We start from the raw sequence: 144,179 nt of genomic DNA on the forward strand, positions 1-144,179 counted from the left end.
CCCGGACAGCCAGTTCTAAGGTTTCCCTGCTTGCTTGCCTACCTCGCTGAGGGACAGCAAAGCATTTTTTTTCCCTGCGTGCTCTGGTTGCCCTCACTCAGGACACCACAGCACTCTGCAGCAAGGAGCCAGAGCCACCCCTGGACACTCTGGTGCTTCTCCTGGACATGTTGCTGTGAGCCTGGCAGCATGTTCCCAGGCAGTAACAGTCTCTCTGGTGTGCCCCACTGGGGGCTTGTGCCTCATTCCTCCCTCACATCCTTCCACTTACCCCTCCCTAACCCCCCTTCCTGCTGTACAATAAAAGACACGTGTTCATTACAAAAAGCCTCTTTATTGAACAAAACTAGGGTGGAGGGGGAATGAAACTGAGGTGAGACTGGGGAAAGAAGGTGGGAGAGGGGAGGGGGAAACCTGGGAGGAGGGCGCTGGCAGGGAGAGGCAAGGGGAGGAAGGGGGAGGAGAAGCTCAGGGCTCCGGGTTGGGGATCTGGCCGACCCAGCTGTCTCCCAGCACCATGGGTGTGGGAGCCTTGGCGTCCCTGGGAGTGTGGGGAGGGTGCGGAGGAAGAAGCGGGACAGGGAGAAGGAGCAGGAGGAGGAGTTGTCACTGGGGAAGCAGCAGGGGCTGGAGCAGCAGGAGGCAGAAAGCTTTTCCCAAGGGTTGATGACCACTTTGGGGGCACAGACCATCCTGCCCCCCAGGATGGGGTCAATAGCATCAAAATAGGGGCAGAGGTCTGGATCTTCCCCTGGTTGGGAGCTGTCCCCTATGGCCCTGGCATACTCCTGCTGCAGCTCCTTTATTTTCATGCGAACCTGCTTCTGGGATCGCATGTGGCCTTTGGTGGCCAGGCTGGCAGCCATCCGCCTGTAGACGGTTGCGTTCCTCCATTTAGTGTGGAGATCAAGGACATTGGAGGCATCCCCCCAAACCTGAAAAAGGTCCTTGATTTCTGCACTGGACCAGGCAGGCGCCTGCCTTTTCCAGCCCCTGGCAGGCTCCTGGGAGCTGGCAGGCTGGTCCTGGGGAGTGGTGAAGGGCTGGCTGGCACTGGCTGCCTGGCTCATACTGGGGCCACTGGGTCAGGTGCAGTGACTGCTGGCTCTGGGCTGGCAGGCTTGGAGCTGGCACAGGCACTGTGGTCAGTATCTACCCCTTTAAGGGCTTCAGGGTTGTGGGGATGGAGAGGATTTTTCTTGGTTGTGCCCAGAGTGGCCATCAGGGCACCCTGGGAAGGGCTGGAGGTCCCCTATTTCGAAATAAGCATCTACACAGCACTTATTTAAAAATAGCAATTTCAAAATTGGTGCTATTCCTCATGGAATAAGGTTTACCAATTTTGAAATAAGCCCTCCGCTATTTCGATTTAATTTCAAAATAGTGGTTTGGCTGTGTAGATGCTGGTATAGTTATTTCGAAATAACGGCTGTGGAGCTAGGGATCTCTGGCCTAAAAGTCCACAGGGCCCATCTCCAAACTTGGGGGCTGTGTCTACACTGGGCCACTTATTCCGGAAAATCAGCCGCTTTTCCGGAATAAGCTGCGAGCTGTCTACACTGGCCCTTGAATTTCCGGAAAAGCAACGATGCTCTACTGTACAAAATCAGCCGCTATTCCGGAAAAACTATTCTGCTCCTGCTCGGACATAAGTCCTTATTCCGGAACACTGTTCTGGAAAAGGGCTAGTGTAGACAGCCTAGTAGTCTTTTCCGGAATAAAGCCCTGATCGCAAAAATGGCGATCGGGGCTCTTTTCCGGAAAAGCGCGTCTACATTGGCCACAGACGCTTTTCCGGAAAAAGGGCTTTTCCGAAAAAGCAGCCTGCCAATGTAGACGCTCCTTTTCCGGAAAAACTGAAAACGGAATAGTATTCCGTTTTAAGCCTTTCCGGAAATTCATGCCAGTGTAGACACAGCCAGGGGTTTTGGCAGGACTCTGCGGGAAGCCAGAGATATCTGGTACCAGGCCTCATGCCTCCACGCAGGCACTGGGCTCCAATAGCCCTTCCCTCCTGCTGTGAGGCAGCATAGCTCCATTGACACAACCCTACCAAGGAAGGGCCCATTCAGGTGGTCTTTCCCCCCCATCTGTGCCTCACTGTATTGTCCCTAAAATCCCATCCCATATAGGAGAAGTGGCAAAGGATGATAATGTCTGGCCCACCCCATCTTTCCTGAAGCCCATCTTCTCCCCTACATATGGGGAAATTTCCTCATGGGACTCAGGAAACGCCTGTGTAGATTGCAAAGGCATGATCTGGCTCTGCATGACCCAAACCACCCATTAGAACCATCCAAACACTGACCTTTATGTCAAATATCGAGCTATGTTATTGTGAAGTGTTGTATCAGTGCGCTTCATTTGATTTGCATAGTGGAATCTATTGGTTGACTATCTATAAAAGTTGCCCTGGGTTTTTCCGACAGGCTTGACATATAACCCTTTGATTGTGGCTATAAAGATGGAGGTGTCTTCTATTTGCTAGCAGTAAAAAGCAGGGAGGAGGGAATCAGCCCTGTCCATCATTTAGATTAACACAAGTCTTACATGTTTATGATGGCACGTTGATCCAAAGGACATTCCTAGACTGTGTTGGTAAAGAACAAGACGGGACTGTGCACTACAGCTTTGGTATCACTGCTGTTTCTTGGCATCTCTTCGATGAATGCAGTGGTTTGTGAATGAATTAACAGCACTAGAAAATGGAAACCTCTCTTTTCCCACAGAACTGGTACATCACGGGAACTTCAATGCAAGCTTCACACACTGCCCTTGCAGTATGAGTCAGTATTCCAGGAATGACTTCTGTTCCCTTGAGGAGATAATATAGTACCATGCCTAGCACAGCGGACCCCAGCAGAAATATTAACAATGCTCAGTGAAATCCATGGCCCCTGCTGTGGTTGCAATATTATTGCCAATGTGAAGCACATTGTTCAGCAGGATCTTGATTGGGAAGATCAATTCTTTTCACATAGGCCATTATGTGTTAATGACTTTCCATCATTATGGTCCTGGAGTGGATTTCAAATGGTGAGCGAAATATGAAGGTTTTTGGCATCTGTTTAACAAAGTTGTGAAGAATCCAGTTCCCTGACTTTTCTTGCACTATTGGAGACATATCCTCAACGCGGAGCAGGAAGTATAATTTTTCAAATCACTTTTGGTAGTAAAATGGTCTTCTTGTACCCTGAGTTGCGGCAATGCAATCTCATCTACTTACAGGTTAAGTGAAGTATTACCATCAAGTAGTGTGTCTTACACAGGTTTAAGGCCATCTTTAGGCATATGCAGCATATGCAGTTACATAGGGCACCTGAAAATGTTGGGCCCCACTGGGACAGCAGATAAGAGTGGATCAGGTACCATAAACACAGTTCACACTACAATCTCCTTAGGCAAGGGCCATAGTCACAGAGCTGAATGTGCTGGCATGGTGCATTCTGTGTGAGGGGGAGGGTATGGGGCTCTCTGGCAGGAACTGTTGCTCTCCATTGCCATGAAATGGGCCAGGTGTCTCGGTATTTGTAGCTGCCTCATCCCTCCACATTCCAGGCTGTGAGCCCAGGCTGCCACAACATCTGCTGCATATGAAGTTCGGTGTGTGTCAGGAATGTGGGGGAGGGGAAGTAGATCTTCTGGGAGCACCAGATAAATAATACACTGTAGGGCCCCATAAATCCTAAGGATGGCCCTGCACATATTCCACTTTGGTTCTGCAGTCCTTTCACAGACAAACTAATAATGAAGAATAACACTTGGCTCTTATAAGGTGTCTTTTTTAGATTTCTAAACAGGTTACAAAGGGTAAGTATTGTTATTCTCATTTTACAGAGTACAATAGGGCATTTGCATGTGAAACAACTGAAATATTGGGCAGTGGTGATGAAATCCAAAGCAGATCCTACATCTGGTCAAATCTGGAAAGAAAAATATATGTGTGAACATTATCTTTGACAACATTTTCCAACCAACTTGAGAGCTGGTTTAAGCATTGCTAATAAGCCCCAGGCAGCCAAGCCCTGATCCTGCAATAAGCTCCATGCAGGTTCTGTTGATCATGTGGAGCCCAGGTCATTTCAGTGAGAGTCTGCATTAGAATAGGGTTTTCTCTGTGCATAGCCCGTTGAACGATCAGGCCTCAGCTAGAGACGGGATTTACTGCATTCCTATCTTTGCCTATTAAGTGTCTTCTGCTTCTGAACCAAAGTAAACTTCAATGTTAATTTTAAAATATTGTTGGCATTTATCAAAGTAATTACTGTGACCATGTAAAACTCCAGACACCATAAATACTGTTGATACTGTAGATTGAATGCTCCCTAGGTACCTATTACTGATGCTACAAAACATACTTGCAGACAAGGATATTTTTCTCCAACCTCAGCATTAGTTGGGCTCATGCAAAACGGATGCAGCACATGGCTGCAGATTTGCAAAAATGACCAATGTTCTTTGTCAAATCCCATCCATCTTTATCAATAACTCTGTGTACTGGGAGGAAAAAAACATACCTGCATATCTTGAATACTGGTGAAATAGATCCACAAGCTCTAAAAGGGGGGGAAATAATGGTTGTTGTGGCTTTTTGGACCATTCATCCTCTGAAAAGCAGATGTTTTTAAGATGTTTTGGATGGTCACGCAAAAGTTAAGCACCCAAAATTACTGTTTTCTATAGAGAACGTTAACCTTGACATAGTAGTGCACACAAGAATGTGTATAATGTAAAATACACATTGTATTTACTTTTATAACTGTCTGCTTTTTTGTTAAAGGGAGATATGAAAGTAGAGAGAAACTTTTATAGTATCTGAAAAATGTTGGAGAGTTGTTGGTAGTTGGGCAGTATTTGGCTCTGGGGGAGTTACGTGCTGAGTTGCCAACAAAAATGTGTTATCTGTTGTAAAGGAAATATTTATAAAAGAAACCAAGCCAAAACAACAACAAAAAAGCATTGTCTCATTATTTTTAAGCCATGCCCTGTTGCTGATTGGACTCACAATCTAAGAGGAAAGATGGTTTTTGTTGTTAGTGCTGTGAAGGAGCAAAAAACTGAACACCGATTAAATTGTTCAAAAGTGAGTAGTTATTTTGGCTTAGAATGGGTACAGAAAATAGGCTTTTTATCCCGTGGAAAACAATTGACATAAATTGTAAAAAATGTAATTTTCATTGATATTTTCCATGGTAAATTTTGACTTTTCGGTATAAAAATACCCCCAAAATATTTCAGCTAAAATGAGAAACGGATTAAGAAATACTTCCACAGTGCCTCATGGGAATAGAAGTTTGGTTGTCTCATGCTCTTATTTTCCTCTATAGCCTGTGCTCCCTTGGTGAACTACATCTTCCATAATGCATCATGGTGTCCCCTTCTTAGTACAGAAATGTGATTTTATTATGGTTTCATCATGAGAAGGTTCTGAACATGGTGCAGTCTAGTGCGGAGTCCAGCCAATGGAAAAGAATAGAGACACAAGGAAAGTGAACTACAACTCCCATGAGACACTGTGTTTTTTTAAAGACATTTCCATGTAAACCAGAACTTTTAAAGGGCCTGAGTTTAAGTGCTAAGCACCTGCCCTATTTAAAAAAGCAGGTCCAAGTTGGGTGCCCAAAATCACTAGTCATTTCTGAAAATCTTGGCCTTTCTCATTTTGGGGTGGCTCATGTAGAGGGGGAAAGCACGAAGTGATGGCATATCATTATGGAAACTCTGTGGCCTCATAGCATCACAGCCAGGAAGTGGGATGAGAAGTCAGTCTAGAAAGCTTCCCTTGAGCACTACTGAGTGCACTCAGTGATGTACATTCCAGCGGCATGGCATCAGTTGGCAGTCATGGCGGTGTAGTTGAGGCTATGATCCTGCAAACCCTTCTACACACACTTAGGCATCTATCTAGCCCACTGACCTCAGAATTAGATATGCACTTCAGTACCTTGCTGAGGACAGCTCAGGATGGCAAATTTGTAAAGTTGGAACGCAATGGGACTTCAGTGTATAAGAATGGGCTGAAGTCCCACTGTGTTTCAAAGTTAGGCAAGGGCGTAAGTGCTTTGCTGAACAGGAAGGCTTTTGCAAATCGAGTCCTTAGTACTTAGCAGTGGCTGGTCATGGCAACTTGTGTCACATTTGCTTTTAGTTAAACACATTAGCTTAAATTGATTTTCTTTGTGTACGAGTGCTATAGTAGCTGTATCTTGTGCCCCTTTCAGGATTCACCCCGATCAGTAGGGTATCATGTCACCACCTGCCCTGTAATCCTGGGTGCTTCTGTGCTCTGATGCTTTGGCTCAGACCCCTGACATCAGGAAGCTGCTCACGGTGCAATGGTTTCACCTTGGCTTCCACCAGCCTGTTTACTCCTTGCAGGGTGACACCACCAGCCCTTGCAGTCCCATCTCCCCTGAAAAGTCCCGTCCCCCTCACTGGACTCTCTCAGAACTCATCAAGGTTGCTGCCTTGAAAGAGATAGAACACTAACCTGTTTGTGTGGCTGAAGATTTTATCCCTTCAGTTTGGTACCTAGCACTGAGAGGGTTTGTAATAAAGTAAGGATGAGCTGATTAAAAGAGAAGGGATAATAGTGATAAAAGTGATAACAAGTAAGGCCGTGTCCAGACTCAGGGTTTTTTTCGGGAAAAGTAGCCTTTTCCCGAAAAAACTTCCCCTGCGTCCAGACTCAAGCCGCGTTCTTTCGAAATTATTTCGAAAGAACGCGGCTTTTCTTTCGATGGCGGTAAACCTCGTTTCACGAGGAAGAACGCCTTCTTTCGAAAGTTCCTCTTTCGAAAGAAGGCGTTCTTCAATGTAAAGAGGCCGTCTTCGAAAGAGAGCATCCAGACTCGCTGGGTGCTCTCTTTCGAAAAAGCGGATTTCTCTTTCGAAAGATCCGCCTGCAGTCTAGACATAGCCTAAGAGTAGAAGAGACAGGTATGGTTGTTAGTAAAATAAAACATGCTTTCTATGGACTAAAACTTAATTTCAGCAAGTTACAATCTTAAGCAGTTTTTCTTCTTCTAACAACTTCGTCTTCCTTGGGAACCCAGTGGGCACAGAATAAAAGAGTACTGTCCCCTTTGTTCCCTACGTGATGCATGCCAACATGACTTTACTTATGCTTGCATTTCTCAGAACTCATTGTTCTATTCCCAAAGTCAGAATATCCTTTTGCTGATCTAGCCTTGCTGTGGATTTCCCTTCCCTTTGTTGATTAATATGAACACAGCGCTTCCATTGTTTTGATTCTATAATGCTTCGTTTCTATTGGTAACAGGTGGATATCTGCCTTCCCTTCTCTTTGGGAGAAACCTGTTTCTCCCTGTTTTTGGTCACAGACTTTAAAGTATAATATGTGTGAGCATCCATAATTCCTCATATAGTGTTAATACATACATTTCACATGCGATTAATTACAAGTATGCCATTGGCTTTCATAAAAGACCTACTCAATGTACTTTTTAATATAACTAGAAGATTTTCGCAACATTGCTCAGGTACTTAACTCTATCAATTTTGTTTTTTTTAAATAAAAGGAAAATGTCCATTCTTCATTTAAAGCATTGCTCTGGAGTGGGGTTGGGGATGAGGGGTTCAGGATGCAGGCTGTCCCTGGGAGAGAGGACTGCTCCAGCCCTCTTTCACTGCAGCAGCTTGGGGCCAGGTGAGAAGCGCCTGCCTATGGCCATTTCAGCTCCAGCAGGCACAATGGATACATGTTCCCCAGCTTGGACAGGTCTAGGTTCATCCGTCTCCTGCACTCTTCAGCTAGACTGAGGAATGCAGCAAACAGTGCACTTTCCCCTCACTCCCTGATGAAGGGGAACAGCCAGCAATGTTCCCATATGAATCAGGGGAGACAGAGAGAGCTTCAGTGCCTAAAGGGTGCCTGGGGGGTGGAAGGGTCAGGGTTGAAGCCGTCCCACATGGGAGGAGGGGCATGACCCAGCCAGCTCCTTTCACTTTCCTGGTGATTCTGTCTCTTTTCTGTGTGCTCTTCTGGGAAGCAATTCCGTTCCAGACACATCCCATTTTCCTGGCACAACCAAGCCCCAACCTTGCTTTAAGTTATGACAAGAGGAAGGTGTATACCGAATTTGGTAGTTCTAGCTCTGACTGTTTAGGACAGGCAGACAGACCAACCGTCTCAAATATGTAAATTGCTCATGAAGAAGCGGAGCCCAAACCAAAAGCCTGGTACCTTCAGTGTAGATACATAAGCTACACAGTATTCTATAAGGCTTATTCCTTAACTGAAATATGTTTTTCATAGAATCATAGAATCATAGAATAATAGGACTGGAAGGGACCTCGAGAGGTCATCGAGTCCAGCCCCCCGCCCTCAAGGCAGGATCAAGCTCCGTCTACACCATCCCTGACAGATGTCTATCTAACCTGTTCTTAAATATCTCCAGAGAGGGAGATTCCACCACCTCCCTTGGCAATTTATTCCAATATTTGACCACCCTGACAGTTAGGAATTTTTTCCTAATGTCCAATCTAAACCTCCCCTGCTGCACTTTAAGCCCATTACTCCTTGTCCTGTCCTCAGAAACCAAGAGGAACAAATTTTCTCCTTCCTCCTTGTGACACCCTTTTAGATATTTGAAAACCGCTATCATGTCCCCCCTTAATCTTCTTTTTTCCAAACTAAACAAGCCCAGTTCATGAAGCCTGACTTCATAGGTCATGTTCTCTAGACCTTTAATCATTCTTGTCGCTCTTCTCTGCACCCTTTCCAATTTCTCCACATCTTTCTTGAAATGTGGCGCCCAGAACTGGACACAGTACTCCAGCTGAGGCCTAACTAGTGCAGAATAGAGCGGCAGAATGACTTCACGAGTTTTGCTTACAACACACCTGTTGATACAACCTAGAATCATATTTGCTTTTTTTGCAACAGCATCACACTGTTGACTCATATTCAACTTGTGGTCCACTATGACCCCTAGATCCCTTTCCGCCATGCTCCTTCCTAGACAGTCGCTTCCCATCTTGTATGTATGGAACTGATTGTTCCTTCCTAAGTGGAGCACTTTGCATTTCTCTTTATTAAACCTCATCCTGTTTACCTCTGACCATTTCTCTAACTTGCTAAGGTCATTTTGAATTATGTCCCTATCCTCCAAAGAAGTCGCAACCCCACCCAGTTTGGTATCATCTGCAAACTTAATAAGAGTACTCTCTATCCCAATATCTACATCATTGATGAAGATATTGAATAGTACGGGTCCCAAAACAGACCCTTGAGGAACTCCACTTGTTATCCCTTTCCAGCAGGATTTAGAACCGTTAACAACAACTCTCTGACTACGGTTATCCAGCCAATTATGCACCCACCTTATCGTGGCCCTATCTAAGTTATATTTGCCTAGTTTATCAATAAGAATATCATGCGAGACCGTATCAAATGCCTTACTAAAGTCTAGGTATATGACATCCACCGCTTCTCCCTTATCCACAAGGCTCGTTATCTTATCAAAGAAAGCTATCAGATTAGTTTGGCATGACTTGTTCTTCACAAACCCATGCTGGCTATTCCCTATCACTTTATTACTTTCCAAGTGTTTGCATACGATTTCCTTAATTACCTGCTCCATTATCTTCCCTGGGACAGACGTTAAACTGACCGGTCTATAATTTCCTGGGTTGTTCTTATTCCCCTTTTTATAGATGGGCACAATATTTGCCCTTTTCCAGTCTTCTGGAATCTCCCCTGTCTGCCATGATTTTTCAAAGATCATAGCTAAAGGCTCAGATACCTCCTCTATCAGCTCCTTGAGTATCCTGGGATGCATTTCATCAGGACCTGGTGACTTGCTGACATCTAACTTTCCTAAGTGATTTTTAACTTGTTCTTTGTGTATCCTATCTTCTAAACTTACCCTCTCTCTGCTTGTATTCACTACGTTAGGCACACCTCCAGACTTCTCGGTGAAGACCGAAACAAAGAAGTCATTGAGCATCTCCGCCATTTCCAAGTTCCCTGTTACTGCTTCTCCCTCCTCGCTAAGCAGTGGGCCTACCCTGTCCTTGGTCTTCCTCTTGCTTTTAATGTATTTATAAAAGGTCTTCTTGTTTCCCTTTATGCCTGTTGCTAGTTTGATCTCATTTTGTGCCTTTGCCTTTCTAATCTTGCCCCTGCATTCCCGTGTTGCTTGCCTATATTCATCCTTTGTTAGTTGTCCTAGTTTCCATTTTTTATATGACTCCTTTTTTATTTTGAGATCATGCAAGATCTCCTTGTTAAGCCAAGCTGGTCTTTTGCCATATTTTCTATCTTTCCTACACAGCGGAATTGTTTGCTTTTGGGCCCTTAACAACGTCCCTTTGAAATACTTCCAACTCTCCTCAGTTGTTTTTCCCTTCAGTCTTGCTTCCCATGGGACCTTACCTACAAGTTCTCTGAGCTTATCAAAATCTGCCTTCCTGAAATCCATAACCTCAATTGTGCTGGTCTCCCTTCTGCCTTTCCTTAAGATCATGAACTCTATTATTTCGTGATCACTGTCCCCTATACTGTCTTCCACTTTCAAGTTCTCAACTAGTTCCTCCCTATTTGTTAAAACCAAATCCAGAACAGCTTCTCCTCTGGTAGCTTTTTCAACCTTCTGAAACAGAAAGTTGTCTCCAATGCAGTCCAGAAACTTATTGGATAGCCTGTGCCTCGCTGTGTTAGTTTCCCAACATATGTCTGGATAGTTGAAGTCCCCCATCACCACCAAATCTTGGGCTTTGGATAGTTTTGTTAATTGTTTAAAAAAGGCCTCATCCACCTCTTCCACCTGGCTAGGTGGCCTGTAGTAGACTCCTAGCATGATATCACCCTCGTTTTTTACCCCTTTTAGCTTAACCCAGAGACTCTCTACACAGCTATCTCCTACGTTCATCTCCACTTCAGTCCAAGTGTGTACATTTTTAATATACAAGGCAACCCCTCCTCCCTTTTTTCCCTGTCTGTCCTTCCTGAGCAAGCCATACCCTTCCATACCAATATTCCAATCATGCGTCCCATCCCACCAGGTTTCTGTAATACCAATGATATCATAGTTGTATTTATTGGTTAGCAATTCCAGTTCTTCCTGCTTATTACCCATACTTCTCGCATTTGTATATAGGCATCTAAGATACTGATTTGATCTTGCCTCCCTGTTGTGCCCTGACCCTCCTTTCTCCTTGCCATTATAGGCCGTAGTCCCCCCCATTTCCAACCCATCTCCCAGTCCCGCACATTCAGCACTTACCTGTGGGCTTTGCTCACCTGCCCCCGACAAACCTAGTTTAAAGCCCTCCTCACAAGGTTAGCCAGTCTGTGTCCAAACAAGGCCTTCCCGCTCCTGGAAAGGTGAACTCCATCTCCGCCAAGCAGTCCTTCCTGGAAGAGCACCCCGTGATCAAGGAAGCCGAATCCCTCCTGGCGACACCATCGTCGCAGCCAGGCATTCACCTCCAGGATGCACCTCTCTCTGCCCGGGCCCCTACCTTTGACAGGAAGGATAGAAGAGAATACCACCTGCGCTCCAAACTCCTTCACCCGTACTCCCAAAGCCCTGTAGTCACACTTGATCCGCTCAGTGTCACACCTGGCAGTATCATTTGTGCCCACGTGGATGAGTAGCATGGGGTAGTAGTCAGAGGGCCGGATGATCCTCGACAATGCCTCCGTAACATCTCGGATACGGGCCCCTGGCAGACAGCATACCTCTCGAGATGAGCTGTCAGGGCGACAGATGGGTGCCTCCGTTCCCCTCAGAAGAGAGTCTCCAACCACCACTACTCTACGTTTCCTCCTCGCAGTGGTGGCAGGAGACTGCTCAACCGTGGTGGTGCAAGGCCTGGTCTCCTCCACTGTGGGGGGTGACTCCTTGTCTCCTGCTGAAAGTAAAGTGTAACGGTTATGTAACAACACAGTGGGAGGGTTAGGAGCAGGGGTGGAACACTGCCCGCTGCCGGAAGTAACCAGCTGCCAGCGCTCACCCTGCACCACTGCCTCCTCCATAAGTGGCTGGTCAACAGTCCCACATCCTAGGACAGTGACCTCCGTGGACTCCACAGGAATACTGTCCAGGAATTCCTCATGGCTTCGAATGCTCCTCAGCCTGGCCACCTCCTCCTGTAGCTCTCCCACCTGCTGCCTGAGAGATTCCACCAGCAAGCACCTTTCACAACGGTTGTCTCCCCCAGCCTGGAGATCACTCAGTGGGAATTGCAAGCCACAAATACAGCAAGACCACACCAGGACCTGGGTAGAGGCATCCATGCTCAGGTTCTCTGTCTGGATACAGGCACAGGTGGAGGAGACAGGAGAAGTACTGGCACAAGCACTACGGGTCTTCATCACCATCAGTTACTCCCTCTGCCCAACTCCCTCTTCAACTCCCCTGGTCGCACTGCTCTGGCTTTTTAAAGCCTGCTTGCCTAGGTCAGGCCTGCCCCCTTCTGAGTCACACAGGGGAAGGCTGAGCCTGAGGCTAATCAGAGGCAATCAAGGGAACAATGGCAGGCTCTCAGTCCCAACTGCCACAGAAGCTGAAACTGAAACTGCTAGCACTCCCTGGAATCAGACTCAATTCACACTTCAAACTGTAAAATTCAAACAGTCAGGCACACACACACACTCACACCACAGCTTGTACTCTCACCGGGTAGCCTCTTCGGCGGTGGGGTCGCTTTGCTCTCCCTCTTCAACTCCCCTGTCTGCAGTCCCCTGTCCGCTTCGCTCCCCTGGTCGCACTGCTCTGGCTTTTTAAAGCCTGCTTGCCTAGGTCAGGCCTGCCCCCTTCTGAGTCACACAGGGGAAGGCTGAGCCTGAGGCTAATCAGAGGCAATCAAGGGAACAATGGCAGGCTCTCAGTCCCAACTGCCACAGAAGCTGAAACTGAAACTGCTAGCACTCCCTGGAATCAGACTCAATTCACACTTCAAACTGTAAAATTCAAACAGTCAGGCACACACACACACTCACACCACAGCTTGTACTCTCACCGGGTAGCCTCTTCGGCGGTGGGGTCGCTTTGCTCTCCCTCTTCAACTCCCCTGTCTGCAGTCCCCTGTCCGCTTCGCTCCCCTGGTCGCACTGCTCTGGCTTTTTAAAGCCTGCTTGCCTAGGTCAGGCCTGCCCCCTTCTGAGTCACACAGGGGAAGGCTGAGCCTGAGGCTAATCAGAGGCAATCAAGGGAACAATGGCAGGCTCTCAGTCCCAACTGCCACAGAAGCTGAAACTGAAACTGCTAGCACTCCCTGGAATCAGACTCAATTCACACTTCAAACTGTAAAATTCAAACAGTCAGGCACACACACACACTCACACCACAGCTTGTACTCTCACCGGGTAGCCTCTTCGGCGGTGGGGTCGCTTTGCTCTCCCTCTTCAACTCCCCTGTCTGCAGTCCCCTGTCCGCTTCGCTCCCCTGGTCGCACTGCTCTGGCTTTTTAAAGCCTGCTTGCCTAGGTCAGGCCTGCCCCCTTCTGAGTCACACAGGGGAAGGCTGAGCCTGAGGCTAATCAGAGGCAATCAAGGGAACAATGGCAGGCTCTTGTTTTTTCTTCATTTAAATCATTGCTCTGGGATGAGGCTGGGGATGAGGGGTTCAGTGTGCAGGCTGTCCTGGGGAGAGAGGACAACCCTAGCCCTCTCTCACTGCAGCATCTTGGGGCCAGGTGAGAAGTGCCTGTCTATGGCTGCTGCTGGGGGAGGGGAGCATGTTCTGGCTGGGGGACAGACAGACACACAGACAAACAGACAAACTCTCTGAGGGTACGTTGACTCTAGCCCCCTAGATCAATCTAGGAGGCTAATGAGGGCGACCGGAATTGCAAATCAAGCCCGGGATTTAAATATCCCACGCTTGATTTGCATGTTCCCAGCCGGTCGCAATTTTAGAAATTGACTAGCCCGAAGTAACTGCTCGCGTCTACACACGGCAGTGAAACGGGCTTTCGATTTAAAGCCCTAAATCGAATTAGGTGGTATTCCTCCTGCAATGAGGTTTACCACCTAATTCGAATTAGGGACTTTAAATCAGAAGCCTGTTTCACTGCCGCGTGTAGATGCGAGCAGTTACTTCAGGCTAGTCAATTTCTAAAATGGCGACTGGCCAGGAACATGCAAATCAAGCGCGGGATATTTAAATCCCGGGCTTGATTTGCAATTCCGGTCGCCCTCATTAGCCTCCCTAGATTGATCTAGGGGGCTAGTGTCGCTGTACCCTGAAACAGATAACAAATAGCTGTCCTTTTCTCCACTCCTGCCCCCTGCTGTCCCAATGGGGTTACAGCTGGGCCCCATCTCTGGCCCCTTAATACCATCCTGTGGTCATTACACAGTATAACTGTCCCTGATAGCAGACTCTTCCATTTCTTTTTTATGAGAAATAATCACACTGCTGGCACATCCCATTGTCCGGGCACAACCAAACTCTGACCTTGCTTTAAGTTTTGAAGCTGCATACCAAGTTTGGTGGTCCTAGCTCTTACCATTTAGGAGGAGTTCTTAAAGAAACAGACACAAAGTCTCTCAAATACATAGCTGATAATATTTTATATGGTGTGCATGTTTAAGAACAAGGAATTGAAAGTAGAATGGGGTAGAGCAAGGATGCTTGGCTGATCAGAGGAATGGGGTGAGGAAGGAATATTCCTTTGGATTAGATTGGCAGAGTTCCTGTGGGGTTGTGGCCTTCCTTTGCATCATGGGGGACATGCCACTTACAGGTTTAAACTAATGTCAGTGGTGGAATCTCTGTAACTTGAAGTCTTTGAATCATGATTTGAGGATTTCAGTCTCTCAGCCAGAGGTTAAGGGTTTATTACAGGAATGATCAGGTGAAGTTCTGTGGTCTGCAATGATCAGGAGGTCAGAATAGATTATGATGGTCCTTTGAAGTTTTAAAGTCTGAATCTGTACAATCAGCTGATTGTATAGCCTAGTCTTTGAGGCTCAAATCCTCTGTTTTCCCCTTGGAATGTCTGGTCCTGATTGTAACACACCTTCCTTTGTAAAAAATATAGATATTATTTCTCTCTATCATCTCCAGAGAGAAAATGATTATGGGCCAGATCTGGAGCTAGTATAAACTGCTGTAGTTCCATTGACTTCAGTGGAGCTACTCTGGTTTATTCCAGCTGAGGATCTGGCTCAAAAAACATTAAATCATTATGTTTTTATTATGATTTATAACTTTGTTTTACTTTCTATTGTATCTCACCAGAAAATGGGGTTTTGTATATTTCCAACAGGAAAAGATTCAATGTATATTTCACAATATTTCTGGTCTTTGTAACTAAGAGTCATCTGTGACCATCTTTTGCAGCTGGGATGCTGCTGCTTGTTTAAGAACATGTGGCCATTATGGAAGATAAATGACAGTCCTTGGAGTCTGTGGTTGAAGCACATATTAGTCACCAGTAAATGATGTATAAAAATATTCAGCTTGCAAAAGATAATGGTGCTTCCTATTTGAAAATGCAGAAAAATGCACATAGCTGGAGCCCAAAAGGGTCTCATCAATATCTCTGCTGTTTGAAAACTAACCTGTCAAGAAGAAAATGTTGAGGAGATGGAGATACTTATGTACTCACAGCACTGATCATTATGATGAAAGGGACTGTTAAGGCAAACTTAAAATATTAGAAGTGCGAATGTATCACATAATTGTTTTTTGGTACAGCCTAGGAATGCTCTTAAAAAATCATTAAGGAATTGCTCATTGTGCATCTCTGACCTCAGAGGATTCTGCTTTCCCCCATTTCTCTCTTATCCATAACTTCAGTGGTCATGCTTGATTTGATTCATCTGTAATTAATTGATGGTAAAATCCTTAGTGCTGTGCACAGCCTGCATGTCAGGACTATGTGTAGCAAGGACTTTAGGTGAAAAAGCAGCAGCCATGGAGCAGAATTCTGTCTTCTGGGCTACACTAATTTCTATGGATTGCTCTGCAAAGTGAGAGTCTCGTGGTTTCATATAATGGCAGTTCCACTAGTCCCACTTCTTCTGCTTTTCCGATTTGCCCCAACAAACCAGCTTGGGGCAACACAGCTCCCTGGAGGCCCTGCCAGTCATGGTTTCTCTCATTAGGGTTTCAGCTTGAGCACCTCTAATGAATGCAACTTTTCACAGAAATGTATCAGCACAATGGAACTCTGGTCAGGGAGGTTTCTCAGGAGGTGGGGGTGGGAGTGGGAGAGTCCAGAATAGCCAGCTGGCTAAGGGTACTCATCCAGGACCTGGGAAGTCAAACAGATCATTGACATGAACCTGGATCTTCATATCCCAGCTGAGCCCTCTATGCTATTGCTGTTTTGGAAGGCCTCTTTTTTTTCTACACTGAAGCAAACATCAATTTGGAACCTTCAAAGATTTGTCACAGATTTTTTTCACATGGCTTTCCATCCATCTCGTGTATTATCTGTATTTGACAAGGGGTGTGGGGGGGGGGGGGGGGAGAGAGGAGAGGGAGGACCGAGGCACAGAAACTAAGTTACTTGCCTAACATTGCATAAAAAGTCTGGCAGAGCCGGGACTTGTATGTGGGATTTCTAAATCCTGGGCCAGTGTCCTACCCCCTATAGCATGTATGGGAGATTTAACTACAAATCCTGCTCTGGTGGATTTGTACAAAGAGGAGAGTGGGAACCGCTGAATGAAGACTTGGTGAAAATCCTAGACAAGTTACATAGAAACCTACCAGCATGAAATGGAAAATGCTTTTCATGGGGCCATATTGTCCTATCCATACATGGATACAGAGGAAATCCTCCAGGTGAAGATCTTAGGCACTGTACAGGGGGTAATCCCTGCTCCCCCATTTCCCACCAATCCCAGTTCAATGTTAGAATAATCTGCTAGAAATTGGGGAAAATTTTCCTCTTCTTTGTGGGACTGTTTCCCTGAGATGGCATGATCCTGTCCACTGTTTGTAAGATATTTTGACCAAGCTCAAAACCAGTTTCATTTGCAGAAGCAACCTCTCAGTTGCAGAAAAGCAAAATTCTTCTACAGGTCAAAATATCTGAACACACCATAGTATCCCAGACTGACCAAGCCAAACCACTGATTACTGTATGTTGGTTATCAGCTACACCAATAAAACTCTTTTGAAATTGGTGGAATTACCCTCAATGTAGCAGAGCAGAAATGGTCTCATCTTGGTTTTCCAAATGTTGTTTAAATGCTGGGAACCATCCAATGTGTTGCATTTTTAATGTTCTTTTCCTTCAGTGATTCTTCAATCTTATGAAAATGAGCAAACATAGCGAGAAAACAATGCTTGAGAATTCACCTGCCTTCTTTCAAGGCATGCCAATGTGGTTTGCATTCAGAGGAGGCAGAAGGGTATGTTAATTTATTCAGCATAACAGAATTAGATTTGTGCTATTCCACTGAAAGAAAAACTTGAATATGCCCCCCAACCCCAACTTATTCAGCTTTTATACAATGCAAATAAGTCAAATCCAGTCTGTTGCAACTTTATTATCAGGTAAGAGGGGAATCTGTTTAGCTACACTTGCTTTATTTACTTGAAAAATAACCTTGACTCATCAGCTGGAATGGAATAAGGTTCCTTTTTGTATCCACTTCACATTTACTTGGCTTTCAGAGGTTTACATATGTATGGCAGCAAGACAGTTTCTGCTACTGCTCTGAGGAACAGTGCCTAGCTCTGTTGTTTACAAGTATGCATGCAATGTAGATTGAACCCAGTAGTGATGTTTTCTAGACACCAGGAGCAGGTGTATGTTTTCAGCCTAGAATTATTTGTATTTGAAATGAAGATACCAGCTCCATCACAAGAACAAAATTAAACTCGCCATGTGGGAGTGTAGTGTGTGTTTCTCCTCTGAAACAAGCAGCGGGGAGTCTCAGAATAAAATTGCAGCTGTCTCAGAGCACAGGAAGAGCCTGTAAGAAACGAATAAGGACGGTACCCAGCTAACAGAGGTATCTCTGTCATGGCTACTGACATTGCACTGACCCTATTTTAATATTCAAAGAAGAGTCAGATGGGTCTCTGGGTGAGGGATAAGCTGCAGTGAAATTGTCAGAGAATGGGCCCAGCATCACCCTACAACTCACCTGACATCAGTGGAATTAACCCTGATGTGCGCCAGTGTAAATGAGAGGAGAAACAGGTCCTCAGACTCTCGGGACATGCAGTAGGTCTAGCCTGGGAGCTCTGATTGTGCAACTTGCTCCATGTGGACAAAGCTCTACACCTACACAAAGCCTTATTAACCTTCAGTGGGGTACAGTGCATGGGCAATGCACCTATTCACACACAATGGCAGGGTCAGAGCCTGTACCAGTAGGTATCAACATGCCTGCTCTTATGGTCAATGGCAATGCAGATTGAACCTCTGTAGTCTGGACATCTATTGGCTGGCAACATCTGTGGCCTGGCAACCCCGTGGGAGCTTCTGGGCTTGAGCACTCAGGGAAAAGCCGGGCCCTGAACTCAGCAACTCCTTCCCCACCCTCCCAGACCTTCTGGAGTGCTGCAAATAGCTCATTTGGGGTGCTCAAGCTCAGGAAGGGAGGTGTAGGAGCGGGGACTACAGGGGATGGCATTTGGGGGAAGAGGCAAGGTGGTTGCAGAGCCTTGAGGTGGGGGCTGGGAATGCACCGAGCCCTGCAGCTGATGGGCTACATTCCTGGCCCCTGCCACTGGTCAAGGACTATGCTCCTGACCCCCAAGTGCGGGGCTCCACAGCCATCCTGCCTCTTCCCTCAAGCACTGCCCCCTTGTCCCTGCTCAGTCAATGCCACTAACTCCAGTGTGGAGCCCCACTGCTGGCAGCAGTGGAGAGCCCAGCATTGACCTCCCCATGTCCAGGAAATTCCCTGGCTCAAGACCAGTCAGGTCCTGAGGGTGCCGGACCAGGGAGGTGCAACCTGTACGTGACTGCACATATTTAAAAATAGCCCAGCGTGGAAAGCTGGAGATGTTTTATTTCTGAATCGAACAGATCACTTTGATCCAATGAACAGTGGTTCAAACTAGGACAGTCTCTTTCAGGAGTGTTTGGGTAGGGAAATTAATGACATTGAAGCTCTACGGCTAGAAATGGTCCTTGAAGTTGTTCCAAAAGTGACTTTTGAGACTTAGAAGTAAATGAGGAATTCTTTCCAGCTGTGGGATGGAAATAAGGAACAAAGCATTCAGTGGGGAAAAGTACAAGAAGCAGCAGGGGCAGGCTTGTCAGAATTGCAGAGCGGGAGAAAAGAGAAGTACAATGTATTTGAGCAGTTTTAGAGGGGGCAGAGTGACCTTCCTTGTAAGGCAAATTATCCGGGGTACATCTCTGCAAGTTGGCCACCAGTCAACACACATTTGTTACCATATTTGTAAATAAAAGGATTTGCTTTTGTGCTCTCCCTGCATTTTCTTTTTCTCCTATAAAGAAAACAGTGGCCTCTCAAAAAATTAAAAGAAAATTGATTCGGGAGACTAGCTGGGCTTTAAGAGGGCAGTCCAATAATGGAGTTGATTTGATGGGCAATCAAGCAGTCAGGGAAGAGAGCCAATGTAGAGGTACCTGGCATCAGCCCTGTATAGCTAACCTCTCTCAGATGAGCTTAGGAGAGAAGAAGAGAATTGCTGTGTGAGGGAACAATATTGCAAACTGCCCAAGCTTCAGAAGAATATATTAGAAAAAAGCCAGAGGTAACGAACCTGAAGAATCCATTTAACCTGTGTTTGATGGGCTGGAAATGAAAATGGAAGGGGCAGAAGAGAGGCAGCAACTTTTGGAAGAATGTAACATGAAGCATCAGAATGTGATGATAATCAAAGTCAGCATTTCCTTTTCAAAATGAGTGACTCGTGAGCATGGTCTAGAAGTAAATATCTGCGTTTATTGTGGCTCTTGGTGGGTAGATGATATTAGCTTTCACTTCAGTAGAAGTAGGATCACACGTGAAGGAAAGTAATCCCACTAACAAAGTCTGTCATCGTTATGTTTCATTTGGGTTCACTACCCAATCAGTGCTCACTGCCTGTAAGCTCAGAGGTCAAGCCAAGAAGAGTCCATGACCAGTAAAGCACACTAATCTCAGCAGCACAGCATGGATATCACAATTTCTCACACCATTCCTTTGCTGTCAGGAAATAGCTGTGACACTCATTGTCAAAGTATACATGTCATCCGTCCCAGGTACACTCTTAGCTCAGGAGGCATCACTCTGTACAATGGAGCTAACGGTTCCAACCCTGTTGTTGATCCATGCGGGTGTCAGCATGATGAGTTTGTTATTTTCAGTTGGGTTTTCTACCAACCTAGGAAATCGCACATACGAAGCTCTATGTAAAGAACATTATTAAGATTGCAAAGTCAAGCACGTAAAAGTTAGGAAATATCAGAACTGAGATTGCCTCTGAAATTTGGCCCCATTATGCATAGACATTATGAAAGAGTCTTTAATTGTATGACCACATGCTATTTTTTTTACAGGGCCCCCTTTTTCCTATAAGTTTGTACTCCTCAACATAGTACATCACCCGCAAGGGCTACTTTCCTATGGTGCTGCAGGCCTTGGTCGACCACCGTGAACAGTTCAAAGACATTTTTGTTGGATGGTGGGGCAGAGCATATGATTTTTTGAAACTCCAGCCTCTACGGTAAGCTGGAGGCGGGCACATTCTTCCCTCGCCTAGACTTTGTGGTTGGGGATGTGCAGATGCCATCGTGCATCGTGGGGGACGCAGCCTACCCCCGATGCCATGGCTAATGAATCCATATACCAGCCACTTGGACCCCAGCAGCGACCAATTTAGTGCTGACTTGAACTGGGCCAGGATCAAGGTGGAGTACGCCTTCAGCCACCTCAAGGCCATGTCAGGTGCCTCCTGCCCCACCTGGACGTAGGGGAGCACAGCATCCCCGAGGTGGTGTCGGCATGTTGTGTCCTCCACAACATTGTGGAGAGGAAGAAGGAGGGCTTCCTCCCAGGGTAGGTGGCAGATGCCGGCCGCGAGGGGAGACCCTTCGTGCAGCTGCGGACAGCTGCCACCTGCCAGGCTCATCAGACCGGGGTGCACATCTGGGAGGCCCCAAGGGAGAGTTTCTCTCAAGCACCCCGGTAACTCTCCCCAGGGCCTCCCCCCTAGGAGCCTCTGACTTGCTTCAATATCCCTTTCCCACAAACAATTGCTCCCTTTGCCCCTTCCTGACCTCTCAATAATGACACCTGTTTGGTTTTAAACAAAACGAACTTTGTGTTTGTCTTGTAAAAAAAAGTGGGGGGTGGAGGGGAGGTGGCTCATAATCTGGAGGGGGAGAGGGGCTTGGAGTGGTGTCGGGGCTGGCTGCATGTGCCACCTCAGGTGCAGGAACCTCATCAGACTTGGGGTTGGGTGGTTCCTGGGACCATAGGGAAGTGGGCATCGGGGGGGGGGGGAGCTGGAATGGAGTCAGGGATGGCAGGGGGGCAGGGGAATGGGGCATAGGCATCACTTGGGGAGGGGACATGGGCATTGCTTGGGGAGGGAACATAGGCATCACTTGGGAAAGGAGCAGAAGCATTGCTGGGGGGAGGGGGCAGGGAATGGGCATAGCAGGGGGGGCAAGAGGGTGGTAGGCAGGAGCACCAACAGCTGCCAGGTGTGCCATCATGTCATGAATGATGTCACACATGCTATTGCATCGCTGCATGAGCTGGTCCCAGGCCCGGTTCTGCCACTCTGTGTGCTCCCGGATCTTCTGCCCCAGGGTCTGCTGCATATCACACAGAATGCTGACCTGCTACTGTATGGAGTCTTCCTGGACCCTGGTGTGTGTTTGGGTCCCCCGGGCTCACCCCTCAGTCCCAACTGGTCTGGCAGTGGAGAACACAAAGAGGGAGAGGCGGTCAGTCATCCATGCAGACACTGTCCCTGAGGCCGTGCCCTCCTCTGTGAGCAGCGACCAACAATCCTTGGGCCAGAGGAGGGGGATGTCCCGGGAGCAAGGCCATGTGTGGGCTGCACAGCAGGCCCTGCCTCACAGGGGCCCTGAGGTGCCCAGGGGATCATGCTGCCCGTTTCCCACTCACCCCCCTAGCCCACAGACAAGCAGGCAAGGTAAGTGTCTAGCCACAGTGGGATCCCCCCATGGGCGGCAGTGGAGCCGGGAACAGCCTGGCTGTCCCTGGGGCCTGCAAACACACCGGTGCCTGGCAGCGCTGCCCGCGGGAGCGAGTGCTACCTCATACATGCAGGCATGCCTGTGTGCTGTGTCTGGGGTCGTGTCTGTGCCCTTGTGGCTAGCCTGCTTCCAGCCATGGCAGGTGGTGGGAGGCCATCCCCACTGCCCCGGGGGCCAGACGTGAGCGTGGCCTCCCCTGAGCCTGGGAGCAGGATTGAGGCCATGCTCAAGGGGCTGCCTGCTGAGTCTGCATGGTGCACACTAACTCTGCACATGATTCCACATGCACGGACTGCAGCATGATATCCAACCTGAGCAAGCCAAGTGACGCTCGCACCCCTCCCCCTCTGCACCCACCTCCCCCACCCTGTGTGAGTGACAAACTGAGAGCACTCACCTGAAGATCCCTCCCCAGTGTCAGAGAAGGTCTGGGAGACGTCCACGCTCACAGGAACCGACTCTAACGAGAGCATGATGGAGGCCCCATTGTCTGCCTCCTCCTCCTGCTGCTGTCCCTGGTCCTCTTCCTCCTCCTCTGCTGTGACCTCTGGCTGGGTGATAACAGGTGTGTTGAGGCTGGAGTCCATGATGATGGGTGAGGAAATGGCTTCCCTACCCCCCAGGAGTTGGTGCAAGTCCTGGTATTAGGAGCAGCTATGGGGTCCTGCCCTGGAGCGCGAGCTGCGCTCTCTGGCCCTCACGTATCCCTGGTGGAGCTTTTTTCCCTTACTCCAGACCTGTTCCAAGGTCCAGGGTAGGTGTCTGCACTCCGCCAGGGACTCAGGCATGTGCTCGAAGATAGTGGCATTACTCCGCTTGGAGTGGAGATCCTGCAATGTCCCCCCTCGTCCCATAGCTTGAGGAGGGACAGGATCTCCGCTCCAGACCAGGAGGGTGCCCGCCTTTTGGGACCCCTGGAGCTGCTCCTGTGAAGGCCTGTTTCACGGGGCTTGAGGCTGGGCCATAGGTGCCAATGCCTGTGGCAGGGAGAGCCGCGTGGTCAGGGTGCTGCTCTCAGGCCGGCTTCCTGCCACAAGGCTTGTCCAGGGTGTCTGCAGCTTTAAGAGGGGCCAGGAGTCAGGAACTGTAGAGTTGTGATTCCTTTGGACAGAGTGGCCACCAGGGCACCTGTGTTATTTCCTGGAGGCCTCTTCTTTCAAAAGAAACCCTCCTCCCTGTCCACACACGCCTTTTTCCAAAAGACCTATTTTGATAAAAGGCTTCTTCCTCATACAAAGAGGCTTACCAATGCCAGAAACCCCCCTCTGTTCTTTCGATTTTCTTTCAAAAGAGCATGATTGCAGTGTGCACGTAATTGAAGTTTTTTTTTTAAAAACGGCCATTTCCCCCGAAAAAACTCTGTAGTGTAGACATACTCTCAGATCTGACTCTGGCCCAGAAAGTTTTAGGTCAAAATTGGCTTTCCTTGTAGACTGAGGGAGTAAGAATGGGTGCGGCGGTGAGGAGGGGAGATGACAATTGATGGAAGACAGACTGCACCTCTCTCCAGTTTGCCCTCAAAAAGAAAAGGAAGAAGGAAAGAAAGAATAGACACTGGCACTCTTCAGGGTAAAGCACAATGAAATAGCCACCAGGAGATGAATTTCAAGCTCCTGCTGCTTCAGAGACCTTTTCTGAATCAACCAATGCCTGAGGTTCAAAACAGCCTTTTATATTCTCTCACTGGGATCTGGCCTATGTTGTGAGACTGACAGCCAGCTCTGGAAAGCAGAGCCAGCAGCTGTGCTCTCTGTGCCTGGGAGAGAAGAGCGTGGGCATTGCTGCATGAGGAGAAAGCATGGAAGTGTCTCAGAAATGTGAATTTCCCTAGGTACTCAACTGGAGTCAGTCTGGGCAGGTCCCTTGTCACTCCGTGAACACCAGTGGAATGGCCAAATTTACACTGGCATAAATGGTAGCAGTGAATCTGACCCAGAGGCTGTTGGATTAAGAGCAGACCAGCATTGACAATCTCAAGGGCGCAGATATTTATAAATCTATATTTTACAGTGCAGTTCTCCTCTGAAAAGTGACTCTAAAAATAGCTGGGTGCCATCGTGTCCCCGTGACTGCTGTATCCGACGCTCCCGCTTTATAAGGTTAAGATGGTTTCTTCTGACTTCCAGCCTAAGAAGCTCAATGTCAGATGTGAAAGTGACCTGTGCCCTTCCTTCTCACATGTCATTGCTAGTAATAAATGTCTGAAGACTAAAGGATGCCCTCAGTGACACCGATACAGATACACTGTCTGGAGCTGATTTGCTCTTTCACCAGAATTTAGCAAGCAAGTCTGTCCATGCTCCATGGGAAGGACTAAAACCCCACTCACCCTCCCAGACCTGCATTTTCACTTGAGGGCTAACATGACAAAACAGAAATAGGAAACAAATACTTTAATCAGTTTAACAAATAGGACATTGAATGCACATATGGAGTATTATTATCATCAGCTATTAAGAAGGTTCCATTTTACAGGGACACATTTACAGAGAACTACATTTTACAGCATCTGATCACCAAATTCAGGGCCAGATTCTGCCACCCTTACCCCTGCTGAGTCGTACCTTACATCACAAGTAACCCTGTCACACAGTGCTGTGGGCTGGGTTATCAGCAGTGAAGACTGAATCCTCAACCTCTGGACTGAAAGCCATGCGACTCTGCAGTTTGAGCCAAAAATCCCAACACAGAGCCAATAGGCATTGCACAAAACCCTATGTGGGCCAGCTACTAGAGAGGGTCAGGGAGCCACATTTCTCATTGATCTCAACAGGACCCTCACAGTCCGCTTCTCTGTCCCTCCCGACCTAATAACTTAATTAGCAGAATAAGCTGCACATTGGTGAGGGGGCGGAAACGGGTGTAACATACCAGCTGATGGGTGGAATGGGAGGGCAGCGTGGAAGGGGAGGTTATCTTACATCAGTGCTGGTTTTTTTAAGGTTCAGATTAATCTCTATGGGTTCAATTATCTCCTGGCTGATCCTGAACCCCAGATTAGGGGAGGAGTGGGTGATGATTGGCCCTGACCCAATTACAGCTACAGCCCACAGACAACCCGCCAACCTGAAGCATATTCTCACCAGCAACTATACACTGCACCATAGTAACTCTAACCCAGGAACCAATCCATGCAACAAACCTCGGTGCCAGCTCTGCCCACATATCTACACCAGCAACACCATCACAGGACATAACCAGATCAGCCACACCATTGCTGGTTCATTCACCTGCACATCTACTAACGTAATATATGCCATCATGAGCCAACAATGCCCCTCTGCTATATACATCAGCCAAACTGGACAGTCCCTATCTTAAAGAATAAATGGACACAAATCAGATATTAGGAATGGCAATATACAAAAAGCTGTAGGAGAACACTTCAGTCTCCCTGGACACACAATTGCAGCTCTAAAGGTAGCCATCCTGCAGCAAAAAAACTTCACGACCAGACTCCAAAGAGAATCTGCTGAGCTACATTCATCTGCAAGTTTGACACCATCAGCTCAGGATTAAACAAAGACTGTGAATGGCTAGCTAACTACAAAAGCAGCTTCTCCTCTCTTGGTGTTCACACCTCCTCATCAGCTGCTAGAAGTGGGCCTCATTTTCCCTGATTGAATTAACCTCGTCATCTCCAGCCTGATTCTGGCCTGCATATTTATACCTATCTCTGGATATTTCCACTACATGAATCTGACAAAGTGGGTCTTTGCCCACGAAAACTTATACTCCAATACATCTGTTAGTCTATAAGGTGCTACAGAACTCCTTGTCACTGAACACGTTGTGATGCCGAACGCTTTGCTAGACTTAGTAGACTGCTGACACAGGCAACGATCCTTCTAACATGTAATGAAATGTATGGTGGCTTGTGTGTACAGGAGGCAACCTGCTAACTCAGCAAAAATTATTTACACTTGAATGCATCCTGTCTCACAAAGCTTATGTTGCAGAGTGATGCCTTAAAAGTAGTTTCAGTGCTGTTCGCTTTATTTTTTTTCAACACATGCTACAGTTCGAGTATCATGTGGGGTATCAGTTTTATACCCTGGCAATAACATAGAAATGCAGTTCTTGGAAACAAGTTGTCACACTGATAACACAATTCAGCCAACTTAAAGAAGTAGCCCTCAACTGCTGACCAGGCTGTGGATGAATTGTATAGCTGTAGCAGAGAGCACAAGCTATCAATATCACTAAAGGGGAAAGGATTTGACATTTTATCTTATATAGGCATAGACAGCATGCCCAGTATCTGCCAAAAATAAACATGAAACTCAAAAGGGTGATGCAGAACATATGGCAGTGCCAGTATTACTCAGCTTGTCTGCCCCAAGAGAGCAAAACAAACAAATCCGAGTTCTTTGCTGGACATGTGGCCCACATGCGAATATTTTGTGAGTTATCAAGTTTATACCCTGGCAATAACACAGAATCACAGAAGGAGGAGTGCTGGACACTGGTAGAAGCTGCCCTCAGCGGTCCATTGAGGGGTCTACATTTAAGTTTTTCCTGTTACAGACTAACTCGGCTACCCCTCTGAACCTCTTTCTTTTGTTGTCCTTATATAGACCCATTCCTTTTTGCCCTCAGTCTGGAAGTGGGGAGCCCTGGGTTGGCTGACAGGAGCATGTTCCTGAGGGGTTAGGCAGAAGCTGTGCAACAGCTGCGGGCAGACAAGCTCACACAGTTGCATGGGGCACCTGTACACCACATTTTCAGGTGCCTTATGCAGCCGTGTATTGTGCATATGCATCAGGACAGTCCCAGCCCTTGGCTTCTGCACTGGACAGTGGAGGGAAGGGAAGCCCAGGTGGGCAGTGCAGCCTCCGCCACCCCGTCAGCCCTGGGGAGCAGCCACTGGCCAGCCAGCATGCCCCCCACCACTGCTGGCAGAGCTGCGAGGCCCCAGGCACCCCAGGTAGCTGTCACTGCCCAGGCAGTGTTGCCCTCACGGATGCAGGTGGCCCCAGGGACCTACTGCCTCTCAGACAGCATGACCCCTGCTACCTCAGGTGGCCCCAGTGAGTCCCCACATCTCCCAACCCCCAGCTCTCTGGTCTGACTCCTGCACACCTAGCCCCCTGCCCTCAGCCCCCCACCCTGATTTTCTCATCCCCTGCCCTGACTCCTGCACCCCCCGCTCCCTGCCTTGAGTCCCCCACAAACTCAAACTCCTGCCCCGACTCCTGAATCTTCCGCCCCTGCCTTGAGCACCATCATTTAAATAAAGCATGTACATTTTCCTTTTAACAAACGAAGAAACAAACAAACAATCAATTACTACTTCAGTTAAGGACCTGAGCAACACCGGATATATCAGCTAGTCTGTGATGGAGTTGCCTCTCCCTAGCATTGGTTTGATACTGGTGAAACTTCACCGATTTCTGTGCAGCTGCTCCTGTATATATTAATAGTAGCTATCATTTTAAAGAGGTTTAACAGAGTTAGGTGCCTGACTTGCTGCGAGTTTTAATGGGAGCTGGATGGCTAATTACATAATATGCATTGAAATCCCAGCCACAGAACTGAGAGTCCTATAGGTTAACTTCATTCCCTTGAACATTAACAGTATGTCTACACTGCACAGCTATTTTGGGATCCTGGAGGTATCCTGAAATAGCTTCTCCACATCTACACAAGCTGCCCGTTATTTCAAAAAAAATTCAAAATAATGGGTGCGCTATTTTGCCATCCCAGTAAACCTCATTGCATGAGTGTTAATTGATGGCTCAAAATAGTGCGATATTTCAAAATCTGGAACTGTGCAGATGTGCCATATTTCAAAACAAGGTATTTTGAAATAGATTCAAAATAAGATATGCAATTTGTGTAGCGCAAATTGGGTATCTTATTTCAAGTTTAGGGTGCTGCTAGTAGAGATCCTGAAGGCAATGGACCCCCCCCCCCACAGTTTTACAAAACAATTAGAATACTCAGGCCTGTAGACAGGAATTTCTGTGTGTGGGGGAGGGGTGCTTTTTTTGTAAATGTGGACCACATTATTTTTAAATATAAAGGAGTACAAAATAGTCATGCAATGAGTGTGCATAAGAGAGGTTAATGAAAAATGTGAGTGGAAACAGTGATTGGTAAAATGATTTTGTTATAAGATACTAAAAATTTATACAGTAATAAAGGTTTTTTGAAATTACCTTTTGGGATCTTTCTGTAATATCATAAGTGAAAAACAATATTCTAAAATATTCCAGTCTTCATCTTCAGAGTTTTTCACTTAAGACTGTATATATAAATGGACAACGAGTTGGGTCCAGAGTTGAGCAGGAGGAGGAGGTCGGGCTGGATTGCCTTTGGGAGTCTGCATAGTGTTTTTGTCGATCCTAAACTTTCCACCACCGTGAAAGCCTTTCTTTTTAACACCAGTATCCTTCTGGTAACGCTCTATGGCTGCGAAACCTGGAACACGACACTTACAGAAGAATTAAAGCTGCAAATCACCCAAAGAGCAATGGAAAGATGCATGGTGGGTGTAGGTAGGCTACAGCATGTTACTATCTATGATCTGCGCACAAGAAGCAGTGTCAATGATATCATCCAAGTTATGTATGATCAGAAAAGGAGGTGGGTTGGCCCTGTAGCACGACCGAGAGACAACAGATGGACAGCATGTATACTTCATTGGTATTCATGAGACATAAAAAGAACAAGAGGAAGGCCTCCAGCATGTTGGATGGATCCTTTCTGGAAGATTTATGGAGGGACATGGACAAGAACTGCTCAAAATAGGATGGTGTGGAAAAGTTGTGATCTGCATCAGTGGCGAGACTATTCACAACGATGAAATCACGGATCTTCCAAGTATCTATCTATCTATCTATCTATCTATCTATCTATCTATCTATCTATCTATCTATCTATCTATCTATCTATCTATCTATCTATCTATCTATCTATCTATCTAGGATAGAAGCAGTGACATAGATTTTAGGTCACCCAATGTCTGTGAGATGCCCTGCAGGGGCCAATTATATCCTATATCTGGGGTGTCCAAAATGTTGATCGCGGTCGACCAGTTGATTGCAAGTAGTCAACTGGTGGATCATGAAGCAGTCTGGTAGCTGCTTTCCCAATCTCCCAGGAGGGCTGGGGGCAGAATATGCCCCTGTCTGGCTGGGCTGCAGCTGCATAGCCTGCCCTGAGACATGGGAGAGGCTGATGGCTGCTCTGCTCCTGCCACAGCAGCTTGGCCCTACCCTAGCCCCTGGTCATGCTCCTGGGATGGGGAGGCGAATGAAATCAGCCCCAGCCTTCCCCTGGCTGGGTGCAGCATGGGGGAGGGAACCTTGGGCAGTGCGCTGCTCCTGCCTTCCCTCAGCCAGCCGGAGAATGGGGGAGGGAGGTTGTAGCCAGACAGGAACCCCCCCCCCCGTAACATCCATCTTTGCTTGCCTGGAAGCATACAGGGCACACAGAGCAGTAAGATCAGCATAGTCTTTGAAGCCCTGACAGGAGGCCCAGATATGCTGGCTGCTGTGACCCTGGATGGCTGTAAACAGAAACGCCAATTGTTGACCTCGAGGCTGTGAGAACTGCCTTGACTGAAACCCATACTGATACGAACACACACTCGTCCAGGGGGAGGAATCTCTCACCCAGTAAAGAATGTCCAGTACTCACAATTTAGTTATCTTTCTTACAAGTGTAAATTAAGTTGAAACTCCCTTGTAAGAACTGGTGTCACAAAGACGGACCAACACAATTTGGCATCTTAGATAAGAAAGAGGATACGGGCCCCTATGAGTATAAAGATGGGTCCGGCGGCATACTTACTCTGAGCGTCAATCTACCATCTATCTGCTGGTTGGGTTAGGTGATTGGCCTCCCGAGGTTCCACGGGGACGCCCACCTCGTATTCGTCTTTCCTAAGAATTGAGGGACCGGACCTGGCCTGGTACACTGGAGTCGAGAGGCACAGAAGGGGGTAAAAACTGTACCTGGATGTGTCCTTTGTCTTAAGTGTACACATAGACTTAGAGCTCTTTAAAGATTAAGCTGTCACTTGGTACCATTATTTCTATTTTCTATCTTTATTTTCTTTGTAACCATTTTTTAAAGATCTATACAGTATTTGCTAGCAGTTAAGAAATAGAGCAATAGCCATTGTAGCCATATAATTTATAAGTTTCTTTAATAAACCTGTAACTGTTTAAGCTTTAACCTGACTCCTTGGCTGTGTCTAGATTGCACCCCTTTTCCGTAAAAGGGATGCAAATTACACACAGCGCAATTGCAAATGAAGCGGGGATTTAAATCTTCCCCGCTTCATTTGCATAAACATGGCTGCCGCTTTTTTCCGGCTTGGGGCTTTGCCGGCAAAAAGCGCCAGTCTAGACGGGGATCTTTCGGAAAATTAAGCCTTTTCCGAAAGATCCCTTATTCCTCTTAAAATCAGGGATAAAGGATCTTTCGGAAAAGGCTTTATTTTCTGAAAGATCCCCATCTAGACTGGCGCTTTTTGCCGGCAAAGCCCCGAGCCGGAAAAAAGCAGCAGCCATATTTATGCAAATGAAGCGGGTAAGATTCAAATCCCAGCTTCATTTGCAATTGCGCTGTGTCTAATTTGCATCCCTTTTACGGAAAAGGGGTGCAATCTAGACACATCCCTTCAGTTGCTGTAACAGAACCAAGCACAATTTAAAAGAACTCCAGCTGGTCATAAGGGACAGATACAGACAGAGCTGGGCATTTGGATCGTGTCGCTTCCAGGGGACAGATCCGTAGGGGCATCTCTCAGCCTTCCCTAGGCTGCCCTCTGCGAAGGGATCATGTTTCCTAGCAGTCAAAATCTGAGGTGTAATAAGCTCTCCCTGTAAACTCTGGGGCATCTGTCAGCCTGTTGGCTGCCCACTGCGAAGGGACCTGGTCCTAGTGGTCAAAGACACGGACATTAAACTTCTCGGGGTGCCCGTCAGCCTTCCCTAGGCTGCCCGCTGCGACGGGACCTTGTGTCCCAGCAGTCGAAAACTCGGGTGTAACACCCACACATACGCACTGCCCTGACCATCGGCTTACAGAGGTTTGGGCAGCACACCACCCCAGTCTTCTCCAGTCCATCCAGAATTGGTCTCATGGGGGACCATGGAGGACCACGGGGGTTGCATTTGCACCCTTCACACCCCCCCATGTATGGGCCTGATATTACATCAGTATAGTCTACACAGCTATGCAAATAGTAGGGGGATCATTTGCATAAATTACAGAGTAAAAGTGTAAAGCTTTTAGACTGCTATGATGTAATGCTGGCTCCTCTGATGTCAATGTCAAAAAATCTGTTGACTTTAGTGAGCTACTATTTCATCCTTAGATTTGGGGAACATAATAATTGGAAGTAGATGAGGGTTTTGCAAGGATCTAAGCCCAAATTTCCAGTCAATGTTCATGAAAGTGGCAAAAGATATGTAGCCTAACTGATCAAATTCTGATCTTATTTATGCCAGTGTAATGCTAGTCTAAATCTTTTGATTTCAGAGAAGTTAGCTGGTGAAAAAAGTAGGACCAGATTTTAAAACTCAGTGAATTGCAGAAAAACACCTGCAAAGATTCATTCAAAATAGAATGCAAAATGACTTTTGTTCATACACTCGAGTGCTTGTCTAAAGTGAATATCAAATAGCTTATCTGTCTATAAACATTTAACAAAGAAAAAAGAGCAAAAGTTTACATATAAATTGTTTGTTGCAAATATCTTGCTCAATGAATAATAAGTCAGAATAAAAGAACAGGTTAAAATCTTCTGTTCTTTTGTGTCAAGAAATATTATTGGCTTCAGATCCCTTTCTATTCTTCACTCATTTAGTCTCTACGCAAATTGTTTGAAGAGAAAGAGAGGAACAGTTCAGATCCTGATGTCCAGGCACTCTCTGATTGGAAAAAAAGTGTGACAGATGTAAATGTATAGTCCACGCAGCTATGCAAATATTGGGGAGATAATTTGCATAAATATTGTTTGCAAAGAGCAATTAGCACTTCATTTACATGCAGTGAAGTAGCAATTTGCACATTTTCAGGAAACAATTTCTTTGCCCATATGTGTAAATTTGGTGCATTGCAATTGACATGCTAATAAAAGGATGTTAATAGACCAATGTTTTTAGTTTATACTCACAGTGTGATGAAATATTGATTTCATGTGCTATTTGTAAAAAGAAAAAAACTACAAATTTGAATTTGTTAAACTCCCTCTTTTTAAAATACCCCACCAGAATTCATTTCAGATACATGCTGTTTGCATGCTCTTAAAGTGGTGTTTTAATGGACATTTTTATCAGATAAATATAATCAGCATTACTAAATAGCATTAATAAATCCAGTCTCCTGATCTTCAGTTAAAATAAGTATATCTGCCCATGGCAGTGTGAACATAAATAGTCTCTTTTGGTTTTAATCTGGCCTTACATTCACAGTAAAAGGTTAATCAAAATAATAGCTTTCATTTATGTAGCGCCATTTGTGTCCAGAAAGCTCTCTGAGAGCCAGACTCTTCTATTGGGTGGGTCCAAGTTCTCACTGAAATCAATGGAAGCTGTAAATAGACATTTGAATGGGGAAAAAAATTGTCCTGAATATAAAAGAAGCACTTAATCCCTCACCTATGTGCAGCTACTCTGGAATGGAACCTGAAATTTTTAATCAGTCCATAAGAGTGGAACATCGGAAACATACTATATCCATTTGAGACAACTCACAGAATGAAGAAATTGGGTAAATCCTGACCTCATGGAAGCCAATTGGATTTTTTCCACAGATTTCAGAAGTCCCAGGATTTTGCCCATTGATCCATACAAATAGAAAATCATACATGTTAAAAAACAAATCGATTTCAAGTTAGTTGCCACATGTCACTTCTGCATTCTCTTTCTCAGGGCTATTTTAGATTAAAGTCTATTACTGTTTCGCCATCGGTGATGAAAGTAACATATCAAATGTAGAGTTAGATGTGATGCAGTTATTTAGGGCGGAAAGCCTTTGTCTCCTATTACCAATTTCTCTGAGCTCGCCAGGCCCAAAGTTTTATACATTAAGTTTTCTTCAGAACATAACCCAGAGTCAGAAAACAGTGACACAACACAAAGGTTATAATAAGGAAACACAAAGGAAACTATGAAATGAGACAATCACAGTACTCAGCCTGAAAAATGATAAAAGACAAAAACACCTTATCACATGTGGCAAACACTTTCCCAAAACGATCACTTCATATCTGACTTCTCAGTCTTTGTCTTCGACACTTTTAAAAGATGAGCCTAGGAGTTTAAATTAATAATTGCGACACTAAAAATCATGAACTCCATGGAAACACTGGGTTTATATAGCTCATTACAACAATCTTTAATCACTAAGGGCACGTCTACACTATACCACTTTTAGGGTATTTCTACACTGCACAGTTATTTTGGGATACTGGAGGTATCCTGAAATAGCTACTCTGCATCTACACAAGCCTCCCATTATTTTGAAATATCTTTTGAAATAACAGGCACGCTATTTCACCATCCTGGTAAACCTCGTTGCGCGAGGGATAAAGGATGTAGTTGTTCCAAATTTCAAAATAAGCTATTTCGAAATAGTTTTGAGATAAGATGCAATTAGCAGAGCTCAAATTGTATATCTTATTTCAAGTTTAGGGTTCTGTGTAGATGCATCCTTAGTGACCAGGCTGTGTTGATACAGCCCTGTTGCTAAAGGTCAGTGTGTGTAAATGCTTTTTGTTGGCACCTTTGTCAATAAAATACTTCTACCCCCAACGAGTGGGTTTTGCTTTGTAGGCAGGAGAGTGCTCCTGCTGACCAAGCAGCATTCACTCATGTACGTACTGTGGCAAAACTGTTGTTAATGATGGGAGGGGTTAAGCACTGGTGAACATCAAAAGTTTTATTGAGCAAATGCAACTCTAGACATACCCTCGCGCTCTCTTGTATTAATTGCCCACTTCATTCTGAATGGTTTCTTGCAACATATGTTAACTCCTTATGTTTAACAAGCTATCCCATCTTTATACATAGTTGGGATTGGTCCTGCCTTGGACAAGGGGCTGGACTTGATGACCTCCTGAGGTCTCTTCCAGCTCTATGATTCTATATTTAATTGTGAAACTCTGATTAACTTTCCCAGGGCTGAAGAACTCAGTAGAATTGATAGCCTTTCTCTCTCACCAACAGAAGCAGATCCAATTAAAGATATACTGTCTTGTTTCTCTCTCATATCCTGGCTCCAACACAGCCACAACGCCATTGCATACAGACATGTGAAAAGGCATTTTTTGTCTTCCTCACAAGGTGTGCTGTTCTTCCGCTCCTTTGTTAATCCATCAGGACAAATAATAAAAAACATGGTATGGCCAAGATTTTCCAAACTAACTAGTGATTTGGGGGCCCTGCTTGCAACTCCTTTAAGAAGACCTCTTTGCAAGAGGGCAGGTGCTCAGTGGGCACTTAAAAAAACCAGGCACTCAAAATCAATAGTCACTGAAGTGCGTCATTAGTAACCTGAAGACGAGCTCTATTTAAGAACAAAGCTTGTCTCTGGGCAAGATGAAAAGCTTGCCTCTCTCTCACCAACAGAAGCTGGTCTAATAAAAGATATTGCCTCACCCATCTTGTCTCCCATTTCACATGCCTGTTAAAGTAATTGTCCAAAAAATGAGCTCTCGCTGTTCCTATTTTTTTAGTCTTTGTCTCTGTCACATGATAAGACATCTCAGAACTGTACTGTCTGTGACACTGCAATCCATTCTCATTATTCCAGTTGTTGTCGCTGGTGCTTTACTTTGTAGACCATGGATCTAGAACTCATCTCTAAGCCAAAGAAAATCACTTTTTCAAAGTTTTTGCATTGATCAGTGCAAAATGAATGTCCCCTTGTCATAAGACAAAACCTTCACCTGGGAACACGAACACTGATTTTCGGCTCAGGCATGAATGACTGATTCACTGATGTATTATTAATTATTATTATTCAACTTATTTTTAAAAGGCCCCACAAAACTTCTAAGCTGTCTGACACTATTTAGACTAACAATAACAATGATGTCTCTTACAGTAACTGATTGTCAGATTCACCTAATTAGGTTGTGCATGTAGCCTAATCTGTAACTGGTATTGTTTCTGTTTGTTCTCCCATGGTTAAATATATTTTAGCATGTCGTGAGCTCTCAGGGTTCAGCTCCCAGATCACCTACAGCAGGGAGGCTGTCAGCAGAAGGAGGTTCGCAACACACACAAGTGGGACAATGCACACTTCTGTTGCTTCCTTACTAGCCTTGATAAGCAAGCCAAGCCCAAATGCACAAACTCCAGTCTTGCAAAGAAAAGAGAAGTAATACAGAACATCCAGCTGTTGCATTACTTAAACCACCATTTGTGGGGCTACCTTGGAATGTGGCTCTCTTCCTGGTGTCTCCCCCAGCGCTTATGTCAGGTAAAATCTTGTATACAGGCAGTCCCCGAGTTACGCGGATCCGACTTATGTCAGATCCATACTTACGAACGGGGCTTTTCTCGCCCTGGAGGACGCGGGCGACGGGATCGCCCAGATGCGCCGAGGTCCCGCTGCCCGCATCCTCCGGGGCGAGAAAAGCTGCTCCGCGTCTCCCTGAAACTGACCAGCGGCTGACTACAGGAAGCCCGAGGCAGAGTTTCTCTGCCCCGGGCTTCCTGGAATCAGCCACTGATCAGTTTCAACAGCAGCTGAATCTGGACGCCTGGGACAGAGCAGCTGGGTGCTGCCGGGTAGGTCTCCACAGCGCCGCACCTCAGCACTGCGGGGACCAACCTGGCAGCATCACAGATGCTCTACCCCAGGTGTCCCCAAGTCAGCTGCTGCTGAAACTGATCAGCGGCTGATTCCAGGAAACCCTGAGCAGAGCAACTCTGCCTCAGGCTTCCTGTAGTCAGCCGCTGGTCAGTATCAGCAGCGGCTGACTTGGGGACGCCTGGGGCATAGCAGCAGGGGTGCTGCTGGGTTGGTCCAGTAGCGCCGCTCCAGGGAGACACGCCCAGCAGACCAGGGAGACACGCGGTAAAGCCACGGAGGACCCGGGCAGCGGGACCGCGGCGCGTCTCGGTCCCACCGCCCGCGTCTCCATGGTCTGCTGGGGGCGAGGGGGTGCAGCTTGTGCGCCCCCCCCCCCCAGCAGACCAGGCTTTTCTTGCGGTTGCCTGTGGTAGAGCAGCTGGGGCGCTGCCGGTTGTCCTGCAGCGCCGCTCCTCGGCGCTACTGGACCGACCTGGCAGCACCCCAGCTGCTCTGCCCCAAGAGTCCTGATTCAGCCACTGCTGGTCAGTTTCAGCAGCGGATGAATCAGGACGCCTGGGGCAGAGCAGCTGGGGTGCTGCTGGGTTGGTCCGGTAGCGCCGAGGAGCGGCGCTACTGGACCAACCCAGCAGCACCCCTGCTGCTCTACCCCAGGTGTCCCCAAGTCAGCCGCTGCTGAAACTGACCAGCGGCTGACTACAGGAAGCCCGAGGCAGAGTTGCTCTGCTCAGGGTTTCCTGGAATCAGCCGCTGATCAGTTTCAGCAGCAGCTGACTTGGGGACACCTGGGGTAGAGCACCTGGGGTGCTGCCGGGTTGGTCCCCGCAGTGCTGAGGTGCGGCGCTGCGGAGACCTACACGGCAGCACCCCAGCTGCTCTGTCCCAGGCGTCCAGATTCAGCTGCTGTTGAAACTGATCAGCGGCTGATTCCAGGAAGCCCGGGGCAGAGAAACTCTGCCTCGGGCTTCCTGTAGTCAGCCGCTGGTCAGTTTCAGCAGCGGCTGAATCTGGATGCCAGTTCCAACTTCAGTACAAATTCGACTTAAGTACAAACCTACAGTCCCTATCTTGTACGTAACCCGGGGACTGCCTGTAATGTGTTACACTAATGCACACTGTATCTTATGTATTCACAATGGCTTCAACCCACTTTTCCTTGTCTGCGCACCTCACGTCTTTTAGAGTCCCTACTTTTTACAGGTTAATTATCCATTCACTTCATGTGCATTAGCATGTACATCAATTATGGCTATAGCATTGGTGCAGTCAATATTTGTGAGTTTTGGTGTTCCTTAAAATATCCTAAAATACTAATATTACAAAGATTAGAATTTGCAGTTCCTTATTTCATACCAGTCAACTGGCTTACTGCACTGGTTCATTACTATATACTTGATCCTCCATGCTCCAGGTGTAACTACACCTGAGGTATGGACCCTGGCAGGGGGAAGAGGAAGCTGCTCTGTGTGCTACCACTTCCCCTCCCCGCAGCTGGAGGAACAGCAGTGCAGAGAAGTGCTTCAATGGAGGCTTTTCCCTGCTGCTCCCACGATGGTGGGGGCAGTGCAAGGGAGAAGCAGGGGACAGAAAGCTATGTGTGCCCCTAGGAGCGGGGTGCCAGGTAAGTGCCCCACACTCATCTCCTTTATGCATTCTCCTTCCTTCCCAGACCCTGCCCCAATACCCTCCATGGTCCACAAACCTTCCTTAATCTGGCATACCCTGTTTCCCACAGTTGTCAGATTAAAGAGGTTCAAGTGTATTTCATCTTGTGATATAACACCCACTTATTTGCCATTTGTTTATGACAACTTCCAAATGAAGACTCGATTAGTCATGCTAAGCTATTACTTTACAGACCGTTCGCCTGCTGGTCTTCTACTTGCATTACAGCAATAATCAATATTACCTTACCTGTGTGTGTTACCTTACATTGTGCAGAGAATTAAATATGTGACCCTTAATATAATATATTGATTGACCTTCCCTACACTGCAAATTAATAATTCTCAGACAAGATGGGGAATACGTGACAAAACCCTTCCTTTTCAGAAATGCAATAAGATAGCATTTTTGCAAACACCCCACAATGCTGCAAGGGAGGCTAATGATAAGAAAACAATAATGACATGAGACATTTGGGAGTTATTTGACCTTCAGAAAGCCTATGGTCTTATTGATTTCAAAACTAAATAGGTCTAGGCAATTTTCTGTTGATTACCAATAACTGAATTCAGTGACAGAGGCTGATGCATATCCAATGACCACAGCTGATGAGCTATTGGATAATTTGGGGCCAGCTGACATGTGCCAGCTATCAAACTCACCAAAGTATACTGGTAGGTCCATTTAGCAAAGGGTGCAAAAATCAGGCTTTGCAATGTAGAGGGCTTTATAATTTCCCAGACTTTGTCACTGGGATGAAAATTGTATCAACCACATTTCAAAGGATGGACAGTAAACTATAATCAGGTCCTTTTTCTTATATAATGGCCTAAAGAAATGGGATACTGACCAATGCAGATTGTGGAATAGCCCCAAATGGGTTTGGAAGGAACGTAGAAGGACACAGATGAACTTCAGCACACAGACCAGTTAGTCCTAGCCCTCGTGTTCCCTGAATGCAAGGCCATCAGAGTCGAGCACTGATGGAGATGGGAAAAATTTCATAAAGGTATATAGAAGGGATAGAGTGATGCTGTGCCCTGGTGACGTGGTGCCCTGGAGAGTCTGCTGGCCCAGCAGACGGGGGCACATATGCTCCTACAGGTTATTTCTGACGTGTCTTCCACGACAGCACCCAGAGGCATCCTGTCTGCTTCAGGTCCAACAGAAGCTGCCACGGGGACCGTTCATTGGCTGTTCCCAGTGAAGTCCATCCTGTGGGCATCTGGAAGATTGATCCTCCCCAGCCTCTAGACTTGCCCTTTTAAACCCCTAGTACCCAGAATTTCTCACAGCTTTCTGTGCTACTCTCCTCACTCTTTTCTCTCTCCTCCCCCATTAAGGGATAAGCCCTCTCCTTCCTATTGTCCCTGCAACCTATCCCCCGATGCACAGGACAAGAGTGAGCAGAGTCCAGTGTTACTATTATGGATTCTTTCTTGCTTTTATCCTCTCCTTAGGCCAAAGCCTCAGCTGGGGTAAATTAGCATAATGGAGCAACTCCTCTTTACAGGAGTGGAGGATTCCCTCCCCCCCCCCGCTTCTGAATTATGCACTTTTAGACAGAGTTTAATTTTGCAAACCAGCTCTCTTCTTGTTCTTTGCATTTATTTTTGGCAGGAAATGTTGCCTACGGCATGAGCAATGAAGACTAGCTCAGTGTTAATAATTGTCAGGGAAAATGAAGAGGCTATTTCTCACATCAGACTTTCACCCTGCATGACAAATGCTAGTTTGGGCAGATTAAAAATCAATGCATGGCACAATATGTCACACATAGAGCAAGTACACCGCACAGTAATTGGCACACTATCCATTAGCTACTGTTAGTGTTGTATCTCTGTAAATGGAACAGGAACTACTAACGACAGGCAGGTCAGGTCCGCAGGTGGTGTAAACGAGCAATGCTCCACTGATGTCGGGGCAATAAGCTGATTTACACCACTGGAGGATATGGCCTCAGCTTTTGATGCAAATTTTTTTAAAGTATCATTCAGGCTCCATATAATTATAATGAACAGAGCAGGCATCTTTTGATATCCCTCCTCCCTTGCATCCTCAAACATACTTAATAGTGATGATAAATATTTCAGCACTCATTTGAAAACATTACACAGTTTACTTAAGAAAGATTGTCTTTGCTATTTTTCAGCTCACTTGATGATGGGCCTTTGATTACTGACCTTGAGACTCTCCTGGGGAAATGATTTGACCTTAAGATACAAATTAGTCAGTAGCTGTGCGTGAAGTGGATTAAAGGAGAAAGCCAAAGGCATTCTTTTTCAAAGTCCTATGAGGACTAGACAGCACCCTACTAATCTTCTGAAAAACACTAGCCTGATGGTTCAAGCCAGCCAATGAGCATTGTGTTTGCTCAACACCTCTGAAAATCAGGTCTGTGAGTTCAATCCTCAGCTGCTGTAAATCACTGGCACTCCGTTTAAGTTGATGGAGCCATGCTAATTTTACACCGGCTGTTAAGCAGGTGCTATATGACTAAAATTAACAAATTTCAACATGTGAAAAGTGCAGTATTTTTACTAAGGGTAAAGCTGGCTCCTTCCATATGGTGAAAACATCTTCTCACTATAGAAAAGCTACCATCCCAAAGTGCTTGATAAATTTTGTGTTTCACAGGCAACATCCACTATGGAAGTGAAGCTACCTGTGAGGCTTGCCATTGACCTGAAAGGGGTTGGAATGTCAACCATAATATTTATTAAGTGACAATAACACTGTGCTATATTGTCTAGACACCACTACTGTAACTTTACTTTTGGGGAATTCGGTGCCACTGCACACACATGGAATTCATGCCTCCTGCAAATTTCTTTGCTTCCCTGCAGAAAAATGGCTTCTGATGGGGAAGCAGAAGGAAGCCGCACAAGTGGTCATGTGATCTTTCTGAGAAACACAGCTGTCTCATTTCAGGTGTCTGGAGCAGCTGGCAGAGAGATAAATCACCATGGAAGGGCAGGGCTGGGGACACCCCACCAGGGGCTCTTACCTTGCTCCAGACTCAGTTGCTAGTTCTGGGTAGGCTGGGCGGGGCACAAGATTGCCTCTTTTCCTGCAAGGAGTGGCCAGGGATGGGGACAGGTCAGACCCACCTCCCAGAAACCTCCCTCAGCTACAAGAAGTGCTGCATTACTTCCCCTTTCACTTCCTGTCCCCATCACTTTTCAGCTGCAAGAGCCGAAGTCATTGCATGGGCAGCTGCTCCTTCATCTGTCCAGTCCCTGTGCATCCGACCTACCTTCATACCAAGACTCCACTGTCAAGCCTCACTACCCTATACCCAGACCCCCGCACTGAGACCTCTGCATCCAATCCCCACCATGCTGAGCCTCATCTTCCTGTATTCAGAGTCCCCTGCACCTATACCTCCCTGATGAGCCCTACCCTCTACACCCAGATCCCTCTACCAAGTCTCATCCTACCTGCACCCAAAACCCCTCAATAAACTCCTGTGCATCCAAATCCCCTGCACCTGGACACCTCCCCCCTCCATGAGCCATACCTAGATGGCCCCACACAGAACCTTCTCACCCAACACTTGGATATCCCCACACTAAGTCCCTTCACACTTGGATCCTTCTGGGCTGAGCATGCCTTTCCCAAAATTGGATTGGGGAACGGAGCTGGGTGTGCATGTGAGACTCTGTCCCTCTCACTTGCTAGCTTGATGTGGCTGGTAGAGAGGGGCAGAACCCTGGGACTATGTCTACTTTATGGGGTTATGTCTACCTCCAGTATCCCAGAAAAACTCCATCGCGTCTAGGGGATGCATCTACTCTTCCACTTTTTTTTTTGAGGAAGAGCAGATGCGCTTTTTCAGAAGCCCTGTCTTCCTCTTTCCATGAGGAAGAAGGGCTCTTCCAAAAGAGGAGGCATTTCCAAAACTAAGCCCAGTGTGGATGGGCCAAATTTCAGAAAAGCCTCTTCCAAAAAAACTACCAGAAAAAGGTACGCAAATTGCGGAGCACAATTTGCGTACTTTTCCCCAATAGATCAGTGTAGTGTAGACATAGACTGGGGTATTTCTGGGGCAACCCTGGGCCTTGTACTGTGTGCAATGTCTGGGTACAACCTCACTGCCAAGTCCAGGTTGTGATCTCCCACCTCCATGCAGACAGTGGCATGCATTCCCCATAGCCATGCTGGAGCCTCCACATTTCTTTATTGACAAGTAAGATAAGCAGAATTTGCAGAATTGTAATATGTGCACAGAATTTTTAGTTTTTGGTGCATAAATCCCTCAGAAGTAATAATACAAATAGTTTGCTAGAGGGATATGGCAAATACTTTATCTAATTGAAAGTGCAAGGAAAATTTAGGAAGAAAAGAGTTACTTTCCAAAAAGCTGGAATACGACTGGAAGGCAGACACTTATGCAAAGGGCCATTCAATGTTTGATGACCAGAAGGAGCTAAGATCTCACATTTAAGTCTCATCTGACAGCACCTAGAGATGCACAGAAATGTGTGAGTATTGATTAGTTCAAAGTCAGAACAAAACCTAGGGAAACATCACTGATGTTTTCAGCCTCTGTGTTTGCCTTGTCCATCTCCCACACATGTATTGACCAGATTGAGTATGTGGTACTGCTTATGGAACTGAATGTGATTTCATTGACTGCGTGACTTTGGCATGATGTTTTAGATTGAGCAGAACAAGTAAAGCTCCAGGTGCAAGATAAAGGTTGGATAATGTTCTGTTTTCATCTACAATGGGTTCTTTAATTATAAGAGCTGCAGATTTATGACTTCACTCTACCCTCAGGTTTGCCCAGTCAGAGCCAATGGTTTTACCTTCTACTGCTCTCACCTCAATTCTCCTCTCCTTCATTTTGTCCCTGTCTTCGACATTCTCTACAGATTGTCTTCAACTCTGTGATGCTGGCCTATCATTTTTCCTGAGGCCAGGAGACTCTTGGGGGTACATCAAGTACAGTGCTTGGATTTTAGTTCCATCCAGACATCCACTGGAAGACTTTGGCACTGAAAATTGACTGTTCTTGCCAGTGACCCAGCCTCCCCTGAGGCTACATTACAGAAGCATCAACATAATATGCCATTTTGGGCATGCATGTGATAGGCTCACCGTCATTCCCATGTTATTTTTAGGATACTAAAAATGTTGTTTTCCTTTACTGCAACCAGAAGCTTTAGTGTCATCCTCATTTTAGTGTGCAATGTTTGAAGTCTGTCAGTCACTCATAGCTTTTGTTTGAAAAGCTAAGAAAATGACAGAGTTTTTTAAAAAGACATTTACTCTCAGCTCAGTCTTGACTTCAATTCAGCTGTGAGTGGAATGGAAAATGTTTGTTTTCCTCACGATATCAAAACACAGTGGTCAATGCATTTGGACATGTTAATGACATTCAGTTATCTTGTGATAACAGATCCATTAATGTCAATCACCACTGCACCTTCTTAGTCTGTAATCTCCTAGAAGACAAGACAGATTTGGTTCTAGAATGGAGGGTTTTTTTCCCCCCACAAAAAGTGCAAAATGTCAAGACACTCCTAGATGAGATGTGCTGAGAGATTCATCCTATTGCAGGTAGTTGCAAAGAAAGGCATATCTGACAGGCTGGTGACAGTTAGGGTATTTTGTCTATCGACCCTCTGAACTAGTGGCTGTCACCTTCTTAAATATAGTGATTACCATAGGAACCCTATTCCAAAATGTGGCACTTATGGTAATGACACCGGTGTCAGCACTGAATGCTTGATGCTGGGATGCTTATCATAGTTATCGGAGGACAGCATTCCTGGGGCAATACTTGTCAAATGATTATTATTGTTAATAAATTAATAATATAAAAACCAGAGCAGAATCTTTATCTGTTGTGTAGCATCTAATGGGAAGGCTGAGCATTTGTGCAGTATGGTAGTGAAATGGGCAGTCCCTGTGGCTGCAGATGTTATGAGCTGTTGTGACAGCAGCAATTCTAACTCGCTCTATTTGTCTAGAATGGCATGCCCTTTCTAGATGTGCCTCTGTGTCTGATTCAACAAAACATTTCTGACCCTGAGGTGGTGTACATCTTTTAAGTGTACTGTAATTAGTTGTTTGGGCTGCAGCAACCATGTTAGGAAGAAAAAAAATGCTCACAAAAATTTACCTGATTAATTAAGTCATCAGCAATTTTTTCTGTAATAAAACATGTCTTAATGAGCTATCCGGAGGAGAGGAAATTAATCACTTATCTTACAAATACCAACTTGAGAGCACTGCTTATGTCAGATAGAATAGTTAATGACTTTAGAGGGAGCATTGAGGTGCACAGCCAAAAACGCACTCACCCATCAGTCACACTGTCAGTCCAGTTTGTACACAGTTACTTGCCCCCTAGGGATTTAGACAGGAGCAATATGGGGAAAGGGGGAATACATCCAGACCTGGCATATTTGATCTTGATTTATCCTTGTTGTTTTCTGCTTATCAAAAAGGCTTCAGCAGCAAGTGATCTCACAGCATCTTTTGTTCATGTACATTTTCTTCCAGGTAAGTGAAATGGAAATTAGAAGCTTTGGTCTTACATCTGCATGATGCTGAATACACCATCACCATTCCCCAGCTAAAGTTCCTCTGGAGTTTATTGCTGTTTATAGGCAAAATTCACTTCATCTACCTAAAGTCTACATATGATTTCTTTATGTGGTTACAGAATGGAGGCGCTGGCAAGGGTTTGGCTACACAGTGCCTCGGAGCTGTAATTCTCAGTATGGGTACATGTACACAATCTAGCTCATCTTGAGCTAATGCACAAAAAGAGCATTCTGGGTGGGGGTTCAGGCTAGCCATCTGAGTACAATTCTGCCTAACCCTCTGGCGATGTCCTTGGGCAGCTAACCTGAGCCACTGTCCATGTCATGATAGCCACACTTTTATTTTCAGGTACTAGCTTGAGCTGAGACACCAAGTGTATGTCTAACCAGCTGCTGTGCAGACAAAAGCCTCGGTGCTCAGGGCTGGAATGCTGAATCCTGGTGTCCCAGTGACTACTAAGGATATGTATACACAGCAGGGCTAAAATTGAATTAAGTTACGCAACTTCAGCTACAAGGTCGAAATAGCTTAATTTGGCTTTTGGTGCTATCTACTCTTCCTTCGACTTCCCTTTCTCCTTGGAGTAAGAAGTCCGCCAGCTTGACATTATTTAGAAATAAAGGCGTGTAGTGTAGATGCGCACTATGTTATTCTGGAATAACGTTAGTTATTCCGAAATACCACTGCTGTGTAGATGCACCCTCAGGGTATGTCTAGACTACATGCCTCTGCTGACAGAGGCATGTAAATTAGACTTACCGACATAGTCAATGAAGCGGAGATTTAAATATCCCCTGCTTCATTAGAATAAAAATGGCTGCCACGTTGTGCAGGCTCAGCTGTTTGTCGGCACAAAGCAGCAGTCAAGATGGGGATCGGTCGGCAAGGAAAGCATAAGGGATCAGTCGGCAAAGGCTTTCCTTGCCGATCAATCCCCATCTTGACTGCTGCTTTGTGCCGACAAACAGCTGAGCCGGCACATCGTGGCAGCCATTTTTATTCTAATGAAGCGGGGGACATTTAAATCCCTGCTTCATTGACTATGTCGGTATGTCTAATTTACATGCCTCCATTGGCAGAGGCATGTAGTCTAGACATACCCTCAGTGTCTAGGCTGAAAAAGAAGCCATAACCTTGCTGCATTATTCGAATAGGCTGTTTGTGCCACTGAGGTTGAATAAATATGCATTCAATGCCTGCTTCTTGAGTAGTTTTCCATTGCTTCCCTCCTTGCTAACAATGCATGGGAGTTATTGTAGTGTCATCCCCCATAGTGCACAAGCAAAGTGGAGGTATATGGCATACCTGCTTCAATGGTAGCTGCCACATGGAACCCCAGATCCCTGTTAAAGTATCACAAGACTCTTTCTAAAGCAGGTAAGGAAGCAGTGCAGAAGGAACCTTGGGCAGAAGTGCTTTGTCAACCTCCCAAAGCTGGAACATGGAGCACAAGAAAAATACTAGGTTAGGAGGTTTACAACAGTGTAGATGTCTTTATTCCAATGAAACAGCATTGTTTTATTATCTCATCTTCATGTGGCAAAGTTTCAGACAGACTCTGCTTCTGCTTACAAGGAAATAATTTACACTGATGACATGCAGATGTTCATTAGGAATTACATGGGAGCGGTGTATAAAAAAATCCAGACACCCTGCTGAATGAGTGACAATGGAAAAATCTTGTTTTGATTCTAAGTTTTTCTGCACTATATTATGTATGCCTTTGTGACAGAGCACCGGGATCCGCACTGGGACTACCCGGGCCTCTCGGTACAGGGGAGGAGGTGGGGACACGCCACAAAAACCCGGCCAGGGAGCAGAGGGGAGCGCAGCGGCCATAAGTGCAGGGACGCCAGATTACACCGTTACGCAGCATGCACTGCCGAGCATGAGATGGTGGGGCAAGAGAGTCCGGGGGCGTGGCGGCCTCAGCAGATGTTGTGCGGCCAGTTTTAAAAGCCGGCCGGCTCCCGGAGGAGAGGGGGGAGGCTTGGGATGTCCGGGGATGGAAGGCCCAAGAGCATGCGTGGAGGAGCCCGCAAAGGGGGAGTCCTAACCGCCTGTGTTGCCCACAGCTCCAAGAGGACTTGTGGAAGGTAGGAAGTGACACAGGGCAGGGTGACGGATAGCCTGTGGGTCAGCGTGTTACACGTGGCTGCCCCATAGACCACAGGGGAGAGAACGAGGCTGTTCTCCTCCCCTTAGGGTCCTGGGTCGGGACCTGGTTGTGAGGGTGGGCCCAGGTCACCCAACCCCCAACCCCTTTGCAATTGCATGCGGAGAAGATGTCGACGAGCTCAGTCGGCTTGTAAAGGAAAAGTACCTTGGGGGGACGAGGTTGCACCTATTAAAAGTGGTGTCAGCAGACTGTGGCCTATGTATTGACTCTTATTGAGAAAGGGGAGTCTAGGGGCACGGGTAAAATAGGGGCACATACCCCGCATGCCCTTACAGCCTTCCATTGGACCAGCATCTGTGCCTAAACGTGTGATGTGCTCCTTGACCTAGCTATGTTTTTCTTCATTTATGAACACCTTAATGTGTACTGTGCAACTCATCGTTAGATGTTAGAAAGATCTAGTTCATTTACACGTATCATTTTGGATGCCAAATCTAAAAGTGATTATCACGTTTTCTCTCTTCATTAGCTTTTGTGTGAAATGTGCAGTGGGTTGGTATTGGTTACTATGATCCAGACATTCTTCCTGTATGAGGCATAATATATCAAGAAGCTCCTGCTGGGGCACACAACTAAAACTAACCCTCTATCATGGGTGTGCCACTGTAAGCATCAATAGTGCTTGATTTGGCATTGATGCCCAAGTTAATTTCAGTAAACACCTGATAGATGTACAGTATCAGGTTTCAAAGACAGGAATTTGCCAACTTTATTGTATTGAAGAGAAGGTTAAGACATGACTTGATCACATCTATACGTACCTACATAGGGAACAGAAACATGGGGCTCTTCATTCTAGCAGACAAAAGTATAACAAGGTCCAATGGCTAGAAGTTGAATCTAGACATATTCTGGCTGGAAAGATGGTGCACCTTTTTGAACAGTGAGGATAATTAATCATTGGAGCTCCTTACAAAGGTTCAGGGTGGATTCTCCATCACTGGTAATTTTAAAATCAAAATTAGATGATTTTCTAAAAGATATACTCTACTTTGAATAGTGATTTAATTCAGAGATTCAGGCCTTAGAAGTCTATGGAAATTCTCTGTGAACCTAGTTCTACGTGAAATAGAAGTTAGCAGCAATAAACTTTCTGAAATATCAACCAGTTCTCTTCTATTAAGAGACCACTTTGAAATATATGTTCCTGAGTGGCCAGTCCAGGGCTCCATAATTCATTGTGCAAAACTGAAATAAAATATTTGAAGGTCAGAAACTGTTACTGGTCAGAAAAAATGGTCTAACATGAGTCTCATCAAATAGAGACTTTTCGGACAAAGTTTCTATTCTACAACCAGGGTATTGGGGCCTAGACAAGAAATAGTCTTTCCCTGCAAGTACAAAGTAAACGATTTTAAGGTAATACTGCCTGGATATGATTCACAATATGAATGAATTAATTTATTCAATGGAAACTCAGTCAGAATGCACCTCTACTCAAAACTGATACTGTCATACACACCTAAGTAAGTAGTGGATGTATTTGCCAACAAATTCACCAGTGCTGCTTTAGGTCTGTATCAGCAGCTGAGTAAGAATAGAGAAATAACTGTATTTTGGCAAAATGGCTGCTGCATACCTATATTTGAAATTCCAAATCCCTCATCTAGTATAAGGAGGCCCACTCTTAGGCTATGTCTAGACTGCAGAGCTTTTCTGGGATACCAGAGGTATGCCAGAAAAGCTGTGTCGCATCCAAGGAATGCGTCCGCTTTTTCAGAACAATTTCAGAAAAAGCATACACGTTCTTTCACCATCCCTGTAATCCTCATTGTATGAGGAAGAAGGGATGTGTCAAAAGAGGAGGTTTTTCTGAAATTTGGCCCCATGTAGATGGGCCAAATTTTGGAAAAGCCTCTTTCGAAAGAAAAGCGGAAAAAGAAAAGATACGGAAATTGCGGTTTGCAATTTGTGTATCTTTTCTTTGTAGTGTAGATGTAGCCTTAGTCTTTCCCTCCACCAAACACAAGTGACATGATGCATTGCTGTGGTGGTGCTGCTGAGATTTGCAATGAGATGGGATTAGAGATAATATGTGTTTTAGGGATGAACTGGTATTAGTGATGATCTGTGATTTGTGAGGAGTCAGGATTGGGATGGTCTGTGTTGTGGGGATGTGTGGAGATTAATAGAGGAGTTGAGATGGAGGATGAGGTGTTACCTGTGATTTGGGATGCACTGGGATTGGGGTGACCTGGGGATTCAGAAGTGAGCTCCGATGAGGGACGGGTGGGAGTGAGAAGGTAAGTAGAATGTGTACAAAGGACAGCAATGTTCTGAAGAAGAATGAAATCTCTTTACCTGTGGTGTCTCTTTGCAGCCCTAATGAGCTGTGCACTGCCCTGGCCCTCCCACTTTTGCTGGCCCAGACTTTTGCAGACTGGGTTCTCATCTGATGTTCATGGAAGCCAATGAAATTCTTTCCAAATAGGTTTTGGACACTTTCTTATGGGCTCACTTATGATTAATGGTTGCATGCCCATGCAAAGGTATGAGGAAGCCTCCTGCATGTGGTTTACTGCACTGCCAGAACCTGCATAGCAGGATGGGGGAAGGGGGGAGAGTAACTGATGCTAAGATGCTACCCGCCCCCTTTATGGATGACCAGGGGAGTGGTCAAGCAGGAGTAAAGGGCCAGTGGAGCTAATGTTTCATTCAGTGCAACTGAGCTGTCCCACAGAGGACAGTATGCTGTGTGAGGAAAGGCACTTGTACAGACAACTACCTCTCTCTGCCCAGCAAGAAGGAAGCAAGGACCAGTCAGAGTCCAGCCCTGTTCCTGAGGCAGCACAGCTGTACACTGGGTCTAAGTACCATCCCCTTCAGACTGAATTACCAAGGTACAGCCCAGAGCCCCTTCCAGTGTTTATGGTCACACTGAAGACACTTTCCTCTCATCTTAATTTTTTTTGCGTTTTTAAATTTTTTCCCCCTGGCCAGTGGTTGGGAAAGCACCTTCTATGCAACAGGGATTTATTTGGAAATCAATAGGTAATAATTCACATAATAGAATGGAGGTGCGCTGAAAAGCCATAGAGCTAGGCCCCGTTCTCTCTCACACCAATGTTGATCTGGAGTAAATCCCCTGGTGATGAGGAAACTAATTATGGGACCAGCTTCTCCTCTCCCCTGCCCTACAGGGGCAGATCCTGTACCTTACTTACATCCATGTCGTTCTGCAGTAAATCCACTGGTGCGATTTCGAGTGAGCACACCCAGGATAAAGGACTGCAGAATCTAGCCTGTGATACAGGCTTGTGTCCTCTTTAATCTCTCCCTTCAAGAGCTGGCACTTTAGATGTCTGTAAGCCCCAGGACTGGTCGCTTGGCTGCCATGGCTTTGCACGCAGAGCAGTGGAGCTGTCCGGGGTGCTGATCTGAGCTTGCCCGAGAGCCGAGGCAGGGTTTCTCCTTTTTCCCCAAAGCAGCTCCCCTGTCACCAAAACGCTTCACACCCCCGGCCCTTCCTGGCAGATCAGCAACGCCAGCAGCGGGATCCTGCCAATTTTTTGGTCTTAACCCTCACCCCCAACCAGTTCCACTCTCTAACCAGAAAACAAGCGTAGCTGCTCCGTCTGGGCTACACGTCTGCCCCCGGTGCATCCCCCTGCTGACAAAGTACCACTAAAGCTCCCGTCAGGTACCTGGCTCCTGCTTGGTCCGGTACGTTTTTCTATCGCTCAGCCCCAGATGCCTGCAGCTAAATAAAGCGAAGGGGCGGCTGCCCTATGGCCCGTCCCCTGATGAAACTGCAAAACACGGTTTAAGATTTTGCTGGAGTTTTCAAGGCGAGGATGTAGCGGGGGCTGGGCTTTTGCAGCGGATCAGGAGTGTGTATTTAGGCCGTACAAAGCAGTGGCTTGTGGCCAAGATATCCGCCCCACCCATCACGGCCCCGGTGTCACCTGTTGGTATTTGCCCTTGCAATGGGATGTCTCCTGGCCAAGGGCAAGCGTGCCCTAGTGTTGCCTATTTTAGCCTGGTTACTAAAGGCCCGAGCCTGGCAAGCTTCAGCAGGCTGTGGGGGCAGAACATGCGCTCTGGACGGGTCCGGGGGGGGAGCTGGATTTTTGCTGCGGAGCAATTTCCCCCTTTGCAACTGTCAGACCCGGGGGGGAGGAGGGGGAAGCGAGGGATGGAAACCAGAGCAAAAGTCCGCGGCGGGTCCCAAGACTTTGCGCGGGCGCGCAGGCAGCGGCGGGCCCTGCTCTCCAAGTGCAGAGCAGGTCTGGGGGCGGGCGCGGCTGGGCCAAGCTTTGCTAGGCGGCAGGCGCTGGGGGCAGGGTCCAGCGGGGCCCGAGGCTCCTGTCAGCCACAGGGGCCTGCAGGGCGGCGTGCAGACACGGGGAGGGGCGGCTGGTTGCAGCCCCGTTGCCCAGGGCTGCCCCGCTCACGTCCCAGGCCTGGAGTCTGGCGGGTGGGGGCGGCTGCGCCATCGCCGCCGTGCGCCCTATCGGAGAGGCTGGGCTGGCGCCGGCTGCGGCCTCCCGCGCTCAGCCCGGAGGAGGGGAGCCCAGCGCGCATCCTCCCGCTGCTCCCCGCCCCCCGGCCGGCTGCGGCAGGCTCCCGCCCCCGTGCCCGGCCGCCGCCATGGCGCTGAGCAACCTGCTCTTCGCCCAGTGCGTCGGCTACTTCCTGGCCTTCCTCTGCAGCTTCGTGGTGGTGGTGCCGCTGTCCGAGAACAGCAACGACTGCCACGGCCGCTGCCTGCTCTTCACCGAGGGCATGTGGCTCAGCGCCAACCTGACGGCGGAGCGGCAGCGCTTCACCGTGCAGGAGTGGGGGCCGCCGGCCGCCTGCCGCTTCAGCGTCTTCGCCGGGCTGCTCTCCCTGCTGCTGGCCGCCGCGCAGGCCTGGCGGACGCTCTTCTTCCTCTGCAAGGGCCACGAGGAGTAAGTAGCGGGGAGGGGGAACCCCCCAGAGCCTGCCCCACAAAACCTACCAGAGCCTTGCTCCTCCCGTCCTCCCCCCGAGCCTGTCTGGCCTCCTGCCAGAGCCTGCCCCCCCAAATCTTGCCTCCCTGCCAGAGCCTGTCCCCCCAAGCCAGAGCCTGCCCCCCAAATCTTGCCTCCCTGCCAGAGCCTGCCCCCCCAAATCTTGCCTCCCTGCCAGAGCCTGTCCCCCCAAGCCAGAGCCTGCCCCCCAAATCTTGCCTCCCTGCCAGAGCCTGCCCCCCCCCCCCCCAAAAATCTTGTCTCCCTGCCAGAGCTTGCCCCCCAAATCTTGCCTGGCCTCCTGCCAGAGCCTGCCCCCCAATCTTGTCTCCCTGCCAGACCCTGCCCCCCAAATCTTGCCTGGTCTCCTGCCAGAGCCTGCCCCCCCAAGCCAGAGCCTGCCCCCCAAATCTTGCCTGGCCTCCCTGCCAGAGCCTGTCCCCCCAAATCTTGTCTCCCTGCCAGAGCTTGCCCCCCAAATCTTGCCTGGCCTCCTGCCAGAGCCTGCCCCTCCCCAAATCTTGTCTCCCTGCCAGAGCCTGCCCCCCCAAATCTTGCCTGGCCTCCTGCCAGAGCCTGCCCCCCAAATCTTGTCTCCCTACCAGAGCCTGCCCCCCCAAATCTTTCCTCCCTGCCAGAGCCTGCTCTGTAGAATCTGCCCTGCAGAATCTGCCTCCCCACCAGAGCCTGGCCCTCAAACCTGCCAGTTTTCCCCCCAGAGCTTGCCTGGCCCCCTGCCAGAACTGGCCCCTAGAATCTGCCTCTTTGTCAGAGCCTGGCCCTAAATCCTGCCTCCCTGACAGAGCCTCCCCAAAGATTGCCTTCCCTCAGAATCTGCCTGCCCCCTACAAGAGCCTGGACCCCAGAATCTGCCTATCCCCAAATTCTGCCTGCCTGCCAGAATCTCTGCCCCAAAGGCTGTCTTCTCCACTAGAGACTGTCCTCCCAGAGCTGTGTTCCCTAGAACCTGTCCCCGCATTTGCCCTTGCCCATCCCTTGATGGCTGCTCCAGATCCGTGGGGCCCACCACAGAGAGGGGCTGCTCTGGCTGTCTGCTGCTTGGGGTGAGCCTGGGTATGCGCAGGCAGGGGCTGCTCCGGACACTTGGAACAGCCCTTGCCTGGGGTGGGCCCCAATGTGTCACAGACAGGGGCTGGCGCAGCCCCCTCCTTTTAATTGGTTAACCCGTTAAACATCATGTTTAACCAATTAACCAATTAAATGGGATTTTACATCCCTACCACAGACTAGAGATGTTAAAAAGTAGTTAATTAGATAAGTGTGTAACTGCTGGAAATGTCTTCTGAAAATACATGCTGCAGGCAGTGCACGCTGGGAGCCAGCTCCTGGTTGCTAGCCCCACTCCCAGGGAGCCAGCCGACTGCACTGCGGGTTCTGCTGTATAAGATTTATTCTTCAGAGCCCTCAGTGCACAGTAGCAGCCAGCTCCCCAGGAGCCAGTGTGTGCCGGAAACTAGCTTTTAAGCCAGCTCCTGCCATGAACTGGCTCCCACCTCCGACTTCGCTCCTGGGGAGCCGACTGCCACCCCAAGCTCCTGCCTCTGTATCAGAGGCAGCAGCTGGCTCCCGGGGAACCGGTGTACGATGGGAGTCGGCTTTTAAGCCCAGTGCATACATGCTTATCCGTTAACTGTTTAAACAGTTATACTGTTACATCTCTACATCAGACCCACCTCTTGCATCTGAGGCTCCACCCTTTCCAGGGCCCAGAGCTCCCCTACTTGCCAAGGAAACCGGACTTAGTGCAGGGCGTAGCAGTAAGTCCTGGCATTTACTTTCACCTCTGGTAGGTATAACTTCAGTACCAGGAAAATTGGTTAAGTTGGCACTTGATAATGGGGAATAAGAAATACATAAAGGCTATGTCTAGACTGCCCCCTCTTGCACAAAAAAATGCAAATGAGGCAAAGCGTGGAATATCGCCACACCTCATTTGCATAATTAATGAGGCGCCATTTTTGCGCAAGAGGCTTTTGTGCAAAAAGGAGCTGTCTACACAGCTCCTTTTTGCACAAACCCCTCCCTTGCACAAGAGCTGTTCTTCCTGAAACAAAGAGGAAGAACGGCTCTTGCACAAGAGGGGGTTTTTGCGCAAAAGCCTCTTGTGCAAAAACGGAGCCTCATTAATTATGCAAATGAGGCACAGCTATATTCCATGCTTCATCTCATTTGCATATTTTTTGTGCACTAGGGGCAGTCTAGAAATAATAAAAGGGTAGTGGAAACAATAGTTAGTTATGGAGTAAATTAAGATGTACAGAGTAAGGCGAAGGCTGTGAGCTCCTGTGGCTAGGGCACTGGACTGGGAGTCAGGAGAGTGGGGTGCTGCTCCCCACTTGCTGGTGACCTGTTGTGTGACTTTGGATAAATAAATTTTTGCTTCTATCTTCCCTTCTATCCTTTTCCTTACAATCTAAGTAGACAAGATCACTGGGGCAGGGACTGTCCTGCTATGTATTGGCTGAGGGGGCTCATGGGCTGCCCACCACTGCCTTAGACTATCCAATATTAAAAAGTGCCATAACAGATCTACAATCAAACAATAGCTCGCTTTCTTAGAACTGAAGCTTATCCTATAATACAATCCTAATGTAAGAGGTTTTTAATGCACTTTGGGGAAAAAAAGTGTGTTTTTAAACAAATATCATAAACCTCAATTAACTATACATGATCACTTCCAGATGCATTTTATTGTTTATCGTTTAAAAACAGCTTATTTTGAAGAAACAGAACTAATACGATTTTTAATGGTGTATTTTGTACAAGACTTTTATGATTTTTGATCTATTTCCAAACTTGGGTATTTATTTTGTTGTGCTGTTTCTTTGTTGGGATTTTTTCTTTATGAGTTGCTGTTGAGATTCTTCCATTTCAGCTGAGCATTATCCTTTGAGTAACACTATTCATAGTTAATGAAATGTTAATCTGGGTAAGAAAGGATTTGGAAGGCTGCTATGTGTTGAAAGCCAAGATCAGACATGTTATAATAAAATACACAAGTAATAGAACCACATAATGTCAAAATGTAGTCTAATAAAACAGAAAAAGGGAAGCTCCGTGCCACACCCACATTTGTCATTGCGAAAAGCAAATGTAGCATCCAAAGTGAGTTATGCTGTGCTAACACTGAGCAAACGTCCATGAACATTTCAAACATGACTGAGCCACTGACCCTGAAAAAGGCCCTTCATCGATGTAGAAGAATTTGTTCTCTTTGGGAATCATAAACAATGATGGAAGGTCGTTCAGTAGAAGACGTGATTTAGTGATCTGAGAGCAGGCCAGAGAACCAGGGACCTCTTCATTCTAACCCTAGCTGTGTCATTGGCTTTTGTGGCTTGGTCAAGTCACTTAAATTCTTTCCCTTATTCTGCTTCGTCTCCCCCCCAGTTTCCTTCTCTGAAAGATAGGTATAAATTTGTTTATCTGCTTAACAGGAATTTCATGGGGATTAATTGACTTGCTCTGTAAAGACAAAAAGCAGTTTGTGAATGCTAAATGTAATTTATATTTTATTTTCTCATTATCACGAGTTAAAACATTTGACAATGTACATGTCCAATGACAGCTGGAGGCTCCTCCAGCCAAAGTCAGTGTAAAAAGGAGTAGAAACTGGCTATAAATGTGAATGCTTCAGGAGACAGATCTTGTGTTTCTGGAAGACTTGCTATGCTGAAGTCCTTCTCCTGAAAAACCTAAAATAGCTAGAAAATATGGTGGCTCTATATCAGTGTTTCTTAAACTTTTTAAGGCTGAGGAACACCAAACAATAATTTTTTTTATGAGGAACACTGAGGATTTTTTGTTGGGGGGGAAGGGGGAAAGTTTGCCTGCCCCTTTAAGAGTGGCCATTTTGAATTCTGTAGTTCTCCGCGGCACACCTCTGACTGCCTCACGGCACACTGGTGTGCCATGGAACACAGTTTAAGAAACACTGCTCTATACTGTCCTTGATCCTCACAGACACCTGGTACTGAAAGCAATAGGAATTGCCTTTGATCTCATGGGTGAAAAATGTCATTGGTGGCAGGATTTTATCCATGGTATTGTAAAGGGCCCAGTATTTCCTAACCAATTGTTAAGGTTCACCGCCTGCAACAGCAGCAAATAGCTCATAAGGATGAAGAATCTGTCATCATTTTTCTCAAGTGTTTTAGTATCAGTGTATGTTCTGGCAAGGACTGTCCTCGTTTCTGCAAATATGATGGGAAATAAGACACACATAGCATCGCGCAGGTCTCTGTAAAACAGCGAGAGTGGGAAAACCTGACATTTGGTCAAGTCAAGGGTGTTTGGACACACAGTGCTTGGGTGTGGGTGCAGATTTTATCACTAGATCAGGGGAGAGTTAGAAGGCTTTTATCAGCTAAATTTCATGAACTAGAAGGGAGGGATAAACAAATCAAAGGATTTCCCCTGGTTCATTTTTAAGAATGATGGGGAAGTTCCAGCGCCCATCAGCTTGGCAGGTACTGGATGCTTGCTTGGAGAATATGTTGATGTACTGCAGTCCCCCAAAGAGAAGGACCCCTATCCAAAGCAGTTGCCTAGAACTGGCCATGGATTCTAAATTGTGTCATATCTGTATTCTGAAAGTGCTAACCTGCAATGTTAACCCAGATCATCAGCTGGTATAAACTGATATAGATACATTGAAGTCAACAGATCTATGCCAGTTTACACCAGGTCCTCACCTGGCCTGGTATGCACATTGCACATATATGCAATGAGCCCTTTCCCATGCTGCTAACAGTATGGCTACATCTACACTGGCATGATTTTCCGGAAATGCTTTTAACAGAAAAGTTTTCCGTTAAAAGCATTTTCGGAAAAGCGCGTCTAGATTGGCAGGACGCTTTTCCGCAAAAGCACTTTTTGCGCAAAAGCGTCCGTGGCCAATCTAGATGCGCTTTTCCACAAAAAAGCCCCGATTACCATTTTCGCGATCGGGGCTTTTTTGAGGAAAGCAAATCTCTGCTGTCTACACTGGCCCTTTTGCGCAAAAGTTTTTCGGAAAAAGACTTTTGCCCGAACGGGAGCAGCATAGTATTTCCACAAAAGCACTGACAATCTTACATGAGATCGTCAGTGCTTTTGCGGAAATTCAAGCGGCTAGTGTACACAGCTGGCAAGTTTTTCCGCAAAAGCAGATGATTTTGCGGAAAAACTTGCCAGTCTAGACACAGCCTATAAGTTTAGCTGATTAAAATAATTATGGTTATCAGTAGTATTTTGTTTTATTTTTAGTTTTCTTTTTGTAGGCAATTTTTGTCCCAATTATCACTATAGTCATAAAATAATTTTAGCTCCAGTTACTATATAATTTAAGTTAATGACATTTATTTTAACAATGGTGATTTTCATCATTAGAGCTAATGAAAGACGTGCTGTGTGTGAGCAATCACACAACTTAGTATTTATGATTCAGGATAGGCCTCCTACATTTAAAAAAAACCCGCAAGAGCTTAAGTGATAGGCATAATAAGAACCAACATCATAATCCTTAGCCTGTCAATAGTATTAGGCGTTCTTAATTAAAGCAGATGTGTTTCAATTGGAGACTAGTATCTTTCATATGTGCCCAGTGCATGCTACTTACAGAGACTGCTGATGCTGTGTTTCAGCTGTTTATGTGTTACATTTTTCTTCCCTTTTATTGCAGCTCTTTCTTTTATGCCTTCCTGAATCTGCTGATCAGCGTCTTTGTGGTTTTTGTCATCTTTATTGCTAGCACTATAGTGACTGTAGGATTTAACATGTGGTGTGATGCTGTTACTGAAAAAGGAAGCATGCCAAATAGGTTAGTATTGAAGAAAAAATTTCCTGATTCACATATGCACAAATAAATGGAGATATTACCAAATATAGCTATTAAATGCACAGAAAGCAGATAAGGAAAGGTATTTTATACCTAAAAGTCTTTTTATAAAGGTATGGTTATTAGTTTGTGATCAAAATAATGAATAAACCTTTTGCTGATTGTCCGCATGAGAGAAAAGGACGCTATAGTTATTACATTGATGTTTCACTGCCTATTAGAGACAGAGTTGTATGGAATAGCACAAGAAAGATTTTAAAAAAAAACCCACACACATGCAACTTTTATAGACTGTTGCGGGGATGTGATAACTTTCTAGTGAGGGAGGGAATGTGGTCTTTTGATCAGAGCAGGGGACTGGGAATCAGGGCTCCTGGATTCTGAATCCTACTTCTGCCACTGACTCAGTATATAACCCTAATCAAGTTGTTTAGCCTCTCTGTGCCTCAGTCTACCATCTACAAAATTAGTATAAAATTTTGGCCTTATAGTGGCATTTACACCCAGAGATTCTCAGGTAAAAAGCATTGTATAAGTGCAGTGTTCTGAGGTCCAATATTATCTTCAGAGTTATAGAATATATAGTTAACAAAATAATATTTGGCTTCAGTGTAGGAGGCAGATGAATTTTTCAAATCAAACTAATATCAGTAAAGAGATAAGAAAAAGTGACATTTTATGTCATATGATATTGAATAACGCTACTACTAGAGCATTCATTTATGTTTCATGTGGTCATATGTTGTAAAATGCCATAGTAAATGTTCTGTTTAGGGCTGCAACGATTAATCGAATTATTCGAATATTCGGTTAAAAATTCTATCTCAATTACCACAAAAAAGCGTAATCGAATATTCGGATAAGAATCCAAGATGGTCGACACCACTGAAAAGGACAGAGAAGAGCCTTCAGAAATCAGCCAAGATATAGAAAGACATCCTCAAAATCCTGGGATTTTTTTCACAGCACCAATAAAAGTCCGAGTTATTTATAAAATCGGTAGTCAGCCTCTCTTTTATCATCACTGTATCTTCTCCTTGCTGGAGCTTCTGAAACAAAAACACCCACACAATCCCTTCTCCTGAAGCCTTCCTTGATGATGTCAAAAGGTAATGGAGGCTCGTACACTTTGTTGTGTTTAAGTGTGAAACAAACAGCTGGGGCAAATACAAATGTCTGTGCTTGTGCAGGAGGTCGTGGGGTGGGCGGTGGAAATAGAGGGTTTTAAAGCATATTATTTGCATAATGAAGGTTATGCTACACATTTCAGAAAATCAATGTTGTTCATTTACATAATTAAATATAGATTTAAAGAAATGAAATCTCTTACCTTAATGTTAGAAGAAATTGGCAAGCAGCCCAGTTCTGGCAATAATTGAAAGCTTATTTGATAGAATATTCAGCTGCTTACTATTTGAAGCTTGCTGACTTTATTCTGATATTTCCATTTAGGATAATGGAAACTGATTAGGACTATTTAACAGTTTGTTCTGGGAGTGGACATAACAAAAGAAGCCTATACTTATTTCAAGGGTAGAGGAATAATCTTTTTAATGGCAACACAGTTATATGTATGTTGTTTATAGCTATGAGCTTGCGCTATTACCTAGAAAACCATTCTAGCCATGGCAGTTCTTAAGCGGCTTTTTCATCTATTCGCTTGGGCTGGTTATTTGGAATCTCTAAAGTAATTTTCTTTTCTCTCTTTCCTCGCAATGCCTTCTCATGTAGCTGTGAAGAACTACAGGATATAGATCTTGAACTGAACTTAGAAACTTCTGCCTTCTATGATCAGTTTGCTATTGCACAGGTAGGTCAGAACAAGATACAAGAATGTTTCAGTTAATTTGCCATTTGGACATGGACATTGTTGCTCAGCCAGTATCCACTGGAATCATTGGGAATGTTTCCAATGACTTCAGTAGGTGCTGGGTTGTGCCCATAGTGATGGGCAGGTTTCTTGTGTAAAAATTAAAAATAGATGTTTTCAGCTGCTGCACGGACTGCTTTTATTGCTCATTCCTGAAATGTAACTGTGTTAGCAAGGGTCAATCTTGCGAAGTGCTGAGCAGTCAGATCTAAATCCAACAAAATATTTAGTCTGGGAGGTTTCCAAGGAGCCTATGGGAACTAGGAACCTAACTTCCCCTGACTTGTGTTGGCATTTGGCTTGTGTTGGCATCTTACCTTCCTTCCCCCCGCCCCTTAAACATTTCAGCCTTAAGCAATGCTTAATTTAAAGCATGTGAACAGTCCCATTGACCTGATTGAGATTTCTCTTGTGCTTAAAGTTAAGCATGTGCTCAAGTGTTTGTGCTGGATTGGACCAGGGTACTTAGCACCTTGCAGAGTCAAACCCTTAATAGCATAGGACAAGAACATATGAATGGCTATAGCAGGGGTTGGCAATCATTTTTGATGAGGGGCCACTCCAAGATTTTTGAAAGTGGTCAAGGGCCACACTCTTCCATGAACGGAGGTTGGGTGCAGAAGGGAGCTTGGGGTAAGGGACTGGGGTGCGGGACGGAGACTGGTGTCTGGGACGGAGTTGGGATGAAGCAGGCGGTTGTGACCTAGGGCAGAGGACTGGAGTGCAGGGGTTTGGGATGTGACCTATGGTAGGAAGGGATCGTGATCTGGGGCAGGAGATTGGGGTGCCAGATCTGGGAGGGAGTATGGGTGTAAGAGGGGACACAGGGTTTGGGTATGTTGAGTGGTGGTTGGGGCGGGGGGACAAAAGAGAGTTGGGGCAGGAAAGGGCTGGGGTTCCAAAAGCAAGCTGTGGCCAAGAGATTTACTTACCAGCTGCCAAACTAGCCTGCCTGCCTGCAGAGCTTAAAATGTTTCCCAGCCAGCCTGCCTGCCTGGCCATGTACTTCATGAATAATTGAGCCGAGGAGAGGGGGTTTGATTCTTCTTAGCTGTCTGTTATTCTAACAAGCAGCTCCCATTGTCTGGTTTCTGCCAGAAACCGGCCAAGGGAATGTGCTGGGGGTGGGGAGGTTCCTAAAACTCCCCCCCCTCTCCAGTTTTAAAACAGAAATGGAGCCCTACAGCTGTGTTTCTGCACTGTGGCTCCCTGCTGCCTCCGCAAGCCGAATCCGGTGGCTTGGTGGGCTGGATGTTGCTCACGGGCCATATTTTGCCCAGGCCTGGCCTATATTGTGTTAAACCAATGGTCCGTCTAGTCCAGTGTCCTGTCTTTGAAAAGCAGTTCCAGACGCTTCAGAAGGAATTAACTGAATAGGGCAATTTCAAGTTATCCATCCTCACTCGTCCATTCCCAGCTTCTGGAACACCCAGAGCATGAAATTAAATCCTTGACCATCTTGATTAATGACTGCTAGTGGACCTATCTTCCATGAACGTACTTAATTCTTTTTAGAAATTCTTTTTAGTTATACTTTGGGCCTTCCTAACAACTTCCACAGGTTGACTGCATTGTGTGAAGACGTACTTCCTTTTGTTAGTGTATGCAAATGGTTTGCATGCTCCTGGATCAGAGACGCAGACTGCTGAGTGGAATGGACCCTGTCCAGGAGCATGTGAGCTGCTTGCACACAGTACTGCATGATTAGGGACAACTGCAGATGAGCCTGGTACCTGCCCCAGTGGGCAGGACTGGGGGCAGTACAGCAATGCAGGAGAAGCTGCCCAGCTGGTCATTGGCTCCTGAGAGCAGCAGCCCAACATCTGGCTGCTTTTGTTCCTACGGTTCCTGGTGTCCCTCTTTTCCAACATAATTGTACCCAAACTTTCAGAGGACTGGGCCTTTGAGACTGAGATTGGCCTCTTTGTCCTGCGCATATCCTAATCAGTAGTCCAAGAAAGCTCTTTAGCCATTAAATACCTCTCTAGGGCTATGTCTAGACTGCAGGCTTCTTTCGAAAGACGCTCTTTCGAAAGCATCTTTCGAAAGAGCCTCTTTCGAAAGATCGCGTCTAGACTGCAGGCAGATCTTTCGAAAGAGCAATCCGCTTTTTCGAAAGAGAGCACCCAGCGAGTCTGGATGCTCTCTTTCGAAGACGCCCTATTTACATTGAAGAACGCCTTCTTTCGAAAGAGGAACTTTCGAAAGAAGGCGTTCTTCCTCGTAAATTGAGGTTTACCGCCATCGAAAGAAAAGCCGCGTTCTTTCGAATTAATTTCGAAAGAACGCGGCTTGAGTCTGGACGCAGGGGAAGTTTTTTCGGGAAAAGGCTACTTTTCCCAAAAAAAACCCCTGAGTCTGGACACAGCCTAGGAATGTGACCAAATTATCATAAAAGGAAGGATAATTTTGGCCAGCCCACTCTTATAGTCATCTCATGAATCTGCAAAACCAAGAGTACTCTTCTGTACTGTGGGTTTTGTGACACAGCCACGTCTATATTAGATGGATCAGGTTGAACATTTTGATCTTACTGCTTTGCTATATTGATACCTCCACTTATGGAATCTGTGGGCGCTTAATAGTTGTAGTCACTCAGAATCATGCGAGTATTTCACTTTTCAACTGGGAAGATTCTTCAGCAGCTTCCTCTGCTGTGTCATAGTAGGCCTTATGGGCTTCCCCACACAAGAAAGGCACAAGGATACTGGCTCACTGATCTCTGGAGTAGGCCTCACTTTGGGTTCTTTCAAATATGCTTCATCATCACCTGTGTCATCATCTTCTGCAGACAACTGCTGGCCTTTAGGGATTGTGTTCCATCCTAGCCACCTCCCAGAGGCTATGTCTACACTGGCAGGTTCTTGCGCATGAACATCTTGCGCAAGAACTCTTGCACAAGAGTATGTCCACACTGCCATGTGCTTTTGCGCAAGAGTGTCCATGGCAGTGTGGATGCTCTCTTGCGCAAGAAACCCCTGCCGTGCATCCACTTGTTAGAAAAGAGCATAGTTCTTGCTCAAGAAGCACTGTCTTCCAACGCTGTACTGTAAAGCAAGAGTGGGCCGGCCATGTGGACACTCTGCGGGTTCTTGCGCAAGAAAGGCTGTTCTTGCGCAAGAACCCACCAGTGTCAACATAGCCAGAGTGTCCAAGGCTTTCAGCTGTCTTACTACCTCTTGTAGGGTTGCTTAGTCCTGTGCCTCCTGGATCATCAGTATTTGATTTGTTTCTTGTTGTATTCGTATAGATTTCTGCTGAGTGGCCATTTGGACTCTGGTAGCCATTGGTTTTACCACAGTGGCTAATACCACTGCCATCTGATGAGGGCACCCATTCTTAGGAATTATTGTCTCAGCCTCTGGGTAGTCTTCTATGTCAAATCTCACTCTGACACCATGTGTGGCCAGGCACCTTCCTTGCTTTGTCAGCTTCAGAATTTCTCCATCTGGTGATGAGGGCCTGGAGTAAATCAGTCCTGCTCCAGAGGTTATTAATTCTTCATTTTGGTTTATTTTTCCAGTATTTACAAGGTGGTCATTAGGGAAGGGCTCTTAAGCAAAAAACAATCACAAAAGAAATACATTTCCTTACCCCTTTCCTGGGGCTGTTCCCTTTTTACATTGTGGTTTACTTGTGGTTGCCACACCTTCCCCAAACAGAAGTTAATTTGGTTGTTTTCCCTATAGGAAGGAGAGCAGCCTATGACTTAGGAGAAGCCTTTTCTCCATTCTGCTTCTAACCTTGCTATAGCTTGGTTTTCATCCCTTCTGCCTCTTTCTCACTAGAAGAGGGGTTTTTAGAGGTCCCCGCCAGGCTCAGGGGTGTCTCATTAACCTGAGATAACCTCTTTTCAATTCACAGAGAAAGGATCATTCACCATTCTGGGGCTGACATGCCTGCCTTCCACTCTCTTATAGCTACCAGGTCTGACTTTGTCACAGGCTATAACCTATTTAAGAAAAGTGGTTAAGAAACTTGAAAGACATTCTGCCCGGCTATTGGCCTGATTCACCATTGCATTACTCAAGCATAGGCAATGCTAGACTGAACCCAACTCAAGGTCCATCTTATTCAGGATCCAGCCTCTGACAGTGACCGATATCAGATGCTTTAGAGAAAGATGTAAGAACCCCCCACAAAATCTCCTCCTGGTGTGTAAATAGTTAGATTGATTGAAGCCCTGAAACACAAGGTTTAATATCCCTTTCAAAATGCCCATTGACATGAACTATGGTAACTCTGGATACAGTATTCTTGGCTTCCATATAAATGCCCATTCCCTTTCTGAATCTTGTCAAGGTTTTGGCCTCAATGACTTTGTGACAGTAGTTCCAGTTTAACCTAGACTTGTTGAATCACAGGTTAAGAAGAACAATTTTTTTCTCCCTCCTTGTAACAAGCACTTGAAAATGGTTATCATGTCCACTTGTGTTATCTTCTCCGAACTAAACAAACCCAATTCTTTCAATCTTCCTTCACAGATTGTTTTTTAGACCTTCAATGATTTTTGTTGCTTTTCTCTGGACTTTCTCCAATTTGTCCACATCTTTCCTGAAATTTGGTGCTTAGAACTGTAGACTACTCTGCAGTTGAGGCTTAATCAGCATGGAGTAGATTAGAATCACTTGTGTCTTGTTTACAACATTCCTGCTAGCACAGCCCAGAGTGTTTGCTTTTTTGTTTTGCAACAGTGTTACACTGTTGACTCATATTTAGCTAGTTTTTCACAATGGCCCCCAGATCTCTTTCCTCTGTATTCCTTTCTAGGTAATCATTTCCCATTTTGCGTGTGTTCATCTGCTTAAGCGTTCTCCTTAAGTGACATACATTGGATTTGTCCTTATTAAATTTCATCCCATTTGTCCACATCATGTGTTTTGTGAGAAACTGTTTTCTGTTATTAGTTTTGAATTTTCCACCTTTTAATTTCACTGACTATCCTCTTGTTATTGTGCCAGATCTGCCTTCTATAGACAATTTATTAATTTACATATCCTCTCTGGGTCTTTTGTAAGAGAACAATCCCAATCTTTTCAGTCTCATTTAATGACTAGTTTCATGCCCTTGATCATTCTCCTTTCAATTTTTATGCAGAATAATTGTGTTGAAATCAATCAAGTTATGTGGGCCTAAAAGAGAAGTAAAGCAATGGGGAATCAAACCCTACATGTTTATAAAAGCGACGAGGAGTCATGTGGCACCTTATAGACTAACTGAAGTAGGAGCATAAGCTTTCTGGGCAAAGACCCACTTCGTCAGATGCATGTGCATCTGACGAAGTGGGTCAATGCCCACGAAAGCTTATGCTCCTACACTAAAGTTAGTCTATAAGGTGCCACAGCACTCCTCGTCGCTTTTGCAGATTCAGACTAACACGGCTACCCCTCTGATACATGTTTATAATTTTCATTTAATTGTAGTAGCCTCTTAAAAGCTCATAAAAGAGTTTCTCTCTTTGCCAACTTTATCATTCATTTTTGGCCAGTATTTTATTTTGCCGTGGTTCCAGTGCAGGAAAAACAAGTGCAAGCTAGCTGCTATTATGTCACATTTATTTATTTGTTCTGTGTTCACTGCCATAGTATATGACTGGCCACTCAGGCAAAATGTCATAAATCCTGCTTCCAGGAAAGTCAGTGGGATGAGCACAGTTACGAGAACAGTGTGTGTGTGTGTTAATTTCTCAGTCAGGGATTAAAAACCACCCAAGTTGTTTATTGCTCTCAAATGGTTACTATGTTAACATAGTACAAATTCTGATCCTATAAATACAGATTGTGCTTCATCACTGTTTCCCCTATGTAGGTGTAATTTCATCGTGTTTCCTTTGCTATATATTAGTGTCTTTATCACAGTCATTTCCAGCTTTTATGGTGTGTAGTGTTCCCCTCACTGGCAGTGGGAGGGTTGTGTAAAAATACATGGTAGGATATCACTGAGTAAGCTAGAATTATATACCCACCTGCAGACACTGGGGGCATTATGGACAGATTATGTGCATTTGGCTATAATAGAGAACGATGCAACAAAAAATTCTGCTTCATACAGTGTTTGCCAACGTATACAGAGTTTCTGTGGGAGGAAAGTTTACTTTGGGGCTTGTTCTCCTATGCATATTACAAACAGTCTGGTCCCAATACCACTACTGACCTATCATGTTCAGCCTGTGCTGCTTAATTACTGCTCATACATTAGTGAAGAGTGAAGGTGCATTTGCCAGATTCTTTTATGCCAATGAAAGGAAAGACAGTTCCAGCCCACAGGACACAGACCTGCTAGAGTGTAAGGGAACCCTGAAGCAGAATATGTGAAAAAAGATCCAAGTGGGGAACAAAATCCTTTAGTGCTGTCTGTTAGTATCATAAGATGCATTAAACAGAGCTGGCAGGTGGGATTTTCTTTGTCCGCAGTGATAATGGTTTTAATTGTCCGGGAAAACATGGCCTGGTATAATACACTGGTGGCCCAACACAGCTGTCGTACCCAAGCACCACTTTCAGTGAATACATTGGGAATGATTCCTGAATAAGAATTACAGAGCTGGGCCCCGGGTAAACTTTGCATGAAGAAACTAACCAGTTGGATAACAATACCATTCATCTGGTTGCGCAGAACTTTCCTTTGATAATCTCTCATTAACGGAAATATGCTAGATTTATCTGGAGTCTTTCATGTTGAGTAACTCCCAAAAGACATAGAAAAGCCATTTCATGCAAATTTCAGCCTATACCAAGGCCATTTAAGAGAGAGCTGCAATTTTGATCTTGCATTAATGAAACGTATGCAGATGTGAGACATTACTAATTAGACCAAATGAGTGTGATTTTAATATTTTCTTAATCCATATTCTTTTTATATAACTTACTGCTATTTTTAAAGACATTTTATATTGGTGGACTGAGATGCAAATAAGGATAAGAACATGCGAAAGATTTTCAAAAAGGATTTAAGAGTGTAATGTCTTTAATAAGATGAGATTATTATTATTTTTATTTGGATTATTAGGGATTAATACAGCATAATACAGAAATAAAAGATTAATACATTGCTAATGAATCTGGAAGATAGAAGTGCAGTTGGTGAGACTCTTAAAGATCTTGTGCTTACCATGCTTGTATTTATACCTGACTCAGAGAAGTTTCACAATTTTCCCTGTATTAATTTATCCCTGTATTTAATTCATTTCTTATTTGTCTTTTCTGACACATTTTTGAAGACACCAACATGCCAATAATTGATTATATCTAGACATATTTGTAAGTTTTAATGTGAAATACACCTTAAATTCTGAAAAGTTTTACACGGCCCCTCTACAAAAACAGGACAGACATTTGCAACAGTTTCTTTGTTTTAACCATAGCATTCCAAAAGTCAGCAAGTAAAGTATCAAGAAAGTTGTTTGCCTTGCCCTGTCTCTCTAAAATGTCTCTGTATCTAACACTTCATATTTCATTTTGATTTAACATAAGTAAAGAACATTTTGAAAGAAGCTTAACTTTAATGCAATTCATACAAAAACATGTGTTTATTTTTATATATAAATGTGGTATATACTACTAATGTTGTGTATATGATACAGGGTGCACCTCTAAAATCCGGGATTTTCTAGTCCGGCAACATCCGTGGTCTGGCATAACCATGGGTGTTGCAGGATCAGAGAGTCCCAGTGCACTGCAGGTAGGTGGGGACCCAGGAGCCTGTACGCATCTCAGTTGGGCTGTGAGGAGGGAGCCCAGAGCCAGCGCGTGGCCACGGCTCAGTTGAGCTTCGAGGGAGGCTGGAGCTGGCACAGCTCAGTTGGACTTTGACGGGGGTCAGAGCCATGCATCTCAGTTGGGCTTCAAGGGGGCCCAGGCCATGTGGCTCATCTGGTCTGTGAGGAAGCCGGCACGTGGCTCAGCTGGGCTGGGGAGGAGCCATAAGCTAGCAGATGGCTCAGCTGAGCTGCAGGGAGAGCCAGGAAGCCGGCAGGGGCGGGGGCTGAAATGACCTCCCCTGATCTGGAAAAATCCCTTATCTGGGACCAGTCAGGTCCCAAGGTTGCCAGACCAGGGACAACCTGTATAACACTGTAGTCTCTACAGACTTTCTCTTAGCTCCATACAGATTTTATTAGACACAGAGGGATACTAGCCGCCAAACACAGCAAAAATGCCTGAAGGCTTAGTGGACTAAGAGTATTTCACAAGCTATGGTAGTAATCCTATTACATATGCTCATCGTTGTTACCGTGAATATTTTTTCACTTTTAATTTTATAGTAAATGAAAATGGGATCACTAAGCTGAAAAGACCGAGAAACAATGGGTTAGATCATATGGTGTGAACTGGCAAAGTTCCATTGAAGTCCATCCAGATGAGGCTCTGGCCTTATAAGGGTTGGTTTTATCTCAACACAGCATTAACCTCTCTACCATCTCTTTTCCTGCCTAGTTTGGTCTCTGGGCTGCCTGGCTGACTTGGCTGGGAATTACCATTTTGGCCTTCTTGAAGGTTTATCACAACTACAGGCAGGAAGACCTGCTAGACAGCCTGATCCACGAGAAGGAGCTGCTGCTAGGACGCTCCTCTTCACGAACCTTTTTGCAGGATGAGAAAAGTGGCATGATCTAATGTGTAAGCCACTCAACAGCACAGGTTGTTAATTTTGTAGTTCATTGCCACTAGCCGAAATCAAGAGAATTGGTGAGTGTGTGAAATCATTGCTTTCCTGAACAGAAATTTAGTTTAGAATTACACAATCCTTCAATGAAAAATTGTCAGAAGACATATTTCTGTTAGGATATTTACTTTCCTGTACATATTGGGAGCAGAACTAAGGCTGTGAATAAAGATGGCTGTTACTATTGGGATTCTATCATGCATAAGAACGGTGCTAGCAAAACCTTGCTTAAGACCACAAGTTTAATATGGGTGATTTTAACATCATTCTAGCTAGCACTGCTTTAGTCCACATAGTGATAGGACCTTTTCTACCCCAACGTTTTCTGTATATGTACAAAATATTGAGAACAGTGTTATAACCCCAGCTCCTCTTTGATTTGATCACTTTAGAACATGTAGAGCAATGTACCTGACTATATACTTAACATTAGAGTGACATTCATACAATGATAAGTTATTACAGTATCTTATAAAATATGCTGTATATTTTTGGAGGGATCATAGAGCCTATTTTTGTTTTTGTTTTATCTTAGACTTCAGCATGGCCAGCATTTATTACCGTGTAGTAAAATGTTATTTAACTAGCAGTAACTGTAGCTTGCATAGTAAGAGATTAATCTTAATATATTATATTAATGCTTGCTCATTCATATATGCAATTTGATCTCTAGGACTATATACTATTCAACTTCAAGCATTAGAGTTTACTTGTGCTATTTATCTCAAACAGGATATGTGAAATTATTATGAATAGCTGCTTATTAGCTGTATGAATGTCTCTATTAGTATAGTAAATGCAAAAACAGCTCAGTAATCATATAGTTGATTCTTTTATGAACTGGGTTATTCTCTCCTCCCCTTCCATTGGCCAGAAGCCTTTAATAATTGCTCTAGGGGTCAGTATTGCTACCCTGTAAAGGGAGCAGAGCTGTTAACTTTATGAAGTCCATGAGGGATTTGCGATTGCTCTTGATTTTACCTGGAAAGTGCTCAGATGCTAGGATAATGGGTGAGCTTGTAAAAACCCTAAAATAGATAAAACAATTAGGAATATAGATAACTCAGATGGCAGTGGAATTATTAATGCTTGAGAATGAATGCCTTGTTAGTATAGAGAGAAACAAGGTAGATGAGGTCATATCTTTTATTGGGCCAACTTCTGTTGGAGAAGAGACAATCTTTTGCGCTTACAAAGAACTCTTCCTCAGGTCTGAAGAAAGCTGAAGATGTGCTCTGTGTAAGCTTGAAAGAACCAACAGAAACTGATTCGATAAAAGAGTTAGCTCTCAAATATCCTGAGACCAATATGGCTACAACAACACTTCAAACCATAATTGTTAGTGTACATTTCTAGTCATCAGGTACAATAGGAATCTGAGGCCCCAGTGTAGCAAAGTGCTTAATTTTAAGTATGTGACTAATCCCACTGATTTCTGTAAACTGCTGAATCACAGTCACAAAAATCACCCAGACTTACAACAGTTCTCTTGCAAAGATTTTGTTGTATTTGAGAATCTAAGAGTCTGTGTATAGACTAATGATCAAATTGTTCCCATATGAGAGAAAAACCTATGTAGGGGATGTGAGGCTCCATGAAGTGTTCAGTCAAAGAACCCACATCTTTCAGAGCTCCAATAATTACCAAAGATCAGATCTGTTTTCACAAGGTTTCCAGAAGCAAGATCCATCTGCTCAGAGGCCCTGTTACCATGTTCTGGGTTCCTAGCCACAAAGGAACACAGTTCCTGCAAGAGCTGCACTGCCGTAGCATTCTCCAGTTGTGAACGCATATTCCCACAGGTGCTGACTGCCTTGCACCAATCCACTGTTTCCCAAAAAGAAGGGAACACTTGGCCCACAATTTTTAGTCTGGTTTTGTAGAGCATTTTTATTCTAGGAATTAATGCTCTATCGCTGTCCCATTTATTCTTCAGCTCAGTAGACTAAATCTGGGATTTTCAAAAGAGACTAAGGGAGTTGCAAACCCAGTAGGATTCGGGCATCTAACTCCCTAAATTCCTTTTGACAACCCCAGCCCAAATTAATATTATACAAACAGATGAGCAAATGTCTCTATTCAACTGAAGCTTCCTGCTTTCAAAACTTATTTTTGATACTTAATTTCTCCAGGATCTTAATTTATCCTCAGTTGCCTGTTGACAACAGTTCACTGAGTACAATAAAAGAGAAATTTTGGGTCAGAAACATTTAAGCTAGCTTGTTAAATGTGAAAAAATGCAGAAGACCACTCTAAAGCCAGCGGGCAGAGTTAATTCACATCTAAATTACTCTGGTTTCCACTCTGGAGCAGGTGGAATAAATTGATGTAGCTAGTTAAGATGGTTCATTAAGGAGGGGTTTAAAAGCAAGGCACTTTTCAAGGAAAGCTCCCTAGTAGTTGGAAGGACGAGGACAGAGATAAGCAGCTATGAAGCTAGTTTATAGAAGGCAAACTTCTGAGCTAGATTGTCAGAAGTAGTTTAGTTTTAATCTAGCTGAGCCTGCCTTTTTGCTTGAGAACAATTTTGCTCTAGTTTTCAGCCTGAGAGAGTTCTCTGTCAGCTCATATTCTAAAGATGAAATACCCAAGCCAAACTAGTTGTGCCAAAGTGAGAGTTAGGGCAGAAAATGTAGCCTTGGAAGAGAATGCAAACTTACTCTTTTACATTTTGCAGTATCCAATTTAAACTCTTTCCAGCTGTAAATTATCAGGGCACTGTTGAGTTAGGCTTTGATAGAAATGCTCCATTATTTATGCATCACCATTCTTTGTCCTTTCAAATTCTTCTTTAATTTATATTATCCAAAACCATGCCTGAGAACCCTAGGGCTGCGTCCAGACTGGCAAGTTTTTCCATTAAAAGCATTTGCGGAAAATCATGCCAGTCTAGACATAGCCTAGTTGTTTAAGGAGGTTGTACAGTGAATGTAAACGAACTCAGTACTTTTTGGAGGGATTGTAAGGAGGAAGTGCTTCAGTTTATTTTATGTATTTATGTGTTTAATTTTGTTATTCCCTCCCCCTAGATGGCTACTGCGACTGCCCATAACAAATATGTAGATACCTGTCAGGGGCTTAAAAGACCTTAAAAATACCTTGCCTTTATAAGTTTTTGCTTAAAAGCTCCCCAAGGCCATAGATGCCCTGGCCTCGGGAGGTAGCTGCCATCACCAAGTGAAACAAAAGAGACCCCTTTCTTCTTGAACCCAGGAAGGAAGCACTTGGACTTCTTCCAGAGGGGTATCCCCAAGCTCTTTTACCACAAGAGAACTTGGAAAAAAGAGAAAACAAACTGTAGTCTCTGGTAGCTGACGTCTCAGCCATAGGCACTCATACACAGACACAGACCTGTTCCTTCCAGGACACACAAATCAAATCATTGCCTTAAAAAAGGTGAGTTTATTAACAAAACCAAAAAGATATACTTGCTAAAGCATACTTGGCTGCTAGATGTTACAGAGCAACTAAGAAAAGAGCAGATTATAACACAGAGAAAAAATTAAATCTCTGGGCACAGCTTAAATAGTAAATGGTGGGTGGAGGCAGAGCATGTGGATTTTACATAGAGAAGTTTTACCAAACATAAAATAGAGAAAAATAACCTGATCATGACTAAATATACATTTTACAGGGAGCCTTATTTATTAAAATGTAAATAGACACTGTTCAGTTGTATTTCTACAATACCAAGAAGATATTGACACACAAGTAACCTGCCATACCAGATCCATTCCAGATGCTCTGGCTTCTACCGGTATCCTTTTTCTGTTAGCTCCTTGGTCCAAATGGTTTTGCAATGTCCATTGCTGTCAGAGGACATTGTGCTAGGAAATTTAACTGATGTAATTGATAAACTGTAAACACGTGGTTTTGTTTTTTTTTTAAACCAAAACTTTTTTTTTTCAAAGAGAACTCAAGTAACACAATAGTTTGGAGCAAAGTGTTTTTTAAAAGGTCATAAAAGCTTATAAAGTCCTGTTCCTTAAGTATTCAAAGCATTATATAGTGTCTCATCCCTGAATAGTCTCCCTTGGGCATCTCATAGTTTAAAATTTTGCAGCTTTGCTTTGGGAATTTAGCAGTGTGTATTGGTTTATGATGCTGCTGAGAGAAATAGATACTACAACAAATGAAAGCTCAGATGAGCATGCATTTACTGATGAAGATGCTCAGTATCAGAGAGGTGGGGTTGGTAAGTGTATGTGGGAGAGAACCCGTGTGTTTATCTATAAAGCCACGCTAAAGGGGTTGTTAGGATAATCCCCATAGTTAAACCATGATATTGATGTAAAATATCCTGTAGGCAGAGTGCGTGTCAGAATAGTTTAAATTTCTACACCACCTTTTTTCTTTCTTATTTATCTGCACGATGCCACTTAAGATATAGATACCTCTATGCTTTGTCAAACAACATCACTGTTAGGCACTAGTAGTCACACTATCCCTCATGGTTTATCCTCATTTACAGAGCGTTAGGGATTACTGTTTACACTTTGTGTAATCTTCAGCAAGATAGCATAGTTAGAGGAGAAGGTAGGAGAAGTGTTGCGTTCTGTAGATTGAAATACATTGAAATCTTGCATGACTGGAGGATGACATTCCCTTAGAACAAAGTTCCTAATGTAACAAATGTGCCTTGACTCATTGCAAAGTAACCCTTTGTTGGAAATATTGTTAATTGGGACATACTTAGTAATTCTTCTTCAAAATAGCTACAAATATCTTATAGTATATTTTCTTAAAAACTTTAACCCTTCATTTCAGAACTGATTCTTCTTCTGCAATAGCCTAGCATACGACATAAGGCCCAAAGCAGTTAGCTCATTTTTTAACCAATGATCTATCACTGAAGAAGAAAAATGTATGTAAACTATGATTACACAATGGGACTATAGAGAGGAGAACTTATTTTTAACCCCAGGGATTATTGAATTTAGATGAGAGAATCAGAAGCCAGATCTACAGCTGGTGTAAATTAGATTGCTCCATTGAAATCAACAGAGCTATACTGATTTACACCTGCTGAGAATCTGACAACTTGTATTTAAAAGCATTTGATTACTTATTTCCCCCTTCAGAGCTAAATATGCAAATATGAGGTTAAATTGACAGGAGGCTTTGGTACATGTTGAACTTCTCCAGTTTAGTACCTTTGGGACTTGATCAGTGCCGAACCAGAGAATTTGCTGAACCTTGGGAGGTCAATATTGTCTAGCAGCATTACCAATACTTCCACTACTTACTGGTCTCCTAGAAGACATTTAGGGGTAAATTACAGCTACATAAAAGCACAGAACATTGAGAGTCAGGACTGGTGGCTGTAAACAAACTTTATGGGGCTGTGGGACATTTGGCCACACCCATGATAAGTCGACATCCAGCTAACTAAAATTATCCTGGACCACAGATGTTGCTGGACTAGAGAGGTTCAACCTGTACTAAGTCACTGAAATGGATGACAAAGCTGGTCAGTCTCTAGTGTCCAGTTATATGGTATCTGGGCCATCAGAATCTTTCTGAATATTTGTTTTTCTTATAGAACGAGGTGTACCGGTAGTTCAGAATAGGAAGTCTAATCCGAACTACCTACTCCGTGCTGCGTGTAGCCGCGGGCACGGAGTCTGAACTAGCGGGGCTTTAAAAATGGCGGCGCCCGGCAAGATGCAAATGAAGCCCGGGAAATTCAAATCCCGGGCTTCATTTGCAACTTCGGTTGCCTACATTAACCACCCTAGTTCGAACTAGGGTGGTAGTGTAGACATACCCTCACTTACTCAGCCTCTATTGAATTTATAGTCATAGAACTTCTTGCTTCTTTATACAGATTTACTATGCCCGTTTCCTGGTGCTGCTGCAGTTAGCCTCTGCTGATTTTTGAGATGCTAGAAATCAATGACACACTGACATTGTGTGAAAAATTGATTTTTTTGCATTGTCTTTAAATACATCAATCCACGCAACTGTTTTGTTAAGTATAATTTAAAATGAGAACCCGCCAAACCAGAATGATCTGCAGACTATTTAATACAAATTACAAGCATTTTGGTGGCTGTGGTGTTACGCTGTAAACAAACACATTGTTCATAATTCCTCTCCTCCGATGTTTGCATCCCAATCATTCTATGTAAATCACTCACAGTTGCTTGAATGGATCCTCTATTATGTATAACGAGCCAATTTGACTTACCATATAAAAAGGTCAGAATTACATTCTCTGATGAAGATTCAGCTTGGAGTTTGATTCAACTTTTGTTTCTACTTCCTAATAAGAATGAACACCCTTAAACCTTGAGGAAAGATAATATTGAGATGCAGATATGAAATCTGCATGTAAGACTGGCCAATCCCTGATGGAAATGTTCTTTTTAGTCTAATTAGGATGTTTGTTCTGCAGGCAAAGACCCTGGAGACTGCAGTGCCCTTTTTAAAGTTTGTCCTAGGACGAATACTAGTTAATGTACGTCTAGTTTCTATTTTGCACACAATGAGAAAAGGCCTATGTAACTAACAGTTTGGGAAATCTTGTTTTAAAATGAGTCTATCCCTGATTTCCCCAAGGCCAAAATACACTGCTTTCCCATTCTTCTCTGCCTTTAGAAAGAGTAAACTTTTCCTGCATTATATTTCAACCTTCATGGACAGCCACACCTATAGCTACACAGCAATATGTGTGACCATACCATGATAAATTATTTTTAATCCTTATGCTTTATGGAGAAGGATAGCTCTCTCATTTACTCCAGGCACAAAATGATCAGGCAACCATTTCAGTCTCTCAAAAACTCTAATCGTGGTGTCCAAAAAGAGTAAACTTCAATGTATAGACACCTAACTTATTGCACAACATATGAAATGCAAAGTATCCACGAAGCTGGTTGATTAATAATGCCTCTTTGTTCTAATATTGGGCAATGTATTAGTACAATAGTGCTTTCTTGTGGGATTCTGTTAAATGAAGCTCTTGAGTGTCTTATGTCTGAACAAAAGATTGTTTGAAGTGATACTACAAAAATATTGCATTAATGTGAATGTAAATACCCCACTTTTAAACATGTCTACCTCTAATAGCTACAGTAACTGTTCAAAGCATTGTGCCTCCAATTTTCAAAAATATCTAGCTGACTTCGGCATCTAAGCCCCATTTTCAAAGGGAACTTAAGCACTTAAATCTCATTGACTTCCAATGTACCTTTGGCTAAAGTCAGTTTTGAAAAATGAGGTGTAGACTCCTGATTCACTTAGCCTCTTTTAAAACTCCCTACAGGTCTTGTTTCACACAAGCCCCAAACCTTACTCCCATTGACTCTAATTGTAAAAAGCACGTTCATAGAGACAAGTTCTCTGCTGGCATACTTCCAAGCAAGGGAGTGGAATATTTGACTCATGTATTTTGGTTATGTCTACACTATCAGCTAGTGGTAAGATTCCTCTGCTTGTGTACATGTGACCCAAACACCTAGTGGGTGTGGTTCACTGTTCCATGTAGTGGCACTGAGACCACCTACAGAGAGAGAGAGAGAATGAGAGTGCTCTACTGCCTTAGCTGAGAGCAGGCTTGCTTTTAGCTCAAGCTGTAGAGGCCCATGCACAAAGGTCCAGAGCATTACATACACATCAGCAATCTAGCATGAGCATATATAGCAGTGTAGGCTGCAGTAGCACGGGTAGCAGCAGTGGAGACACAGCTAAGATGGGCTGAGTACCCAGCCACCTGAAACGTGTGTCATGTACTGGCACGGATAAGCCATGTGGCATACGCTGTCACTGTTGCTACTTGCGCTATCATGGTTACACTGTTATTAATATGCTCACTAGCTCAATGAGCAGTGGAACCACACCCCTGGTATAGACACAGAAAGTACCCTTACGAATCATCTAGTGTGACCGCCTTTATTACAAAGTCCATAGAATTTCACCCTGTAATTCCTGCAGGGGATTGAATTATTCTTCCTTACGATGTGCATGAACCTTATCAAGTCCAATAATTTGTGCATGAAATAGAGCATGTCTTTTAGAATGATATCTGGTCTTGATCTAAAGTGATGATGAATTAGCCACTTCCCTTGGGAAAGTGTTCCAGTGGTTTTAACCCTCACTGTTAAACATTGACTTCCCTGGTGCATGATCAAGCCCCCAGAGTGGAGTATACTCTTCTTGTTATACCATGGTCATCAAGATTATAATTTAACAAAACGCTTTTGTAAATGACCTTGAACAATTGCTGAATAGCATCTCTAGGGAAGAAAAGACTGCACTGGTGCTCACAACCATCGCAGAATGATGGTATTGTAAAGGAAACCCATTTTAAATAGGATAGGAAAACAAAAAGGGGTTGGCTGCTGTTCCTGTGGATACCTTATGTGTTTTAGGCTGCAAACATTTGGCTCTAATGTCATCTAATTAATGTAACTCTAATCAGTGAACCAAATTTATATTCTGTTTCCCTATCCAAACTGTGCTTTAGAAATTGATAGTGTGAGTTACAGCATGGGGCTAAAAGATTTCTACAGATTTCTTTACAAAAAATGCAATTGCCATCTCTTTGCCTGGCTCATTCTTCCTAAAAAAAATCCTGGAAAATTCAGAGTGCCCCAAGAGTTTTACTAACATTGTAGAACCACTTACTCCTTATTCCTTATGTCTCTATTTGAGACAAGAACCGCAAATGGGAACTGGAGAACACAGCATCCACCTAAACCTGAATTCAAATGGATAGCAAAGACAGTGAATGCATTTGACATGAGAGATTTAAACATTCATATTCAAAGCATGATGGTCCAAGTTCTTCAGTCCCTATGTAGGCAAAACTGGCAGTCTCTTTAGTCTTCATGTTGCTCATGTGGTCAGTGCGGGGTCAAGTGGTATAGCTTTTATATAATGCAGGTTAAACAAATCTTTTTGAAGACCGTACTGGTCCGCACTTAGCTTTTGTAGGGATTTAACTACATCAGTATGACCCCACCCCCAATATAGACACAATTATACTGGTATAAAGGTGCTTAGATTGGTATAGCACATTTTTTACCTGAGTGGACAAACTGAAATATCTCTCTGTCTCTGAAAGCTGTGCCTTTAACACCTGCATTTCAAAGTATAAGAAATAACACTGGGTCTTTCCCCTATCTATGTAGCTGGTGATCTGTATAGTAAAACAGAGTGGGTGCATCTAGACTGGCAAGATTTTGCACAAAAGCGGCTGCTTTTGCGCAAAAACTTGCCGCCTGTCTTCACTGGCCGCGAGAATTTGCGCAAGAACACTGACTTTGTAATGTACAAAATCAGTGCTTCTTGCGCAAATACTTTGATACTTCCGCTCAGGCATAAGCTCTATTACGCAAGAATACTTGCGCAAGAGGGCCAGTGTAGACAGGAGCATTAATTTCTTGCGCAAGAAAGCCCGATGGCTAAAATGGCCATCGGAGCTTTCTTGTGCAAGAGAGCGTCTATACTGGGCATGGATGCTTTTGCTCAAAAGCAAATCTTTTGCACAAAGGCACATGCCAGTATAGACGCTCTCTTGCGCAAATACTTTTAACGGAAAAACTTTTCCGTTAAAAGTATTTGCGCGAAATCATGCCAGTCTAGATGTAGCCAGTGAGTATTCCAAAATCACAGTACAGTTGCTATTATTAAAAGGAGATCATTAACAAGGTCATTGTAGATGTAAAGGGTGTGTCTTTCATATGTTATTGCCTGCAGAGATTTAAAGTGTACCTTTGCTGTTTGTTTAATGCAGAGCCTGAATGCATCTGAACCTCTTCTGGATGTTTCATGATTTATATATTTGTGAACTGTTGTCTTTTCTTTTCTTGTAACCATTTGGAAAAAGCTTTATGAGAGCCTAGATTAACATTATTTAATCCTGCTGAAATGATCTGTGCAATAGAGTCTTTAGGGCACAATTTTAACAGTTTTCATAATTTTTTTAATTTCTAAAACCAAAAGTGGGCCAGATCCTTAACTGGGATATTTGGTGTAGCTCCACTGACATTATTGGAGCCATGCCTGTTTACTCTGATTGAGGATATGTCCCTGTGTATTTTCAGTGTTAGCACTCATCCATAGTGCTGTTTCTGTTGGTTGAATGCTGGGGATAAACTGCATGCAATTTCACAGAATTGCCAAGTCTGAATGTTTATTATTGTGTATATACAGTAATGAAGGGGATGCAGTTTACTTATCTGGGGAAAATCAGTTAGTAGAATCTTAACAGAACACTTTGTAAACACCTGGCAAAATGGAAATTGTGAGCCTGAGCTTCTGCCAGAACTTGCACTGGCTTTAAGGGGAGCAGGATTGAGTTCAGTGTAACTAATGTACCCTAGTATTATTGATATTGAATGAATGTGTTTTTATATTGAATGCTTTTTGCTGGACAGTGCATTGTGCTTTTATGATTTGAAACTAGACACAAATAAATTATTTGAAAATTCAGTGTTTTTATGCCTGTCTTTTGAATTTCAAATGGAATAATTTTGGGCCTTATTCTCATCTAGCGAGCTGCTAGAATGATGAGAGAGAGGCTTCAAACATTGCAGTCTCACCTAGCATCAACAAGGACAAAATGATCTTCACTAGCAGTAAATGTTTTAGATCCCTATTACAAAATGAGTACAATTTTAGTATGTTCCATTTCCACTGTCTGGCTCTCTGCCCTCCTCCCTGGGAAGCTGCAATATAACAAATATGCTGGTGACTCCTGTGACACCTTCATTCCCCCTGCGATGTGTTGGACAACACTGCAAACTGTATGATCTTCCACCAGGACCCATTTCAGCTGAGCAAAACTTGCATCTCCGTCATATAGCCAAGGTAGAAATGCCATGTCCAATGGGGTGAGGCTATAGTTACAAAAAACTACAACAGCATCCAGGATTCTATCCTCCATCATCCATCAAGTGTGGGTCCTTTTGGTTCCAACTCCAATCATGGGTGTCCTATAACTAAGCTGATGGAGAAAAAAGCTGTGATTTCTATATACCGCAGAGGACCAGCCTGTTACCAAGTACCATAGTATCACCTGCCTACTTGAGGCAGGCCCAGAATTTGAACCATGAACAATTTGATTTTCTCTTTGCAGCACCTATAAAATTAATAAATAGGTATGCTCCCCTGCATGGTGACAATTCTAGGGCAGTGAATTAATAAGGAAGTAGTCCATTTATAGCATGTGCAGAACTGAAGCTGGAACTTCTACAGCTTAGTGCATGATCATCTACCTCGGGTGGGAAACCTTTTTTGGGTCAGGGCTACTGACCCATAGAAAAATCAGTCAGGGGCTGCACACAAGTTTGAAACAACAACTAAAAACCCCAAACCCACCCCTCACCAGCATAGGCTCCCCAATGCTGGGGGGAACTCAGAGTCTCAAGTGCTGAACCTAGGCAAGCCACGGGCTGCATCTGACCCCCAGGCCTTAGGTTCCCCACCCTTACCCTACCACATGAACTAAAAGCCAGCTGGCTGTCAGCTAAGACTTAGAGCAAACTCATTATTCTCTCTGTAAGTGTCACTAGATGGGACAGTGCACCACACCCAAAAAGGTGTGTGCATTACACAAGCTTGTTATTTACCTCAGAAATTCCTCAACTGCTAGTCACTGAACACTTAGGCCATATCTACACTGCCCCTTTCTTGCGAAAAACATATGCAAATGAGGCTAAGCGTGGAATATTGCCGTGCCTTATTTGCATAATTAGGCTCCGTTTTTGCGCAAGAGGCTTTTGCGCAAAAAGGAGCCATCTACATAGCTCCTTTTTGCACAAAACCCCCCCTCTTGTGCAAGAGCTGTTCTTCTGGAATAAAATGCGGAAGAACGGCTCTTGTACAAGAGGGGGTTTTTGCGCAAAAGCCTCTTGTGCAAAAACAGAGCCTCATTAATTATGTAAATGAGAAGCAACGATATTCCTCACTTAGCCTCATTTTCATATGTTTTTCTACAAGAGAGGGGCAGTGTAGACATAGCCCTGGATTCATAGGGTTGGAAGTGACCTCAGGAGATCACTGAGTCTAACCCTCTGCTAAAAGCAGGACCAATCCTAACTAAATCATCCCAGCCAGGGCTGTGTCAAGTCGGGACTTAAAAACCTCTAGGGATGGAGATTCCACCACCTGCCTGCCCCCAGTAGCTTGGCTGTGGTTTGAAAGAAAATATGAAGGACTAGGATTAAAACCAAATGTTTGTTTGGTGGATGGGATTGCCTGTTACCAGCTTTGGGGCAGACGTTGCTGTGTTAGGGCTTGTCATACATTAAAGGGCTGTTGGATTTTTAGACAATGTGGTCTCATCTTATTCTTGTGGATATTCTTGAGGTCACGGTCCATACGTGTTCTCCGAGGATTATTTTTCTAGGTAAGCAAGTGCTATAGTTGTGACACGGGATATGCATCCATGAAGTGCTATAGGTGTGACACAGGGGAGATGAGAATTCACACAGTTGCAAACAGAAAGCCTGCTACTCAATGACTCTACTAATATGTGGTTCTGAGAAGACAAATAGGAACCCTTTCTTTTCCTCAAGAACCATAATGGTCTATTGGTTGCATTGCTGACTTCCTGCAATCTCAGCAAATGCTCACAATTAGTATTAAAGGTTTTGACAATTTCTGATAAATGACATATTTTGTTACAATCCTCAAGAAGAATGCAATTCACAATGTCCTCTGTCCTGTGACTGCCTGGCATCATCTTATCTTTTCTGATTTTATGTCTTATCAAGGTGGTATTCTTCACCTTTTGACAATAATCCATCTAACGCTCGCAGTGAAGATTCTGGTCCAGTTAACAATCTTGTGAATACATCTGGTAGCGAACAAAGAATAGTAAGAAGAATAAACAATTGAGTGCATGTTGAGAAAGAGGGGTGAGTCAATGTGTGTGAGCGAGAATGTCTGAGTGAATGGATGGATTGTGCATAAGCTTATATGTGAGGAGAAAACAGCAGAAGGGAAGTTTGGTGTGGTGGTTAAGCATGAACATTTGGGTGCACAAGTTATGACCAGTCCAAATTTCAGAGGTTCAGTGATTGCAGGAGATTTGGGGCAAGAGATCTGGGAGACAGGAGTTGTGGGTTCAGAGATTCCTGGCTCTGTTGTTGGCTTGCTGTCTTGGGCAGGTCATTAGATTTACCTGAGACTTAGTTTATTCTATAAAATGAGAATAATACCACAGCCTTCAAAGGAGTGGGGTTAACCTTTATAATTTAAAAGGCCTAAAATGCATACATAATACAATTTGCTTGAGACTGATATGGTCTGTTTTGTATAATTGACATCAAATTTTTTAGACCAGTTTAGTTTTAAAGGTGGCTGCTCTGTGAATAAATAGCTTGCTAAATGTGGATTTCATGCCTATCCAATCCTTTCCAATCCTTATTCTGGAGCTGCCATTTTATCTTCTTACCTCTTTGATTTGTTTTCTGGGTTAGCCTAAAGCATTACATTAGCATATCTGGGTGATATAAGCTACATCTCCAGTTGCTGTATGTATTACCTGCAGTACCACACCATTTCTCTTGCTGAACAAACCGCCCTTTCAACACGAGCCCGTTTTCAACGTGTCTGTTCCAGAAATTATAGCTCAGCTATAGAAAAGGTGGGATAATAAGAGATGGGGACACTTCTATGTAGATGTTGGGAAGGGTTAAAAGTTATTAAATTACCTGCTGATATCACTAATATACCATTTTCTAACCTTTCTCATGAAATGTTGTAATGAGTCACTCATATGAAAGTTGCCTCTCACCGTGTTACTTAAGAAATTGGGGAGAAAGGCGCTGGAACAGCTTATTCTCTTGAACCACACAATCTGTGTAAAAAGTTACAGGGATAAATATGCCGATTTGTGCATCCTTTGACTCCAAACTAGCAGCTTGTCTGATGCAATTGCCTGTGGACATGTGACAGCCTATGATGAGCATAAGATTAGCTACTGAAGTCACTGATTTCTGTCTTTGAGTCTGAATGCTGTAGTTTGTTTGTTTCCATTTTTAACTGAGAGGAGGCATACATTCCTTATGAGAAACTTGCTTCTTACTGTTCCTATTTAATTGTTTGCCTACTTTGTTGCCTGGAAGGTGATGTGCCATGTCCCCACCCTGTGCTATATGGAATATTCTTTATTGATCAGCAATAATATGCCTGGTTCTTTGTTGGTTGTCACAACAGGGGACTTTAGGTTGTGATTTTGCAAGCATGGTCTTCCATGGTCAAATTTTTTTTCCTGGTGTTGCACACTCTCAGGTAGTCTGTACCTTTCTGAATACAGTAGGCACATTGTCAAAATGTTTTCTTTAATTTTACCTGAAAAGGAGGCCAGGCAGAAAATGATGTTAATATTTTTGTCTATGGAGAAGATAAAGTCTAAAAAGTTATTGCTCACAGGCTAGATGAAGTTGTTGACCTTCTCTGGAACACACTTGGATAGACACATTGGGCTCCACCTGGACACACAGAAGAGGCATTCGGCATTTATTGCAGTATCATTAAGATGATTTTGTTCAGAAATACCGTTACTATGAGGTATGAATGAGGAGCCCCCAAGATAATAGAGTTTTATCTTCAGAAACAGTCAATTGTAGCACTGTGCAAAGCCTTAAACTGTATTAGAGCATGCATGGAATGAATACATGGCCCCCTGATTGAATACAAGCTATAAGTAAATTGAAGCAGTTTGCTGATGTCACAAACTATATAAACTTAGCTCATGAGGTTTACAGACTGAATAAAATGTATAGGATTAAACTACTCACTTGATAATTAACCTGGGATTCAATTCTGTTATGTGTGATATTAGGCAAATAACTAGAGCCTGTTTAAATGAGTTTGCATGCTCTCTTTCATGCCTGGGAATGTGGTGAAACATTTCCAAGAACTATCTTTTATCCACATAGGAGAAAGCTTGAGGGGAAATGAGAAGGCCAGTTGCCACAGTTGGTACTCACAATCATTTCACATATATTTAAAGTACAGCATGGCATAGCCTGCGAACACACGGAGTAATGCTTGCACACGCTACAGTAGCACGGCTGGAGGGGAATGATGGTCTTGTGGTTAAAGTACTGATCTGAGACTTGATTGACCTGGTTCAATTCCTGCTACTACCTACCTACATGACCTTGATTGAATTAATTAATCTTTGTGTTCCTTTGCTTTTTCTTGTTTCTTCAATTTATTAGCTCTTTGAGGCAGGGAGCATCTCTTACCAGGTATTTTTATATTGCCAAGGACAATAAGGTCCTGATTTTGGTTGCACCCTCTAACTGTTAGTGTTATATACACAATAATAATAAAAGAAATGGGAAATGAGTGGTGACAGAAAAAGATAAGTGTACAATAGGGTCAGTGCTATTAGTCTTCAAAGAGATGGCTGGCACATTCTCCGCTGTTCGGTTTGAGCAGGCTTTGGACCTTGTGCTGCAATATCCATGTAAATGTTATCAGCTAAGATCTTTGTCTTGGGCCATGCACAGTCCCACACGGGTGGCAGCAGAGAACACTGTTATTGCCTCATAAACCAAGTCCAGCATTTCACAGCAACGTGTCTGATCTGAAGAAAGACGATAACGAGTTGGGATTGAAATTCTTCCAGGACTTTGAAATTCTGCAGCATGCAGCTGTAGTACAGACTCACAGCCAGGATCAGCACTAAACAAAGTGAAATCCACAGGAGCAAAGGCAATCCAGCTGATGGCCCATCTTCTGCTGGGAGAGGTTGGGGAGAGAAAAGAAACAAGCTTTATTTTAGTGTTGTCTGAAATAGCTCCAAATTTGACTCCTACTGCTGCCTTTGTCCTGGTTTTCTGGTAACAGCAGATTAAGCTGTGTTCTTATTGTGAGTGCTTCTATATGCATCTATTAAATGGTAGTGAGTCACACCTCCCTACAGAGGCTACTGAATATAAAAGATGTAGTCTAATGGAGCATTACAAGGGTTTAATTATATACAATAAGAACAGGATTACCATAGTTAATGCATGTTCTCAAATTTCCTCCCAGCAATTATTTTTTATACATTTAAGTAAAACATTAGGCTAAATACTAGAGAATATTAAACAATCATGACTAATTATTTAATGCTCACAAATGTTCTACAAAGAGAGAGGAAGTGGAGAACTTGCCTTTCCTCTGTAACATGAACTTAGGACTGGTCCTGTTAATTAAAATAAGAATGAAATGAGGATCTATTGACCGAGCAGCACAGTTTACAATGCTTTTGCAGGGCCAGTCTGCCTCTCAGTGTTAAAATTGCTAATCTCACTGGAATGTCCACTAGGTTTATTCGTAAAAAGGAATATATTGTAAACATTTCTCCTTGCTTGTAAAAATAACCCAAGGAATTTCAGATCACTATGTGTCTGACGTACTTCATGTGCAGAAATAGTTGGGCTACATTTTACATGCTGATGTCTATTAAAGTCAGGCAATGCCATTGCAACATTCTGAAAGGGGTTGGTCAGGAATAACCAGGGCAAATAGCTTCAGAGGGGTAGGCAAGTTATTCTGTAACAGGAAGAACTTACAACGGATAGTCTAGTAGCACCTTAAAGATTAACAAAACATGTACATGATATAATGAGCTTTCGTGGGCACAACCCACTTCTTCAGAGATTTAGATATGAGATTGCACCTTCAATGAACCTTTCTGTTAACTCTTTGTTGTAGGTGTCTCTCTGGGTACATCTAGACTGCGGGGCATTTCCGGGATACCAGAGAAAACTCCGCCACGTCCAGGGAACGTGTTTGCTCTTTTGCTTTTTTTGTGGAAGAGCAAATGCGCTCTTTCAGAAGCCCCATCTTCCTCATTCTACGTGGAAGAAGGGATCTTCGGAAAGAGGAGTGTTTTCCAAAATTTGGCCCCGTGTTGATGGGGCAAATTTTGAAAAGCCTCTTCCGAAAAAAGAATCGGAAAAAGGTGTAGTGTGTAGACCTAGCCTAAGTCTGTCTCTGTTTTGGTCTCCACTGCAATGTTAAGTTGGAAAAAGAAACGCAAATTGTGTATCTTTTTCCGATTTACTATCGAAAGAGGCTTTTCTGAAATTTGGCACATCAACACGGTGCCAAATTTCAGAAAAAAGTCCTCTTTCAACACATCCCTTCTGCCTCATAGAATGAGGTTTACAGGGATGGCGAAAGAGCGTGTCCGCTTTTTCGAATTTTTTTTCAGAAAAGCGGATGCATTCCTTTGATGCGGTGTTGCTTTTCCGGGATAAGCACTGGTATCCCGGAAAAGCACTGCAGTCTTGACATAGCCAGTCTCTGTCTGTATCTGTCTGTGTCTCTTTTTGGTATGTGGTGTTTCTATCTAAGAGGCACATAATTCACCAGTCACAGCTCCAGCATTTGCATTTGCTATATCAGCTCCAAGGCAAACTCCCTTGTTCCCATAGTTCAACTTCTACTCAAGCCTTGCTATTTGCTTGTCTTCTGGGTGCTCCTGTTGTTCCAGCTATCTGTTTTCATACAGGGGCTCAATTGTTTTGTATTCTTATTCTGAGTGACAGGTGCCTAGTACACCCACCAATTTCAATGAAGTTTAACTCCCACCCATAACTTTTCCATGGTGCATTGTATCACCACTATGATGACCGGTCAAAGGCTAATGAGGGGCATAATTCCCTACCATCTAACCAGTTGGGAGTCATTGGACATAATCTTCTTCCTTCCAATTATTGAGGGTTAATAAGTGAGAGGGGACATAACATCCCTATCTCACTGGAAGATACATCAAACAAGTAGGAATTCTCCAGTAGCCTGTTAAGCTGACATTACAACAAATTTGCACCACTAATCTAATGTCTAGGATATGGCATTAAGTGTGTAGAGTTCCCTGCCTTCTGAAGATAGCTGGAGGTGTACAATGTTTCTCCTTGCTTAGGGGACCTATGTAAAAATTTTGCACTGTGCTCTCACTCCTTATCCTGACTAGAGGAATAGGCTACCATACAAAAAGATGGAGAAAAATTGTTCTCTCTTGCCACAGAATATAGGACAAGAGACAATGGGTTCAAAGTATGACATAGTTGTTTTAGATTAAATCTCAGGAAAAACTGCCTAAAAATAGTAGGAAAATGGAACAAATTAGCTAGGGAAGTCATGAAAGCTTCAGCTTTCAAAAGAGGCTGGATAACCCTCTGTCTGGGGTGGCTTAAGCCAGGTCTATACTCCTAGGGAAAGTTGAAGTAAGATATGCAACTCCAGCTTCATTAATTAAACAGCCGGAGTCACATTTCCTTGCTTTTACCACAGTGGGAGGCCAATGGGAACAAAGGCTCCTATTGGTTTCCCTTACTCCTGGTACAAGCAGGAGACCAGGCAGCTGGTGGGGGCACCCTCTGAGTTTGATTTAGCGAGTCTTAACTAGACTCGCTAAATCAAACTCTGGAAGATCAGTCACAGCAGCATCGATTTTCTATCTAGGGAAGACATGGCCTCAGACACGAATCCTGCATCTTGGTAGGGAGGATAGATTATGACCCTTGCAGTCCCTTCTAGCCCTCTGGTTCTAAGATTTTAAGCACCACAACAATCTGGGAAGGATTTATATGTTCTCTCTGCTGACGCATGGTCAGTGCAGTGGATGCAGATCATACTGTGTACCTGGAGTTATAGTCTGAGCAAGGGAGTAAGCCAGAGTAAGGGAGTAAGTCCTGTCTTTTTTCTCTGCACTGAAGCAACAAAAGCTTATATGTAGCAAGTAAATGAGGTTTAGTTCGAGTTTACAGCACTCTAAGGACAGAAGTCGGGGCCAGACCATATCCCTGCAACCTAGAACCTAACCCTTCACTACGGAAGGTGTCCCTCCACTACGGAAGGTGCCCCCCCCAACCTTGGCCTCTGCATCCACACCCCATATCCTGCCACAACAACAGCTGTGCCGGACTCTATGTCCTTACCTTGGCCAGCCTAGTAAGGGCTGTGGCAAGCTAGCTGTACAGGAAGCCTGTGGTATAGATTCCACTCTCCTAATTCTCAGGCTTGTGTTTGGAAAAAAAATCTTTTATCCTTAACAGCATGTGTGAATTATTTCTGAGAGCACAATGGCTGTTCTGTTGGGCTGCATGGTCACTGCGCAGTCACTCTGATAAAGCACTCTCAGTATTAAATTCGCTCTTGAAAACCAAATTCATGCCTGAATAAAAAACAATAGTGTGCAACTATTTGCCTGGCATATGCACATAATCAATAAGAAGATAAAAATATGGTGTGTATTGTTATGGGTAAAGGACCGACATTAGCTGTAGCGTATTTAAATTAGCTTCTATTACCAGCCCTGGAATACGCAGCAGTCAATTAAGCTGTCATACAGATATACATAAAGGAAGGTAAAAGTCATAAAATCAAGCAACAAGCACATAATAATGTATCAAAGTGTGTGGGGAGAAGGTAGAATGTTAATAGCCAATCATTTGAAAGCTCACCAGAAGCCAAATCGATGTTCTATAATAGAGTTGGGTGAATTATTTGCAGCAAATAATTTCTGCATTTGAATGTAGCCCTTCTTTCTGCTTGCAGATTATCTGTGACTAGGCTTCGATTTTTATTAATTTGTCTGTTACTTGGAATTATTCTACAAAAGGTTTATGTGGACATATTTTAACCTGCGGCTTGCTCTCTCCAGCTCTTTCCAGTGAAACTATTTGATGTTCGATATTTCCAATGTGCCATTTGTCTCTCGAATCACCTGATTCCTCGTTCTTAGCTGTGTGACAGACTTCAATAAAAAGGTCACAGTTAGTCTTGTAGTAGTGAAAATGATTTGGGAACTGATTTTGTGACTTGAGAATCACCTTTTGATAAGGGCCTGTTTTCTTCCCTCTCCTGTGAAGTTCTTGCAAAGGGTTTATCAATCACACAAATGTTGCTGTCTGTGAGGTTTACAAGGGATTCACACTTCAGATGTAAATGTAGATGTTCATTAGGCCCCATGCATGTTGGAAATGCTCACTCCTTGCTTATAAAGTGTCAGTGAGGGAGCAAAACAAATTACATGTAAGTGAGGGTCTGTCTGTACTTGGATTTGGGGGAGTAATTCCCAGCTCAAGGGGGCACACCCCAGTGATTGAACTAGTGTGCTAAAAACAGCATACTGTGGTTGCAAGGACGTGTACTGGGAGAGGCTATGTCTTATCTAAGACGTTAGTTATGTATTCAGGACAGTAACCTCTTCCTGCTGCTCACACCATTGGGGTGATACTCTTATTGGTAGCATGCTAGCATGATCAGTGCTAATGCTGGTATATCTCCTACAGGTAGGCATAAATACCCCCCACCTTAAGTGTAGCCATACCCTGAAATCAACAGTCAGGTGCCATGAATAAATAAACAGTACAGAGATACAGGAGAAGTTACTTCTGATAATTAAAATCAATCTTCAGGCTTAATTATGTTTGCACAATTGCAAATAAATTATTTGTTTTAAAAATCAGTCAGCTCATATCTAATTTGGAAACAGAAAAAAAAAGAGCTAAATTCTTGAACTGGTTGGTGAAATGTCGAGGGAAAGGTACTCCATCAGAATATGCAGTTCAGTTGAAATCAAAAGGTTTTGTGAAACTGCATACTTTTTTTCCAGACAATTTTGTTGTTAAAAATGAAAAAAGAAAGTTCTTTTTGGAATGAAATGTTTCCATTTTTTGTATTATTATCTACTCTAATACAACAGAAAATTTATTCAAAGTGGAATTTGAAAACTAGACATTCTGAGTTTGTTAAAACACAACATTTTGAACAATGCAGAATGATTTTTTTTCCTGGAGTTTTCCATCATGGATGAATATGTAATTTTCACTTTTTACTGCAATTTGTCATCAAGACAAGTTGCAAAATCCTTTGTGAAATGGAACTTCCATCTTCCTCATAGTTCCACCAACCCTACTAGCTATACTGTTTGTTATAAATAGCATGCTCAACTCCAATCAGGGGGTCTTGAATAATAAAGGTGCTGCCGGTCTGTGATAGAGGCATAAGGCTGGCTCTTAAGAGCTCAGGGTTCAATTTCTGCAGTTTACATGGATGTCCTGTGTGAGCAGGGGCAAATCACTCATAATCAGCTTAGCTGATTTAGATTTCGATCAGCTGAGGCCTTCATGCAACACATCTGTGTCTTGGGTCCTAATCTGTAAAATGGGCATAATAATACTTTGTTTCTCCGCCCTTTTTTCTAACTTGACTGTTTAGATTGTGGTCTCTTCAGAGCACACGCCATCTCTAACCATTTATGTGTACACCACCTGGCAAAAGAGGTCCTAGTCTTGGTTGGGGTCCTTTAGATCTCCCTGTAATATAGTCAATAGCACTTGCACACAGATTTGCTGGTGTGTTCTGCGACTTTGGCCTTGCCTCAAGTATTCTTACACACACACAAAAAGAGAAAACAGATTATTTTAATTATGTCCTCTATATCACCACTGTGCTAATGAACTACATATTCACCACAGGTAGAAGTCAGCTGAGAGAACTACTGCTTAGCTTAGGGGGGAGAGGGGAAACTCTTCCTATCTCAATGAAAAACCTGGACCCATTTTATTACCATAAAATGTATTAATTATGTTTAAATTAAACATTGCTCCAGGGACTGAATTCTTGTTTCCACTACTTGTCTTACTTTCTGTTGGTTTAAAATACTGGAGCAGAACTGATCACATATTGTGCTTCATGCACACAAAAACCACTGACAGCATGAAACAATTCCTATTCATGGAGTATTGCTGCGCAATTAATCTCAGCAGCAGGTAGGCAATCTCAGGCTAGTGCCATGAATGGCCCACAGTTATACTGTAAAACTTCAACGTACCAACTCCGTAGTCCCAGCAGGAAATGTCTAGCAAATAGAATGAAAACGTTCTTGCATGCTAACTAAGGCCTCCTCAGGGTAGCAGAGTGAAATAGGCAAGCCTGCTGGTAGGCCTGGCTGTGGTTTTCTGAAATGGTCCATTTACACAGTTAAAGGTACTGGGCCAATCCTCAGTTGGTGTGAATTGACAAGACCCTTATGACTTCAATGACCCATTCACGCCAGAAGAGAATCTGGATCTTCCGGCTCATGAAATGAAAGTTTCTGCCTAAAAACTGCTTCCTGAAATGCTGCTACATTTTCACACTTGCAATGGAACAAGCCAGTGATGGGCTAAGAAAGTAAGATCGGGACATGGCTGCTGTTGTGATGGGGATAAAAGGTTTTGTAACTGTCATCAAGAAGGAACGCAACTGCTGTATCATTTCCAGCATGAGCATGAGACAGCCCAGCAGGCAGGAGGTAGGAAGTTAAGTTTAAAAGACAAACACTATTATAACATGGATTCCCCATCTAACTATGTCCTAAAACACTGCCTGCTTGCAGTGGCAAGGACAATCCAACATGAAAATTCAGAGCCTGGAAAAATGTTAGTGGTGCTAACAAGCTCATTTTTACCAGCCTCTAATTGAATTGTATTAATAGCAATGTATTGACAAACAGCAAGGGAGTCTTCATCACAGGTTGTTTGCAATAAAGAAACATAGATATGGCTCTTGAAGTGAAAGACAGGGGAATTTTTCATGTCTTAAAAAAACATGGGTCTGATTCTCCTCTCACCCTTTAGTGTGAATCAGGAGCTTGCAATAAGGGAGCTTTAGGTTAGATATTAGGGAAAACTTTCTGACAATAAGGATAGTTAAGCCCTGGAACACCTAACCTAGGAGGTTTTGGAATCCCAATGCAGAAGTTTTTTAAGAACAGAATAAACAAACACCTGTCAGGGATGGTCTAGGTATACTAAATCATGCCTCAGAATGGGCAGGGTGGGGAAGTAGGGGTGGACTAGCTAACCTATTGAAGTTCCTTCTAGTCCTATATTTCTAGGATTCAATGGAAACCAGTGTTTGCAAATTCATAATATTTGCAAATTCATGGATGACAGAGGAGGTCTTAGAAGACTGGAAAGGGGCTAACATAGGCTATGTCTGCACTACAGGCTTCTTGTGCAAGAAGCTTTTTGCGGAAGAGATCTTAGGGCACTTCTATGCAGCAACATTATTTTGAAATAACTAGTGTTATTTTGAAATAACTTAGTCCGCATCTAAACAGCAGGCAGTTATTTCAAAATAGTGTCAAAATACTTTCAAGCTGGAGGACTTCTTACTCCGACTCCTGTAGCCCTCATTATACAAGGAGTAAGGGAAGTTGGAGGAAGAGTGTTCTATTTTGAAATAAGTGCTGTGTAGACTCTTCCAATTTCGAAATAAGCTATTTTGAAATAAGCTACGCAATTGACATAGCTCAATTAGTGTAGCTTATTTCGAGTTAAGCCCTGCTGTGCACCCTTAGGAAAGGAAAACCAAATATAGAATGGGGGAAAAACTGACTTGACAGCAGCCCTTCTGGGAGTTGTGAGGTGTCCCAATCTCAACATGTATTAGCAATGAGATGATATTGCAAAAAAAGTAAATACAATTTTAGGTTATATTAATAGAGGCATAGCATGCAAGTTATGGGAGGTGACAGTGCCATTCTACTCAGCACTGGTTAGACTTCAGCTGGAGGAAACTGTACAGTTTTGGTCACCAATGTGTAGAAAGGAGAGAAAAAATGGAAATGATCCAGAAGCAAACAACAAGGATGATCAAAGGGATGGCATGCAAACCATTTGACTGAAGGAGGAACTGGGTATGCTTAGTTTGGAAAAGATCTATGGAGGGCAGGCATGATAATGGTCTACAAATATGTGACGTGTTGCCATAAAAATGGAGAAAAGTTTTCTCTTGCCACAGAGGGCAGGACAAGAGGCAACTGGTTCAAATGACAGCCTAGCAGACGTAGATTAAATCTCAGGAAAAAACTTCCTAACTGTAAGAACAGTAGAACAATGCAACAGGTGGCCACGGGAGCTTTGGAAAGTTCCTTCACCGGATGTTTCCAAAAGGAGGCTGGATAACTATGTGTCTTAAGACATAATTAATCCTACATTTTGGCAAGGAGTTAGATGGTGTGACACTTCTGGTCCCTTCTAACTTTTAACCTATAATTTAATGGTTCTCAATGAGAGGAGAATCCAGACCTCTTATAATTCTATTCTACAAAGTTCAACGTGCTCTGGAGAGAGATTATTGCGGTTACTGTTGATATGGACCTGAATGCTAGGAGTGAGATGGGGAAAAATAATGTATTCTCAGACTTGTGGTATTATGCACTCATGTGGACAGCCACAGAACTTAGAGGCAACTTACTGGATACTTTCAAGTGCCAAATTCTGAATGACTTGAAAGCCCCAAAGATAACATGAACTTGACCAAAACCCACTGAAGTCAACTGTTATTAGATCGGGCCCAACCTTGCATTCATAGGCTTGTATACAGCATAAGAAACAGCAATAAAACCCCCAAAACATAGAGGTCTTGGACAGACTAAGAGGTTTTGCTGCCTGTTCAGTATCTACACCACCTTCCTCATATTGCATTGTTCACTGTTAACAAAGTGATAATGCAGAATGCTTGCCACCAAAGCCATTTAAATACAATTCATACAAATGCAATTTTTTTGTTCTGCTTGATTCCCAACGAATCCTCTAACTTCCTATAGTACAATGCAATTTTTTTACTAGTGTAGCGCATTGAAGTTACAATGATGAAACACCTCTTATTTCATTGTTAGTTGTACAAAGTCACAATTGTACCTAATGCACATAAGGAGACAAGGAAGCTGTTCCTCTGCCTGGGCTAAGTCCCTTTTGCTTCAGAGTGACATAAACAGCATGTGAATCTGTCCTAAAGGGAAACCATCTCTGTCCCTGGTCCACAGAGGGGCTGTTCTGGAATGGGATGGTGTAAAAAGGGTTATGACCAGACCAGAATCTACTGCGCTGTCAATCACGAGCAGTTTGAATGCTGCTTTTAAAGGACTGTTCCGGGAAGTCAAAGAGACTTGTTGTAATTGTTCTAATCTATTGCTCTGTGATTGTTCTAATCTATGCTAAGGCCTATTTTGATCCTAGAGAAGACAGAGTGATGGATCTCACAGTCCCATATGCTGAATACTGAGCTGAAGAACTGTGCCCCAAGAGACTGTCCTGATACGTAGATAAGGTGAGGAAGGGGATGTGGAAGGATTGGGAGGACAATAAACACTGAAAAGAGAATGACACTCTTGGGATAGTATAAATAGTTTTAATATCTTAAACATACCATATCCAGTGATTTCTGGCTCATGAAATCGAACCCTTCTCTCTGCTTTTCGCTTTTCACCAACAGCTTGTTTCCTGGGCGGTCTTTTTCTCAGTATCGAAGGAGGACATTTACAACAATTCGTCTAGAAAATTGATCAAAGCACAAAATGCTACTGCACAAACTGGAGTAATGCCTTTGAATGAAGCTTTGAACTTTCTCTGGTTATACAATATTTGTACGATGTCTCCAAAAGACATGATGTGAAACATACTTTTTGTGACATTGTTTATGGTTAGATCACTGCAGTATTTACAGAGAAGTAACACTGTGCTTCCTGTCTTAGTTGTAGATCTGGAGTTCAGTATTACTTGTCATCACCAGAAAAAATAACAGCATAGAACTTTGTTAAAACATAAAAATGCAAGAATTGCTATTTCTGGAACAGACTGCCTTAATTTATTTTTTTCCCTGTAATCTGAAAGAACAATTTTATTTTAAATGGTACATAGTCCTAAAAGGATAGAAAACCACAGACATGATTTGAAATGTATGCATCCAATTACAAGGGTGTCTTTCAAACTATTCTTTCAAGCTAAGCAGTTCCATGATGCATGAGTACATATTATTTGAGCAACTGATATGACACAATAGTCTCATGTTTGAATGCAATGTATATGACAAGTATATGAGTTGCCCTATTTAAAATTAGATCTCCTTATATTGTCTCTCTCATCCTAGTTTAAAAACAACATTCAATCTTAGATCATAGAATCAAATTATTGTGGATACGATAATCCAATCCAATCCAATCCAATCCCAGTTTTCTCTTAAAAATTCACTTTATCATGGTATGGTGAAAGTGTATAAATGAGTCCCAATCAGATGAGTTCAGAAGAGTCCACTGCACATACATGTCCAGCAAAAGCGGGCAAAGCAGATCTATTGCTCTATATTTTGACTAGGCCTATCTGTGGGTTTTCCCTGCTTCATTATTATTTTGGATCAAAATCCAGTGATGAGCATGATCATCACAAGTGTCCATCCTTCCTCCCTTGACAACCTACAATGCACAGTGAAGAGAGTGCCTAGCACAATGGAGTGCCTAGGCCTAGGCCTATGGCTCATAGGGCACGTCTATACTTACCAGAAGATCAACGCTGTGGAGGTTGATCTTCTAGCATTCAATTTAGCAGGTCTAGTATAGAACTGTAACTCGAACGCTGAGGGTAGTCCCTGCTGGCATCCAGTACTCCTCCTTCTGCAAGGAGTAAGGGAAGCTGTTGGCAATGTTTGCTCCTGTTGCCTCCCTCTGTGTGGATGCTGCCATGGCTTGGCTTAAGGTCGGCTGACTCCAGCTATGCATTTTGCGTAGCTGGATGGTGTAGCCGACCTGCCTGGTCCAGTATAGACAAGGCCTTAGGGTCTATGGTAACACAAATAAAAATAATAAATTATAACAATAATGTTGGTTGGTGCTGTTTTTTCTGGTCTAGCCTCTCTTTCCTGTTTCATCATTTCGGACCCTCCATATTATGTTCCTTTCAGCCCTATTGCCCAACTCTGTTCCAGGATATTGGGAAAAGTCCTGTTCACATTATGGGGAGGGACTAGTAAAATGAGGGGTCATGATTGGAAAGGGCTAAAGATAAAATGTAGATATGTTACCTAGAGAAGATCCTTGTCCTAGAGCCATAGGATTCACCACATCAGATCAGACTAAAACTATGAGGAATCCTCTTAAAGATTAACATTTATTTGGGCATAAGCATTCATGAGCAAAGACCCACCTGGTCTTTATGGTGCCAAAGGACCCCTCTTTGTTTTTTCAGATACAGACTAACACAGCTACCCCACTCATAAGGATCATACTAGTTGTCCATCTTGTTTAATAGCCCGACTGAGACAGTGGCCGCTACAGGATGCTTCTGAGGAAGATGGAAGAAATCCAGCTGTAGGAATAACCTTCACATAGGGGGTATCTCATAGCTTCATAAACTTGAAGACCAGAAGGAACAAGCATGGCGTGCAGGTAGTCAGACTGGAAAATTATTATGGTCTCCTCTTGTAAAACACAGGCCATAGAACCTAACCTAGCAATTCCTTCATAAGGTCCATAACTTCTGTTTGAGTTACAGCCTCTCTTTCAGAAAAGCAACAAGATCTGATTTAAAGACTTCAAAAGATAGAGAATCCATATCACCTCTAGATACGTTGCTCCAATAGTGTTCTTCCTACCCTTCATTTGCCAGATTGGCTTAAATCCTGAAGCATGAAGGTTCATATATAATTTCCAAAATTGAGCTTTCCCCCACAATCTTTTCTATTCTAACTCTGTACGTTTTTGTTGACCATATAAATGTTCAGTCCTTTCTCTTGAGCCTTGCTGAGCAAATGGCCTCAGAGATATATCATAGTAATGAGTTTCACTGACAGATAGATCAGTTTTAAACTCACTGCCTGTCTGTTTGATGGTGTGTTCTTCAAGAGAAACACCAGAAAAGTGAATAGACTTGCAGGAAAAGTGGCTGGAGTAGGGAATCGGTCAATTTAAGATAAATAGGGGCATAGCTAACAATACTTCTTATTGATATTATTGGGTGGGCAACTGAAAATTGGAGCTTTTCTGCTAAGGTGAAAGGAGTTACATGGAGTAGATCAAGACAAATGTCGCTACATGCGTGTATGTAAATGAAGCTGTGCTTTTCATAATGATTTTTGCAAGTCTATCATCATTTTGCGCTTTCTTTTTAGAAATCATTCCCAATCTCAAACTCTTGCAAATAGCACAGATCTTAATCTTGCATCTGTTGATGATATGTGGGTGAACGTCACCAGGAAATGATATAGCTGTAGTGGGATCACATCTCTCTCTCTCCAGTACAGTTATGGCCTCACTTTACATGTTTCACAAATTAGAGCCATTATTGTAGTAATAGAGTAGGATTTTAACATTAGAATTTTCTACGGAGATTATAATAAAATCATTGATAGAATTTTAGCTGGAAAAAAACGTGATTTACTCTCAGAGGAGCTTCAACCGCTCTTTGTCAAGAGTGAAGTCCAGTCATTATGAAATACACATTTTTCCAACAAATATCCCAGTACTGATCATAGAAAGATGGTATTTTATTGTTTTACTGCACAAATAGCACAAGTAGAGCTGACTGTTTGGTTTCCCTGGGGCTATTTATCCACCATGACATGCCTACCTAGGCCGCAAAAGGGCTTAGTGAAACCACACAAAGCAGTGCCTTAGACATGGAGCAAATTCATTGCTGAGTGGGATGAGTGGGCGTAGTTCTGCGCTCTGTTACACTGGTGTGTCAATGCAACTCAGCAGGGGAGAATGGGGCGTATGTTGCCCCTTAGTTATTCATCCCACCAGCTGGGAGAGTAAGAGTAGCTTCTAAGGAGCTGCTGCTCTCCCTCCTGTACATTACAGCTGGGGAGAGGGCAGGCCAGGGAGGGAAATGGACTTAGACTTTGTCTCTTTCCATCCAATGCCCTGGAGAGCACGAGTGAGCCGACACGCCAGAGAAGAAATCTACGCTGGGGATAGGGCTGGTGTTCATGGTTCTCACTGAAGTTACAGCCGGCTGGTGTACACCAACCGAGACGCTGCCATTTATAGAACTACAAACCATGGGCTAAAGGCATGACAATGTATCATGAAACTTGCTTTTCACTTGCAGACAGAGAAGCAGCATTCAGGTGACGAAGGCACCTTGTTTCTGATGAGCTGCGATTCCCTACTGACAACGGAATATAAATAGAACTGTTTGAAGTAGCCCAGATAGTCTCCTTACCTTCTCTTTCCTGTACATTGGAGAGATGGAAGACTCTTCCTCATGCTGCTGTGGGCTGACAGCTGCAGGTTTCCTAAAACTCTCTGGCAATCCACACGCTGATGCTTCCTGCAAGGATTTCACTGTGTCTGAAAGTCCTGAATCGCGCTGTGTCAACACATCCTGTAGGAGGGAAATTTCTTTCTGAAAAGTGTTCATAAAAGACACAATGCAGGCAGGTCGTTGAAGGCCTCCTGGTTGAAAGGGCCTCAATTATTAATGACTTCCCTGGGAGATGAAGTTACTCAGGAGCTCCCCTCAGCACATCTGAGGACCCAGTTCTTACGATTTTTGCACGAAATTTTAACAGATGCCCAAATCAGCAGGAAGCCACATGCCTAGGCTTTGACTTGACATATAACCCTGAGCAAGGAGAGGTGCATAAGCTGCAGAAGTATTAAGTCACAATTGCTTCCCCACTTCCTCCTTGCCCCAAAGTGGAAGCAATTTGTTGCTGGTCTACACCAGCACTCGTAGGTCAACTAAGCTACTCTGGCCAGTAAGTACAGGGGTACAGCCAAATACCTACCCATTCCCCAGCTGCCTTCCCCAGGGTGGTAATAAGAAGGGAAGTATCTTCTGTTACCTCTATATTCCTGTACTATGAGGGGGAGGGGAGTGGTAAAATACAGCTCTGGGCCTGATCTGGCCCACCCCAGACCTGTCCTGCCACCTTTCTGTGGCCCAGCAGGTGCTTTGGGCAGACTCCCTTCCTGCTGTGCCCCCTGCACACCACTCAGAGCGGCTGGCTGTGAGGATCATGCCCCATGTCACCACCCCCTCCTTAACCCCAGCTCACTCCCAGACCCCACACTCCTTCCTATGCCACAATCCCCCGCTCTGAGCTCCCTTCTGCACCCAACCTCCACCCTAGACTCTGCACTTCCTCCATTAATATAATGGAAAAGTGCGGTCTTTCACCACTTACCAAATTCAAAAATTATTGCCTCCCACTCTATACTAATGTAACCCATGTAGAAGTAAGAAGGGCTATTTTACTCTTGCTTAGACTTTTGCGCAGCTACAAAGTTCAAGCCACAATCTAGCCTTACACATTAGAACTCTGGGTAATGATTTCTTTCCTCATTAAAAAAATCAATGAAAATAAAACTGTTTTCATTGTTTACACACTTTTTGAATTTTTGGGGGTGGGGAGGAGGGAGGGAATTGTCGTAAAAAAGGAAAAGCATCTTTTGGCTTTCAGTAAATGAAAACTGACAGTTTTAGGTTGGGGGGGGAAGTCATAATGTTACCAAAAATAAAAAAAGCTCCAACCAGTTTGTCACCCCACCTCCAGAATTTTAACAAAAAAGAGATTTTACTGGCAACAATAAAACAATTCCCTTGAAAAGCCATTGCTTATCAAAAATGAGTGTGATTGCAAAATTGCCAGTCAGTTCTAAAAAAGGATCATTTAAAACTACCATTCTTAACTGTTCACCTTCAAATGCTTATAAAGTTGACAGCAATAGTTGTTAATGTATGAATAAGCAGTAGTTACCTGAGCCCTCACATTCCAGAGTGAAAAAATGCTATATGTTCAAACTTCATAACAGCGACTGATCCATTCCTGCTAAGTACTTTTGATTGTAGATTAGTCACCTAAAATTGCATATGCATTAGGAATCAGAGTTTAGTGTGAAGGATTTCATGAAAATAACAGTGGTGAAATTTTAAGGTGCTGTTGAGAGAAGAAGTGAGTGTTATTAGACTGGGATGGAGTACTTTGCAAAGGTCTAGAGTGTTGTCTTCAACCTCATCACCCTATTATTTCCTATCAAGGCATTGATCTCATTTCACTCAATATATGTCAGAAGTAAAGCTGGACAAATAGTGCCTACTGAATAATTTGTCTGAAGAATTTCACCTCTTTTTGGCTTCACTAATTCTCCATTGTCCAGAGAGTGATTTTTGCAAACATATTCATTATTCAGATTTAAACAATGGATACTTCTAGATCTGTAGAATGCTGCAAACACTTTGTTGAAAGTATTCAAGAGTCAAAAACTAACCATGTTATTAAAATAAAACAAAAATGGTGTTAGCCAATGGTTGAGGACTTAGGACAATTTGTATAGCGTAGTTTTAATGATTAAGGACAACAGTTGCCAACATATCCTTCACAAGCTACTGTGGCTATTTCCTGTCTTAGACTGAGGGGAAAACTATGGCCTCACCGACAGCACTGTGTTGGGAAATGCTGACTTTTAATGGCTTGCATTGTGTATGCAAATATGTGTCTTTAAAAGAAAAGGGAGTTTAAGTGTCTGCACAGCAGAAAAAAAAGGGAAAAAAAAAACACCCTCGTGATTGACTTCCCAGTGAATAACATGAACAGTCTGCACAAAAGGACTGACTGCACATACAGTACTTTCCAGCCATATCCCAATGGAAGATGTCTAGGAAATAAACATAACACAATAAAACAATTTTATGCTCAGAGGATAGCAGTGTAACGGTATGAACTCTTTTTCCATTTCCTCCAGCAGGAATAAATATTTTAGACAAGCAAAGTACTTTGTAAATGATGCCTTAGTGGGGATTCATCTGGCCTGGTTCAATTATTTCGAAACCTAGCAATTTTCTCATATCATTGAATCTGGTTTTATTGCAAATAGGGTCATAGAAATAGTCACACATTGCGATAATGGACTTAGTTTATCTTAACTATTAACACTTCCAATAGGTTTACACACACGTACATATACAATATTTATGTACATGCACAGTGCATATATATTAATAATGAAGTAACTTTATCTTGAACAATCTGAAAACAAAATCACGTAATAGCATACAGCGAGAGAGGTGCAGTTGTAACTGGAAGCTACAGATCGGTATAACAGAACAGAAAGGCGATTAATTAGAACGGAGTCTTCCATATCTCCTCCCACTGCCAAAGTGTCAACTGATCCTTCTTTCAGTATTCCACCTTTAGTGATTCTGTGTACACTCCATAAATAATTTACCCATGCACCTGTAGGCAGCAAGATGAGTTTTTGTGATGGTCAAGTGTGATTTTCCACCATCATGTAATACATCAAAAATATTAATTGCCCCAGAGCACATAATTAACACTGAAAGGAACACTGTCCCTTTTTTGCCTCTGGAGGAACAAATTCACTGCTGAAAGATACCCTTGCAGCAGGACATCCACAGAATGGAATACAAAACTAGCTCTTACTTGTAATATCTATCAGCAGGGAAGTCCTGCAAAAATCATGTCCGTGTGAAAATCACTCATAAGGGGAATTTTTGTGCATCTCCTCTTAACAAACAGGGTAAATATTAGTGTTTCTTTAGATGGATGCTTCAGCATGCAAGTACTTTCTTGGATTTTTTTAAAGAAAAAGTGTACTGGACGCCATGCAACTACCAATGGTTTGATAATATTTAAAACTTAGTGTGAAATCTTAGGCTATGTCTACACTGCCAGCTTTTCCCAGCAGAGAGTATGCAAATGAAGCACTGATTATCATTTTGTCACACTTCATTTGCATAATCTATTTGAGCTGGTTTTGCGCAAAGGGTTTTTGCGCAAAACCAAGCAGTGTGGATGTTTCCTTTTTGTGCAAAACCCACTTTTTGCGCAAGATCCTTATGCCTCTCCCAGAGAGGGATAAGGATCTTGTGCAAAAAGTGTTTTTTGTGCAAAAAGGAAACGTCCACACTGCTTGTTTTTGTGCAAAAACGGCTCGAATAGAGTATGCAAATGGATTATGAGAAAATGCTAATCAGCGCTCCATTTGCATACTCTCTGCCAGCAAAAGTTGCCAGTGTAGACAGAGCCTTAGTGTGAAGCCAGTTACACAGAAAGAGCTCAACTTTCATTTATTTCAAAGCATGTATTTCTTACTTCTGTTGATACCTACAAATCCATTGTCTAATGAGACCAATTGTTCACAGGAAAATAGAAAGCAAAGAAACATGCAGTAACCTACAATAATCCTATTTCTTTCCATGAGGGTCAGTCATACTTATGCTTGGGAGCCATACATTTTTCATTCTTCATATCACTAATCTACGGTGTAAGTTTTCATTCATGATACAGAGCTATGGACTGTCCTTTGTATCTGCAACTGCCTTCAATGTCAGTGGGAATTCACCTATGCACAGAGGGCAGTATATGAACTGCTATTTGCAAATGTTATTTGTAATATCAAATGTGGTGATAGATCTGATACAACACAACAGAAGTTGCTTTATGAAGAAGTATGCTTTAAGAACACTGGCTCTGGTTGAGTATATGCTGGGCAGTTCTAAAGCAAAACTTTCCTGCTTGATTCACAGTGCTAATTTATAATCATGTCCTGCAGGTCCTGAATGGAACTCTTCAGGAAGCAAACTCTGGGAAGAATATGCAACAGGATTAGGTGCCCTACCCTCGACACCTATACTTCAGATCAGAATTGAGAATTTGCCCTGCGATGGGGTATTACCAACTCCATACAGGGGAGGGAAGGGTTAAATTACTGTTCTGGGCCCAAGAGGTCACCATCATTGCTTCTGTTGGGTATGGTCCCAATGGAGGCAGCATTTAAACGGCTCAGATCTCAGACTGGGCTGACCACAGATGAAGGTAGTCGGGTGCAGCAGCCTCCTGCCAGGAAGTTGCCAGCACTCCATGCCACTTAGATTGAGCCTAATAATGAAGCTGCTTGCAGCTGGCCAACTCTGATAGCTTCCCTACCCAATCCACAAGCAGATGATGCTACCCCGAATCATAGCTGTTAGGATGGTAATTTATCTACCATTAGGCAATACTGCCTACCGAGACATGCCTCTGTAGGATCTGGCAAAAATAATTTTACTTAAAAGAAGCACCTGGGTCAAATTCATCCACAGTGTAACTCCACTAATTCATGCTTCTTTGGGTAGACAGTAAAACTGAGTGTTCAAGATGATATACTGCACATATATATTAGAATAGCTGTGCCATTGAAACAAACTTTCTTAGTCACCATTTTTTGGCACATCTATTTAATAATTAAACTCTTGGAATCACAATCAAGCTCGCATTTGTGACCTACAGTTCATTTTGAGATAAAAATGTCCCATAAACCATTCGATTTATTTCACTTGATGTTTTCCCAGCCATTCTATTTATCCCACCACTGGGATCTAAAATGTAAAGTATGTAGTGATTACATGAGAGTTACCAAGTAACCAAATGCTAATAGCTGCTCTCTGCCCTTTGCTTCCACGTCGGTCATTCTTACTGATCTGAATGTTGTAGCTGAACAGAGCTAAAACCAGGGCCAGTTGGGGGGATAGGAGGAGGAGGAGTGTGTGAGAACAGGGAGCTACTTGGCCTGGATCTCAAGCTTGGGGAAGGGAGGGCTCAAATTTAGACACGGTAATTTTTTGGCATTTGGTAAGTTTCATGACTTGTTTTAATGTGCATCCCTGTTGGATCAAAATGTGACACATTCTCTCAGCTTAAAGCTGCAAATTTAAGCAAGTAAGAGATGTGATTTGGGGAAAGACATATTTTTATGGTAACTGATATAGATTTTGTCATATTAAAACGTTAAAACTGTTATAAATATTAATAAAAATATATCGGTTCTGATGGCACAAGATTAGACCATGATGAATATGTCCTCTCAAATCAGCTGATTATATAAATAAACCACGGCTAGTGGCTGGTGCTGGACCAGTGGCATCATTTTTTATTTTTATTATGGCTAGAGGCCTCAAAAGCTTGATGTGGCCTGAGCCTCTCTGGACCTCTGAACAGGCCTGGCTAAACCTGGCTGGAGAAGGCATTCAGGGTGACCTTTCAGTTTCACTCTTGGATGGCATACTTCAGGGGTAGTTTTAGTGCTAAGGCACTCTCCCTTTAAAAAACCCTGGAATGTTGTTAACTGCAGTAGTGCTATCAGCAATCGTACTAAACAGAATGATCTAACATGCAGTGGGCAGATAGCTGACTGGAAATAAAATAAGAGGAGACAAAAAGCAGGAAAAGAAAAACCTTGCAAAGCACAAATATACTTACAGAAATGTAGGGCTGGAAAGGACTTGAGGTCATCAAATCCAACCCCTTTGTGGAACCAAGGAAACCTAAACCATCCTTGAGATGGTCTAATCTTTTGGTAAAAACCTTCAGTGATGGAAATTCCACAACCTCCCTTGGAAGCCTATTCCAGAGTTTATCTAACCTTATTTATTATCCTAATATCTAACCTAAATCTCCCTTGCTGCAGATTAAGCCAGTTACTTCTTGCCCTACCTTCACTGAGCACTGTCCTCTTTATAAACGAACCTTGCTATATTTGACGACTATTATTGGGTCCCCCCCTTAGTTAGTCTTCCTTTCTCAGGATTAAACATGCCGAGTTTTTCTAACCTTTCTGCACAGTACAGGGCTTGTTGCTCTCATCTGGATTCTCAATAATTTGTCCACACCTTTCCTTAAGCATGGCACCCACAACTGGACACAGCAGTCCAGCTGAGGTCTCACCAGCACCAAGCAGAGCGGGGCAACTACTTCCCGGGCCTTAAATATGACACTCCTGTTAATATACAATAGAATGGATGGTGTACATTATTTTAATAGAGTTCAAGTTGAGTACTTTTTATTCTTTGTTTTATAAAACTAATTTCCCAAATGAGATTCAGTTTAATTAAAATGCACACTAATATATTTGCAGGAAATAATTTGAAACAAAGATTTGCCTTGAGCCTAATCCTGGGGAAATCAAAGGGCTCCCATTAACTTCCAAGGATACTGGATCAGGCCCTAGAGGGATTTGAGAAACCTGGAAACCATTGTTGCCTAAATTTATTCTATGAGTGACAGAAGACTGTCAATTGACATGAATTTTGCAAAGTGATATGGAAATAAAAAAGGCACATGGAGTTTTCAGCTATATAGCCAAAGACTTTACAGTATGGGCTGAGTTGATGCTCTATAGCCCTTATGCTGAAAGGTGGCATTCAGGTTTGAGTGCTTCATAGAAGAGAGACTAGAGAAGAGCAAGATGGTGATTATGTCATTAGAGGGACTGATGTTTGAGAAAAGTTGTAATGAGTGAAATACATGTAACGTCATAAGAGCAAGGGGCCCGTTAACAATCTACAACAAGGTCTCTCAAAATTTCATTGCACTATGACCAACTTCTGACAACTAAAATTACCACATGGCCCCAGGAAGGTGGACAATGCGTGAGCCTCACCACCCTGGGCAGAGGGCCAAAGAAGGTGGGCCACACTGAAAGTCATCAAAGCTTGAGGGCTTCAGCCTAGCCCAGTGGAAATGCATGCGTGAGGGTGGGGAAAACTTGGAGTCAACAGACTCATCAGGCCCCAGGGTAAACTGCGGGGCCCACAGGTCCTTGCTCCTGGAAAGGTGGGACCTTATGCGCTAGGGGCGGAGACGGGGGCAGCCACTTCTCAGTGCTGCCCGGATCATGCTGCTCCTCCACCCACCACCAGGCGGTGTTCACCAGCAGCACTTTAAAAGGCCCAGTAGTGGCAGCTGGGAGCCCTGGACTGTTTCGAATTGCCAGGCCCCAGGGCAGTTGCCCTCTTTGCCTCCCCATTGGTGGTCCTGGGGAAGAGTGAGTGACTGAGAGAGGGGGGGATGCAGTGAGCAGGGCAAGGCCTCAGAGAAGAGGCAGTCCAGGGGGTGTTCTGTTTGGTCAGAAAGTTGCCAACCAGTGGACTCTGGGAATGCCTTGGAAAGGGGAAATCTGTCAGTGGTGTCGTTTCAGCCTATCACCCTCAGTCATACCCCTCAATGCAGGGGGCATTTCTAAGAGGAATGAGGTGAGGCTGGCACACTACTGTGTTCCACCTGCTCACTGCTGTTGGAATAGTGGGCAGTCAGATAAAAACCCAACAACCTAGAGTATTGTTTGTGCTGCTCTAATGTACACTGAGGGCCCAAGAAACCCAACAGAGCTTCCCAAATCCAGGAGCTGTAAAGGTGATGCAAACCACTTTTTCTACCCCACCCTGGTCCTGTGCCGAGCACAGCTTTGCCAGCACAGTGAATCTGGGCCTCTCTAATATCTGTGGTGTTTTGATCCCACCTACACAGTCACTACCACTGGCAAGTTAAAGCATGTATTCCCTGACTCAACTCCTTTTCTTATGCTACTTTATCAATCAGCCACATGGCTAACATCAATGCTGGGAAATAAAACATCGCTTTTCAGTGATAAGAAGTCATGTTAACTTCCCTGACAGACACCTGCTGTTCCAAAGCATAGAGCTGTTCCTGCAGGAGGCTGCGTGACTGATTTCCAAGAGACTTGCCTTGTGTTTGACCGAGATAAATTTCTACCGAGAAACCCTTTTGGGCTATATGTTCAAGAGATCGAATTAACTATGTGAACTGAGGGTCCAATTCTGCGAGGGTTCCGCAGGTATGGCTATAGTTGACTGAAGCAGGAGTTGTGCGTGTGGAACACTGACAGGACTGGGTCCCTGCTATGTTAGTGGAGGTGACTGATTCAATCTGCTTAATTTGGCAGTCAACTGATATGCACACACGGGTAGGGCCAAATGCTTTTTTTCTTAGTTACACTCAGGCAATTCTATAGAAGTCAGTGGAAAGTTGTGAGGGTGTGGGAGCAGAATTTGACTCTCTTAATTTAAGTGAACACCTGAAGAGTCATGCAACACATTTTCATAGAATCATAGGGTTGGAAGAGACTTCAGGAGGTCATCAAGGACCAAGCAGGACCACACCTACCTAAATCATCCCAGCCAGGGCTTTGTTAAGCTGGGACTTAAAAACCTCTAGGGATGGAGATTTTACCACCTCCCTAGGTAACCCCTTCCAGCGCTTCACCACCCTCCTAGTGAAATAGTTTTTCCTAATATCCAACTCACACCTCCCCCACTGCAACTTGAGACCATTGCTCATTTGAGACCATTCTGTCATTTGTCACCACTGAGAACAGTCTCTCTCCATCCTCTTTGGAACCCCCCCTTCAGATAATTGAAAGTTGCTATCAAATCCCCCCTCACTCTTCTCTTCTGCAGACTTAATAAGCGCAAATCCCTCAGCCTCTCCCTGTAGGTCATGTGCTCCAGCTCTCTAATCATTTTTGTTGCCTTTTCCTGGACTTTCTCCAATGCATCCACATCCTTTCTGTAATGAGATCCCCAGAATTGTACACAATACCCCAGATGCTGCCTTATCAGTGCCAAATAAAGGGGATAATAAATGATCCATTCCAAAATATTGATGGAAAGTTACTTTCCAGACAAGGGGCATGGTCCCTCATTTTCTTTTCTTTGAAATCTTATGCAATGTGATGGAAACTGACTGATTGCAATGCTGAAATCTTGCTTGTGGTGCACTCTTGTACCAAGGAGCTACATGGTGTTGCTGCTGTTTCATTTGCTGTACTATGGAGTCTCCCAAAAGTAGTTGTCCTTGCTCCTCTCCTCTCCCATGATTATTATCACTGAAGAGCTGCCAGCATTAAACAGGATAATCAGCAATAAATAGGACATTCCCTGGATGAGATACCCTTTCCCCCAACACTTGACGTATCTAGCAGTATCAAACGCTCTTCTTTCCTCCCTAAATCTATGAATTGCAGACTCTTTCTCTGCCAAATCCACCTTACCCTCTAGCTGGACATCAAGTATCAGAGGGGTAGCCGTGTTAGTCTGAATCTGCAAAAGCGACGAGGAGTCCTGTGGCACCTTATAGACTAACTGAAGTGTAGGAGCATAAGCTTTCGTGGGCAAAGACCCACTTCGTCAGATGCATGTCATGCATCTGACGAAGCGGGTCTTTGCCCACGAAAGCTTATGCTCCTACACTCTAGCTGGACATGTATCCCACCTCCAAGCCTAGTATCTCTCCACTTATCTTATTTTCCGCTCCCCATCATTGAGGCTCTCCTGGGTGACGGCCCAACTTGACAGGTGTTTCTCACAGCAGCAGTACTGGTGGCAAGTGACCTGTCTACAGACTCTGCTGGCAGTGATAAGGGCAAGCAAGTTGTCCGACTGTCTCTAACTGTGGGGTGCTGAGTTATGAGGCGGATCCATGCTGGTTGTAGGGTAGGTGGTCAATTGGGGAATGATCCCACTTTTGGTTCTTGTGGTAGGCAAGTCTCCCCTGAGTGTTAGATGTCTCCCTTAGGTGGGGTGGAGCAAGAGATCTTTACCAGGCTGGTGGGTCAGTGAAATTAATGATTAGTAAGAACAGGGCTTCCAGATCCAACACTGTATCAGCTCTTCAGACACTGGGAAGACAGGGGCTAGTATGGGGCAACAACAGTGGTTGAAGGGAGGACCGGACTGAGCAATTACCAGATCAGTGAAAGGCAAGATGCTCAAAGGTCTTTGGGGCCCTAGTGTTCCTTACTGATGCATAAAAAAGGAGTAGCATTCATTCGTCCTAACACTTGTTTCTGACTGTATCATATACACAGCTTGTCCTGAAAAAGGATGACCAGACCCTATTGGCACTAGGGGGGCAAGCTCCTGGTCTCTGATATCACACTTTTGTGGCTGGACTGGTGGTGCATAGCGACTTTAAATGAGGCCAAAAAATGCTGATAAGGGTTCTCCCAGTAAAAGGGGCACAGCTGGGTTTAATCCACATGCTTCTTTTAGCCAGGAGTTGGGGTAGGAAGGCATTGTAGAAGGAGTAGGACAGGGCAGGACTAGAAAGGGGTGGAGCTAGAGTAGCGTATGACAGTTTGGCCAATCCTCAGCCAGCAAAAGGAACTGCTCAAACTGGGACACTATAGAGCAGCCCTTTGGTTGCTCTTAGTTATACAAGAGATCATCCTGACCTCTAATGGGTCCCAAGATCAGTGGAGAGGAAGGTTACTTGAGGGCCAAGTTTCCTTCCATCTCTCAACTGCCCCTAGCACAAGCTCACCATAGCTGAGTGTATGACCCTAGGAGTATATCCTCCTGCCTGACTGGGAAAGAAATAACTATGTATTAGAAGACAAACGAGAGAAAAGCCCACATGTAAATAAATCCTCTATTACCAAAGCCTCTGCTGTAGTTACACCAGAAATTATACCAAGTACATCTTCCAAATTCATTTTAATAGTAATGTCTGAGTCCTCACTGACACTTTTTATTCCAAAATATTAGTATTTGAGTAAGAGTAGCAATTGGAGGTGGGGGGCTCTGCTTACAGGCAAACAGAGAATAGTTATTGTATCTGGAAATGGCACTGTGATCATGACAGGCAACTGACTGTGGGTCTGAAATACTGTTAACGCTATTGCTAACATCACTGCTGTGATGTAAAGGACGGATTTTGTACATTATTTCAGACAGATTAATAAATCCCCATAACAGTTTTTATTTACAAGGAAAACAATAATATGTTCGTGTCCATCGGCCCTGATAAAAGCTTGAGGCTCGATAGCGTAAGGTGCTGTATAAAGACAGATGTGGAGAGTCACTTCCCTGGAGAATCTATAAACTAAAAGGGGCTCTGCTGATTGACGCCAGCTGGCGATATGGCCATCAGTGTTAATAGAAGACTGAATATTGCACGCTGAATAATAAGCTAAGAAGAGACAGCATTTTACTCTTTCAGGTTAAGCTGCTGTAAGAGAAAAATATTCATTGCAAAGGCCCATGCAGGCAAGAACACAGAATCTGTTTAGACATACCTGTTGCTCATGATGAAAAGTGTAGGCAGCAGCACATAGTGGCGTGTCTAGTTTGGGAGGCCTGCTCAGAAAAATCCTTCATCAGAACAGCAGCTGTCTCCTTCCTTTGTGCAAATTCCTTTAAAGCTGTCAAAGATCCTGTAATCAGACTAGGTCATCAAACCCAGGCCTTATGAGGACTGGAAATAAGATCCAGAGATGAGCATTCAGCTGCATGGGCAAGGGCTAAAACACTAGTTTCCATTGAAATGAAAGGAAGGGACTTTAACTGCTGTGTGAGAAAAGCGAAGCCATAATTGGAAGACCCTGAAATCTTTCAAAATACCTCCTGAAATGTTGCAAGGCAGAAATCTATGTGCCACCTAACAGAATCTGAGAGCAGAGCAAAACACATGCTGCATAGCCAACATTGTTAACTGCTGGAGCATTTATCCATGTGATTTCAAGAAGTAAAGGCAAATTTTAATCTAGATTTCACCATACAGTTGAGTAGTTTTATTACTTGATTAAATAAAAGGGTAATAAGGTAATAAAAAATGATTCTTTTCCTTCTCAGTTTAAAAGCCAGAAACTGCAGTCAATATGTTTAATAATATGTAGAATAGACTAGAAATAAAGCAATATAGCTAGCTTATTTGCCACTGGGAAGTGAAAATATGATTTTAGTGCACCATTTGTGTATAGGCCAGTGCCAGAACGTCTGCAGTTTGAATAAACCATTTGATATAAAGAAAGAGAAAATGGGCCAACTTCCTCCCTGGGGCAATGTTTATTGACTTCCTAGGAGTCACTGGCACTTTACAGTGCTGTAACTTTCTGGCTCAGGGGTGTGAAAAAACACCCCTCCCAAGCCCAGCAAGTTACAGCGCTGTAAAGCACCAGCACTCTCAGCACTGTCTCAGCTACTCCCCTCATGGAGATGGTTTACACCGAGCCCTGGGAGAGCTCTTTTTCAGCGCTCATGCCGTGGTCAGACTTTCTGTCGAGAGCTCTGCTGCAGCTGCGCATTCAACTTGTAAGTGTAGACAAAGCCTTCCACTTGGGCTGAAAGTGATCTGATGTGATAAAGCCAATCTTGGATACAAGGAAAGGGACCAGTGCCAATTTATATCAACTGAGAATCTTGCCCCAAGCAGCTGAGTTTTGGTGACCAGAATGAATCGCAGTTGAGTAACAGCAGTTCAGCAAGTGGGCCATGATGCTCCCTTGTTGCAATTCTGCTGTTATAAATGGAGAGACAGCATTGTTTGATTTCTTTCTGCTCTGGAGAATTTGAAAAAGAAACTGTTTTAATTGTGATCCAGATCCTTGGTTAGCAATATACAATGTAGTAAAGCGCAGGCATAGCTGGCAATACCTTTGTGTAGTTTCATGCTCACAGAATGTCCTAACTTCCAGCCTTCTGTCTCGTGTCTGGGTTTACAGACAGGTAGGGAAACTACACAGTTTCCCAGCCACCAGAAAATGGACATTCTGAAAGGACAGATGCTGATTACGCCATGACAACTGCAAGTGAAATGATTATGAAGACATTGGGCTTCTGTTGGCATTGGGCATTGGTGCGAGCTGCAGCTGGCCATAAGAAGAAGACATCAGCAAGTATTTAAACACTGAGAGCTGTAGAAGGCTTGGAAAAAAAGGAATGATAAGGTGAAATATTCAACATGAACTTCTAAATAGGACAGGCAGGCGGTGAGGCTGCCAAAGCAGGTAAACATATACGTGTTCCCATGGTGGCTATAGAATGCCTGAAGCAATCAGAGAGATTTCAGTGAAGAAGGACTGGAGAATGGGAGTGCTAGCAGATATTATGAGGGAACAGGAGGCAAAAGAATTCTCTCAGAAGATGACTCATGAGAGCAGAGTTAACAATAACAATTAATGATTATGAACAACCATTAATATTTTTAATCTATTTGTCCACCTTCATCTAAAGCTCCATGCCATGCCTGCTACAAGCTGCTCCTTCCATGTTACAGAAGCAAGACAGAGGCACTGGGGTGGAAAGTGACTTCCCAAGGCCACACAGCAAATCAGCAGCAGAGCAGGGTAAGATGCCCATGTCTCCTGACCACTTCTCCTCACCTCTGGCAAATACACCTAGCCCTTGCAAGGTAAATGAAAGTTTTACATACTATGTAGCTGAATGCTGTCTGGGGAGAGAATATTATGCCTGATCAAAGCTTAAAACTGAGGAACACGTTACACTAAATCCTCAAGCACACAGAGAGCACCTGTGATCCAATTTGCAGTCAGGGGTAGCAAAGCAGAGAGAAGGTACCAGAGAGGTAGATCAGAGCATATATAAAGTCATGTACTTGCCTGAGCCCTCCTGCACTGCAACACCCGTCAGAGGCACTGCACGCAAATGAGCCCCAGAGCTTTCTCCTCTGTTTATACTGGTGAAGGATGTTTAACAGTCCTGTCAATTGTCTGAAGATCAAGTGGAAAACAGCAGTGCCAGAAAACTAAAAAAGGCAGAGCCAATGCAATAAACACAGGGCTCGCTTGGCTTTTTAAGGAGTCTAATTATATACGTTCAGAATGGCCAGACTGTACTAAAACCTTCAAGTTGCTTTTTCCTTCCTCCCAGGCTTTAGTCCTCAGCTGATAAAAATATCTTCACTCTAGTTCAACAGCCCCTGTGCCATGGGAGGACTTATTTATTCCTGAATTGAATTTGGCAGCATCCAACATTTCCAATGCTATAATTATAGCATCTCTCAGTAATAGAAATAGCAATGACCCTCACTACAGTACTGACCTGTCTGCTTTGCAACTCTCCTAATCTGTCATGCACACCAGCTCTTCTCAGAAACAAAACAACTGCTCAGTGGGGAGAGAAGAAAACTGACATTTTTCATTCTGGCGGTGTGCCCCTGGTCTATAGCTCGTGCCTGATGCATATACCTCCCTCCTGTAGCTCCTTCAGTTACCACATGCCTCTAGGATACAGGCAGTGTTCAAATTCAGCTGCCAAAGTGGTGGAAGGGGAAAAGAGCATTTTCATTTATTCTGACATTCCATCATCCTTGAATTAGTAGGGCTCAGCCCTGGCATGGTTCCATGACTGACTACGAGAATAGCTGGACAAAGCAAACCATATCACTCAGGGAGACATGTAAAACCTGGCTCTTATGCCAATGCTTTATTCAATTATGATTAATGTGAATTTCTAGTCAGATCATCAACTATGGAATAGCTCAGTGGTCAGGGGAGGGTAAAGATATCACCAGCATCAAATAGAGCAGCCAGGAGGGTTGCTCTAATTTTTGTTGGTTGTTTAAGGCCCAAGGGGCCTTTTTCAGCAGCCAGGGATCACTAGGCATAAGAAAACCCTGGCCACATCCCACTGTCCTCTCCCATCTGTACCCCAACCCAGACTCTGCTGGAAGCATAGATCAATAAGAGCCTCTACACTCCTTGTCTACCAACCAAGGATTCCCACATGATCTGGGATTCTGGAAGTGGCTGACTAAACCATATTTTACGTCAACTTTGAGTGTCTGGACTAATTTAAAGCTGTCTCAAATGTACTGGAGATTGGCGATCTATGAGTTTCATTTAAAGGAACCTAAAACCACAAAGTAAATCTCAGGTGAAACACCAAAATTTTACCAAAGCATTTTTCACATAGTTTCTGCTAAATCATAGATTTCACTCAATACCTGGGCCATCTGTTATATCATAAAACTGGTTGACAAATTTTGAACTATGACATTTCAACAAATATAAACCAAAACAAGATATTCACCAAAATATTCAAGACATTTTATTTGTTTTAGAGTGGTTTGTTTTGCCAGATCCACCATTTATTTCTTGTATGGAAAAAAACAAAACCAACCTTGGCTTCAATGGCATAACTCCTGATTTATGCTGGTGTAGCCGAATATAGACTGAGGCCTAGAGGGAAGAAATGATCCCCACTTTTGTTAGAAAATCCCCTTACCGGTCAGATTTTACCAGTTGTTGCTTGAGGCAGGTTTTCTTCTTTGTAAAGTGATTAGTTACTCAGAAGGTTAGAAAATCAAATAATGTTACTTTCCATTAATTGGCAAAAATCAGATTAGCAATGAATCTGCAGCCATCTGAATTGATTATACTTAAAAGACTATGAAAAATATAAAAAGCAGTTTAATGAAAGTAAGTAAAATATGTTGCAATTTTGCCCTGCATGAAACTGACAGTTCTTCAACAGAAATTTTGTCAGATTAGATTTGTCATCCTTACTTCAAGAAAGGTCCTATCGCTCAAAGCATTTGGAGCAAGGAGGGAAAGCAGAGCAGAATTTTTAAAAGAGTACTTGCAAAGGCAGTGATTTTATAGTACTCTCTGGGGACAGAAGAATCTCTGGGTAAAACTAATTGCTTGTGAAACACGCACAAGACACCCATAATAGTTAGGCAAGCAGAGAGCTCAGTATACTGTTTTGCTGCTCAACTCTGTATTATTTGGAGCTTGTTCTCTTACCCTACTCCGGTCTCCTGTGTTCTCCTGTCACAGTTTGTCTGACATCTGGAAGGTAAGTTCTCTGGAGCAGAGGTGCTCACCTTTGTTTATACAGTCCTCATCCTGAGACCCGGGATGTAGTAGCAGTAATGACGATGACAGTGCTGATGTCAGATTCTGAACTTACATAGGCATTTGTAAAAATCCATTGGCATCATTGGAACTATTCTGGATTTACATCAGTGTCAACAAAATCAGACCCAGGCTCATTAACTTCAAAGTGAGTTGTGCATTCTACTCCAGGGTTGAATATAGACTCGCATCTTTGTATTTTTCAGCCTTTCATCAACGAGTTTGTGTTGAGTATAAAATAATTTGTTTCACCCTTTCCAATTTTTCTCATACCGTAGGTTTTCTTCTGTGTGCGTCAAAGCTTACACATTTTCCAGCAGTGTCTTGTATTTAGTCATGGATAAGAATCAATTGCCAAGTGGGTAAAACGAACTTCTGATTTATGGGGGGAGAGTGCATTATCAGTAAATTTAAGAGACTAAATCTGCCATGGAGGGGACTTCTTTTGTTTCCAGCTATTATGTCTTGTCACACATCCCAAGAGATGCTTTTTGCTCAAGGCACCTGAGGTAATAATTCATTTCAGAAATGTCCTGCATGCTAAAGTCTTCATCTGGATATACTGTCAGCTCATGTTCCAAACTCAGTGGGTGAGAGAAAGAGAGAGACAGAGAGAGAGATTTTGAGTAAAATCTGTGTCCCTATTGGGATCCCCATTCTGCCACATACTATGAGTTATTCCCATTGACATCTCATTGCAGGGTGTTCTTCCAGCACTAGCGATGGTGGTTACTGCCATAAATATAATTTTGCCATGTCACAGCATTATTAGCATTATTTTGTGACTCTCCAATATGTAGCTCCTGCCCCTGATGTCAGAAAGGAGTTTGAAAAGGTGTTTCTCTTTTCTCCATTTTCTCCCCACCTTTTTCTGGATGATGGGACAGAAAGGTGGATTCTCCCTCTCTCCCTCTCTTGGATGCCATGATATATTGTGTTGGCATCCTCAGTCCATTTGTTCAGTGTTATCCTCATGCCTTCACAAATGTACCATGAAGCATGAGAAGTCCCTCTACAATTAGAGCTCCTATCTTTCTTCCCGAAACCAGGTGAGTGACTTTTGCTTCATCCAAGCTCATCAGCTCCTACAGAGCCAAATGTGGTGCCCCCAAGAGCCACAATATGTCACTAGTGGTTACACATCATTGTTATATGGAGCTATTGGACTGTGGACCAAATTCTCAGCGGGTGTAGCTCCTTTGGTTTCTAGGGCGTTGCATCAATTACTATCAAGTGTGATTTGGCCCTATGTTCTTAACGATCCATTTGCTGACAATTTCATTATTTTATGTAGTTAATAGGTGTTATTGTGGCAGAAGAATAGGGAAGAAAAATGTCTCTAATCAGGAGATTAGAATATCTCTCTTCAGAACATTTCTTGGCCCTAATTATTGCTTCTGTGTTATGTATATTTTACTCCTATTACATTGGCCTGTGACAAACAACATCCAGCCCCCAAATGCATGTTAATCAATGCACATTTTAACCATTATCTGGATTAACCCAGATAGATGGGTCAAGACTGCCAGGATCTCTCAGGCTGAAGATGAGTTCAGAGGGAAAACATAAGCTCATTACCCTGGGTCTTTTCCAGTTCAGAGTAGGGTTCCATGCCCATATGGAATACAACATTTCACAGTGGTTTCTAAAACATGTCCAGGCTTTGTAGATCAGTAGTGACCCACTCTTGATATCTCTGACCGAGGTTCACTAGAGGCTGACTGCCTGGAGCATACACAGAATAACCTGGCTACAGAAGATGCTTTCTAATGATTCCCACAGAGTGCAGGAGGAACAACAGAGCTGCCAGCAAATTGTGAATAAATATGTCTGCTGAGAGTGAGAATAAAATAAAACAAGGGGTTGGCAATGGATGGCAATTTAAAACACAACAGACTCTTGCTTACGTTTATAACAATACTCAAATAGCATGATCAGTCTAAGCCAGGGTTTGGGGATTACCTAACTATCAATGCAGTGTACTTTGCTTTCTGGGAAACTTGTTCACTGTATCAGTTTTCTTTATTTAAATAAACTTGATAACTGCAGGTGTGTCTGGTTTCCTCTAATCAATGCATTTTCCATCCCCATGGAAAAAATGCAGACTACGCTTTATATTATGTGTTTCACAATTGGGGCAGGCACATTATCAGCTAATAATACCCAACTCCCCACTGCCTTGGATGGAGGGTAGTTTATTTCATTATTTTGCCCTTTTGTTTTTAGTTGTGATGGGTTGCTGAGTCTTTTCACCATCAGCTTTGGAATTAAAATACGGCTCATTCCCTATAAAGGTATCATCTCTCCTATTTGTTTGGGGACTTATAGAATCATAGAATCATAGAATAATAGGACTGGAAGGGACCTCGAGAGGTCATCGAGTCCAGCCCCCCACCCTCAAGGCAGGATCAAGCTCCGTCTACACCATCCCTGACAGATGTCTATCTAACCTGTTCTTAAATATCTCCAGAGAGGGAGATTCCACCACCTCCCTTGGCAATTTATTCCAATATTTGACCACCCTGACAGTTAGGAATTTTTTCCTAATGTCCAATCTAAACCTCCCCTGCTGCACTTTAAGCCCATTACTCCTTGTCCTGTCCTCAGAAACCAAGAGGAACAAATTTTCTCCTTCCTCCTTGTGACACCCTTTTAGATATTTGAAAACCGCTATCATGTCCCCCCTTAATCTTCTTTTTTCCAAACTAAAGAAGCCCAGTTCATGAAGCCTGGCTTCATAGGTCATGTTCTCTAAACCTTTAATCATTCTTGTCGCTCTTCTCTGTACCCTTTCCAATTTCTCCACATCTTTCTTGAAATGTGGCGCCCAGAACTGGACACAGTACTCCAGCTGAGGCCTAACTAGTGCAGAGTAGAGCGGCAGAATGACTTCACGAGTTTTGCTTACAACACACCTGTTGATACAACCTAGAATCATATTTGCTTTTTTTGCAACAGCATCACACTGTTGACTCATATTCAACTTGTGGTCCACTATGACCCCTAGATCCCTTTTCGCCATGCTCCTTCCTAGACAGTCGCTTCCCATCTTGTATGTATGGAACTGATTGTTCCTTCCTAAGTGGAGCACTTTGCATTTCTCTTTATTAAACTTCATCCTGTTTACCTCTGACCATTTCTCTAACTTGCTAAGGTCATTTTGAATTATGTCCCTATCCTCCAAAGAAGTTGCAACCCCACCCAGTTTGGTATCATCTGCAAACTTAATAAGCGTACTCTCTATCCCAATATCTACATCGTTGATGAAGATATTGAACAGTACGGGTCCCAAAACAGACCCTTGAGGAACTCCACTTGTTATCCCTTTCCAGCAGGATTTAGAACCGTTAACAACAACTCTCTGACTACGGTTATCCAGCCAATTATGCACCCACCTTATCGTGGCCCTATCTAAGTTATATTTGCCTAGTTTATCAATAAGAATATCATGCGAGACCGTATCAAATGCCTTACTAAAGTCTAGGTATATAACATCCACCGCTTCTCCCTTATCCACAAGGCTCGTTATCTTATCAAAGAAAGCTATCAGATTAGTTTGGCATGACTTGTTCTTCACAAACCCATGCTGGCTATTCCCTATCACTTTATTACCTTCCAAGTGTTTGCATAGGATTTCCTTAATTACCTGCTCCATTATCTTCCCTGGGACAGACGTTAAACTGACCGGTCTGTAGTTTCCTGGGTTGTTCTTTATTCCCCTTTTTATAGATGGGCACAATATTTGCCCTTTTCCAGTCTTCTGGAATCTCCCCTGTCTGCCATGATTTTTCAAAGATCATAGCTAAAGGCTCAGATACCTCCTCTATCAGCTCCTTGAGTATTCTGGGATGCATTTCATCAGGACCTGGTGACTTGCTGACATCTAACTTTCCTAAGTGATTTTTAACTTGTTCTTTGTGTATCCTATCTTCTAAACTTACCCTCTCTCTGCTTGTATTCACTACGTTAGGCACACCTCCAGACTTCTCGGTGAAGACCGAAACAAAGAAGTCATTGAGCATCTCCGCCATTTCCAAGTTCCCTGTTACTGCTTCTCCCTCCTCACTAAGCAGTGGGCCTACCCTGTCCTTGGTCTTCCTCTTGCTTTTAATGTATTTATAAAAGGTCTTCTTGTTTCCCTTTATGCCTGTAGCTAGTTTGATCTCATTTTGTGCCTTTGCCTTTCTAATCTTGCCCCTGCATTCCTTTGTTAGTTGTCCTAGTTGCTTGCCTATATTCATCCTTTGTTAGTTGTCCTAGTTTCCATTTTTTATATGACTCCTTTTTTATTTTGAGATCATGCAAGATCTCCTTGTTAAGCCAAGCTGGTCTTTTGCCATATTTTCTATCTTTCCTACACAGTGGAATTGTTTGCTTTTGGGCCCTTAACAACGTCCCTTTGAAATACTTCCAACTCTCCTCAGTTGTTTTTCCCTTCAGTCTTGCTTCCCATGGGACCTTACCTACAAGTTCTCTGAGCTTATCAAAATCTGCCTTCCTGAAATCCATTACCTCAATTGTGCTGGTCTCCCTTCTACCTTTCCTTAAGATCATGAACTCTATTATTTCGTGATCATTGTCCCCTATACTGTCTTCCACTTTCAAGTTCTCAACTAGTTCCTCCCTATTTGTTAAAACCAAATCCAGAACAGCTTCTCCTCTGGTAGCTTTTTCAACCTTCTGAAACAGAAAGTTGTCTCCAATGCAGTCCAGAAAGTTATTGGATAGCCTGTGCCTCGCTGTGTTAGTTTCCCAACATATGTCTGGATAGTTGAAGTCCCCCATCACCACCAAATCTTGGGCTTTGGATAGTTTTGTTAATTGTTTAAAAAAGGCCTCATCCACCTCTTCCACCTGGCTAGGTGGCCTGTAGTAGACTCCTAGCATGATATCACCCTCGTTTTTTACCCCTTTTAGCTTAACCCAGAGACTCTCTACACAGCTATCTCCTACGTTCATCTCCACTTCAGTCCAAGTGTGTACATTTTTAATATACAAGGCAACCCCTCCTCCCTTTTTTCCCTGTCTGTCCTTCCTGAGCAAGCTGTACCCTTCCATACCAACATTCCAATCATGCGTCCCATCCCACCAGGTTTCTGTAATACCAAAAGGAACCAGTATGCTCCAGCTGCTTTACTCCACATCACCAGTGCAAAGTAGCTATAAATCCCGCTCAACTGATCAGTTACACTGGGCCTATGGCTGCTTTGCACCCTTGGAGCAGTAAAAGCCACTGGAACCTACAGATGACTCTTGTCCTGCACACAATTATGTGTGTGAAGGGTCTGATTCTGATCTCACATTGATGACATTCTGATGACCACACCGAAGTTATTCCTGATTGATCATAGGATATAAGAGATGAGAAACTGGCCCAAAATGGGCTTTTATATTTGTTCTTATTTTATATCGACACAGATCCTTTTTGTTTCAGGCACAATTTTCACCTTAATATGGTTCAGTTCCCCTTCCCCTTTTTTGATTACTGCACATCTATTAGCAATAAACACTTAAAGGGAACAGCTATTCAGGAACTAGATCTTTGGAATATTCTGATAGGAGGGGGAAGGGCTGGTCTTTTGCATGCCTGTAAAGCACCCACACGTCCATCTAGCACCATAGAAATAAGAACAAATAGATATTAAATAAAAATAATATTAATCCTCACCCTCCTCTGAATGATCATTGTTTTCAGTGCTGTTATTGTACTCTGAAGAAAAAGGGATGTTCAGATGGAATGTACAATACTATTGTTTATTGGTTTCTATGAAGGGCTTGGCGCTGTGCACACACAAGTTAAAACATAATTTTTGCCTCAAGAAGCTTGTCATATATTTAATTCCTAGGACCTGCTACTATTAAGGATCCTTAACACAGTCAACCTTAACGTAGCGGCCATGGAAAAGAGAAGTTTGAAACTATAGCACCCACGGTCCATGGCATTTGATTTTGACCAGTTTTTAACTGTTACTTGGATGTGACCTGAAGTATGGAGGAAAATTATTCTGCAACCTCCTATTTTAGTGTTCTCGCAGTTTTCTCCAAAGCATCTGGTACTGGCCGATGTCAGACACATGATGGAGGACAAGATGGACACTGGGTTTGATTCGGCATGGCAATTCTTATGTTCTTATCTGATTGCAGGAGTGTATAGCAGGGAGAATGAGAGGAGACACAAAACTTACAAACAAACAAAACAGTCATGGTGTGTCTACCAGCAAAGTTATTTCGGATTATCGGCTGTTATTCAGAAATAACTGTGTGAGTACAGGCAGTCCCCGGGTTACGTACAAGATAGGGACTGTAGGTTTGTTCTTAAGTTGAATTTGTATGTTAGTCGGAACTGGTACATATTGTAGGGGAAACTCTAGCCAAACATTTCTCCAGAGCTCAGTTTTATTCTCCCACACCTCACTTCTCTCAGTCCTTTATTCTCAAGCTGAGGTGGCTGCTGAGAAAAGCCACTCCGCGTCTCCCTGGTCTGCTGGGGGGGGGGGGGGGGGATGCGCTAGCTTCGCGTCTCCCTGGTCTGCTGGGGGGGAGCAGCTAGTGCGGGGTTGCCTCACCCCATTTGAAAGTAGGGATCCGATGTAAGTCGGATCCATGTAACCCGGGGACTGCCTGTATCTACACAGCAATTCCATCATTTCAAAATAATTTCAAAATAATAGATGGCTTATTCCAACTTCTGTAAACCTCATACTACGAAGAATAATGCCTATTCTGAAATAGCTATTTCGAAATAAGGTGTGTGTAGATGCTCCACTGCTGCTATTTTGAAATAGCCCCTCACCAGGGCCGTTCAAAGTAATTCCTCCCTAGTGCCTCCTGGGGCTTTAAATTGAGATAGCACATCTACATTAGGGAAGCCTGCCTCAGACTAATTTTGAGATGCCCCTGCAGTATAAATGTGCTATTTTGAAATAAACTATTTCAGAATAACTATTCCAAAATAGCGTATTCCGAAATAACTGTGCAGTGTAGACATAGCCTGAAAGATTAGGTTTTTCTTTATTTCTTTTTATTTTTTGGGGTGTTGGTGAACTTTTTGTGTCCATTTTTGAAGAAGAAATTCTAGTAACTGTTTCAATAGGAATTTTCATTCCCCAAAGTCTTTGGTTCAGAATTCTTTTCTTTCTTAACCTCCAGGGCTAGCGCTCGTCAAAATTCAGAATGTCTGACATTTCATAATTTCCTGTGGCATAAATAGCCTGATGCCACTGGCAATACTCACGCTAGTATGTCTCATGCTAATGATCATGGATATTTCATGGTCCTTTCCAGAGGCTCATGCAAAGTTAAGTTTATTGCTTGTTTGATACGTTGTTTCATATTTGACCTCTGTGTCCATAAAAACATGACAAGGATCAGGATATGTTCCCTCTGCCAGTTCTTTATTTATGATGGGCTGTTGCGGGGAAGAGGGGGGCCTTGACATTTAAACATTTCTCAGTGCTCCAAAAATGTTCTCATCAACCCTTTCATTCCAGAGTAGGCTACTGCAATGGAAGATCTCTCCATTTTCTGTTGCTCGGTAAAGGAGAATTTAGAAGTTAAATAATTAAGAAACAAACCTTATAATCAACCCTCCACACACAAGACTTAAACTATATTTCAGCTTCTTTGTATGCCATTGGTGCAGCAGCCACCACTGACTGTGTCAGCGAATTGCAGCTCCAGTAGCAATTTGCCCATGGTTTTCTCAATTAATAAACATGAAACAGCAGGCAATCAGCACAATATGACTCGTGATACGGCACATATAACACGGTGGCTGTCACTATTCTTACGTCTATAAATCGACACACAAATAAATCATGCCTAAATGCAAACGGCTATGCTACAAAAGCACTTGTCCCTCATTTACGTTTCATTTTCATGCCTTTTATTTCAAAATTCCCATTAAATGCTTTTGCGTGCAGGGGGAACCCATGTGGTAGCAAGGTGGAGTGCCACCTCATCAGCAGGCACCACACATCTCAAACCAAGGCCGGAGAATTGTTGAGCAGGAGGCTTTCTTGCTGTACCACCACACTACTGAGCCAAGGGAGCAGATGCCAGCAAACAGAGGTCATGCTCATTGACTCTGCAGGATCAGGTGACTAGCAATCAACTGCTGATTGGTCATCACCTTCTACCATGACGTCTCCTGTTTCTGTCACACCCCATGTGTTAGCAGCTAGTTGCAAGGTGAGCTGCTGATTATACCTCTAAGACCAAGTTCATGCCTTATTACCACTCTTTGTTCCTGCTCCCTCACATTGTTCCTGCTCCCTCATTCTGACCCCTGTTCTTGACTCCAGGGTTTGGCACAAACTGTGGCTTAACCTTTGCCTGGACTTCTAACTATTGACCCTTGGTGTGGGTTCTACCTCTAACTCCAGCTGTGAGCCAGGTGTGACTCCCAGCCCTGACTCTAACCGGAGTTTGACCATTGAGTCAGCCTGCCTCCATACAGACCCTGACAATAAACAGTAAACCATGTGTCATGACAGATGTGCGGTGAAAACAGAGGCAAACTTAGGAAATTGCCTAAAAACCCAAGGGCTGGATCCTGGTCTAATAATCTGATCCAGTCAATGTGCAACTGTAGCTGAAAAAGAAAACAGAATGTTGATAATCATTAGGAAAGGTATAGATAATAATATGAAAATAGCATATAGCTTCTATATAAGTTCATTGTATGCCCATATCTTGAAGACTGTAAGCAGATCTGGTCATCCCATCTTAAAAAAGATATACTGGAAATGGAAAAGAGCAACACACATAATTAGGGGCATGGAACAGCTTCCATATGAGAAGTTACTAAGACCGGGACTTTTTAGCTTGGAAAAGAGAGGACTAAGGGGGGTGGGGAATACGATAGAGGTCTATAAAACCAAGATTGGTATGGAAAAAGTAAGTAAGGAAGTGTTATTTACTCCTCAGAACACAAAAACAGGAGGGGGGGGGGGGCTCATCAAATGAAACGAAAGTTTCACACAAAAAAAAGAGAAAGTATTTCTTCTCACAATGCACAGTCAGACTGTAGAACTCTTTGCCAGATGATATTATTAAAGGCAAGACTATAACAGGATTTAAGAAAGAGCTTCATAAGTTCATGGAAGATAGGTCCATCAATGGCTGTTAGCCAGGATGGGCAGGGATGGGGTCCCTAGCCTCCGCTTGCCAGAAACTAGGAATGGGTGACGGGATAGATCACTTGGGCTGTGTCTACACTGGCCACATAACCCGTAATAGCTATGGAAATGAGAGAAGTCAGAATAGGGAAATGCGCGGGGGATTTAAATATCCCCGCGGGATTTAAATAAACATGGCCGCCGCTTTTTTCCAGCTTGGGGAAAAGCCGGAAAAGAGCGTCCAGACTGGCGCGATCCTCCGGAATAAAGCCCTATTCCGGAGGATCTCTTATTCCTACTTGCAAGAGGAATAAGAGATCTTCCGGAATAGAGCTTTATTCCGGAGGATCGTGCCAGTCTGGACGCTCTTTTCCGGCTTTTCCCCAAGCCGGAAAAAAGCGGCGGCCATGTTTATTTAAATCCCGCGGGGATATTTAAATCCCCCGCGCATTTCCCTATTCTGACTTCTCTCATTTCCATAGCTATTACGGGTTATCTGGCCAGTGTAGACACAGCCTTGATGATTAACTGTTCTGTTAATTCCCCCTGGGGCACCTGGCATTGGCCACTGTTGGAAGACAGGATACTGGGCTAGATGGTCCTTTTTGGTCTGATCCAATATGAAGGTTCTTATGGTCTTATTCTTTTACAGAGACATGGAAGAGGAAATTGGACATATCTTTCTTTCTGGGAATTTCTTCAGCACTGGTAAACCCCCCAGCAGGCACAGCGATGGCACAGTGAGCTGTTAGATGACGGTATGACATTAGCAATGCAAATGGCACTTTGGATGTAGGATGGCTCCTAAGGAGTGTTTGGCTCTGTGTTACTAGTTACATGAACCCCCTCACTCACGCGCAAAGTGAGAAATGTTTCTTCCCTCTGTTGATATTTGTTTAGATTTTGGAAATGTGAGACCACCATGAGGCTTTTCAAAGTTGTTTTTGCATTGAGAGCCCATGTGCCTCAGAACAGCCAATAGCCCAGTGGTTAGGACACTCCCGTGAGAAATGTGAGTAAAAGTCTCTGTTCCAAATCGCTGGGAATAGCAATGCAGATCTCCCACACTCAGAGAGAGTGCCCTGACCACTCCACCTCTGGTTTTAACCAGAAATTCCATCCTGGACCTGAGGAAGTTCTGCTGAAACAGACTCTTTCCTGCAAAAAAGTCTCAATTTTGACAATTTGGCATTTTCTAGCCAAAAACAGTTGTTGTGCCCCTCCCTTCACAAAGCCTTTAGATATGGGACAGGCTGCCTATGATTTCCCGAAAGTTTCACAATGCTGCAACCAGCGGCACATTCAACACCAGGTGGTGTTCTCAGCACCACAAGAGAATATTCTCTTTGTAGTGTGGGGAACGCCACGTTATATGGTTGCCCAAGCTGAGTATCAAAAGAGTCTTGAGAGAGACTTCTTTGTTAGTGTGATTTTGACAAACTTGCTCCTCTGATGCTGTTTTGCAGACAATTCAATAGCTCCACATGCTTAATCTTCCTGACAGTGCACTTTCCTCAGGGAATTCAAACTGCAGTAAAACTTGAAGGGAGCTTCTAGAGAATTATTGTCCCGGTTTGGAAACCATCATGTTATCAAGTAGAACAGAAAGGGATATAAACCTGAATAGGGACCATCTCTGTTCCTTTACCTAGTGCAGTTAGGTGAAACAATAACCAGGAAGAGATAACTGTGTGGTAGGCAGTGTGGGAGGATCATTGCAGTGCACTCTCTCACCTGCGATGTTCTGCAAGATAAGTAAAACAGGCATTAGACAAAAATGATGCAGTTCTGCATGTAATTTTGGATTTTGTTTTGGATACATGATTGTTCAGTTTAGCTCTGGATTTTAATTATGAATACATGATCCCATGCAAGCAGGCCCATCAACAGTTGCACTGAGGCCTGGAGATTTCAAGGGATCCAGCGCTCCCAGCTGCTGCTGCTGTTGAAGTAACCTGGAGCCCCTTTAAATTGCCACTGTAGCACAGAAGCTGAGGGGAACGCACCATGATTTGGGCGGTACTAGGAGCTGACTGCCCTCAGCGCTGACCCTTCTGCCTGAAGTACTGCCCCTTCCGGGGCACGGAGCTGGCCTCCCTTGTCCCAGGGCCTGCAATGGCTGTCAGCCCCAGTGCATACAAGGCAATCGCAAAGATACTAACATGATTTCTGAACTAGAAGGAAGGGAAACTTTACAGTGACAAGTTGCATGAGCTCACTTACACAGAAAAATGTCTCTGTGTTCCTGGCATCCCTCCAGGCATTAGCTAAAAGGCATTCGAATTGTGGACTGAACCAATAAAAATTATTTGCTTTCTGTGGGGGTGGGAGACATTCATAGATTTATAGATGCATCGATTTTAGGGCTAGACAGGATCATTACATCAGCCAGTATGAACTCCTGGGTAACACAGGCTATAACATTTCACCCGGTTACCCTTGTACTGTGTATTTCTGTTTGATTAAAACATATTTTCCAGAAAGGCATCTGACCCTCATTCACAGCTGAAGATAACTGGAAAGTCTGAGAGTCTGATTCCTGGCTGCCGTACAGTCATTGGTCCCTGTGTAATGTACAACTGGCTTGGTCCAATTTTGCACAGCTGCTGCTGACTTCACAAAACGTGACCCAGTGGAGAAAAAGGCCTGAAATCCAGAAGGGTCAATCACAGTCCCACAGGCCTTTAATTCTCCATCCATCTATCTCACATCAAGCTCATTTACAAAGTAAGCTCCCGGTATAGTCCATACAGCTGAATGTATGACCCTCCGAGTGTATCTACTGCTCTGTACACTTTGCCACAATGCTCTGCCTGCTCATTTCATTTCTGACCAGATGTACCTGGCTCTTTTAGTCCTTGACCTTCCCTGAGCAGAGACTGGGGATTTTGGGGAGGTGTTTTCTGTGAGCTGGGCAAATGGTATCTCTCAGTAAACCACCAGTCTCACTTTCATTTGCATCCTTAGCCATAAAGTAGAATGAATATATAGAAATGGACCACATCATTTTTCACTGAGGCTATGTCTACACTACGAGTTTTCTCGGCAAAAAGTATGCTAATGAGGGACTCATTTGCATGAGGCGCAATCTCATTTGCATATTTTCTGCCGACCCGTTTTTGCGCAAAAACAAGCAGTGTGGACATTTTCTTTTTGCGCAAAAACCCCTTTTCCTGCAAGATCAGTAAACCTCCTTTTTCGGGGCATAAGGATCTTGTGGAAAAGGGGGTTTTTGCAGAAAAAGAAAATGTCCACACTGCTTGTTTTTGCGCAAAAACGGGTCAGCAGAAAATATGCAAATGAGATTGCGGCTCATGCAAATGAGTCCCTCATTAGCATATTTTTTTGCCTAGAAAACTCGTAGTGTAGACGTAGCCTGAGGAAAAACCACACCCAACTGTGCCATGGCTTTATCCATAGCTTAGTGCTGGCTGTTCCCCTTTCTCTAACAATTCTCCCCCAACTGCAATACCTGGAGCCTGCTCTATCCAATATGGTGATTCCTTCCAAGGGCCACACTTGCAGCAGCAAACACCTGGCATATGTTCTATAGAGCAGGAACTCAGCAAATCTTCTGTACTGCACAGGCTTTTTAGGGATCCCAATGGGCCTTTCAATCAATGTTCATTTTTAATGAGCCTAATTATGTATATCTCTCCAGTGCAGGATTATGAGGATTTGAAAAGAGGGTCAATTAGTAATGATTCTACCAGTGGTCGCTGCTACCTGCAACGTTAATGAAGATTTATTGCATTAACCATACAGAGTTTTGTAATAATCCAGAATTCATACACACAGTTAATTGGAGTTGGTGGTGATAAATTGAACAACTGGTGGAGTTTCTGATGTCTTATGTAAACAGTAGTGATCAGCTATAAGCCCAGAATATTTAGCCAGAACTTTGCTGTTTGTATCCTCATGCTGTGGAAAAGCTTTATGTTTGATATGCCTCTTTAAGACTATCTTTTTTCAGTGAGGTGCTGCTTGTATTTTAACAACCGACTTCCACAACATGTTTTCCTGTAGCCGATTCTAAACCCTTCTAAGAACCGATGCAGAGAATATTTGGTAACTGACTTGGAAATTGATTCTATTTTTTTAAATCATTTTTTCAAGCTAGTAAGATAAATTAATGCAAAGACAAAAGCCAAGTCTTCTTATCTACTCTAACAAAGTCACTCAAGCATTAAGAGGAAAATGTCATCCCTCTGCTTAAAGGAAGAATATTCATATAACAAATTGGCCCATTAATTATATCTGCTCTTCACATTTAATCATCTTAAACAATATAGATCAATCAAGAAGCCCAAATCATATTATGATATTCAAGACAGATTCTCAACTGATGTGAATTTTCACCAGCTGAGAATTTGGTCCCAGATATCAAGGAAAAATATTAGCACCTACTATTATTTCATGCATTCTGTCAGATTTTAGGCTTTCCATAAGGAATGTACATTAAGGGCTAATTTCTCTATCCCTTCTGAGCTGTGTCCAGCAAAAGTCTTGAGAGGAGTATCAGAGGAAAAGGCAGAGTCATATCCTAAACCTCGGATTGGACCAAGGTTTGGGAAAATAATTTATACTGGTTGCTCATGGCTGCAAGAAACTATTCTGCATCTGGGGATTGCTAGAGTTGAGAAAGGAAGATTCAGATTCAGTTCCCTGCTGTGCCAGATACTTTATAATCTTAGGCAAGTCACTTGTCTATGTATGCCTCAGTATGCATCTGTAAAATGGGCATAAGGGCATAGCCCTTTCTCACAGGGGAGATATGAGGATAAATACATAAATGATTATGAGGTGATGAGATGTTACAGCAGCAAGGTTCCTGTAAATACCTAAAGATAGAAGTAATGATGCTCCCGCCTTGACTTCAGTGGCTAGAAAAGGGCACTGAATGTTAAGGGCACTGATCTAGCACTGAGTTCAACAAGTGTAGTGTGAGGTAAGGAGATGGGGTGAGGTTTTTGTAGGGAATTACAAGTGGATCCTTGCTGGGAAATTCTTTGAAAACACTAGTCCATTGCTCAGGCAAAGTAATTTGCACTTCTGATCGTGCCCTTGGGTTTGATCCCGTGAAGTGTAGTGGGAGGCAGGCTGGACCCTTGATGAGCTCCAAAGAATCATTTATCACAGGGATAATTTAGCAGCATCCCGAGAGGGTGGTGAACTCTACCAGGGGCTGGGAAATCACCCTGATAATGACAGAATTATAGCCTGGGCCACCCAGGAGGCTCCAAGCACACATCACTCACTCTTGTTTCCACTGTATCATCTTACTTCTCACCCAGCCCCTCTCAGTTCAACCTTTGTGCTGACTGTTTAAAAACAACCTCCTCGGAGTAGGTTTGTATTTCTTCAGGTTTGCAAATTCCGCAGTGGAGCTTGGCACTGATGACTGGATGATCCTACAAAAAGGAAGAACAGGCCTTGTAAAATAATGGTGGTAATTGGTAATAATCCCTATGGGCATTATGTTTCCAGAAGGCTTGCCCATTTCAACTGGAACCAGTTGCTGGGAATAAGAACCATTCTAATTGGAATCCCAGAGGGCCAGATTCTACTGCCCTTGATTTCTGCTTAAGATAGGGAGAGTGGTGAAAGCAATGGCTTGAAAATTGGGATAGGGGAGGGGGTCAATTAAAGGTTCTGCCACAGTTTTCATATGTAATCTTGGGCCAGTTACTTAGCCTCTCTGTCCCTTTGTTCTCTGGTGGGCTAATAGCATTGTCCAACCTCACAGGGGTGGTGTGAGAATACGCCCGCGAAAGATTTGAGGGCTGTTCTGATATTACAGACATGAGACTATACAAATGTGCTGATAGATAAGACGTGGTGTTACCCAGCATTGGGAAGGAGAGTGGAATCTGGTCCTGATGGACTTGCCTTTTCTCTTGCAAAATAGTGCCTTACAATTTATGTTCACGTAGTAGAGAAGACAAAGACTGCAATGTATTAGATATTTTCCAATTTAATTTTGATGAGAGAGGAAGGCTGTGACCAGTGACAAAAAGTAGTCCTGCAGCACCTTAGAGACTAACATTTTATATATATATATATATATATATATATATATATATGTATATAATACCCTGCATCCAAGGAACACGTCGGCTATTTCGAAATAATTTTCGAAATGACAGACACTCTATTTCAGCCTCCTTGTAAATCTCGTTCCACGAGGAATAGGGGATCTCAAAAGAGTGCTTTATTTTAAAATTTGGTGCTGTGTAGACGTGCCAAATTTCGAAATAGCCTATTTCGACATAAAATTGAATATATATATAGTGTACTAATATATCTAGTACTTTTCACAGGCAAAACCCACTTCCTCAGATGAGACACATCGCTTGTCTGAGGAAGTGGGTTTTGCTCATGAAAGCTCATGGCATTATAGATACTATTTTGCCCACAAAAGCATTTAGGAAGATAGTGGCAGAGCAGGGACTTGAACCTGGGTGTCCCTGCTCTGCCACTAACGACCTATGTGACCTGGGACAAATCACTTCACCTCTGTGTGCCTCAATTCTCGTGTGTAAAATGGGGAAAACAGGTTTGCAAGGCTTTGGGATCATGTATATCAATGTTACAAGTGGGAGGCTCTAGGTTTAAGTTTGCATTTGATATTCATCTAGTAGTAGTCGTTGAGTCACTAGTAATCCCTGGACTGGGGAACTTTCTGGTCACTTGGTGTACATCTAGATTGCAAGGCCATTTTGGGATACCTCTGGCATCCCACATCCAAGAAAAGCATCTGCTATTTTGAAATAATTTTCAAAATAACGGACGCTCTGTTTCGGCCTCCCTGTAGACCTTGTTCCACGAGGAATAAGGGATGTCTCGAAAGAGTGCTTTATTTCAAAATTTGGTGCCGTGTAGACACGCCAAATTTTGAAATAGCCTATTTTGACATAAAATCAAAATGAGATACACAATTTGCATAGCACAAATTGTGTATCTTATTTCAATTTTAGAGTGCAGTCTAGATGTACCCTTGATGTTGGTTTCTCCTATTTTCCAGGTGCCAATTTGAATTAAAAGTATATCAAATGCTTTCCTAACATTGCTTTTCCCTGGAGGAAGTTGTTGTAGCTTCTAGAGGGATGGTACTCTATGATGGGTAAGCAGTAAGACGGTGTCTCTGTTAAGAAAGTGGTGCATGCTATGGAAAGTGTGTGAGAACACCTCATTTAGTACATTTGCTGTGCTAAGAAAGAGAACCATAACCCTATGCCCATGCAGGAGAAAACTTTTGCTATTGCTCAGTAGCTATGGCTAAGACACTACTTGAATGTGTGTGCAGGAGTCTGTCTCTCTGTACGCAGCAAGTAATTTGTTCTTGTAAAGGAAACTGGACAAACAAATAAAAGAGCTGACCTTGTCAGAAAGTGATTGGAAGCCTGCATGAAAGTACTTCAGAATGGCCTCAACTCCCCTCCCTGGTGACTGGTTGCTATTGCAATTCCTTACATATTTCCACAGTCAGGAGTCTGTAAGCTGAGGTGCAGGTCTACATTATTTTCCATGGGACACTACTGAAAAAACCCAGTCTTTTTTGTGTGCACATTTGGCTTAAGTAAATATACTGATGCATATTTGTAAAGATTTCCGCTCATATCTACCATAAACATTAAACCCTGCTACAAGGGAAGAGGTATTTTCAGTGCTTTTAATGCAGGTACAGTTGCCACCTGCAGAAAAGGACTATTATATAAGAAAGTTTAATAAAATCTAGCAGAAAATGATTACCGGTAACTTAAAAATTAACCTTACTAAAGCACATGCAGTAACTTGCTAATGCTAATTATACTAAAGCACAAGCAGTAACTTGCTAATGCTAATTATACATGAAGGCCTCAATCTTTTACTAGGGTATAGCTCAGAAGTATAGGTACAAAAACATGCCTTTGTGTCTCCCTTAATCAGAGGCAGACGGGGTAGCAGGCTGGTCCCCAGAACATTTAGAGCAAGCCGAACATCACTCTAACGTGCTCTAGCTGTAGCTGCTAGCAGTCTCGTGGGGATGATATCATAGCTGGGAACAGCCAGAACACAAAGAAGTCTGGTCATGCCTCTTTTTCCCTAGCCACACATTCTCCATTGAGGAATGCTCCCGTGGAAGGCTAAGCCAGCTTTTTCCCCAGAATCCACCAGCACTGCAGAGCAAAATGGCCACATGAAAGCAGATAATCAGACCAAAAAATATGTAGGTCAGATTCAGCACTAAAGCTATTAGATAATCACTTGTCTGTGATGTACCATGAACCACAAGGAGTAACGGTAGTTTGAACTAGGAAGCCTAGTTCGAACTACCTAGTTCGTGCCGCGTGTAGCCGCGCGGCACGGGGTTCGAACCAGCTGGGATTTAGAAATGGCGGCGCCCGGCTTATGCAAATGAAGCCTGGGAAATTCAAATCCCGGGCTTCATTTGCAATTGCGGTATGACTACATTACCCTCCTATTTCGAAATAGGAGGGTAGTGTAGACATACCCTTAGTGAATAATACATTAAGCTATGGGGGGTTAGGAAAATATCTATGAAATTATAAAGTTAATTCAGGGTAATATGAATATGGGGTCCTTCTAATGGCCTGACTCTCCTCCCACTGACTACATTTGTGCAAGCTTGTTCTCAGGACAAGAGGGAGATCCATCAGTGACATAACTTGGGGACGCTTGCAATGCGAGTACCTTTTCTATAGTTGCTCTGGGAATGAACAGAGCCTCCAAAGTTACCAGAACATTAACTTTTCCCCATCACTAAGATCGAATTTAGGAATGTACATGTTAAAGTCTGTCTCTGTCCAGGACAGTGCTTACACAAACATATAACTTTGAGTATGTGCTTGAGTGCTGTCCTGAATAGGGACACTTCCCTGTATCAGGGGCAATGCCAACACGAACAAATGAACAAAGACTCTTGGTTGGAAAAACCTGAATTTAAACATTTTAGACTTCTTTATAGAAATCAAGGCCTGAGGAATCCAGAAAACCTTAATGCTGTTCACCTGCAATGCAAGAACTAAAAAAATGTTAAGGTAGAGAAAACACGGCAAAACATTAAGAGGGAGGGGTGTTCACTTGAAAATTACCTGCCCGTTCATTCCCACTGGCGCAGCTGGCACGGGGGCCTCTGTCAAAAGACAGGAAACTGGGCTACATGAACCTTTGGTCTGACCCCATCAGGTCTGCCAATGGGGGAGGGGGGGACACAAAAGGAACAACTGTCTTGGGGCTTGCCAGTTCTAAAGGGCCCAGGCTCCCCCTGCCAATACCACAGCAGTGGTGGTGGCCAAAGCCCTGGGCTTTTTAGAATTTTTATGGGAGCACCACACAGCATGCTGCAGAGCCCCGCATGCTACAGCCAGAGATGAGGGCCAGCAAGGGAGGCAGTGGGTTCTGGGGGCTTGCTGTCCCAGCCCCATCCCTTCCAGCCCAGGCCCTTCCCCTTTCTGGAGCTGGCCCTCCCCATCTGGCCCAGGAGCCCAGTAAACCTGTTGGCTCCCTGGACCGAGTAGAGCTGTTCTTATGTTCTAAGAGATCAAAGATTGATGTATCTCATTTAGCAGCTCAGTTCCCTGTAAGAGGTGCAGTTGTGTGCCTGCGCAGCACAGCCCGTTAAGTGCAGCACAGGTGCTCAGGAATACCATGGGGAAGATGCTTGTTCTCCAGCCCCAGCCCTGCCGCAATTGGGAGAAATGCCTCTTCCCCCACTGGCCCCACCCAGCCCCAGCCCTCCAGCACCAGAGAGGCACCCTCCAGGAAAGAGGCACCCTTTCCCCAGCTCTAGTCCTGAAAGAGACACCCCAACCTAGGTGCTGTTGCAGGGAGAGTGAGCTGGAGGAGTCTTCTCTCCCTGCCATAGACCCCTGGCAGCCTGCACCCCAAAACCCTCATCCCCACCCCCAAAAGCCTGCACCCCCAGCCACAGCTCTCATCCCCCCCCCCTCACTCCAACTCTCTGCCCCATTCCTGAGCCCCCTCCCACACTCCAAACCCTTCATCCCCACCTTGTCACATGAATGTTGCTGGGTGCACCAATATGGAGGAGATGTGTCACACATATCCTCCATATTGGTGCACCTAACAAAGTTTATTCTGCACATGCATGGGAAAAATTAGAGGGAACACTACTTAACAGCTGAATATACTGAAAGGAGTGAACCTAATGGCTAGAGAGCAGATAGCTGGAAAGGATTGATTGCTAGTGGGTCTAGTTCCTATAAAACTTGGGAATGGATTGGATAATTGATACCATTACATTTTTAATCCAATATTTTAGCACAGTCTAGTTCCTATATTAAACCAGATGATAAAAGGCAATCAATGTGACTCTTCTTTATCACCACAATACACACCAGATCCTCAGCTGGTGTAAACAGATGTCATGCAATTGACTTCCACAGAACTGCACTCATTTACACTGCTGGTTCTGTAATTTATTAAACACTTTGCCTTATCATTGCAATTATTTCTTATTGCTAATGTGCACAACACACCATCCTTAGTGTTGAATTATTTTTTCTGTTTCCTATATGGAGACAAGGAAAAATAACATGCTCTGTTAAGCAGATGAAATATTGTGTATGGAGAGGAAGTTGATCTTGTATGTATGTCTTTGAACTGGGACTTGGGAAACAAGGGGTCAGTTCCCAACTCTGCTACTGATTTCCTGTGTGATCTTGGGCATATCAGTTAATTTGCCTGTGCCTACATTGTTAACATGGGATTAATAATCTTTCCTTTCTCCCACCCTTTATCTTTCTTTTAAATGTAAAATCTTGGAGCGAGGAGTGTTGGATTTTAAGTATTTGTATAGTGCCCACTATGATGGGGCTCCAGTCTTAGTTGGGGGGAGTTAGATGCCTCAATGAAATAAATAGTAATAACAAAAGCAATGCACCTCTAAGCATGTGTCTTGCTTTGGCATAATTTAAAGCTAATTGTGTCTGACAATGTCACTCTGTTCTCTTTTAACACACCATTTTCTGTATACTACAGTTTAACTCTGACATCTATGGCTGCATAAGTGGCTGCTCAAGCATTTCCTTCCTTCTTAGCAAAATGTGTGTAGTTATGACAACTCTAATCACTTCATGAGGGCACTTTTTTAAAACCATCTGTCGGGGGGCCGCCCCTCCCTCGGGCCAGGCTGCCCACATTCGGGGCATAGTTCAGACTTCTCTTGTCTAGTTTCCCAGTACGCTGCCCCTGTATTCGGGGGATTACGGCCCACTGGCCTAGTCTGAAAGTATGCAGGCCCTGAGGCTTAGTCCTTTAGGCGAATTCTTTCTCGCCGGGGGTCGGTGAAGGAGGGGTAGGGGGGCCCGGGCCCTCCCTCTCCACCGGGCCCCGACCCAGGGCCCTATCAGTGGTGGGAGACTCCCACCACTGGCTCGGCGGGGATCCCTTCCTACAACGCGCCGAGCCCTTCGGGGCCTTTCCAGCTCCCTGCCCTGGGTCACTTCCTACCTCCTTCCCCTGGTCGGCAGCGGTCCCACCTGTTGGCGTTAGCCAGATGTCTGTAGTAGCACCTTCAGACTCAGCATCTGGGGTCCCAGTGGCAGGTCTGGCGCCTGGGTCCCGTGCGGCTGGCTGGCGGCTCCGACGTTGGGGCCAAGCCCGGTTTGGGCCTTGCGGCGGTGGGCCTGGATACCCCCTCTCTGGCTGATGGGTCGGCAGCTCTGGAGGTTGGGCCCTAGCTCCTGCTCCGTCAGCTTTGCGCCCCAACTGAACAGGACCGCAGTCCTTTATACCTGGGGCCTTCTGGGAGCATACCCAGTGGGGTGGCATGGGCACGGCCCTCTCTGCCCCCTGAGCCAGGTGGTTTACTGGGGCTGGAGTGCGGGGCGGGGTTGCCCCGTCACACCATCTGAAGGTGATTTTTGCCTGGGTAGAAAGGTAAGTGGCAGAACAATCTGCCCTCAATGGAGCAAGTTTTGGATCCAGAGGTCTGGCTCTTAGTGCAGTGGTTCCCAACCTTTTCGAGCATACGGACCCCTTTTCAATCTATTAAAATTTCACAGACCCCCCCCTCACTGGGGGAGAAAAAAAAGAAAAGAAAAATAAGGAAAGAAAAAGAAAATCAGGGAAAGGAAAAGAAAAGAGAGGAAAGGAAAAGGAAAGGAAAGAAAAGTAAGGGGCAGGGGAGGAGGGAAAAGAAAAGTAAGGATCAGGACCACAGTGGTGGCCCAAGACTTACAATTAAAACTTTCCATGGACCCCCTGTATTACCATCAAGGACCACCAGGGGTCCACAGACCACAGGATGGGAACCACTGCTTTAGTGTTTATTTTCAGGATTGGTTTTTCAAGCTAACATTTTTTGTCTAAGTACTGTCCTGAGTGGGCATCTGAACAGAGGACCCATGTAATGCCTTTATAATTCTTAACCCTGGGTACTGAAGTGAGCGTTCACATGGGTGTCTACTACAAGAGGATTTCACCCCAAAATGAAGGTGACTAAGGCCCTGTGTAAACTACCATTTATGTTGGCGAAACTTCTGTCATGCAGGGGTGTGAAAAAGCACCTCACCCCAAGAAGTGTTAAGTTTTGCTGGCTTAAGTGGTAGTGCAGATGCTGCTGTATCAGAGGGAGAGCTTCTTGATGGAGGTGATTTAATTATGTCAGCAGGAGGGCTCTCTCCCTTCCGCACAGAGCAGCTGAACAAGAGATCTTACAGTGGTGCAGCTGCATTGGAAGAGCATTGCCACTGTAAGGTCTCTTGTGTAGACATAGCCCTAGAAGTGGCTCTGTGGCATTGTTCTTCCTGTGAAGTCCCTTGGAGAAGTAAGTGCTAACTATTGGCTGTGCCCCATGCAAGGGGCAGGTGGTGGTGTGCTGTCTTAAAAACACTTGGGATCAACGTTCCCTCTAATCTTTCTTAATCCATGTGCGGATTTTTCTCCTTCAAATGTAGAATAATTTTTTCTATGTGCACTGAGTCATGTGTGAATGTGCATCACCAATAGAAACAAGACACCTAGCTGTGGGCACTCTGCTAATCAGCTGGGTGGCATTTGAATCTTTCCTAAGCCACCGCACAAGCTCCCAGCTCACAGGGACCACTGCTTGGGATGGTTACTCTGCAAGGAACTATATTGAGCCAAGTCTCTTCTTGGCACACTGTGCTTCCCCCATGATATGGTGCACAGGTTCAGGCTTATGCCTTTGGGCATGAGCTAAGACTCTGGCCATTCTTGACCATACGCATGTTGGAAGGACCTAGTGTCCCATTCAGGCAGGGAATAAAGGCATGTAAAGTTAAGCATGCGTTTAAATGCTATTCTGGATCAGAGCCAGCATGCTCAGTACCTTTCTGTATTGCTGATGCAATTGATATAGAGAGATTCCCAACCTTATTCTCAGATCTATCTACATCCGTGAATAAACTTTGGAAATTAATGTCTTATTTCTTGGCATTAGATCCATGCCTCTGGTTCTAGCAGTTAAAGAGCCAGGACTAGATTTACTGCCATGTTTTACTTTAACCTGCTGTTCAAGGCTATGGTGATTGACTATTGGCTTGTAAACCCACCACCTATATTTTTATATCATTATAGTTTTTGCTGGGGGTATTTCAGTAATGTCCTGAAAACATACATCATGTTCCTTAAGAAATAACCATCTGCTTACATATTTATATTTAGACATGGTATGATCTGGCATTGCATTTAATCCCTAAAAGGGTCTTTAGTTTTCTGTTGTATAGGTAAAAGGAGAGGACAAACACATGCATTGCAATGCACAGAAGATGGCCATTTACCTGTCAAAGAAATGTTCTTACTGAAAAATCAGCAGGATAGAAACAATGGCATTTTCATTTCTCTCTCACGCTCCCCCTCTTTATGGTAGTTACACAAATGAAAATGTCTTCGCTCTGCAAAATAAACTCCCTAAATCAGCAACTCAAACTGAAATGTATTTCTAGCTCTAGCTATAAATAAAAATAATGTCTGTGGGTTCTGGGCTCATGAAGACATGAAAGAGCCAGAAAACAACTGCATGCTTGGCCTATGTCTTGGAATGTACTGAGCGTCCTCAGCTCCTACTGACATTCACAAGAGTTGGAGGCACCCAGCGCCATGCAGGATTGGGTGCTTACAATATGACCCGGTGCCCACCCCAGTTTATGGAAGGATATCCATTCACTGCTCTCGGTGCTGAATGAGGCCCAGAGAGCGCACACTCTGTGGAAATTGCATGGTTTTGCTATTATATGAAGATTGCATTACAGGAAAGTGAAACTGGCATTTTATGCCTGAAAGCCACAAGCATAGTGTCATCCTTCAGAATACCCATTATCACCCGACACAGCTGTTGTGGGTGGTGGGAAGTCCCTGTTTACTTCCTCTGGCCTTTGCGCCCACATTCTCCAAAGGCATTATCTCATAGCACCTTCCCTCTGACCCCGGATGTATTTCCATTTAGCGTGGCGGGGGGGGGGAACCTTTTTTGGGTTGCCTCACAGCTTAGCCCCAGACTGAGATGCAGAAAGACACTCCCCACATTCCCCTCACACAGAAGAGCCTGTGGGGGGGGGGGGGGGGGAGGAGAGACTAATATATTTTGTGGGGAAAAGCCTCCAGGCAGCACTTTATTGCACCAGCCGGGGGGGAAGAGGGAACCACTTCCTCCCTCCGCAAGGCAGAGCCCGTGGATTGGGTCTGGCTCTGGCTTGCCTGATTCTGGCCTGAGGGCTTGGGGCTCCTCCCACAGTGGGAAGCTAGCACTGATGCTCCAGCCCCATGGCAGGCACTGTGGGGGAGGTATAGAGCTGGAGCATTAGTGGAGGAGGGGAGAGCCCTGAGCCTTAGGGGCTGGATCCAAGCAAGCTGGGGGCCAAACCCAATCCCCAGTCATTAGGTTCCCCACCCTGATCTAGAGCCTGTTCTTTGTTAGAAGAGGCTGTCCAGGGAATCCTGCAGGTGATGAACTTCAAGGGTTTTTTTGGGGGCAAAGCTTTGTGTGGCCCCAAAGCTTTGGGCTGGCTCTGGAGTCAGTTTTCTAACTCTGTGGCTTATGGTTTCTTCTTTGTAAACTCTTAAATCTAGAACACAGCTAGTACAGAACCCTGACATCTTGTGTTAAAAGAAATCCTCACAGTGACACCCCTTTCTCAGTATAAATTGGTGATATTTTCATGTCTTTTATAAAAGGCACTGAGCTGACAAATTAGAAGCATTTTAAGAAATTTAATCTTCTCTTTTTCCTACAACTCTAGGTTAGTTTGGTAGAATTTTCGTAAGAAGCAGTGTTTATTAACTAGGGCTGGTCAACATGTTTCTGTATGAATAGGTTTTTGACTAAAAAATGTTTGTGGACTGTGTCTGCTTGACTGTGCTGCTGCCCTATATTTATTAACTAGAAGATTTACCTGGCGTTGCTTGGCTCCTTAATGTAATTTTTTTTTTTTTGGAAAATAAAATTAAACATGCTCATGCTCCATTGAAATCATTGCTCTGGGGTGGGGCTGGGGATGAGGGGTTCAGTAGGCAGGCTGCCCTGGGGAGAGAGGACAACCCCTGCCCTCTCTCACTGCAGCAGCTTGGGCCTGGTGAGACGTACCTCTCCATGGCTGCTGCAGCTCCAGCAGGTAGAGCTGGGAACAGAGGTGCATGTCCCTGGGCTAGGCCAGATCCAGGTCCATCTGTCCTCTGGGCTCCTCAGCCAGCGTGAGGAATGCAGCAAACTGCACTTTCCCCTCACTCCCTAACAAAGGGAAACAGCCAGCAATGTCCCCGTACAAATTGGGTGTGTATGTATGTGCCTCAGCCCCCCCTTCTGGTGCTCCTAAAGGGTACCTGGGGATTGGAGGCTTGAGGCAGGGGTAGTCCTGGATGGGGAAGGGTGCACCCCCAGCCAGCCCCTTTCATCTGCCTGGTGATTCTCTCTCTTTTCTGTATGGTTTTCTGAGACGCAATCCCATTCTAGACACATCCCATTTTCCTGACACAACCAAATCCTTACCTTGCTTTAAGTTTTGATAAGAGGAAGCTGTATAACGAATTAGGTGGTCCTAGCACTGACCGGTTAGGAGGAGTTCTTGAACAAACAGACAGACAAATGGATAGATATATAGACTCTTTCAAATATATAGTAGATAAATTGTTCACACAGGCCCAGGTCTCAAAGGCATGTAGGTGCATAACTCCATTGAAATCAGTAGGAATCATAGAAAACTAGGACTGGAAGGGACCTCGAGAGGTCATCGAGTCCAGTCCCCTGCCCCCAAGGCAGGACCAAATACTGTTAGGTGTTTATACCTTTGGGGAGGTGAACCTCAGTTTCAAAGAGAACCGCGCTCTTCACTCTCTTCCATCCTCACTATGGACCCTATGCAATACCCATTGACATCAGGGTGAGATTTCACACTGGCTACAGTGGACTTTGAATCAGGCTCTACAACACAAGCAGTGGTTAAGTGTAGCCAGGGCATTAATGTATTTCCTAATACTGGGGGAAAGCTATGTTGTTACACAGAATGATCAGATTAATAATGATCATGCAGCAAACTTGTTTTGACACCAGGCAAATAATGCTACACTATGTTGTCACAAATTTAGTAAATTCCCAGCTTAAAATCTTATGAGTTTTATGCCTTGATAAAAAAAATAGTTGATGTAACCAAACTGAAGCATGTTAATTGTATCATATTATCACCTGTTGATGGAACAGTTTACAAGTAAGACCATAGTTTGTGGAACTCTGGTTTGCAATAGGCTGCATTAAAATGCTCTTTTATGTAGGATTTTTCCATGTCACATTCTATTTCCATTTGCCATTGATGCCAGAATGGAACTGATATACCAGGAGCTTTCCATTTTCATTTCTATTACAAATTTCAGTAGCATTTTAGGCTTTTCTGCCTTTTAAAGGACCAAAATGCTGCGTAAAGAATTGAGAAAAAATAATTAAGGTGGTGTGTGTGTGAGTCAAGAATCCAGTTCTGCCTGTACATTGAAAGAGACAATCCCTTCTCTTCCTGTAGTTCCCTTAGGTCAGGTATACACTAAAGGGGAATACTGAATCAAGAAAACAACTTCAGCTATATTAATTACATAGCTGGAGTCAATGTACCTTGATTCGAGTTTCCCCGCCGCCCAGACAGAGGGATGCCGATGGGAGCAAACATTCCCGTCAACTTCCCTTACTCCACATGGGTGTGGGAATACCACCTACTGACAGGAGCACTGTCTGTGTTTGAATTAGTGGGTCTTTACTAGAGCCACTAAATTGACCTCCAGAAGATTGATTGCAGCAGCGTCAGTCTTTCCCAGAGTGAAGACATGGCCTTAGTGACTATATGCCTTCCACCTCCTGCAGTAGACAAGGTGTGTGTGTGTATGTGTGTGTGTGTCTAGAGACAAAATCTCCCTTTAGTACACAGTCCTATTCCTCCCCAAAGCAGGACCATCCTGTGCACTGAATGAAGCAAGCGCCCTGTGGCAAAAATAGTGGGGGATCATGTAATTAAAGACTGGCTCCTCATGAGACATGTCTCCCTTCCCTATCATCTCTGTTCCTACCTCTAGCCCTCTGATTTCCAGTCCCCCTGCCCAGCCAGCCCTACTCTCCCCCAACTCCACCAAATTCCATTTCCAGTTACCCTGCCCTGACCCTTATGCTGCTTGTCTCCTTGCAGGCAGGGGAATGGACAGACATGCTGAGTGCCTGAGCAAAGTGGGCTCTGCGCTCCCAGAGGGGGCGGGGCCTCAGGCAGAAGGGGTGGGGCTAGGAGCAGCCAGCCTTCAGTGCCACCCAGAGTGTACCACGCCACACCTCCCTCAGCCCTAAGAGCCACCCCGAGTCCGGTGTGCAGGTCTGTTGCAGTAGCAGTGGCAGTGGCCAGAAGCCCCAGGCCCGTTAGAATTGCCAGGCACCTGGGCAGTTGTCTCTTTTGGCCCCCTCATCCCCCATGAGTGGTCCTGCCTGCTGGTGGGATGCCAGGTCTGTGAATTTCAGCTAAGAGTTCTCTATAGCAGGGCAGGAATTGCATTTCAAGGTGTGGCCCAAGACCCAGTGTGCTTCAACAGCAGCCCCGGGAACTGCAAACTGTGGCATGTTGGGAGAGCTCCCTGGTTCCTGCCAAGACATACTCCCTTCCTCCCCTTTAACCCCGCAGGGCCTCGCTGACTGAGCTGGGAGCACATAGCAGAGAGGAGGCTGCGGGACTGTAATCCTGTTCTATGTTCTTTACAGAATAAAGCTTCTTCCTGGGGGTTGGTCTGAGTGGGTCTGGTCTGCGGGGCACACACACTGCCTCACAATTGCAGAGCACACAAATGAGCCTCAGATCCAGTCTCCCAAAGTTGTGTAAAAAATCACAAGACAGGATTCTTCTATCTTGAACGGCCTCATGCTGGGCCAGTGAACAGGAGAGGCCACACAAGGAAATGGATAGGATTTCGGCCTCCTACATAATGAATATGCTTTGATCTTTGTGGCTCGCTGTGGTTTGGCTGGAGGTAAGAGGTTTGTGCAGGGAGACCAATGGCAAGATCTTTGTCAGCAGGAGCTGCCTTGACAATATCTGCTTTGAGAACCACTGCCAGGAGAAGACCTCGTGACACTGATTTGCACAAACCTTACGCAGACTTTTCAACAGTACGTTTCAATGATAAATCATGTGGGCTCAGGGGCTGGGGAAAAATGTATACAGCATTGCTAGCTCCTCCACATCCCCCTTCCTTCTCCAAACCCTCCCTGCTGCACCACTGAGATTTCCGTGGAACATATTCCTCCTACGTCTATACTACATTGTTTTTTCGAAAAAAACCTGCCCTTTTTACGAAAAAAAGGTCACCTACGTCCGCACCGCAATCGCGTTCTTTAGAAATTACATCGAAAGAACGCAGGGGGGTTTTCGACATTGGTATAGCTCAAATTACAAGGAAGAACGCCTTTTTTGAAAGAGCTCTTTTGAAAAAATGTGTGTGGATGCAGAACAGGGACATTTTTCAAAAGAAGAGGCAATCGAAAAAAGCACATTCTGTGAATAGCAATCAGGGCTTTCTTTCGAGAGCGTGTCCATGCAGTCTGGATGCTCTCTTTTGAAAAAGCAGATCATTTTTTCAATCCAGTTTCGAGGTGTGGATGCTCTCTTTTGAAAGAAGCTTGCAGTCTAGATGTACCCCCAGGGGGCAGGAAGCCTGGTTTTGGGCTGATTTGCCCCACATTTGCTCTTTTCCTAGCTCACAATCACAGACTTTGTCTTGCCCTATGCACAGCAGAGGGAATGCAATGCCAAAATTGAGTTAGCGTTTGGTTCCCATCCAGCTCTTGATCCACTCAGCTCTTCCTGTATTGGTGCATTCCCTTTCTTCCTAATGTAGCAAAAGACATGAAATAATCACATGGCATATGAAACTGATCTTTTAAAACTTCTGTCTATGATAAAATTATTAATCCGTTACAATGAAATACTTTTTTGATGCATAAAAAATAAGACAAAAACAGTTTGGGAGAGAAAAAGTTGTATTGTTTCCTGTGTCATCCCTGATATTTCTTTTGATGTGATGTATTTAGTGCTTTTATTAAAAATATTTCTGTTACAAAATTGTTTTAAAAATTATGTTTTTTAGTACCCTATGATTTTTAAGTAGGGTGACAATACTTCACAGTCAATGTCCTTTTTCCCTATGAGTGAGTTGCTACTAAAAGAGAACTGCTGTTACAAAAGATATAATACTCCTGTAAAAAGTTTTTAGTGCCATTCCTACTGTGTAATTGTTATGGAAAAATCAGTAAATGGCATGGAAAAGTAACAAATCTGATCAAGAATGAGAAACATCTGTAATAAAAATGCAGAAGAGCAAGTAACCACAGGGGAGTCTTGGTCTGGTACCCAGAAGGGAAGAGGAATTCCGCAAGGCCGGAAATAGGATAGGTAGATGTCATCAGAAACTGTGAATATCAATCTAGTTCTTCTTGATGTTTTGCATAAGTTAGGGTATGTCTACACTACCCCGCTAGTTCGAACTAGCGGGGTAATGTATGCATACCGCACTTGCTAATGAAGCCCGGGATTTGAATTTCCCGGGCTTCATTAGCATAAGCGGGGAGCCGCCATTTTTAAATCCCCGCTGCTTCGAACCCCGTGTAGCGCGGCTACACGGGGCTCGAACTAGGTAGTTCGGACTAGGGTGCCTATTCCGAACTACCGTTACTAGGGTAGTTCGGACTAGGGTGCCTATTCCGAACTACCGGTACTAGGGTAGGGTAGGTTCACGAGGAGTAACGGTAGTTCGGAATAGGACCCTAGTCCGAACTACCTAGTTCGAGCCCCGTGTAGCCGCGCTACACGGGGTTCGAAGCAGCGGGGATTTAAAAATGGCGGCTCCCCGCTTATGCTAATGAAGCCCGGGAAATTCAAATCCCGGGCTTCATTAGCAAGTGCGGTATGCATACATTACCCCGCTAGTTCGAACTAGCGGGGTAGTGTAGACATACCCTTACAGAGGAGTAGGAGGACAGAAGGATTCATACACTCCTTGCTAGTCATTTAAGGCCCACCTACATGACTGTTCTGGACACTTGTGGCATGTCTGTGTTTTCCCTAGCAGCAAGAGGGTGGAGTGGGGTGGGATTTAGGGGAAGTTATGATTCTGCCTACCTTCTCTCAATTTTTCATCGGGGAGGGGAGGTGCATACTGGGCCCTTTACAATGTCAACAGCACCATCTGCTTCTGTTCGGTTAAAACCAGGACCATCTTCCTAACACATGAGATCAATTACAAGATGGCAAAGACAAAGTCCTTTAACAAGTCCTGATTCCTTTCTATGTTGATGGTTGCCAGATGCGGTAGCCTTGCAGCCCTGGTGTCTTTTATACTGTCTTTACATGAGATCTCTGTGTTTGCTGTCAAAGAGCCTGACTCTATACCAGAGGTGTGGTCAAGATACAACCCAGGGGCTGGATACGACCCATCAAGCCTTTCAATCTGGCCCACTGGGACCCACAGTCAGGGAGCAGATCTAGGACTCAGAGCAGCTGACTGCTCCCTCTGCCTTTCTGCGCCGGCGAAAGGGTGAAGCTTTGCGTGCTGTGAATCTCCACCTTCACCCAAATTCCCTCTCAGACCCCTACCTCCTCCTGCACCCCAGTCCCTTACCCCAAGCTCCCTTCTGTATCCAACTTCCGTCCCAGACTCCATGCTCCCTCCATAGAAAAGTGCAGCCCTTGACCACTTGCCAAAATCTTGGAATGGCCTCTCCATCAGTAATTACTGCCTAGCCCTGCTCCAAATACATCTGAGAGACTGAAGATTTGCTAATCTTCAGTTCTGCGTCTGTGTGCAGCCTTCCACAGATCAGCTGCAATAATGACCACACATTAAAACAAGTGGTGGAACCGAGACCCCATTAAGATCAATGCCAAAACTCCCACTGTCTTCAGTGGGCTATGATTTCACCCCCTCTCTTCATCCACGTGGGTGTTATGGCACAAGCACAAGTACCTGCAGGTATCTCCTTTCTTGCTGGGGTATGGGATCAGGTCACTGAAGTACTAAGCTGTAGGTGCTCAGCAACACTGAAAATCAAGTCATGTGTATTTAGGTGCCTATATGTGGATTTAAGAGCCTAAGTTTAGGCACCCAGGTATTAATGTCCTTGCTTTTGCACCCATTTTTTTATGTTTAAAAAATCTAAATCTAAAAAGAGTTCTAAAATATGAATTGGTGAAAATTTTCCTGTGACATTCCTTGTGGGGGAAAAATTGTAATGTTCACACAGCTCGTCTCTGGGTCATAAAACATATGCCAATCAACTATGTTATGGCAATTTATCTGCAGATTTGTATACTCATGAAAGCAGCTTAAATATACATGTAAAGCTTCGCTAGTTCCTCTGCACTATTGCTGAGATTTATCTGAGGGTGGATCTACAATTTCCAGAATGTGAATTATCGTTTGAGTTCCCAGTCACAGAGCTTGTTGCCTTGATTAGCTCCCCTAGCAGAGGATAATACATTTTAATCTCAGCAGTACTCAGGTGGGGGGTATGAATTAAAAAAAAGCCATTTTGATGCATTCCTGTGATCTTATCTGTGTAAAGGATTATCTCGTTGCCAGCGCAGAGTGTTTTTGCTTCCGAGAGTAATATAGGAATTCAATCATTGTTTTCCAAACTACGTATTATTTGTGAGAGTGTGGTCTGGGCGATTGCCTTTCTCAGGGAACAGAACAATATTTCAGCTACCAGGATGGAAATCAATAGCAAAAGATTAAAGCTCAAAGGCTGAACAAGTGCATGCA

General features: G+C 44.0%; 2 protein-coding genes across 2 annotated transcripts; one reads left to right on the forward strand and one right to left on the reverse strand.

Moving 5' to 3' along the window:
* The first annotated feature begins 50,487 nt into the window (after positions 1 to 50,487).
* Positions 50,488 to 78,053, forward strand: TMEM179 (transmembrane protein 179). Its single transcript, XM_075926461.2, has 4 exons — positions 50,488 to 51,201; positions 56,927 to 57,064; positions 58,814 to 58,892; positions 67,388 to 78,053. Exons 1-4 carry the CDS (start codon positions 50,900 to 50,902, stop codon positions 67,565 to 67,567), a joined length of 699 nt encoding a protein of 232 aa, XP_075782576.1. The 5' UTR covers positions 50,488 to 50,899; the 3' UTR covers positions 67,568 to 78,053.
* A 2,237-nt stretch (positions 78,054 to 80,290) lies between these two features.
* On the reverse strand, positions 80,291 to 101,817 carry C5H14orf180 (chromosome 5 C14orf180 homolog). Its single transcript, XM_089778255.1, has 4 exons — positions 101,764 to 101,817; positions 96,566 to 96,727; positions 92,778 to 92,901; positions 80,291 to 83,321 (listed from the first exon to the last, which is right to left on the reverse strand). The coding sequence occupies exons 1-4, from the start codon at positions 101,815 to 101,817 to the stop codon at positions 83,119 to 83,121; spliced, it is 543 nt and encodes a 180-aa protein (XP_089634381.1). The 3' UTR covers positions 80,291 to 83,118.
* Positions 101,818 to 144,179: the final 42,362 nt, after the last annotated feature.

The sequence above is a fragment of the Pelodiscus sinensis genome, chromosome 5, assembly GCF_052426305.1.
Source record: "Pelodiscus sinensis isolate ZL-2025 chromosome 5, ASM5242630v1, whole genome shotgun sequence".
In the NCBI taxonomy this organism is placed as follows: Eukaryota; Metazoa; Chordata; order Testudines; family Trionychidae; genus Pelodiscus; species Pelodiscus sinensis.

What these genes read in the sequence shown, in the direction of transcription:
- TMEM179 (XM_075926461.2), top strand. Translation starts at nt 50,900, where the DNA reads ATGGCGCTGAGCAACCTGCTCTTCGCCCAGTGCGTCGGCTACTTCCTG. An exon ending in CTCTGCAAGGGCCACGAGGA is followed by an intron (nt 51,202 to 56,926) that starts GTAAGTAGCGGG and finishes CTTTTATTGCAG; the next exon opens with CTCTTTCTTTTATGCCTTCC. An exon ending in AAAGGAAGCATGCCAAATAG is followed by an intron (nt 57,065 to 58,813) that starts GTTAGTATTGAA and finishes CTTCTCATGTAG; the next exon opens with CTGTGAAGAACTACAGGATA.
- C5H14orf180 (XM_089778255.1), bottom strand. Translation starts at nt 101,817, where the DNA reads ATGACCGACGTGGAAGCAAAGGGCAGAGAGCAGCTATTAGCATTTGGT. An exon ending in TATTAGCATTTGGTTACTTG is followed by an intron (nt 96,728 to 101,763) that starts GTAACTCTCATG and finishes TCCCTCCTACAG; the next exon opens with GATGTGTTGACACAGCGCGA. An exon ending in GCCAGAAATCACTGGATATG is followed by an intron (nt 83,322 to 92,777) that starts GTATGTTTAAGA and finishes AACCTCTCCCAG; the next exon opens with CAGAAGATGGGCCATCAGCT.